At 43.3% G+C, this 143,562-nt stretch overlaps 8 protein-coding genes across 14 annotated transcripts in view; 3 read left to right on the plus strand and 5 right to left on the minus strand.

Moving 5' to 3' along the window:
• Positions 1-3,327, plus strand: part of LOC109427518 (cystathionine beta-synthase) — a 12,315-nt gene extending 8,988 nt beyond the window's left edge. Inside the window, exons 2-5 of the mRNA XM_062844589.1 lie at positions 1,437-1,543; positions 1,603-2,503; positions 2,566-2,894; positions 2,958-3,327. Of these exons, the coding sequence (XP_062700573.1) occupies positions 1,437-1,543; positions 1,603-2,503; positions 2,566-2,894; positions 2,958-3,085 (1,465 nt within the window). The 3' untranslated portion in view covers positions 3,086-3,327. The remainder of the gene's footprint in view (positions 1-1,436; positions 1,544-1,602; positions 2,504-2,565; positions 2,895-2,957) is intronic.
• A 9,919-nt stretch (positions 3,328-13,246) lies between these two features.
• On the minus strand, positions 13,247-17,837 carry LOC134284952 (uncharacterized). The gene is made up of 2 exons (XM_062844586.1): positions 14,285-17,837; positions 13,247-14,214 (listed from the first exon to the last, which is right to left on the minus strand). The coding sequence occupies exons 1-2, from the start codon at positions 17,800-17,802 to the stop codon at positions 14,205-14,207; spliced, it is 3,528 nt and encodes a 1,175-aa protein (XP_062700570.1). The 5' UTR covers positions 17,803-17,837; the 3' UTR covers positions 13,247-14,204.
• Positions 17,838-24,606: 6,769 nt separating this feature from the next.
• LOC109427466 (cystathionine beta-synthase-like) lies at positions 24,607-38,749 on the plus strand. Its single transcript, XM_062844590.1, has 4 exons — positions 24,607-24,869; positions 37,059-37,165; positions 37,233-38,462; positions 38,529-38,749. The coding sequence occupies exons 1-4, from the start codon at positions 24,730-24,732 to the stop codon at positions 38,606-38,608; spliced, it is 1,557 nt and encodes a 518-aa protein (XP_062700574.1). The 5' UTR covers positions 24,607-24,729; the 3' UTR covers positions 38,609-38,749.
• Positions 38,750-49,505: 10,756 nt separating this feature from the next.
• On the plus strand, positions 49,506-75,426 carry LOC109427519 (AP-3 complex subunit delta). The gene is made up of 9 exons (XM_019703073.3): positions 49,506-50,592; positions 70,484-70,753; positions 71,054-71,127; positions 71,278-71,426; positions 71,488-72,623; positions 72,928-73,084; positions 73,147-73,302; positions 73,365-73,494; positions 73,736-75,426. Exons 1-9 carry the CDS (start codon positions 50,131-50,133, stop codon positions 74,337-74,339), a joined length of 3,138 nt encoding a protein of 1,045 aa, XP_019558618.3. The 5' UTR covers positions 49,506-50,130; the 3' UTR covers positions 74,340-75,426.
• On the minus strand, positions 54,371-57,927 carry LOC115262724 (uncharacterized). Of its 3 annotated transcripts, XM_062844594.1 has the most exons (3): positions 54,752-57,927; positions 54,624-54,692; positions 54,371-54,560 (listed from the first exon to the last, which is right to left on the minus strand). In XM_062844594.1, exon 1 carries the CDS (start codon positions 57,442-57,444, stop codon positions 54,973-54,975), a length of 2,472 nt encoding a protein of 823 aa, XP_062700578.1. In that variant the 5' UTR covers positions 57,445-57,927; the 3' UTR covers positions 54,371-54,560; positions 54,624-54,692; positions 54,752-54,972. The 3 variants fall into 3 exon arrangements, with proteins under 3 accessions (XP_062700578.1, XP_062700577.1, XP_062700576.1); XM_062844593.1 differs by having other exon boundaries at positions 54,371-54,692; XM_062844592.1 differs by having other exon boundaries at positions 54,624-57,927.
• On the minus strand, positions 60,822-63,052 carry LOC115255269 (uncharacterized). 5 transcript variants are annotated; one of them, XM_062844725.1, is made up of 3 exons: positions 61,333-63,052; positions 61,205-61,273; positions 60,822-61,141 (listed from the first exon to the last, which is right to left on the minus strand). In XM_062844725.1, the coding sequence occupies exon 1, from the start codon at positions 62,234-62,236 to the stop codon at positions 61,418-61,420; it is 819 nt and encodes a 272-aa protein (XP_062700709.1). In that variant the 5' UTR covers positions 62,237-63,052; the 3' UTR covers positions 60,822-61,141; positions 61,205-61,273; positions 61,333-61,417. The 5 variants fall into 5 exon arrangements, with proteins under 5 accessions (XP_062700709.1, XP_062700704.1, XP_062700700.1 ...); XM_062844720.1 differs by having other exon boundaries at positions 60,822-61,013; positions 61,076-61,141; positions 61,205-63,052; XM_062844716.1 differs by having other exon boundaries at positions 60,822-61,273.
• Positions 75,427-81,515: 6,089 nt separating the features above from the next.
• Positions 81,516-91,144, minus strand: LOC109427521 (gamma-tubulin complex component 3). The gene is made up of 4 exons (XM_019703075.3): positions 90,904-91,144; positions 90,634-90,803; positions 88,507-90,561; positions 81,516-82,195 (listed from the first exon to the last, which is right to left on the minus strand). Exons 1-4 carry the CDS (start codon positions 90,992-90,994, stop codon positions 81,845-81,847), a joined length of 2,667 nt encoding a protein of 888 aa, XP_019558620.3. The 5' UTR covers positions 90,995-91,144; the 3' UTR covers positions 81,516-81,844.
• Positions 91,145-111,815: 20,671 nt separating this feature from the next.
• On the minus strand, positions 111,816-119,122 carry LOC109407066 (uncharacterized). Its single transcript, XM_062844595.1, has 3 exons — positions 118,240-119,122; positions 112,972-113,126; positions 111,816-112,371 (listed from the first exon to the last, which is right to left on the minus strand). The coding sequence occupies exons 1-3, from the start codon at positions 118,688-118,690 to the stop codon at positions 111,904-111,906; spliced, it is 1,074 nt and encodes a 357-aa protein (XP_062700579.1). The 5' UTR covers positions 118,691-119,122; the 3' UTR covers positions 111,816-111,903.
• Positions 119,123-143,562: the final 24,440 nt, after the last annotated feature.

Here is a 143,562-nt window from a genome sequence, read left to right on the forward strand (position 1 = left end):
ATCGAAAACATTAACCAATCTCGCTATCAAAACCGAGAGCTTCCCAATCAATCATGCGCGCAATAGTTTCCCTGGTCAGCTGATAAGATAGCCTGACCACACGACTTTCGATTTCGTTCCCTCTTCCGCGTGGTTTTCCTAATCAGCGCTAGCGCGCGCAAAATAACACGACTGACCGAAAAGCGTTATCACCAACTGAGCCCAAAATACAGAACGAAGAAGACCGCGGGAAACAACGCGCAAAATAAAAACACTTGTCGCCATCGAAGTGTGCGGCGCGCGATTTGCTATCGTCGCACACGAGGTGCGCAACCCGAAATCTAGACGAAGGATGCGCGCTCGATTGATTTCGGCGCGGCTTGCGTCATCCGCGGATTATCGGCGGCGTTGCTTGGTTACCTACCACTACCACACGCGAAGCAACGCGACGACCGATTGCTTTGATGTGACGACGGTTGTTCGCGTGCCACCCGAACAGAAACATTGACGACAGGTATTTCCCCAACTGAGAGGATGTATTTTTGTATGTAGCTATCACCTTTTTATATGTGTATAGCGGACAGGTTTGCAACAGCTGCCAGGGGATGGTCGAGCAAGCCTTGACCTAGGGTTATCAAGAACGAGAGGGGCTTGTGCGCCTAGCGCCCGGTTAATAACTTCTTCGGGATTAGAGACGTGAGCCGTCATCGCACCCTTTTTTTATTTTTGAATCCCAATGAAATGTTTTTCGATTTGCGACATCAAAGACGCGTCGGACAACCGTCAAAACGAATGGTTTCTCGATTTGTAGGACAAAACGAATTGCTTCTGGATAAGTAAAAGGAAGATGAGCTAGACAACTGTCAAAATGAATTGCTACTCAATTTGTGAGAAGGAAGATAAGCCAAACATTGATGGTTGGAAGATAAGTCAGACTACCATCAAAATGAACAATTCTGCGGATTGTAAGCTGAAAGACGCGTCAAACAACCTTCGAAATGAATTGTTTCTCGATTTGTGACGCGAATCGAACAATAACGAAATGTTTCTCGATTTGTGAAAAGGATGATGAGTCAGAATTCCGTCGAAATGGATTGTTTCTCGATTTGTGAGTTGAAAGACGCGTCGGACTACCGTCAAAATGAACTGTTTTTCGATTTGTGAAAAGTAAGATAAGTCAGACTACCATCGAAATTATTTGTAACTCGATTTCTGAGATCAAGATGACTCGAATTTGACGGTCATTAGATTATTTTTCTATTTGTAAGATCAAAGACGTGTCGGACAAGCGTCAAACGAATTCCTCCTCAATTTGTGAACTGAAAGACGCGTCGGACAACCATCAAAATGTATTGTTTTTCGATATGCGAAATGGAAGACGACCCATCATCAGATAGTCTGCCGGAACCTACTGATAATGTTTTCTCTTTTCCTTTCTCTGAACTTCCATCCCCAAGGATGCCACGCCCCAAGGTTATGACGACCATCTTGGAAGCTGTTGGCAATACACCCCTGGTCAAGCTGAACAAGATCCCGCAGTTGGCAGGGTTGAAGTGCAATGTGTGTAAGTAAACTTCTATAATCTACTCTTCCTACCATGATCATCAATCTCATCATCCCCAGACGGTAAATGTGAATTCCTGAGCGCCGGTGGATCGGTCAAGGACCGCATCGGTCTACGCATGATCGAGGAAGCCGAACGCAAGGGCCTCCTGAAGCCAGGCTATACCATCATCGAACCCACCTCCGGGAACACCGGTATCGGTCTGGCTCTGGGAGCCGCCGTCAAGGGCTACCGGTGCATCATCGTCATGCCGGAGAAGATGTCCAACGAGAAGGTCGACACCCTAAAGGCTCTCGGCGCCCAAGTCATCCGTACCCCGACCGAAGCTTCGTTCGACTCACAGGAAGGCCTGATCGCCGTTGCCCAGCGTCTGGAGCGGGAGATTCCGAACTCGATCGTGCTCAATCAGTACACCAACGAAGGCAACCCGTTGGCTCACTACGACGGAACCGGATCGGAGATCCTTGATCAACTGGAGGGAAAGGTTGACATGGTGGTCGTCGGAGCCGGTACCGGTGGAACCGTGTGCGGCATCGGACGCAAGATCAAGGAAACTCACCCGGACTGTATCGTGGTGGGAGGCGATCCCGAGGGATCGATCCTGGCCGAACCGGAGGAGCTCAACAAGACGGACGTCAACTTCTACGAAGTGGAAGGCGTGGGCTACGACTTCATTCCTACGGTTCTGGATCGCAGCGTAGTCGATCGCTGGGTGAAGTTCAACGACAAGCAAGCTCTGCCGATGGCACGTCGCTTGATCGCTGAGGAAGGCCTACTGTGCGGAGGAAGCAGCGGTGGTAACGTGATCGTCGCTTTGATGGCTGCCAAGGAGCTGAAGGAAGGCCAGAACTGCGTCGTCATTCTGCCGGACAACATCCGTAACTACTTGACCAAGTTCGTTTCGGACAACTGGATGGAGGCCCGTAACTTCAAGACTTCGGAGAATGTTCACAACCACTCGTAAGATCAACTTCTCCGGAAACCTTTTCTCAGATTCCTTAACAATTTCTCCCGTAACCTAGATGGTGGAACAACAGCATCTCGACCCTTAACCTCCGCACTCCGATCACCGTCGGGCTGGACGTATGCCTCCAGGAGGTCATGGACATCATGAAGACCAACTCGATCAACCAGCTGCCGGTGATGGACCGTGACGGCACGATCAAGGGCATGGCCTTCTTGCCAAACGTGATGAGCAAGCTGCTGAACCGTCTGGCCAAACCGAGCGATCCCGTATCGCGGGCCGTCTTCAAGAAGTTCGTCAAAGTCGATCGCAACGATGGGCTGGGACACGTGTCGCGTATCCTCGAGCAGGATCCGTTCGTTCTGGTGGTCCAGAAGGAGAAGAAATGTAAGACCTCCAAAACATTCCAAATTTTTCTCCCTAGATTAAATGATCTTTACGAAATTTCAGTCACCGACGGAACCAACTTCGAACTTCGGGAAACGGTCGTGGGAATCATTACCCAGCGGGATCTCCTGGATTACCTGTCGACGTCGGAGAATCTGGTCAACGATGTTGCAAAACTGAACTTGCATTAAGTTCGGCCAGCCGTGTCTCCATCTCGTGGCATGACGTGCAACTCGATTGTATTGTGTGAAACTTGCATTTAAAGAATTTAAAGAATCTGCCCACCTCGGGCCGTTTTAGTTCGAATTTATCTGACAATAGGCTTAAGGCTGCGCTCACGTAATTATTCAACATATGTCTTAGGAAGGTAATTTCTATAAAACACAGTCTTGCTTAGTAAATAAATCAACCTGCATGACAGATATGAGCGTAATTACTAAGATTTTTATCAATAGTCTTGATAGTAGTCAGTATAACACATAGACAATTTCAATTTTCTGCTTAAATTTTCGGAATATTGTTTCTACCATGCAGAAATAGATCCAAACGTTTTTCTTAAAATGATTCAATGATTATAAGTAAACAAAATTCATCATAATCTTAAACGTTTTTAAACTATCATAAATAAATAAACTGGTTTTTAAAAAAATAAATGCTACGCTCTCCTAGGTATACTATCACCGTTACTCTCCTCCGGCTTTTCAGCGACCAACATACTTCGTTTAAAATTTGTTATTGTTATTGTTATTGTGGCTTCTGTTAATTTGCTAACATTTTGCTATTCAGCGACCGACTTGTTATTCTATGCTAAGTCCTTGGACTCCTGTTGATCTTCCTAGTGCCGTTCGTACGCCATGTGGCAGTCCAGCTTGTCGGGCACTACTCAGATAGCCTCCGACGGTGGATCTACCCTAGCAGACGAAGAGTTCTCCGACCCTGCACTGGAAGTTCTTCCGAAACCGAAACTAGCCGGATTTTCGTTCAGGAATCAGTTAGTCACCGGCAGCGGATCTACCGTATACGTTTTGACCGAGCTATTGTGGTCGGTCCTTTGTTCACTTATCTGCATTTCCGTTGACATGGTCTTCGTCATCGCATATTCTCTTCACGCTGTTGACTGCGCTTATATCAACATTGCAAATAGCTGGACCAATGTGTTCGGAAGATCGGGAGATTCCTGTATCGCCGAGCAGAACGGCAGCCCTGCGGAAGAGATGGAATGAACCTGCTGCAGTCGCTGTCAGATGTGACAGACGTCAGAACCGTGAATATGTGTGAAAATAAGAAGAACATCTAGAACACGATTATCGAAGAAACACGTTCTAAACTAAAATCCTAAAATTAATTTCAATTTTCTAATTATTCTACCTAAAAATTCGTAGTTTGTTATACCTAAAGTGCAGTATTCACAGTGAGAGAACTGCCAAGATTATCCGTATGTAATGCTTATAAAAAATACCTTGAATTACTATATTATTATATTTGTTTCTACCTAGATGCTAAATTTGATAACCTACGTCGACATACTACTGAATTTGATAACGTATTGTTGACCATAAAGGTTTAATACTAAGTAAGTAATATAATGTGAGATCTATTTGCCCTACAATTTGCTAACTGAAACCTAAATGTAGCGGTGACTCAAGCACCTACCGATAACCGCAGAAGATTACTCCCGGTAGAACCTCCTACTAGCTTGCACGCGAGGGTGAAGAAAAACCTATTGTAAGTTGCAGTAAAAATGTATGAACTTATGGTCTACTCAAAAACTAATAATAAAACTATTTCAGCTTTAAGCTGTCTAAACCGGACCGCTAAAAGGAGGTTGCAGTTCTAAAAATCCGAACAGCTGTCATTTAGTATGCTCCGGAAAGACGTAAACACTCAAAAACTACGTGTTTCGATGATTCCTCAATATCTCTTCAATCGGGACAGAACGATGACTCTGCGTGCCCAAACCACTTGAAACAGCCATGAGCTCTGCTCATTCATTTCACTAGATTTTGAATAAGGAGGCGGGCCCACCTTCCATTCGTTGCTGACTTTTACTCGTGTTGCCATTGCCGAGTTCCTCTAGTACCGCTCTAGCATTCATTGTCCTCTCAGTCCTCTTCTTGGCCGCTGCCAAGAATTCCTCGTTGGTGATAATCCTCGCCTTCATGGCGCGTGGTGATCAAATCGAAAACTCGTGTCCTTGTAGCAGCCCTTCGACGAGTCACGGCACAGATCGTTACCTTGCTCCGCTTTATTTCTTCCTTCGAAGCTGCTTTTGCGGCTCGCAGCAGTACCGTTCGATCTTCTCTTTCGTCTTCTGTGTCAGCCCTTTGCATTCACCTCCTAGCATTAAGACATGTTTTCCGTAGGTCGCGAAGCGTTTGTTTTCACCAGTACGCCGGGCGACTTTTGTGAATCGTCTAGATCTGTCTTGGCACGGTTGTATCGCATGCTCGTACCAGCGCTGCCATTAACTCATCCGACCTTAAATTCGACACCGATTCTTCGCTTTTAAGAATTTCGACGAAAAGCTCTCTGTTGAACTGCTTCGTTTCTCATATTCGCTCGCGTAGTAGCCGTCCAGTCTGTGAGCATTCTCCTTCTACACTTTTTGAGCGGTCTCATTCGCTCATTTCAAACATGACAATTCTGATTCGTTCATCAAACATGATAACACTGATAACATGATACATAACACTGAATCAACAATTTGCCGTCATAATACTCGATTTGCAGCTGCAGCTCTCCAACGTCGGTCGCGTCCAACGCTCGCCAGATCACGCTCCACCTGGTCCGCCCATCGTGCTCTCTGCGCTCCACGCCTTCTTGTACCAACCGGATGGTTAGCAAACACCAATTTTGCAGGGTTGTTGTCCGGCATTCTTGCAACATGCCCTGCCCACCGTATCCTTCCGGCTTTGGCCACCTTCTGGATTCTGGGTTCGCCGTAAAGTGCAGTGAGCTCGTGGTTCATCCTTCGCCACACACCGCCGAAGATCGTCCTTAGCACGCGTCGCTCGAAAACTCCGAGTGCTTGCAGGTCCTCCTCGAGCATGGTCCATGTCTCGTGCCCGTAGAGGATTACCGGTCTTATTAGCGTTTTGTACATGGGTCGAAATCCTCCACCACCTCAAAGGTATCCACGTCTATCGTTACTTTACTACTCAGACGGATTTGGTCATGTTCGGTTCCGCCCACAAGCATGTACATTTTTTTTTAGGTATTCATCACCAGTCCAATCTTTGGTGCTCCGCGTTTCAGGCGAATATACACAGCTCTGCCACCGTTTCAAATGTTCTGGCGATAATGTCCATGTCATCCGCAAAGCACACAAATTGACCGGATTATGTGAAAATCGATCCCCGGCTGTTGAGCCCGGCACGTCGCATCACACCTTCCAGAGCGATGTTGAAGAGTAGGCATGAGAGTCCGTTACCTTGTCGCAGTCTTCAGTGAGATTCGAATTCCCAGGAAAGCCGTTTTCGTTCATGATTCTCCATAGCTCTGCGCGGTTGATACTGTCGTATGCCGCTTTAAGTCGATGAACAGGTGATGCGTTGGGACCTGGTTTTCACGGCATTTCTGGAGGATTTGCCATACGGTAAAGATCTGGTCCGTTGTCGACCGACCGTCGATGAAGCCGGCTTGATAACTTCCCACGAACTTATTAGTTTTAGGTGACAGACGACGGAAGATGATCTGGGATAGCACTTTGTAGGCAGCATTCATAATAGTGATCGCCCTGAAGTTCTCACATTCCAAATGGTCGCCTTTCTTGTGAATGGGGCAGATTACCTCTTCCTTCCACTCCTCCGGTAGCTGTTCCCAGATCCTGACTATCAGCCGATGCAAACAGGTGGCCAACTTTTCTGGGCCCATCTTGATGAGTTCAGCTGCGCTACCATCCTTACCAGCTGCTTTGTTGGTTTTGAGCTGGTGAATGGCATCCTTAACTTCTCTCAGCGTGGGAGTTGGTTCATTTCCGTCCTCCGCTGCACTGGCGTCGTCGTTCCTTCCGTTGCCGTGGGCTCCCGTGCCTACGTTCTCCACGCCGTTCAGGTGCTGATCGAAGTGCTGCTTCCACCTTTCAATCACCTCACGTCCGTCCGTCAAGAGACCTCCGTCCTTATCCCTGCATATTTCGGCTCGCGGCACGAAGCTGTTGCGGGATGCATTGAGCTTCTGATAAAACTTCCGTGTTTCTTGGGAACGGCACAGCAGTTCCATTTCTTCACACTCCGCTTCTTCCAGGCGGCGCTTTTTCTCCCGAAAGAGGCGGGTCTGCTGTTTCCGCTTCTGTTTGTAACGTTCCACGTTCTGTCGAGTCCCTTGCTGCAGCATTACCGCCCTCGCTGCGTTCTCTCCTCCAAAACCGTTCTGCACTCTTCGTCGAACCATTCGTTCCGTCGATTCCGTTCCACATACCCGATGGTGCTTTCGGCTGCGTCGTTGATGGCTGCTTTCACTGTACTCCAGCAGTCTTCTAGAGGGGCCTCATCAAGCTCGCCCTCGTCTGGCAACCGCGGCCTCGAGATTCTGCGCGTATGCTGATGCGACATCCGGTTGCTTCAGTCGCTCTAGGTTGTACCGTGGCGGTCGCCGGTACCGTACATTGTTGATGACGGAAAGTTTTGGGCGCAATTTGACCATCACCAGATAGTGATCGGAGTCGATGTTAGCGTCACGATAGGTCCTGACGTCGATAATTTCGGAGAAGTGCCGTCCGTCATTCAGAACGTGGTCGATTTGCGATTCCGTCTATTGTAGGGATCTCCAGGTGTAACGATAACGGAGGATGTGTTGGAAAAAGGTGCTACGTATGGCCATGATTTTGGAGGCGGCGAAATCAATGAGCAGTAGGTCGTTTCCGTTCGCCAGCTGTTGGGCGCTGAACTTTCCAATTGTCGATCTGAATTCTTCTTCATGGCCTTCCTGAACGATTAGGTCTCCTATGATGATCTTGACGTCGTGGCTTGGGCAGCGGTCGTACCTGCGTTCGAGCTGCGCTTAAATGGCGTCTTTGTCATCATCAGTGCTTCCGGAGTAAAGACTGTTCACTATTATCATGCTCAAATTGAAGAAACGGCCCTTGATCATCAACCTGCACATTCTTTCGTCAATCGGTCACCAACCGATCACGTGTCTTTGCATGTCGTCCATCGCGATTAAAGCTGTTCCCAGCTCACGTGTGTTGCCGCAACTCTGGTGGATGGTATGATGACCTCTAAACATTCGCTCCAAGGATCCATTCCAACACACATCCTGCAGCGCTACGATTCCGAACTCGCGGTCCTTCAGTAGATCGGCGAGTATACCGGTGATCCCAATAAAGTTGAGAGATCGTCAGTTCCACGTACAGAGTTTCCAATCACAAGTTCTCTTTGTTCGATGGGGCCGTTGCCGTTGGTCTCGGTTCGTGTTATTCTGTTGCTGATATTTCGTTACGATGTTTTTTACAGCTGGCTCGTAACGCCGGACATCAACCCCCTACTTTCCGGAGGACCATAGTGCACAGTTGAGCTTAGAGTCCTTCCCTGGCACTCGGACGTTGATCAGCCGCCCCTAACATGGGGACCAGACGCTGCTGTGAGCCGCTCCTCCGCTAGAACATTCACTCAGGTTTGCCGAAGCAAACCCCCCTTCCCTGTCAGCCTACGACCAAAGTTCCCACCGGGGTTGGTTACCCGATCTTCCCTAAGGCTACTCGCAGCCCGGCCGGTGCCACGCGGAGATAGGGATATGAGTTGCTGGCCAGAGGCTAGTGATCTCAATGGAATATGAATTGCGCAGCATACCCAGCCTTTACCGTGCCTTTTAATTGTAATCTATGCAGACAATTGTAATAAGTATTTGAGTAAAAAAATAATCTTTTCGTTGAGGGATGCATTTTATCCTTATCTCTCCATTCTGTTGATGCATTTCAATTGTAGCTCATCGCTACACTAGAGTAATGCACCGCTTCCACTGTGATTCCCTAAACCACCACATACCGTAAACTGGGGTGTAGTTGATCAGTGGGGCGAATCTGATCACTCAATTACCCGCGAATATGGACTTTCAAGGAAATTACCATTCCATTTTAATGTAACGTCATTGGCATGCGAGTGGTTAAAATATAATTGTTGCTACCTTGAAAATCTATATCCGCGGATAATTGAGTGATCAGGTTCACCCCACTGATCAACTACACCCCAGTTTACGGTATGTTGGTAGGGAGCTACAACTCGCCTGCCGTTTCTTGTGATCCACTCCATCAATTGCTGTGGGTTGACATCCACTTCTCTGCAAACGCGAATTTTTACTGCAATCTTTGGGGAAGCGCGAAAAGGGTTTTCTTGTTGAGTCACGATGAAACGCCACACCTCCCAGCAGTGAAGGAGTGAGCAGAGCATGTTGGTAAATGCACGCGGGCATGCTGCTATATCGGTGGTAGTCAGGGCCCAATCGTACCATTGCCGATTTGGAGAGAAAATGTGCCTGAGTTACTACCACCGACCAACAGGTTGGATCGTTTGTTGACCAATCTACACTGATTGATACCAACTGTGACTGCAGTTGGCAACCACGGCCAAGGTTATGGTCTTTTTGAGAATATGATTACCTCTGTTGTGTGAAGAATGTTCTGATGCAATTTGAAGCCCCTTTGCACCTAAGTTGTAGGAAATTAGCCTACAAATTAGAGGGTCAATGATAAATCGTATCAAATGGCGACAATCAGCTGGAATGGACGCGAAACCAGGAGGAAACAGTTGTAAAGCAGAATCGGTGAAAATGGTCATTTTGGAAAGTTATGATGAGACTGCAGAAATTTCAGGTGAAAAAAAAATACTTGGGTAGGACCAAGAATTTTGCTGACTGCGGATGATGTTGCAAATAATGTTGCAAGGGGAAGATATTTTTGCACCCAGACCAGATGCATAAGGTATGTTTGTGCTTCGTTTGAGGTGTTGATGCTAATTTCGATTAATGGATGTCACGATCTAGGACGCATATTGCAAATTCACAAACTTGGGATTTAGAGGAGATTGATTTGTTTTAATTTGAATTGTATTGTCACCAATGCACAGTGGTCCGGGACTCAGATTTACGAGGAAAGATGCATTCAGCGACTTCATATGGTTTTTTAGACAAATAGGGTAATTGTTCCCATCGTTGTGGTAGTACCTAATGTTGCGGTAATGGCAATTGAGCACCTTTTCGACTGAAATGTTACGAAAAGCTATTTTTAATAGATGTATTGTGCTTAAATCATGAGATTGCACCATTTGTTTGCTTAAGATTTGCCCAAAAACCCATTTAAAAAAAAATATTTTCCTAAATGTGTTTGCTGCTGTGTTCCTATTGTTGCGGTATCCCATATGATTTCAATGGGATACCGCAACAATAGAAACAAATACCGCAACATTAGGAACACAATGTTCTTTCAGATAAAAACGAATAAAATGCTCATAACAACATCAAAGTGGCAATATTTCGTTATTTTCCCGTAGATCAAGGATGGATTTTATTATTTTCAATTCAATCCATGTAAAAAGTTTGCTTCGGGTGATACAATTGTGGTTTAAACATGAAGCCAGTGCTTAACTCCTCCATGATCGGATCAATTACCCTACACGCTATGTCTGAACTAACAGATTATAAAAATGATGAAATGTACATCGGGTTTCTTTCCACAGAATGTCAGAATTCATCCTATATTATCATATGCAGAAACTTTTAAAATATTTCATCGGGAAAATTTTGATTTTTTCATCTTTTTAGCTGTTTTTTCTTACAAATTTGCATGAAATTCTCATTTTCAGCCAATATATCTCCCATACAAAATGTGAAACTTCTGTAGTTATTCCGGATGAACACTGCGGTAAATTCGTTATTTGAAGAATTCATAGGAGAATCCTTACCCCGTAACGTGGGTAGATCACCTTAGAATGATGCGTTGCGGTGTAAGATCTACCAAATCAAATTTTGATCTTGATATTTACCGTATTTTTAAATATTCCAAGATCAAAGTTTGATGCTCTTTTCCTTGTGTTTTGTAATATTTGTGTTTCAATGTACTGCTAATTAACATTTTATTTCAGCAGGATTCAGGTAAATGTATCGCACGACATAAATAATATTTTAAAAATATGTAACTGTGGCGAACGTATCACTAATGTGTAGATTATTTGACGTGCGATGTTAATATTCTTTTATATTTCAGATTATCAACCGAAGAACCTAGTAATTCAACCAAATGCCAACAAGATGACGAGGATGAATTGGGCAGACAACTGATTCGAAGCAGTCTAACAATGGTGTGCCTGAACGTTAACCAAGCGTATCCTTTGGAGTTTACCCTTCCACTAACAACACCCAAATTCCCGTGACACCTAGGCCTGAGAGATCGTAGAGTTGTCTACATTTTTCATAGGTGTCCAAACTAACCATCCTTTCCCATTCCTCAGCAGTCGCAAGGACGTGACCAGGACAGTGCTCGACCATTGGAGGATTGCGTCAGTCTTGTCTAAGAGTCAGAGATTAGTCCCAAATCTTTGTGCTTTGGTTCGGACGGGAAGGAGGAAACCCTCATAACAGCGGTCTAGGACTGTACCACCTACGAATTTGTGCGACTCGCTTAATGCTAATGCTAATGCTAATGCTAATGCTAATATATCTCCCATACAAAATGTATGGAAAAATTTTCACCGATAGAATATTTTGAAACCTTCTGCAAATGAAAAAAATATAGCTTGAACACTGATGTTTGGTGGAAAGAAACCCGATGTATATTCAATTTTTATAATCTGCTAGTTCAGACATAGCGTGCCCTATGGTCTTCTACAAATAACAAGGCCCGCTTTCCAATGTACATGAAAATAAGGGTGGCTAATATATTCGAAGAAATTGTTGTTTGATTTGTTCTAGCGCCACTCTATGAAAACGTTGGCAAAATGCTCCAAATTTGGTCAAGACAGTTATTTCACTATATCTTCTCCATTTCAAATTTCTCATCAAAGTTGTCAAAGAACCACTTTTGGAGCTTTCACAACATTTTCGTGTGCGGAGAATGTTGCTACGTCATTCCGTTCAAAAGATATAGACGTTTGTCTAGAAAAAAATTGCGCTTTTCAACTTTTTTTTTGTGTTACAGAAATGACATCTCTCTTTTTTTATATATTTCTTCTTTTGAATGCTGAAAAACATTTTTTTTTTCTTTGCCCCAACCCGCCTGTTCGGATGGGTCACTGATTTTCGTAGCAGCTCTTTTGATGTTCAGCAGCTCGAAACTATAAATAACTAGCTGACCCGACGTGGCTAGCCACGTTTTCACAATCTCGAGAATTATGACGATGGCTAAAAATGTTGGTATGCATTTTTTGCTTATCTACTACTTTATTCAGAAACCATATGTATTCCTCTGAAGTGTTCTAGAATATGTATTCCTCTGAAGTGTTCTAGAAAGTCTCGAACACTCAGATCATATCATGCTGGTCTCACCGAAATATACGTGAAATATTTCAGTCAAACTTTGCTAAGCGTGACGGGAGGACAGATATGGATTCATATGCTGTTTTTGATCTCCTTAATTTAGATTTAGAAAATGTTCATCACTCAAGGAGATTCTTGAGCATTCTGGAATAACAATTTCCAGAAGCTTCCTCAGAAGCCATTGTAAATATGCGAAACATTTCATTCAGCAATGGACTTATCAGAATTGCCAGAAGGTATACTATCATGTATTCAGAAATGAAAAACGCCAGAAAGTATACTTCCAAGTACACACCTTTAACTGTTACAGGGTTCTAATCCCTGGAATGGTAAGAAACTTCTGGAAGCTTCTCAGGAACTGCGAACTGTTTCATTTCATTTCAGTCACCGTGAATTTATGTTCGGAGCGCATACAGCCGAGCAGTAAACTCGCGAGTAATTAGCAAAATTATGCTGAGGGTAAGAGAACTTCCAGAGACTTCCGGAAAGTTCTCGAAAATTAAAGTAGTTAAATAATTCAGAACATTCCAGAACGTTCTTCTTTTTCTCTGAAACTTTCAGTTATTGCCAAGCTGAGAAGCATGCTTTGTTCCAATTGGGACGTTATGCCAAAAGAAAGAAGAAAATGTTTCGTAATATTGCATCTTCTTTCTGGTGCGTCGAGAAACTTCTAGAAGGTCTCGAATATTTAAGAAATTCAATACTCCGGAAAATTCCAGAACCTTCTTCTTCTTTTCTTCTGGAGCTTTCAGTAACTCCCAGAAAGTTCTTGGAATTTTCAGAATATCGATGTTCCAGATCATTCTATGGTGAAACATTTCAATGAAACATTTCAAAGCGTGACGGAAGGACAGACAACTCTGGGCTTTTATATATATGATGTTTTATTTAACGATTAAACATAACCAAATATAAGTCACAAAACTTACATGAATAGTTTCCTTCAAGTGAACAAATTCTCCTCTTCTTTCTTCTGAACCTTGCCTCACTCTTAGCGAAATTTCCTTCCTTTCAGCATCAATGATGTATATGGTAAATTTTATATTTAGTAATTATTTTCTGATTACTTATTTCTACTTACTGACTGATATAGTGGAATTTATTAGAAAACTGTAACTGTAAGTTCCCGGCAGCTAGCGGCGAAATAAAGATACTTCTAGAAATGAAATCAATTAATTTGCTTGTCTGTTAACGGCAATTCTTCACTTACGTCCAAATCACTCAACTAATAGAAGAAAAAGGAATATATTTAAAGGAATATCTAACAGGAATATCCGACGTTAATTAATTTATAATTTTACCACGTGATAATAGAAGATTATGCAATTCACTCTCGTTCTGATTAGATTTTGTTTTGGTTCTTTTCCTTCGTTGACGTATAACATTTAATCTTAAGGTTGCCCCAACTTAGCTTCGCTGCTGTGGTCGTGTGCAGTACCCGTGTTGCCAGTGGGCGGTGCCTCAACAGCCCCTCCCCGTGACTCTTGCGCAGATTCATTTGAGCCAGAGTTCACCGTCCGAATTTCTGGTACCGCTAGTTTTGCCACTGCACGACGATACAAACCTTTCTTCGTTCGAACTATAGCCTGTCGAACACGTCCATCAGCACTTCGAATTACCTCTTGTACAACTCCTCGTACCCAAAGTTTCCTGTTGTCTTCGTCAGCTACAAACACAATGTCACCCTCTGTAATTGGCTCCGACTCTGCATGCCACTTCGAACGCTTATTTATCGACGGGAGGTACTCCTCCAGCCAACGCTTCCAGATCTTGTTAGATAACTGCTGAGATCGCTTGTAGCTGTCGCGTAGAGCTTCCGCATCTCCAGTCATCGATTCGAAGACATCACGGCCAGCTGATGGTAGGCCACGAATAAAATGATTTGGGTTAGTGATTCAGCCTCTGCAGACTCTTGCGGTACGTACGTTAGAGGACGACTGTTAATCATATCTTCCACATCTGCCAAAGTCGTCAGTAGAACCTCGTCTGTTAACTTACGCCCGTCTTCAAACACTTTCATCGCCTCTTTTACTGAACGAACAAGCCTTTCCCAGGCTCCACCCATATGAGGTGCAGCGGGTGGATTGAAATTCCATTTTGTCCTGGCATCCGTAAAAATATCACTACAGTTTTCGCTGATGCTACCGATGACTTCTTTACTCGCCCCTACAAAGTTTGTTCCGTTATCGGAAAAAAACTCAATTGGCATACCGCGCCGGCATGCAAAACGACGAATTGCCATCACACAGCTTTGTGAGGACAAACTGTGCGAAACCTCTAAGTGTATGGCTCTAGTAGTCAAGCAGGTGAACAATGATACCCAACGCTTCTCTGTATGGCGGCCGACTGTGACTATCAATGGACCAAAGTAGTCTACTCCGGTGAAGCTAAATGGACGCAAATTCGGGGTTAGACGTTGGATAGGGAGCGGTGCCATTCGAGGAACTTTTGGGCGACATTTATGTATTTTGCACCATATGCATTCCTGCATTACCTTCTTAAGTTGTGCTCTGATGTGCGAGATGTAGAACCTCTGCCTCAATTCATTCACCACTGTTTCACGATTTGCGTGACCGAACTTCTGATGATAGTACTCCAATAGCTTGATAGTAATGGGATGCTTCCTTGGTAGTACAATCGGAAATCGAACTTCGAAAGGGAGAAATTGGGCTTCCGCTGTCCTGCCTTCGTGGCGAAGTATACCAAACTCGTCAAGAACTAGTGACAGCTTATGAAGGTCACTGTCCTTTTCTGCCTTCGGTAAATTCTTTCCACTTCTGTTTTGTTGAAGAATCCGAATCTCGGCTGCAAACCGCTCACCTTGGGCCATCTTCCACAGGAACCGTTCGGCATCTTGGAACTCCTCTCTTCGCAATGCTTGTTTATTCGATGGGACCAAACGCCGAACTACGCTTCTCACTTTGTCTGTAGTTGGAAGGGCTTCAATCGGCCTCCCCTGTTGCCTTCTACGAAGATTTCTGATGAATCGATGAACGCATGCGACTGTCCTTACCAGAACATTCCATTTAGAGAATCTCATCACGTCCACAATCGGCTCCGCAAACTCCAGATCGTGAAACAAAAACGTAGTACGAAGCTCTTCACGAACATTTGGTGTTATCTCCGGCTGAGTTGGCCACGCCTCTTCCGGCAGATACAAAAATGATGGACCCTTATACCATCGACTGTCTGTCTCCAATTTCGGCCCGTTGCTCCACTTGGTTACTTCGTCCGCTACGTTGAGCCTGGTCGGTACCCAGCGCCAGTCAGAAGCCATCGTTCGATTCAAAATTTCACCTACTCGCAGTGCGGTGAAAATTCTATAACGCCACAAATCCGATCTAATCCAAGAATGAACCGTACGCGAGTCAGTCCACAAGTACACCCGTTGTATCTCCAAGTTGTGACTCTCCTTGATCGTGCTCACCATACGGGCGCCCAGCACAGCTGCCATCAATTCTAACCGCGGAATAGTGCACGGCTTTAATGGCGCCACTTTTGACTTCGCTTGCACTAATGAACATCTAGGAACTCCACCAGCCATAATACGAAAATACGCTACACAGCCGTAAGCGCACTCACTGGCATCAGTAAAGATGTGCAACTCCAGGGAATCTTTCTTGAGCAGGATGCCGTCTCCGAAATGGTAACGAGGAACTTTCACAGATTCTACAACTGACAGACGACTTATCCATAACGCCCATTTTCGCGCAGATTCATCATCTATTGTTTCGTCCCATTCACATCCTGTTCTCCACAAGCTTTGAATCAGGATTCTACCGTAGATCGTAAACGGTGCTAGAAGCCCTAGCGGATCAAACAGGCTCATAACGCAGCTCAAAACTATTCGTTTGGTAGGTCTTTTCCCTTCGAATAAATAGGGTAGCAAATCGTCCCTTATTTTGGTGGAGAACTTGAACACGTCTTCAGCTGGACTCCAGATAATACCCAATACTCGTTCTGTATCCGTAGATTTGTCCCGATTGAAGTGTACCGCTTCGCTTCTCTCCGTTTCACCCAACTGTTGCAGGAACGCCTCGGAATTGGATACCCAGTTCCTTATTTCGAAGCCGGCCTGGGAGTGTATGAACCGGACTTCTCTAGCTCGCTGAACTGCTTCTTCGACGGTATGTGTGCTGTCAAAATAGTCGTCCACGTAGTGTTTCCTAACGACCGCCATGGACGCTTCTGGATACTTTGACTCCCACTGCTTGGCGTTACTATCTTTTACGTACATGGCTTGGCTAGGGGAACAGGTCGCGCCAAATATGGCACAATCCATTACATAGACCTGTCCAGAGAAAAGGAACCGTTGAGCTTGTCTGTCTTCTGGCCGAATCCTCACTTGGTGAAACATCTCCCTGATGTCGCCACCAAACCCTATACGATGTTCCCGAAATTGACAGATCACTGATGGCAACGACGTGAGGAAATCCGGTCCTTTTAGTAGTTGCGAATTGAGTGAAACACCTTGCACAGCAGCCGCAGCATCCCACACTAAACGCACCTTACCCGGTTTCTTCGGATTTAGCACGACACTCAGTGGCAAATACCACACCTTCCTGGGATCGACGCTGGTCAACTCGTTTTCTGTTGCTTTGTGACAGTAGCCTTTGTGCTGGTACTCCACGATCTGGGTTTGAACGTTCTTTTCAAGCTCTGGATCCTTTTGCAGTCTTCTCTCTAAGCACTTCATTCGCCAATGCGCCATCGAGTAGCTATCTGGAAACTGTGGATCATCTTCTTTCCACAGCAGTCCCGTTTGGAATCGATCACCTATCTTCTCAGTTGTGCTTTCCATGATATGCCGGGCTCGTAGATCCTCGTTTGACTCCGGCAGCACATCCACTGAAATACCAGCATCTTCTAAAGCGTAATGGGACCGTAACAAATCGTGTAGCTCTTGGTTGGTTACGCCGTCGCACGAATGATATCCAACATAGGGCGATGTCACTTCATCGGGAATTTGCGAACCATAGACCGTCCATCCAAGCTTTGACCTCACGGCGATTGGCTCTCCTGGTTTACCGACTCGTGACTCCAGTGGAGCGAACAGATGGAGATGCTTTAGTCCAATTAGAATTTTTGGCGGCTCCTTGTCGTAGTCTACCACTGGTAGATTTTGAAGATGTCGGTACTGGTTTGCCATTTCAGCATACCGCAATGCTTGTTCTGGAAGCTTGAGGGATTGCACTGTATGTACATTCCGGATCAAGTACTTCTCGTTCGATCCTCGTGCGGACAGCGTCAATTGGAGCTGCTGTGACTCTCTTTCAAGTCTTGTCATACCAGCCGTCCAGGTTACCCGAAGTGGTAAAGTTTGGCCCTTTATTTTAAGCCGGTTTGTCAGAGAACTTTCTATCAGTGTGTAGGACGAGCCTTCGTCCAAAAATGCCAGCGTGTTGATTGCATGGTAACCGTTGTAGATAGTTACTGCCACCATTCGAAATATTACCGGTTGACACAGGCCGACCTGCATGTGGGCACAGAGAACAGACATCCAAGTCCAGTTCCGAAACTGTGTAAGGAATTTAACGGCCATTTGAAATCGGCAACACATGTGGCAATAGCGTGGCGCTGCAATCGGTTAATTTCCCATACTAACTTTATTCACCACTTGAAATGTTTCAATTCACCACTGACTGTGGCAATATGGTGTTTGGTGGCGTTAGTGTTGTCATCGTGTATTGGTTTGCAACCTTACTCAAGTAAAGATTGAAATCCTTACACAGCTTCCCCAATGAAATTTGTTCTAGCCTGGATGTCTGTTCTCTGTGCCACTACCTACATTAACCGTGGCACCATGCGTATGAACAAATCCCTCATGCCCTTCTTTGTTAGCTTTCCCTTTCCTGCTTGGGCGGTTGTCGTGCGGCGCCCGAGGCAGAAGCGTTAAATCGTTGTACAACGTTGCTTCACTGGCATCTCTCACTATTTCTGATAAGAAATCAGATAAAGTGCGTAATGTTACATCAACTACTTGTCTTTTGTAGCGTACCCATTCCATTTTGGTACCAGCCGGCAGTTTTTCCACCAACTCTTGGATCAGCATCGGATTCACCAAATGGTCTCTCATATTCGTCGCCTCTAAGTGGTCGACTAACTGCTGCACAATCATACCGAAATTGATGAATGTATTCAAACGGTCTGCTTTAGGCGATTCCGCTTTACGAACCTTGGAGAGCAGCATATTGAGCAGCTGTTCTGGACGGCCGTATAACATTTGCAGCGAGTTGATAATCTGGGGCACTGCATTGGGCAACAGTAGTCGACTCCGAACGGCCTCCAATGCTTGTCCTTTTAGACATTCTTGTAAACGAGCTAAATTTTCTACGTTGGAAAATCCACAGGCCTCGTTTGCCGTCTCGTAACTCGAAATAAACATTGGCCAATCTTCTGGACGACCTGTGAATACAGGCAGCTTCTTAGCGAGAAACTGTCTAGCTGAAAGTTGTGCACTTGTGGGCCTCGCTGCTTGTAGAACCGGAGCAGCATCAGGAACGCTTTGTTCCTCATCTGACGAAATCTCTGCTTCTGGGTTGATTTCGGGTGCCGGTCTCTGTTCCGTCCGTGGTAGTATTGCCGGAATTTCCTCGGATCTCTTCGGTGTAGAGTGTTTGCTGTACGCACCGCGGTAGTCTCTTGGCCGAACTGACGATTCTGTCTGAACTACCGTGGCCACATTCTCCGCCGAACTCTTTCCCGAGCTTTGTGGTGCGCAAATTGCCTTCATTTGCAATGAGTTTCCTGTCTGCCGTTGCCGCAACTGATCCAAATTACCTTGCAGTTCATCTCGCATCGCTTGTTGTTTCTTGCGGAATGCATCCTCTTCTGCTATCGCTTTCTGTAACTGCTCCTTCTCGAATTCCAGCTCGATTTGCCTTTTTTCGCGTTCCATTTTCTGCCTCTGCTCGGCTAGCTCGCGCTGTACCTCAAGTCTCCGCCGATGTACTTTTTTCTCCAACTCAAATCTACGCATTTGTTCGTTCCGCATTTCTTCTATTCGTTCTAGTTCCCGCTCTAAATCTTCAACAGCAGACACTTCCGCGCCCGGATCTTCCAACGCCGTTGACTTTTCAGCGGGCACTGTGTCTGGTTTCAAAACCCCTTTCTGTTGAATCGCTGGTTCTACCTTGTCACCGCCTTCCGCTGCAGCCATAGGTTTCTCTTTACAGGTGATACAAACCCATGAAATATCCTTTACGTCAGCGGAAACTCCAACACACTTGAAGTGAAACCACTGGGAACAGTTGTCACATCCCACCATACCGACGTCATCATGATCAGGACCGTTGCAGATGGCACAGCTACAGTCCGTTATCTCGGTACTATTGAGGTTAGGTCCTTGGATATTCATTTTCGAGATTGTTCGGATGGGTCACTGATTTTCGTAGCAGCTCTTTTGATGTTCAGCAGCTCGAAACTATAAATAATGTTTTATTTAACGATTAAACATAACCAAATATAAGTCACAAAACTTACATGAATAGTTTCCTTCAAGTGAACAAATTCTCCTCTTCTTTCTTCTGAACCTTGCCTCACTCTTAGCGAAATTTCCTTCCTTTCAGCATCAATGATGTATATGGTAAATTTTATATTTAGTAATTATTTTCTGATTACTTATTTCTACTTACTGACTGATATAGTGGAATTTATTAGAAAACTGTAACTGTAAGTTCCCGGCAGCTAGCGGCGAAATAAAGATACTTCTAGAAATGAAATCAATTAATTTGCTTGTCTGTTAACGGCAATTCTTCACTTACGTCCAAATCACTCAACTAATAGAAGAAAAAGGAAAATATTTAAAGGAATATCTAACAGGAATATCCGACGTTAATTAATTTATAATTTTACCACGTGATAATAGAAGATTATGCAATTCACTCTCGTTCTGATTAGATTTTGTTTTGGTTCTTTTCCTTCGTTGACGTATAACATTTAATCTTAAGGTTGCCCCAACTTAGCTTCGCTGCTGTGGTCGTGTGCAGTACCCGTGTTGCAAGTGGGCGGTGCCTCAACACCGCCTTTTGAATAAACTATGAGTTTTGAAGAAAACCGCTCATAAGTATTGAACCAAACGAAATAACGACGCTTATTGCTAGTTATTAAGTAAAATGCCATCGACCAAAAGTTCCGGGTCACTTTAAACCCTTTGGAGCCGGATAATTTCGCCACTGCTGTCGCAACCTCGGTGGCCTCGAATTCGTTTGTTATGCTCTGTTTCATCGCTGGGGTCATATTGACCCCTCCGGCTCCAAAGGGTTGATAAAACAAGGAGTATCGGCTCATTTTAAAGATAATAAACTAAACTAACGTATCACGCCTATAATTTGACGTACCTATTCAATGATTTATAATATACATACATACAGCCATTCCATAGAAAAACGATATAGTGCAACTCCGATTGTCGTAAAACTTGGTGTATTCGTAGTTTTTCGAAAATAATTAGACCCGTATTTTTTTTTTTTTATTTGATCATTAGGGTGACCAATTTTCAATAGGGTGGTCCTAAAAATCAAGGTTTATAAAAACTGAAAATTTTCAAAAAATCATAACTTTTGAACCAGTTAACCGATTTTAAACTTCTTTTTTTTTCATTTCTAGTTTTTGTTGAATGGGCTAAATTGTGTTTTTGTGCAAAAAATATGCAAATGTATTAGTTTTTTCACGTTTTCAAAGTTTCGAGACCAAAGAGGTACCCTGGATTCATATTTTTATCAGAAAATTCAGGAAATTTGGCGTAACATATGAGCTACGATTTATTGAATAAGGACTGTATCGTTTATTATGAGTACACCTGAAAATTGCCGTATTTGAAAATGTTCTATTTATTTTGTAAATTAAATTCAATTACATTGTTTATTGACCATCAGAAAAGCCCATTGTATCATTTTATATTTAATTTTTCGTGGATCTTGAGAGCACTCACCTTCTTCTTGGAGATTTTCATAAGGTTTTGGACGACCATTCCGTCGATGGTTTTGCGTGGGTTGACCCAGTTTTTCTTGAATTTGATGACGTCCTTTGCTCCTCTATCATTTTACCGTAGTTTTCCTTTCATGAAAGCCAAATACTTCTTAATTGTTTGCGGGCATTTTGAAAGATTCATTGCCTTTTCCATAAATTGGACATTGTTTTCTTCATACCAGTCAAAGCGGATAGTGGCAGGATGCCAAATCCGGCCAAAATAATGTAGGACCTTCGTGTTTTCAGATGAGTGGCAGAATTAGTTTTTGGAGACATTTCTCCCCGTATATTTTGACGCAATACTTGGGCCGGTGAAGAATTGTGACGATTTCATACCACTTTGACAAATTGCTTGCCAAACAAACACATTTCCCATTTTTTTCGCAAAAAAAAAACTATTTCTCCAAATTTGGAACATTAGTGACGAGCAACACAGTGAAAAACTGTGCCCCTGGAAGTGCCTTGTAGTCCAATTAGACATACGTTTCATCATCCAAGATTATGTACATGTAATTTTTGCTTAAAACATCGTCGTACAGTTTCCGAGAACAAGTTTTCACATAATCCGCCAGAATGTGATTGCGTATTGGACATTTCTGTTTTAGGTAGGTCTTCGGGGAATTAAGCTCCTTGGCGCGTTAAACCATATCAAGCCGTTCCACCCTTTTTTGCACGATCTATGATAGATACCTCCGTTTTTCCTTTAAAGATTTTACAAATTTTGCTATCCACCTGCTTTTCTGCCGCGTCCGGGTGAGTATCTTTTAGTGTGTTATGCATACCGAATCGTTTGATAGCATTCTGGACAGCAAAAACGTTAACACCTCCAACTTTTACTAATTTTCTTAGCGATAATCATTTTTCATTGCAGTATTTGGTCACAATCAATTTTTGCCTCTCTTCCGAAATCCCTTGCAATGTTCCACTTGAGGAAAAATTTCAACTTTTAATGAAGGTTATCGTTTGTTTACAACGCTAGCAACACATCTAGATTGAGTTTAAATAAGGGCGAAAGTAACATGAGCGAGTTCTCTTCATCGACTTTCTCTTCTTCAAATTAAACTGACAAGATGCAAGTATGGTTAAACTTTTTGGTCAAAAATGGCTAGGTTGCGATGCAATCTAGCGTCTAAGTGTAAAAAAATTCGATTGAACTTGCATCTTGTCACTTTAATTTGCAGAAGAGAGAATCGATGAAGAGAACTCTCTCGTGTTACTTTCGCCCTTATTTAAACTCAATCTAGACATATACACACAGCAGTTGTCAAAATAAGACTTAGTCTTTTTAATACAGAGCCTCAAAGGTGTACTAATAATTAACGATACAGTCCTTATCGAGAGTTATATCACAGACAAACAGATGTTTCACTCTACCCACTTCGAGTTCCCATCGAATCCGTTTATTCAAATATTCTGTAGTTCGCAAATCTCTCGCTCATGGCGCTTGCATAGTTGATGCTCCTGTTTGACGTTTGATCACTACCGCCATCTACTCCGTGGGTTTGTGAAACACAGCGTTATTAGCATTGGGCGATTATACTTTTGTGACGATGATTTGATACGGACTTCGTTCCAAGTGATACGTCTGTTTGTTTGTGGCTATATATTTTTATACTAGCTGCTCTAAAATTGCCTGATATTGTAAATCTTCATAAAACTATGCCTTGTATTGCTTTTTGGAGTGATTCCTGGTCTTTTTGGTATCCATACATTTATAAGGATTCAAAATAAATGAAATTTAAAAAAAGTTTTGTTTTGGAAAATTCAGCCTTTTATTTTCAAAAAAATCATATCCCAAATACTAAAAAACATACATCTCTGATGTTACGCCAAATTTCCTGAATTTTCTGATAAAAATATAAAATCAGAGTACCTCTTTGGTCCCAAGATCATGAAAACGTGAAAAAACTAATACACTACCCGTCATAAGTATAGACTCACAACAAGTGTTGCAATAAAATTGCATCACTCTGACTCACTTCGATTGTATCTCTAAAACCTGATCACCCACAAAAACGCCGCCTTCAGAAAAGTTGTTGCTTTTGGGCTTCAGAATAACTTTGCTGAAGTCAGCATCTTTGTAAGTCCTCAGGTTTTGGAGATATGAAGGTTAATCCCTAATAAAAATGTATTATACACTGCTGATAGGGTGAATGATTGTAGCATTCCCTGTATCATCAAGATGATAGGCCGAAAGGGTTGTTAAGCACGTTGTATCATATTTTTGTATTAGGGATGTGATCAAATATTGTTGCAATATTTTTTGTGAGTCTATACAGTTATGACAGGTTGTGTATATGTATTTGCACTATTTTTGCACAAGAACACAATTTGGCCCGTTCAACGTATTTTTCTTGAAAACTAGAATTCAATAGCTTTCCATCAAAAACAGAAGTTTAAAATTGATTAACTGGTTCAAGTTATAATTTTTTGAAAATTAGTTCTTAAAAACCTTGATTTTTAGAACTACCCTATCTGAAAATAAGCCACCCAAAGGAACCCAAAGATTTTTTTTTAGTAAATCGATGAATTTATTATTTATTTCGTTCGGTTTTGCACATTACGTATTAATATAAATTGTTGTTAGAACTGCTGTAGTGATTGTAAGTTTCTCGTCTATTTTGCAATAAATGATAAATCGAAGAAAGCTTCGAAATAAAAGTGCTTTCTCAAAATCAGTGCGGATCGTCGATGTTATTGAATTTCATAATTCAAAGTTTGAAAGACTACTATCAAAACAACTATTAATAATGTTAAAAAAGAACAATCTTTTCACACATCCGTTAAAACCATTCTCACCACCAGAGCTTTTGTCGTTAATATATGCCACTCTCCTACACTACCGAGCTCTGATAAGGAACAGAGTACAGATCAGATCACCCAAACCCCGCCGAACAACAATTATTGTTAGCCACTCTACACATATCAAACCATACACGCACGCCATCCATCCGTTACGAGCTCAACCACTGAGCGACCCTGGGAAACACCCCCAACACTACTGACTGTTTGCACTCTGCCTGCACGCAGCATGCACGCCACTCACATCGGCAAAATTTGGGAAACATTTTCCCCTCTCTCGCGGATTGCTGCGTCCGATCGCGAACAACGTCTCTCAAACAGCTGAAACAACGCGAGCGCGAGCGCGCGCGCTCGTTTGGGTCGGTCAGCGTGCACGCTTTTGGTCGCGCCAAGCATCGCCGCGCAAGAAGTTGGAAGCAGTTTAAGCACCATCATCGTCGGTTATAAATTGGCTCCCACCGGCATCGGGTGGCATCAGTCTTCTTCGGTTGACATCGTGAGTGAGAGCTATAGCTACAGCTACTACCTACTGTAACAGTGAGTGCTTAAGATTTTCCGCGATAGAGAAAAATTTTCCAGCAGCAGTATTCAGTGAAAAATGTCGCACAGAGCTTGTCCAATGAAGAACGGGCATGGGTGCAGCGATTTTGAGTCGTACTTTGTCCGACCGGATCTGGCGTCCAGATGTACCTGGAAGCTAGGAACGACCGAGGCCAGCCCCCATCAGAGTCGGCCACCGTAAGTTTTGTGTTGTGCTATGTTTAGGTTTGTGAATAAAAGTGTAGTAATTGATTTAGTAATTCAGCATATATCGAACTAGTCGATTGATCATTTTAGTGAGAAATGTCTGACATTTTCTAGTTACATCTTACCGCTGCATTACTTTTAAGAATATTTGGTGCTGAAGATTGCCAGGATGGATCTATGGAGATCATCTAGTGTCATGTAGATGAATGTTCTTTGAGATCTTCATAGTGCTTAACAACGAGCAATTAGAATATATTATATTGTCGACAACGTGATAACAGCAGTTTACGATTGGCGGTTGACCGGATCAACCCAAGTGATAATTAGTTATGTTCGCGGAGGCTTATGATGCAACATCATTCTTCTTCGGGCGTTACTTCCCATTCGAGACAGCACCTGTACCATAAGGTACCGTAATACAGGATAACTTTGACCAGAGGAGTAATTTTAATATATTTTGGACCCTTATAATAATAACTCGATATCCTGATAATTGACTTAATATCCAATATTTAAATTTTTTCCAAATTAATGTTATTTTTAAAAACTTGCTTTTCCATTGTGACACTAAGAAATTATTATTTTTCAAATTATATTTAACAACGTTTCAAATTGTCGCTTTCAATACAATTTGTATAGGGTCCCTTCTTAATCATGTGGCTCCCATTTTCAACCAATGAAAAACAAAGGATTAAAGCGATGTTTGTTTTGTTTCTTATTTTTGTATTTTTGTTAGAAGTGAGCACCCATGAAAACGAAAAGAACGGAATCAATCGGTGCCGTACTCGCTTATTTTCGAATAGGATGAATATGGGTGCGTGAGATTACTGATGGCACACATACCCTACTTCAGGACATTTCGGGTTTCGCGCAAGTGTCTCTGCTTGCAAGTCCGCACAACCCTTTTTGGCCCTTCATACTGATTACTAACAACAGTACAATCTTGATCAAATCGCTTTTCAGATTATGTATTCCAGTGCTACAGACAGATCCCTTACTACAATAAATGTGTTGGTGGTTCATCGATTGTTTTCGGCGAAAAATTAATAAAACTGTTGTTTTGCCAGATTGTCCGGACGTTTCGGTCGATTTTACTGGCCTTCGACCATCTTCTGCGGACTCTAAAATATATTGTTTGATTTAAAATCACATATTTTAGAGTCCGCAGAAGATGGTCGAAGGCCAGTAAAATCGACCGAAACGTCCGGACAATCTGGCAAAACAACAGTTTTATTAATTTTTCGCCGAAAACAATCGATGAACCACCAACACATCAATTCGCGGCGATTGAACCATCAATATCATTACTACAATAAATGGTAGAACAAAATCATTATCATCATCATTTCAGGACATTTTATAAATAAGCATCTGACATATAAATTACCTATATGACTTTTTGATGTGTTTGTGCACTCAAGAACTTAGGAAAAATAAAAACTAGTGAACATTCCAATTTTTTACTAATAAAAGCTTCTATGGCATTGTGAATTTTTCTTCCCTTCTTGTGGGTGTAAAAAATGCCTATTTGATTTATATGTTTGTGCCTCAATGCGAAAAATTTCCTTTCTGACATTTTTTTTTATTTACGTTCCCATTCGTGTTAATTTTTTTTTGTTTTTTTTTTATGATATTGGTAGAGTGGAGGAGTCTCATTTTAAGAAAAGTTACCTGTACCAATTTAGAAAGTCTTTCATTATATATATTCAAAAAAATCTTCTAGAGATTCCTTCTAAAATTTCTCTGAGAATATTCCAGAGATTTCCTCTAAAAATTCATAGATCCATTCATCAATTTTTCTGAAGTGAAGTTCCCTGAAGATTCATCCAGAAAGTAGAAACAAAAACAACTAGTTTATTAATCCTTTAATGGATTCCTTCCGAAATTGTTCCATGGATTCCTTTAGAAAGCTTTCGTGGGATTTATAAGATCATCCACGCATTGCTACAGAAATTCTTTCATTCTTTACAAATCAAACGTTCTGAATTCCCTTCAAAAAATTCGCAAAGGATTTCTTTAGGACATCTTCCAAAGTTTCCTTCTTAGATTCTTTCAGAAATTTCTTCTATCCGAAACTTTTCCTGGTATTACTTCATAAATTCTTCTAAGTTGTCCTTTAGAAAATCCTTCGGAAGGAATCAAAAGTTTCTCCTTCAGATATTCCTACATATTTTTCCACGGACCTGAGATTTCCTGAGATTTTAAGCCAGAGGCAGGTCAATATCCGCATTTAGAAGTTCTTTCAGAAATTGTTTAAGATTTTTTTCAGTTTGCGGTTTATTTTTCAGAAAATTTTCCGGTGGTTCCATCACGAATTCGTACAGGATTTTTTTAATTCGACACTGATTTTTCATTTGGGCGTAACTGACATTTTCGAGTTCTCTTCATCGATCCTCTCTTTGTGTTATCACAGAATGCGTATTGAGTTTTCCAAAGATTTTTGAAATGCGAAGAAGATGACTACATCTATATATATATAAATGAGTTTGAAGTCCCTTTGAGGCAGCAAAAGACACGAACGGCTGAACTGATCAGCATGACTCTTGCACGGTTCGATTCGTATTTGTGGTGGCTGTGTTTATATGTAATAAAAAGTTACGAAAATCAACTAAAAAGTAGAACAACTGTGAAAGTAATGATTTTTCGTGAATCGAGAAGAAATTCAACAGGATCGAAATGAAACCAATCTAGAGTGCTGTGCTAAAATGACCTCCACAGTTGTCAAACCACTTCAACCTGGCAAGACAAAGTTTGCCGGGACAGCTAGTGTTGCTATACAAACAAAAAGAATAATAGGGGTACTCACTAAACAGATTAAATTGCCGCGTAAGCCATGATTTTCTGCTTATTTGAAATGTTTCATGATTTTGCGAATGAAATAATCAAAGATTGCCTTGGTGATCGCGACGTTTAATCAGTTTAATCAGTTTACGCTGTTAAGTGAATCCCCCTAATGATTTTGTATGTTTTGATCAAGTTCTTAGCGAAAGAGAGAGTCGACAAAGAGAAATCGATCAAGTCAGTTGGGCCCTTATAAAAAATCATTGCCGAATAATCCAGAGATTTAATCGTAAATTTCTTCAGGAATTCCATTAGACATATCCGCAGGAATCTAGGCTTGTTTCCACGAGTTTAGTTTTTTCTTCAGAAATATTTCTACAGCAATTCCATTGGAAATTTCACAATATACTTCCAAGGACTTTTCAAAATAATCCTCCAGGTACTCTGTTGAAGAATTTCTCCAGGATTTTTTTCTAATAGTTTTTTAATAAATTCTCTCGAAGTTCCACCGAAGTTTCCCAAAAAAATCTCAGAACTATTCCTTCAGGAATTTCCCTGAGATTTCCTCAAAAATAATTTCAGGGATTTTTACAGGAATTAGATCTCTATAAGAGGAATTACTATAAGAGATTTTTCAAAAACTCCTCCAGGTTCCTGTGCTAATTCCTTCATTCCTTCAAAATTTCTTCAGGGATTTCTTTAGAAATATTTCCCGTGACTCCTTCAGTGTTTTGAGTTAGAGCTTGAGCTTGATTGACCGCCCGTAGTTGCTACTCCAGTATCGCCAGACCAACTACACTCACGCAAGGAACCAATGAGATTATCTGCCGGGGACTAGCAGGTATCTTCAGTGTGTGAGCGTTGGTGATCTTATATTTTTAGGCGACAATGGCGCCTGCCACGTCAGGTTGCAGGTCAATGTGGGGAAGGGGAAGGAAGTGATGATTGCAATCGTTTGTATACACATCAGACCGAATATACCTCTGCGTCTGTACAAACTCATGCGGATGTCGGAGTGTTGGTAGGATATGGTTGGCAGAGGGTTTTACACATTGGTGTATGGATGCCAGGCGTAAGGTGATAGAATTGTTTATTATTCTGAATATGTATATGTGGCACAGTTCGCTTGATTGCAGAACTCGTAGGCGTTATCTGATAGATTGACACTGTGCTGTGAAAGTTGGAAGGAAGGGAAACGACTTTTCAACCGTTTCTGGTTCTAGCGATGGCTATGAACATATGAATATACATAAGTTGCATATATAGAGAGGAGATAATAGAGAAAGTGGATAGAAAGGTACAAAGTACCTAAGTACCACCAAGCCCGTCTTTATTTCCCGTGACTCCTCTCTCTCTCTCTCTTCTTGGCGTAACGTCCTCATTGGGACAAAGCCTGCTTCTCAGCTTAGTGTTCTATGAGCACTTCCACAGTTATTAACTGAGAGCTTCCTCTGCCAATGACCATTTTGCATGCGTATATCGTGTGGCAGGCACGAAGATACCAAATATACTATATTAACAATATAGGTCACTCTTACGAATTTTTGGCGACTCCTTTTTAGTGAATGTGTCGCCACCAAGCGTCAGAAGAGGTACTACTACACACTAAACGCATGCGCTATCCGAATGACGTTTATTCGTCGAGCTGTCATTGCATGGTGGGGATGTCCACTTCTTTTTAAATAATCGATTAAACAATCATCGATTTTTTTCAGCTACTTAAATTAGAACATATTTTATTCTTTCTTCTTCAACATTTTCTGGCGTAATGGTCATGTTTACACAACAAAACCAGCTGGTTCAACGATGTTTACGTTCATCCTCATTATTCTCAGCTACCAGCTGATTATGATTTCATGACAAAATCAGCTGCTTTTGACTGAATCGGTGAAAAAAGTGGTGACACAAATGTTAGATTAGTACCATATTAGGGCGAGTTAAATTTCGTTGCCAAAGTCTGATTATTCGTGAAAAATACAATAGTTCAGCTGGAAATTTAATTTCGATTGATTTCGTTGTTCTTCTGAACTGAACTGTGAGTTTATTCGAATACTGATCTTATTATTCCAAGAACATTTTCCCGACTGGAGCGGGAATCGCCCCTGCTAGAAGAAAGTCGGATGTTATAAGAAATGTAACATTGAATAGTTCGTTTTACGGACCGATTTTATGAAAAAAAAATCGAGAGCAGGCGTCCTAACACGTGACTATTAATATTATCATCAGCTTTGTTTTCTTCTCGTAAAATGGCTCACTGCATGATAAACAGCTTTAAGGCGGAACTGGACGCATTTCCTCATTATTTTGGTTTTTAATAAATAACGAAGTAATATTTTCAAATTCGGTTTTCATACACAGTTAAAGGAAGGATCAAGCTATTCCCTGTTTTTTTTTTCAGGTGTAAAACTTTTACCAATTTTTCAAAAAACATTTTTTTTTTTGAAATTCAATTCAAAAATGGTTTACTTAAAACTGAAAAAACATTTTCCACCTGAAAAAAAATCTGGAGATGCCTTGATCCTTCTTCTAACAGTGTACGAAAACCAATTTTGAAAGTACTGCTACGTTATTGATTAAAAAATCAAAAACCAGAAAGTGAGGAAATGCTTCCAGTTTCGCCTTAAACCAACGTTTTATGAGATGCAATTATCCGGTCCTGGAGCTCATTTTTCGTAAACACGGCACCGCTCAAACGTTGACATATTGAGCTCGTGTATCGGTGCATAAGTCTGTGCTGTCTTGCACGGAGACAAATTTCGTTCGTTTGAAACAAAAATATTCATGTTTATTCGGTAAACTGATAAAATTTAAAACTAACTCAATTACATATTGATTTCTACAATACCCATTTAAGAGCCCCCCGTTCCGCCGTCGAGAACATAAACAAAATTCCCAAGTTCCATCTGCAGCACCAAACAAGATTCCCTCTTGCAAAAAAAGTCAAGTTTCACCAAAAGTTTCCACGAAATCCCATTGATTTCGGGAGCTTATGTTATCTACATGATGTTGGCATTGAAAGTGCCATGCGGGAAGTGGGTTTTCCTAGAGAAGGAAATGACTTTGTTAATTTTAATTGGAAAACAAATATTTCCGCAGGGCCGACCTGCCACAAAAAAACAAAAATTTTAACATTTGTTTCTAACATAACCTGTCAGAAGATTCATATTTGTTTCAAAAATGGATTGAATTTGCTTCAAATGTGACATTCGATTTGCTCCAAACAGTTTTATTTTTGTTGCCAGAACAAACTGACAATTTATTTGAGTTTACCTGAAATATTTTTGATTTTACCATGCTTTTTTCTGCGTGTAGCGCCTCTACAATTGGGGATCACTCGAATTCTTCTATAGATGTATTCGTAGATGACATCTACTGAAATATTATTTTGTTTGCGTAAATCGATTATTTAAATATTAATCGAGTATTTGAGAACAAAAAACTTGGACACCCCTAACATCATTTTCGAGAAATGTCGCATTGCACGGTAAACTAAAATTGATCAAAATACAATTATTGACATTTTCTGACAACAGGTGGTGCTGTTATCATTCGCCAACGGTGTCTCCATGTCGTTGTATGTGAAAACGCGAAGTGACCTATATTGTTAATATAGTATATTTGAAGATACTCTATGCCCAAGGAAGTCAAGGAAATTTCCTTTACGAAAAGATCCTGGACCGATCGGGAATCGAACCCGTCACCCTCAGCATGGTCATGCTGAATACCCGTGCGTTTACCGCCTCGGCTATATGGGCCCCCCGTGACTCCTTCAGTGTTTTATTGTTATACCACTTTTATTAGCATTTTATTTTTATTTCAAATTCCTTTAAAAGTGCTTTTTCAAAAATTTACTTTACTACTTATTTTGGGATTCCTTTAAAGATTTCTCCATGGATTTTTTCAGCAGTTCATTCAAAAACTGTACAAAATCCTCCAGTAAAATTTTGAAATTTCTAAAGGAATTCCTTAAGGATTTTTTTAAGGAAATCCCTAGAAGATCTCCAGAAGATACCAGTGGAGATCAGAAGGAATTCTTGTAAAAAAATATCTGGACGGATTTTTGGACTAATATCCCTGAAGTATTCCTAAAAGATTTTCAGTACTGGAGGACTACTTCAAGGAACCACTGAGAAAATTTTATATGGCGAATAAACTTTCCCGCTTACTCATGCATGTTTTTGTCACTGAAAAACTTTATTCTTTTTTTAAGTCACATATATTTATTAGTGTGGGTAATCGGAACCGTTTTCTCAGATCAAAGCTTTTTTGGTTCCGTTTCGGGTCCTGAGTATCTGTGGTGGCAAACACATTCGCGACATACGCACTGATACGGTAGGAGCTCCCGCCACGCTCTTCGTTTGTAAATCTCCTGAGCAGGGCAAGGCGCGTCACCAGTCGTTCAGACGCAGAGCTATGTCACTCACTGTTGGATGACTGTCATCTGGTTTAATGAAGGATCACTGATTTATACTGACTGGAATTTTCCGACAAACGGACTGGAAAGTTAGGCAATTTATTTCTCAAAACTGAGTCAACACCCTGTAGCGAAAATAACAACTATAACGGCTGTAGATGTCAAGGACTATCCCAGGAATCTATCAGTCTCGTTAATTGGAAAAGAAAAGCGATAAAAATATCAAAAAGACTGAAACGAGGGTTTTAACATAATATTACGCCTCTGGTAGCTGACTCAATTGTACATGAAGCAAGTTTTGTTGAAGTTGTTGATTTGAACTGGGGAATGGGTGGAACAAGGCGCTGGTTTAAGAAATATTGCATTTCTGGTTGAAGGGGGCATATTATACCTGTTTACCCTAAATATTTCTCATGTGTCTTTTTATTGTTGATATTTCTGGGTGAACGGATTCGTTTGTTGATGAACCACGAATAATTGGCTCATTGTATTGGCTACAATGATACTTCGACGGAGATCCGTATCGTAACATGAACGAAACCCCCATCCGTGAATCTGGATGAATTCCTGGATCCTCTCTGGAGTCACCATGTTGAATGCCTTCACTTGGGTCGTCTGAATACCCCTGATGCTGCTGTGTGCACTAGAGTCTAATGTATGTAGTTGTCCATCTCTCCCAGAAACCGTCCTGCCTATGCGTCTGCGATCGTATTGTTCTAAGAGCAATATCGTGTGACTTATATACTGTCGTTCTACGCATAATTGTCCCATGTTATATGAGATTCCCATATAACATGGGACAATCGGGCTTAGAACGGCAGTATAGTTGAAGCCGTGAATGCGCGGATGTTCAGCAGCACCATGCTAAGAATGTTTGTTTTCTCGGATTTCATGGGCGGGCATAGAGTAAATTCGTACTTGGCACATAGAATGCGATTGCAAGATAGAAAAAAATTATAACACAGTAGACGTTCGATAACTGCAACATGTTTACGTTTCACTTAGCGAACGAAAATCCGATAACTGCAACGCTTGACAGTGTCAACAAACCATCAAGTGACGTAAAATGGACGTTAACTTCATCCGATTTTTCATGTGGGCTAACATGGCGCACCATTCTGATATTTGGCGGTGCGATAACTGCAAATTTGACTTGCAGTTAAAAAGCATTGCAGTTAAACCGTTTGCACCGACCGAACGTCTACTGTAAATCCAAGCAAACAACGCAGTAAGTACTTATAGAACCCTAAGCGGTAGATCAGGCACAGTTCCTGTTGGGACGATACACCAACAATAAGTACGAAGAATCTCTCTATGCCCAGAGAAACCGAAAAGAAGAAAAGAAACAAACGAAACGGTTCGCCCCGAGAATTGCACTTAGATTTCTCCAGCATAGCTTTGATTTATGGCTGCGCGTTATCTACTGGGCTGTATTCGGTAATATGGTGAAATACCTAAAGAAAAAGCTTCGACAACAGCACGTCAATCATAGAGCTAACCCATTAGGTACCGTAAAATGGAGTAGCGTTGATCACAAGAGTAGTTATGGAATAGCCTTTTTTGTATCATTTGAAAGAACATGTTTTGACTTTTAACGTCACTAAGTTTGATGATGTCTTCAGAATCCACATAGATCAATATCAGGAGAATACTTATAGCAGAAGCTATGGCATAATAAATTGTACCATATTAAGATAACTGATTAATAAAATTAAAAAAAAAAGTTTGGATACTCGCATAAAGTTTATCTTAAAATATTATTAATGCCGTAATAATGCTGTAATCCATACTAGATTGAAAAACCTCCGTAAATAGGAAAAATCGACAACAAAAAGATGCCACTTCACCTTCCCAGAATGTTCTGCACCTAGGAAACAAGGTCTAGTAACCTGTGAAAATGAACATATCGACATATGGAGAGAAAATCGATTGAAATCGCATTTAGATAGGGGGATATCGAGAAAAAGAGATATCGACATGTAGAGAGGAAAAATATATGCAAATTGAAGGAACTGATTGAACCATCGAGATAGGAAGAGATATCGCGATCATCGAGACATTGAGAGTCGACTACATTTTCTTTCCATATGTCTAGATAGGTCAGGTCAGGGTACATCACACGTTAACCCTTTATAAGACAGTGGCAACTATATTGCCACCATATACACATATTTTTTCTGTTCTTTTAGAAAATGTTTAACACTTACGTTTTTACTGATGAACACAATAGGCCTTTGTGAACACTCATGATTTTTTTTGAGCCATAACAAATATGAATGGGCTTTTTTAGAACAGAATATCTCTCAAAAAACAGTCATTTTTGAGTGCATAAAGGTTTATAAGCTCGAACTTCTGCTGTGGTGATCGAATTGAAAATCGAATGATGAGGAATGGAAGGCCTATGTTCTTTTTACTTGTGGACAACATTTCAACTTGATTGCTTCATTACTTTTAGAAACACAGCCTTTTGAAAAAATGTACTATAATAAATGGGCATGTACTAAAATTGCCATATCGTTGAAAATAATTGACCAATCGAGTTCAAATCCACTCATGTAACTCATGAATATTAGGGCAATAACCTGTCAAAAAATCAGCATGATTGATAAACGCATCACAAAATAACAACATTTTAAACTTTGTTGGCAAAAAGTTAAAATTTAGGCCAATTTTTTTTTCATACAAAATCGACCATCGATTTTTTTTTGAAAATAAAAACGTTTTTGTTCATTACACCACATATACTTGATATTCCAATGAAGAACGAGTGGATTCCGTGCCTGGTTCTCTCGGCCATAAGGGTTAAGAAACTTTCAACAGATCATGGGTTGAAATTTTGTCGACGCGAAATGTGCAGGTTTTTATTTTGGGAAGTTCTTGTAAGTTCTGAAAGAATCATACAATACTCAATCTTGCTCTGTGACTGTTGGTGTGGGTATTTTCTTCATTTGACGGCAAACGGTGAAAAACTTACCCATTTCACCCGACTTGACGGTATTGTTATTGAGCTTCTAATGTCCGAAAAGGGCATTATCCTCTTGCGTGAACAATGTGCTTCTTTTTGTTTACTATCACAGGTGGTGCTAAATACTGATAAAACGAGGTTAGTCGGGCGGGCGGCATAAAGTTTACCCGAATCGAATATGATAACAGCGACTAGCAGGAGAGAGCGAAAACAGCATTGCTCACCTCCAAAACAGATCGTAGCAACCCGTGCACGGGTTGCTGTGCTGTTAAATTTCCTCTCACGTTTTTTCGCGATTCTCCGTTATCTTTGATTTGGCTGTGGGAGGAAGTGCACAGACAACCAGAAGTATGACTTGGAACATATTGCAATCCCTGCCATTAGGTTTTCAAGTTGTGTTTGGTCAAACGTTCACTATAGGACGCGGAAGTGTACAGATGTCAAAAATTAACATTTGATTGGGTTATTCAAGGGTCTCCAAAAACTTTCTTGAGCATAAGTCATCGGATCTACATGTATAACTTGTGACCTCTCGCTGTATTATTAGTAAGGTCTAGCATAGACTCATACATCTAAGTTTTATCACAGACAAACAGACGTAACACTTGCGAAATTTCCATCGACCACGCTTTTAACAACCATTTTAAATTTTCATAGTTGTGGTTTTCACAACCAAAGGCACGCGCATCGTTTTTCTATGAGTTTGACATTTCACACTAGCGCCTTCTGTTGACGATATTGTACAACACAGTGATTCGTGCAACTTTTCCACCAGGTGATGGATTTCCATGAAAATTGTTCAAGGTGTTACGTCTGTTTGTCTGTGGTTTTCTCTAGCTATGAGTTCAACGACTGTATAAAAGTATCCGAGACTCTCTAGGGTATAGACCATCGGATTTACAAGAGTAAGTAATCAGTGATCTATGTGTGCATTTTGAATGAAATTCATGCATACACAACCTTACGCAATTATGTTTGAGGATTTCCAAGAACTCCTTTGAGTATAGGTTATCGGATCTACAAACGTAACTAATTGTCTTCAAGAGCTCACACAGTTTTGGGTAGTTACGGCCTAGCAAGTGGTTAGTTTAGTGACTCTTATCCTATTGGTCCTATTAGTTCAATCTGTCCTAATTTAGCCTTACTCACTTGAGTAAAGCGCAGTAATCGAGCATGCAAGGGTAAACAGCATTGGCGGAGCCAGCATTTTCTTTTTTCTCACTCACTCTCCTAAACATACACGAGAATGAGAAAGATAGAAGAGGGGGCAGCTTGCCTCCTCTTTTATCTCGCTTTTTCTCGTGTATGTTTAGGAGAGTGAGTAAGAAAAAAGAAAAGGCTGGCTTCGCCAATGGTAAACAGTCTGAACCGTCTTTAAGCTCTGTGAAACCCTTGAAGCACGCTTGAAAAACTATGCCTCCTAAAAGCCTAGTAAAACTTTAAGAGCCCTTCTGGATCTCTTCTAAAACTCTCCTGAAAGGCTCTTAACCCCTTGAAACCTACTGAAATTCCATGAAACGTCTTGAAGCCCTTCTGAAACCTTTTGAAACGACCTTGAAACTCACCTGGCAGACTACAGCGTGAAGCCCCCTAAAACTCCAGGTAATCTCTCTGAAAACTGGGCGTATTGAAACGCATGAACACCCCTGAATCCCTCTTGAAACCCAGGAGCCCCTCTGAAATACCTGAAACGCATTGAAACGCCTCTGAAACATGCTGAAACACCCTTGAAGCTCACCAGCTCCAGAGCATTTTGGGCAGTAAATGGTTGAATGTGTAACATTACTCAGGTTACTGTGTAGAATTGAAGTTCAGAACTGCAAACCGGAAGCACATCTTGGCTTAGCTCTCGAGATTTCTTACTTATATCGCCCATAGATATGTAGGACTGAGCTCTAGAATAGTTTGGACGACCTAGAACACTCCAGGATATTAAAATGCGTTGCCGTTCATAAAAATACTTTACTTAAATATCTAATATCCAGAATACCTAGTAAAAATGGTTTCTTTCCTTCGTCAGAGTATACCACGAGAAGGCCATCAACAACATCCTGGAAGCTATTGGAAACACGCCCCTCGTCAAACTCAACAAGCTTCCCAAAGAGTTCGGAGTGAAATGCAACGTCTGTAAGTAAATTCTAATACCATGGTTATCAATCAATTCTAACCTCCCTTCTCCCATCCACTCAATCAGACGCCAAATGCGAATTCCTGAACCCCGCCGGCTCCGTTAAGGACCGCATCGGGCTTCGGATGATCGAGGAAGCCGAAGAACGTGGCGTTCTCAAACCCGGATCGACCATTGTCGAACCGACCTCGGGAAACACCGGTATCGGCCTAGCCCTGGGAGCCGCCGTCAAGGGTTACAAATGCGTCATCGTCATGCCGGAGAAGATGTCCAACGAGAAGGTCGACACCCTGCAGGCTCTTGGGGCCGAAGTAATCCGAACACCGAACGAGGCAGCGTTCGATCATCCCGAGGGATTGATCGCCGTGGCTCAGCGACTTCAGCGGGAGATACCCAATGCGGTCATCCTGAACCAGTACACCAATTCGGGTAACCCGCTGACCCACTACGACGGAACGGCGGCGGAGATCGTCCGCCAGCTGGATGGAAAAGTCGACATGATTGTGATGGGAGCCGGAACCGGAGGCACCGCCACCGGGTTGGGCCGGAAAGTGAAGGAACACAACCCGAACTGCAAGGTGGTCTGCTCGGACCCTCTCGGGTCGATCCTGGCCTTTCCGTCGACCCTAAACAAAACCGACTGCAAGTTCTGGGAAGTAGAAGGCGTCGGGTATGACTTCGTGCCGACAGTTTGCGATCGCAGCGTCGTGGACGAGTGGATCAAGTACGGCGACAAGGACGCCTTCCAGACGGCCCGGAAGATGATCGCCGAAGAGGGCTTACTGTGCGGAGGAAGTGCCGGAGGAAACATGTGGGTTGCACTGCAGGCCGCGAAAGACTTGGACGAAGGTCAGAATGTGGTCGTTATCTTGCCGGATAACATCCGGAACCACTTGACGAAGTTCGTTTCGGACAACTGGATGGAGGCTCGGAACTTTAAGGAATGTGTCAACGTTCAGAATCACAAGTGGTGGAATCGGAAGGTTTCAACGATCGACATGGCCACCCCGGTGACGATCACGGTGGACGTCTCGATCCAGGAAGCCGTCCGTATCATGAAGAAGGACAAGTTCAACCAATTGCCGGTGATCAACCACGATGGAAGTATCCGTGGGGCGGTTTATTTGGCGAACCTCATAGGGAAGTTGTTGAACGGAATGGTTAAGCCGGGTGATCCGGCTTCCCGTGCCATCTACAAGCAGTTCGTGAAGGTTGACCGGAATTGCACGATGGGACGCGTTGCGCGGATTTTGGAAAAAGATCCGTTCGTGCTGGTGACGGATCTCGGAGTGGATAGTAAGTTGAATTGGACTAAGAAGTTCCTGAAGGCATTTATCTATTTTTCTTCTTTTTTCTTTCTAGACGGACATGTCGAACCAACAGAGAAGGTGGTTGGGTTGATTACCCAGAGAGACATTTTGCATTATATCACTGATGCGTGAGTAGGCACATCTCGATGAAGACACATATGTTTTATGTATTACGCCATTTAAAACAGTATTTTCAAGCAATCTGTAATTATGTGATAAAATGGAAATAGTTTTAATAAATTTACTAATTACGAAATATGCTGTATGATTTCTCATTAAACAATCCCTACAGAAGTTGCTTCGGAAATTCTTCCAGCAGTTATTCTGTGATTTTCAACAGTTCTGTGAACAACAATTCCCTCGGAGATTCCTTCTGATATTTTTCGACTTCATACAAGGAATTTATGCTTGAAGTAACTTTCGAAAAGCCTTAGCATCCAAGGGCTGAAAGTCTCTCAAATAAAGATAAATCAATCAATCAATCCGAAAAGCCTCCTGATGTTACTTCGGAAGTACCTCCCGAATTTGTTTCTTAAGGGCGGACGGGACGATCGAGGAAATACCCGCCATTGCTCTGTGGCTACTAAGATGGTAATCTCAGATTCTACTTCATATTTTGCAACAAAAACCTATCATTGTGTATGCTCACTTGCAGTGCATATGCTGATTGGTTTTCAGCAGCTTCAGTGCGATAGAACTCGAGATTACCATCTTCAAAATCGCGAGGCAAATTGTTAGAAAGAGAGGCAAGATAGGAAAAATAACACGGCGTCCCGTTTCACCTTAAGTTTGCATGGAAATTGCTCCTGGGATAGTTAGTGGAGCCATTTACATTTACTTCTTCAGGGATTTCTCCGAAATTCCTTCAAGAAGTACTTCGGTAATTATCCGGATTGTTTCGGGAAGGAATTTCCTGCAATTTCTATGGAAACCCTCGAGTTCATTCAGCGAATTTTCAAAGTCTCTTCAAATATTTGTATAGTAATACCGGAAATGCTTCAAGATTTACCCCAAGGAAAGGCTTCTGCCTTCAGGAGTTTCTCCTGAAAATGCTTCGAAAGTTTAGACTACCATTCTTCAAACAGTTTCCTCGAGAAATCCTTGAGAAGTTTCGCCGGAAATGTCGCCGAGAAACTCTTCTGGAGGTCCTGTAGGAAAAACTTCAGAAGTTCATTTGGGGGGAATTCTTTCAGAAGATCTTCCGGCAATGCGTTTGAGTCTTTTTCCTACTTACCCCGATTTTATCCAAAAATTGCTTCAAAATGAATCCTGTCAGAAGATTATGGGAAAAATCCTTTATGATTTCCCCCTAGATTATTTCCTAGACAATCTTCGTGAATCTCTTCGCAATAGCCCCTAAAATGCCTTCTAAAGTTCCCTGGAAATGTCTTCAAAAGTTCTTCCGGAAATTTCTTTAGAAGTTCCGTCGGAAATATCTACAAGAGTTTCTCCAAGAGATCCTTCGGGAGTTGTTCCAAGGAAGGAAGTTTCTTATGAGCTTCGAGATTTCTTTCGGGAATGTCTACGGATGTTTCCTCGACATTCTCTTTCGGAGTTCCCTTGGGAGTATATTTTGAGGAGTTCCTCCAAAAATACCTTCAGAAGCACCTCCGGAAATTCCTTAAGGAGTATCTTTGTAAAATTGGGTTTTTTTTTCGGGAATGCCTAAAAAAAACCTCTTGGAAATTGCTCAGGATTACATTTAATCTTTAAGGGATATATCTGGAAATTCTTTCGGGAGTAACTATGAGAATTCCATCTCAGAAGTTTCTATTTCAATTCCTTCGGGAATTTTACTCTAGGAACTGCTTCAGGAGCTACTTTGGGAATTCCTTCAAGAATTCTTCCGAGGTTTAATGATTTCCTCCAAGAATTCTTTTGGGAGGTTCTTAAGGAACACTTACAGGAAAGGACTGAGAGTTTTTCCGTGAATTCGTTCGAGACTTCATTCGGAGTTTTTTGGCAGGAGTTCTTCAAAGAACCACTTCCGAAGTTTTCCCGGCAACTTCTTTGGGAGTTCTACCGAGATTACTTTCTCAGATCTCAGCCTCAGCCCCTTTAGGATTTCCATCGAAAATTAATTCAAGTCTTCCTCCGTGAAGTTCCTCCGAAAATTTCTTCTGCAGTTCCCTGGATATGTAGTTTTTCTGGATTTTCTCCGGAAGTTTCTACAAGAATTCTTCCAAGAATTTCTGTAAGAGTTTATCGAGGGTTTTTTTTTTTCAGAAATTCCCCCGGCTATATCATAAGGAGTTTTTCCAAGAAGGCTGTCAGAATTGTCTACAAGAGTTCGTCCGGAAATTTATTCTAGATTTTGTTTGTGGATTCCTTCAGAATTATCGCCAGTAATTTATTTTCTTTTTTTTTCAGTAGAGTTATTCTTAAAGTTCCTTCAGGAATATCGTCAGGTGTTCCTCCGAGAAGGCCTTCAGGAGTTCTTCCGAAAATAACTTCAGCAAGAAGTTCCTCCAGAAATTGGGAGTTTCTCCAAGAACTTTTCCTTCGGGATTTCATTCAGAAGTTTCAGAGATTTTTTCACTAGTTCCTAACAGAATTGCATCAGGAGATTCTCTAGAAAGCCCTCCAGGTAAACTTTGAGAGTTCCTACAGGGGTTTCTCCTGAAATTCGTAAGAGAGTTCCTTCGGGAATTTCTTCAGAAGCTCTTCAAGAACTACTTGCGGAGTCTACAGCGGCCGTTCGCTCGTTGCAACATGTTTGCATTGCAATAAGCAAATGCCATCCACTAAATGCAACGTCACTTTGTTACTAAAGTGCATCAAAATGCTCTGACAGCATGATTGGCATCACTAATTTGACACTTTGGCCTCTGTACTAGAAAATTTCTACGGGTGTTCCCCCGAGATTGTTTCCAAGAATTCTTTCCAAAACTACTTCAAGAGACCTGGCGAATTCCTTGAAAAATGTCTCCGAGAACGCTTTCAGGGGTTCCTTCGGAAATATTTTCAGAAGTCGTTTGAAAAATTCCTTCAATAGTACCTCCAGGAATCGCTCTAAGAGTTCATTTGTGAAGCTTTTCAGGATGTTTTTCAATAGAGGTAATAAACTATAGAGGAAGAATGTCGCTGGCGTCGCCGCCGCAACATCTCTTGCTGGCGAAGATAGGGAGGGATATAAGTGTCAAAGCGAAAGAGTATGCAGTTTGACAGATAGATATCCGGCATGTTTGCGAACGAAAACAAAAGGGAACAGCAGCAACATTCGTCCTCTATAGTTTATTAACTCTATTTGTTTTCCCATGCATTCGTTCGGAAATGACTTTGGCCATTTCTTCAAGGATCACATATAAATTGTTTAAAGAGTTTTCCTAATAACAAATCAAGAGTGGTCCTAACCGGTCTTCACAGAAAAGCTCCCGCTGAAGACTTCATATGGGGTGAGCTATTGATGATCGATACACGGAAAGGAACGTTCAAGGGAATGTTCTGGAGTCGATGGTATTTTCTCTCACTTAACTTCTTCAGTCCTCGCTTCAAAGATCCTACCAATCTTTCGGCTTGCCCGTTTGATTGTGGGTGATATGGCCATATGAGGCTGTACAGATGTAAGTAATTCCGTTGATACAGCAGAAGTTCTTGAAGCTCTCACAAGTGAATTTTGTTCCGTTGTCCGAAACTAACGTGTTTGGATTACCGTAGCGAGCGAACGTTTTTCGTAGTAATTCGATTGTAGAGGAGGTGGCGGTGATGAAACGCGTCTGGAAAATCTCGGGCCGCTTTGAAAAAGCATTCACAATGACCAGGTAGAATAATCCGTCAATCGGTCCAGCGTAGTGTGTGCCCGGTTCCGGGGTTTGGTAGGAACCGGCCAGGATTCAATAGTAGTTTTCCTTGGTGACTTTGCAGCATCAGCACAGGCTCTGCACTAACAAACATATTGCTCCACATCGCCATGCACATCCGGCCAGTAGACATAACTTCGAGCAATGGCTTTCATGCGCTCCATGCCCGGATGTCCTCTATGTGTGTCTATGTAGCTGTTTCAAAACTTGTTTGCGGTACCTCTGGGGAACGATGACCCTGTCACCAAACATCACACAGTTATCGATGGAGTTGGAGTCCATCACGCCGGGCGTAGAATATGTATCTTCACAGCAGAATCCATGAGCTGACTCACGTTCGACGGCCAGCCGCATTTAAGGAAACTTGAAACTTGCCTGAGCATCGTGTACTTCTGTGTCTCGGTAGCAATAATCAATAACCAGTGACTTTCAACACTGGTAGGTTCTGCAGGGTGTCTTCGAAAATCGCTCTTATTTCGGTTTCCTCGTGGACGGCAGCAATAACAGTGATCTCCTTGGAATGGTCGAAATGGATCAGCAGCAGATCCGATTGGAGAATGGGTTTGAGCCCGTCGAAAGATGGTTGACATTCTTCCGACCAAATCCATCGAGCGTCCTTCTTGAGCAGGTTGTGCATGGGCGATCTGAGCTCCTTCATTTGCTTGACAAACCGGCCGTAATAGTTCACGGTACCGAGGTACATAGGATCTGAGCGGCTGAGCAGCTTGAGGTGGGATCATTTCAGAAATGGCTTCAGTCTTCACTGGATCGGGATGTATGCCATCTTTGTTCACGATATGGCCAAGGAACTGGATCTTTAACGCATTGCAAAACGGCGCTTCTCGATCTTCAGGTGAAAACCATACTCACGTATTCGTTCTAGAACTGCTTGAAGAGACCTGTCTTGTTCTTTTCTGGTTCGGCCAGCAATAAGGATATCGTTCAAGTAGGGTTTGATTGTGGGAATACCAGCAACCATGCTGCCGATTATGAGCTGGAACGCTCCGGGTGCCGACTTGACTCCAGGTCGAAGACGGTTATACTGGAGAAGTCCTCGATGAGTGTTCACCGTGAGTAGTTTCCTTGAACATTCTTCGACCTGAACTTGCAGGTAAACATCTGACAATCGAAATGAGTAAAGTAACGGCAACCAGCTAACTCTAAGCTAAGCGATCGTTATGTCCGTCCAGATTTCTGTGAGAAAATTGAGACTATTACCGGATGCTGATAGCGCTAGCTCTTCAGTGGCAAAAGCTGATGGTCTTCCGATGATGTTCAATATCTGCTCCGGGATGACAGTTATGTCAGATGCGGAACACTGTTGGAGCTGGATCTTGACGCCGTTGAGATGAACTGAAACGAATTAGTGCTTGCTGCAGATGTTACGTATAATGTGGATGCTCCTGGATTTGAATTCTTCCTTTGGTTTTAAATTTGTGGGCTTCTTCCAGGTTAGGGGCTTGTCGCTGGAACCATACCCAAGTAACCACAAGCATTATATCATAACATTAATTCGATCGTATTATAGTTTAGCTAATGCGAGATAACTTTTATTCTACACCTGTCAAGTAATAATGCGTTTACTCTACATTATGAAAGCATTGAAGCATTATAGGATTTTGACAGTTCAGCATAGTTCTATAGCGACGTTGTTTAATGCTTCATTGCATAACCATGTTAAAAGCTTTATGGCAATCAATAATGCAAGGATTTATTACTTTATATATGCCTTTACGAATGCTATCATTGTTGTAAACAGAAAAAAAAATCTCAGTTCGAAAAAAAATCTGGTAAACATTTTTAGAAACGCAACCATTCAAAAGAAAAGAAAATCAAACCTCAATTTTCATGGATTGCTGCGTAGAACCTGGATTATTATGCTCAGATGTTGCTGTTTCAAAATTTATATTGCGTATGATTTTCTTGGTTTCTGCTTGGGACTTGAAGATAATCAGATGCTGAGGGAACAAAAAATATGTGGGATTGAGATATTGGTTTCCTTATTTAACATAGTGGGTGAGTAAGATAACTGATGGCATTCAGACCCTAGCACAACTTTTTAGAGCTGCTGAAAACACAACTCAATAAAGCACGAGCTGAGTATTAGTGTGGGACAAACGTCAAATTCTCGCTCCAGTGGACTTTTTTGATTCCATTTAGGTCCCATATGAACTGTACAAAATTTCAGCGCAATCGGTGAAACTATAATTTAGCGCAAGCGGTTCAACGTTTTCATAGGATTTACTATGGGAAAAGATACACTTTCAGATAAAAAATCCCAGAGGTCGCCCTTTGTCTCCTTAATTCAAATCGATCAACACTTCTTATAGAAAAATCATTCATGAAACTTTCCTTCGAAGACCGCAAAACGATTGGATGTTTGTGGAAAAAGTTATTGATTTATTACCGATTAGTGATCCAACGAACGGCTTTTTGTTTTGTGTTATTAGCAGCACTGTAGCTGCTGCCTTCACTGAGCCAACTTTCTCGATCATCGTTATATGTCAATCCTATATATCTGCACTATTGGAATATCATATGAATCTAAACTTGGGTTGAAAATGGGAAGTGAGAGTTATATGCGACGCATGTGGTATGACTCTCAGATCGCCATTATACTGTTATATGTCTTGAATTTTGCTTCTATCATGTGGGCTGGGTGCGCCAATGTATATGCAACACCAATAATATCCTTCACATTTTGAAAAAAAGTCTACTTAGGCTGGAGCGGGAATCGAACTCACAACGCCTAAATGACCGACGCCGCTAGCCGCACGACCACGAAGCTCAGTTAGAAGAATAGTGAATTTCTGCTAAACGTATTCCACTTTATTTGCCAATGTTGCTTTTCAACGCGGCCAAAGTTATATGCACAGCTAATGTATCGATTGTGTTATATGCATATAACTCCGATATGCGCAAATGTCATTGAGTTTTATTAGAAGGTTTTTCAATCGGAACTGTTTATGATATGATACGTATAACCATTCATTTGATGTGAACGTGTCAGACTACGGGTACCATGTATGTGCAGTGTCTGATAAAATAGGCTCTTAGAATTATTTCAGTGTTGGCTGCTGCTGTTTCTGGGGGTGGTGATGCCTCCCGCCACCCCATGCAACAACGGCAGCAGCAGTGCTGCTGATAAAACAAAACAAAAAGCCGTTCGTTGGATCACTAATCGGTAATAAATCAATAACTTTTTCCACAAACATCCAATCGTTTTGCGGTCTTCGAAGGAAAGTTTCATGAATGATTTTTCTATAAGAAGTGTTGATCGATTTGAATTAAGGAGACAAAGGGCGACCTCTGGGATTTTTTATCTGAAAGTGTACCTTTTTCCATAGTAAATCCTATGAAAACTTTGAACCGCTTGCGCTAAATTATAGTTTCACCGATTGCGCTGAAATTTTGTACAGTTCATATGGGACCTAAATGGGACCTAAAAAGTCGACTGGAGCGAGGATTTATTTTTTCCTTACAACCGTGTCCCATACTACTGAGTATACGTTACATTATGTTGCACATTTTTCCAGGTGCAAAATGCATGGTAGTCGTAGCACAGCGCTAGCGCGTCCGAGTTTCATCGCGGTCCAGTTTCAGCAGTCTAGGTTCAATTGGCATCTTTAGCGGTGTTGAGATAATTACATATTCAGAATCTGCATGCAAAACTGAGCCGAAATCCAAATTTTCATGAATTTTGGTGCTCGGGAACCTATTTAAAAATCAGTTTGAAGTTTGCATGGGAGCGATTTGTCGAATCACCCCTCGTCGCATTTTGTACTGGGCGGAGCTGTCAAGCAGTTGCTCAGCTGTCAAAAGGTGATTTCGAAAAATCTATTTGAAATTGATTTTAGGTACCAAAATAAAGTTCAAAAAATCTGAAAAAAATCATAGTGGTTCAGAAAAAGGTGCTCTTTCGTATAAAACCAAAAAACTAATACATTTTTCTTAATTTAAAAACCCAATTCCCGAATTAGAAAAAAAAAACATCAGTGTGAGAGTATCGGAACAGGTATGAGAAGATAGACAGAAAAATGAAAAAAAAATACTTTTTTTCTTTTGTTGACATGATGCCTTAAGTATGCATTCCATACTATTTCATTGCATTAGCTATATGGTACAATCATTTTATATGCTTTAGCAATCGCCACAGTAAAGCTTGCTTTAAATCAACAATAGTAGCGCCACTTTCGACTTTAAACCTACTTTAATGGTACCTATATGACAAAACAACTTTATATCGCATGTCATACAATATACTATAAAGCGAAATTAATTCTCTATATCCAGCGTCATGGTTACTTGGGTAACCTTCCTTGTGACCTTGAAGTTTACACTTCCGAACGTCTTGTTACTTACAGTATCGGACAATAAAAATGCACCAAAGCCGTTTTCCCATACAAACTAGTCAACTTTGGATTGCCATATCTCAGTTATGTCTCAACCGATTGTTTTCATTTTTCTGTGACGAACTACAAAACATTTCAATTTTCAAAAACTATTGAAAATGTTCAGTGATAACTATTGATACAAAAGTTACAGATAGGTTGAATTTTGACAATAAAAATGCACCAAGACAAAAAAAATGTGTAGCCTAAAATGCTGAAGTCAGATAGCTATGGTGTCTTCAGCAAATTTATTGGTCATCACACAAGAGACATATTTGCCGAAGACACCATAGTGATTTGACTTCAGCATTTTTGGCTACATAATTTTTTGTCTTGGTGCATTTTTATTGTCAAAATTCAACCTATCTGTAACTTTTGTATCAATAGTTATCACTGAACTTTTTCAATAGTTTTTGAAAATTGAAATGTTTTGTAGTTCGTCACAGAAAAATGGAAACAGTCGGTTGAGACATAGCTGAGATATGGCAATCCAAAGTTGACTAGTTTGTATGGGAAAACGGCTTTGGTGCATTTTTATTGTCCGATACTGTAGTTTGCGAAGAAGCAGCTGAATATTAGCCGCGTCGTCGAAGGGCTGTTCATCCTTTTTGAAAACGCCTTCATACCTTGCGTACCAGTCATTGAAGAAGATTGGTCCATCCGGGTCGAAATCGAACTCTTGAATTCCGCTGACCAGTGACCCAATGGTTTTCTCGCATCCGTCAGTTCCTATCGTCTGTTGAAGAGCGGAATGTGTTGCAGCTGGTGGGAAATCAGTTTTTTTTTTATCTGTATTAACGAGATTTTTGGCCCTAGGCTAGTTCATCTCGGGACCCACGCTTTACTTCCCTTCCGAAGGAAGAACTCACATTTTGCGAGTTTGTCGGGAGTGGGATTCGATCCCAGGTCCTCGGCGTGATAGTCAAGTGTTCTAACCATCACACCAGGTCCGCTCCGGGAAATTAGTTGGGTCAGGTGCAGAATGGCGTTCTTGAGGTGGTCGATGGACATTTCCAGGCTGGCTTGGTTGAAAAGTGCTTGAAAATAACGAGGGATTATTTCTTCTCGCCGTCAACTGTTACGTTCTTCTCTTTGTTAAGTTTTCTCAAAAATTTCTCGAGGAGTTTCTCCGGGAATTTCTTCGGGAGTTCATCCGAGATTTTTCTCAAGATTTTCTTCGGTAACCCCTTCAAAAGTTTGTCCAAAAATTCCTACAGAAATATCTTTGGTTACTTATTCAGTACAAGTACCTCCGAGATTTCCTCCATAGAAGTACTTAAGGGATTCTTCCGGGAATAGCACAAAGCAAGCCTTTAGCAATTCTCCAAAAATCGCAGCAAGAGATTCTCCGGCAATGGGGCACGTTCGTTGTAGTACTAGATTTGTAGTAATGAGCTGAACTTTTGTATGGTGAGAAGGTCAGTTCTCTGTTTCTGCAATGAAATGGTACAAAAAGCGTGGGTATTATGATTCCTTGCCTAATTTGATGCTGTTTGAGCAAAACTTTGGATAACTATGTTGTTTATGTTGCAAGAAATGGAGAAAACAACATCATTGTTACCCAAAGTTTTGCTCAAACAGCATCAAATTAGGCCAGGCATAGTAATACCCACGCTTTTTGCACCATTTCATTGCAGAAACGGAGAATTGACCTTCTCACCATACTAAAATTCAGCTCATTACTACAAATCTAGTACTTCACCGATCTGTCCTATTCTTTCAAGAGTATTCTCGAGAATTATTCTAGAAGTTCCTACATGAATGTCGTTAGTAGCTCTTATCTGTCGGCGCCGCTTTAGTTATCTTCTCGATAATTCTCTCAGAAGTTCCCACAGAAATTACTTACGCAGGTCCTCAGAGTACATTTCCAAAAGTTTTTCCAGGAACTCTGCGAATCCTTTCAAGAGCTCCTAAAGGAATTCTTCTAGCAGTTCTTGTAGGTAGTCTAGAAATTTCATCAGAAGAGGTTCATTAGAAATTCCTTTAGGAAATTCCCCCGGCAATCCTATTCGGAGTTTCCGGGGAGTATCTTCAGGACATAGTCCAAGATTGTTTTTCCAACAGTTCCTCCGAAAATACCTTCAGAAGTACCTCCGGAAATTCCTTAAGGATATTCTTCGGGAATCACTTCTAAAAATTCCATAGGAATTGGACTTTTTTAAAGGAATTTATCTGGAACTATATGAATTCCTGAAGGAGCTCCTTTGAAAATTCCTTAAGAAATTCTTCCGGGCGTTTCAGGAGTTCTGTTGAAGGTTCTTAAGGAACACTTTCAGGGGCTTTGAGAGTTTCTGAGTTCAAATAAAGAACTGCCAGATGTTTCTATTCAAGGATTTTCGCGGTAATATGTTGCTTCAATTGCTTCAGCAATAAATAACAAATCTAACGAAAACAATTATAGTTTATTTTAAGAAATTATTGTTTTACGATAGACCCCGACCATTTTTATCGTCACTTACCTTATCGATTCAGGAAGTTCTCTGGAATCACTTCGTGGTGGTATTAATGCATTCACACACTGTTTCTTTCAAACCTAATTTTATCTCAATAGCTTGCTAATAATCACAAACTTAATCCGAAGAAAATTTTACATATTTCAAATCATATTCACCCTTACCGTTCAAAAATTTGAATTTTTTTCACAAACGCTGATTTTTACTCGCGCCTCCGACACCGTCATCACCGTTTCGCGCCAAAACTGCGCAGCGTTGCCATCAAAAATCTCACGAGTTACCCCTCGCATCCGAAACTTCATCGATTGTTTACCTTTCGCATCCGCCGATCAAAACTCGACGAAACAGCTGTCATTCAGCTGACGAGCGTCGCGACGCCGCCGTCCGCTTTTGACACATCAGCTTTTCATCGAGCGAGCGAACCAGCAGCCAAACGCGAAAGAAAAAGTGCATCGTCGCGATCGAAATCGCGAAGAAAATCGAATTTATTCGCGAGTGCAGTGTGGAAATTTCGGAAATTGTAGTACCGTGCCTTCGGTAGGGCCGTCCGCGCGATATTAACCAAACGCGAAAGGATGACGTCGTGCTGATCGTCCGCAAGAAAGGGGGGGGAGGTTCGAAAAGTCCCAGCAGTAGAGTGCTTCGAGTCGAGTGCAGAGTGTTGTGTTATCTTCTTTCACTGTTGCCCCGCGGCGCAGCTCCTCGTTCGTTGTCCTGGTCCTCGTTCCTTGCTGGCACGGTGTTGGGGTGGTGCTAGTGTGGTAGATGTGGCGAAAGTTAAGCTAGCTGCTACTGGCTAGGGCGCGCTCGTCTTTCACTCTCTTGAGTCATTCTTGGAACGCGAACGCGGGTGCGAAAGAAAGCGAAGAAGAATAAGCGAAGCGACGACCAACATCGCGTACTAATCAGGTGAATAGTGAAGGGGGGCGACAACTCCTACGCAGCTTGCAGCACCGTCGACCCCCGCCAGCAGCAGCTGTTGGTCCCGGAACGAGGAAGCTACCAGCAGAATGGCCCTCAAGAAGGTGAAGGGCAACTTCGAGCGGATGTTCGACAAGAACCTGACCGACTTGGTCCGGGGGATCCGGAACAACAAGGACAATGAAGCGAAGTACATCGCCCAGTGCATGGAGGAGATCAAGCAGGAACTTCGGCAGGATAACGTGAACGTCAAAGCGAACGCCGTGGCCAAGCTGACCTACCTGCAGATGTGCGGTTACGATATATCCTGGGCCGGGTTCAACATCATCGAGGTGATGAGCTCGAACCGGTTTACGTGCAAGCGGATTGGGTATTTGGCCGCCAGCCAGTGCTTCCATCCGGACAGCGAACTGCTCATGCTGACCACCAACATGGTGCGGAAGGATCTGAGTTCGACCAACCAGTATGATGCCGGGGTGGCGCTGTCTGGGTTGAGCTGTTTCATATCGGGGGATCTCTCCAGGGATTTGGCGAATGACATCATGACACTGGTGAGTACAAAACTGTTAGGATATTGATTACAGGGTTGATAGCACGGTACCGTTTAAATGCCTGTCAGTTTCATATACTGCAGAAATAGCCAAACCAGTTCATTCTAATGACACTGAAATGGCCTAGGCAACGGGGGAAAAGATAAAGGCCCATTTACAGAAAGTCTTTTAAAAACTTTGGAAGTACTGATGGAAAAGCATTTCCCAGACTCATCTGCTGTTGATGAAAATTCAGCGAGACAAGTATTGAGGAAAAATTCTGAACGCATTGCATGGACTTCAGAAAACATGTACTCAAAGTGGCAATGGTGGGTTGGGTAATAAATTCCTTCAATATTTTCAAATCTGTTGGCGACGGCAGCATCTGTCCTGCGCTTATACAGCTCGGTTGAGGTATTATCTTCCCTGCTTTGGTAGAGATGTTCATCACTGATCACTTCAGTAGAATGACACTGTGCTAAATTCCCATTTGGTGGAATAAGGTAAGAGTCATATTAACATAGCATAGCGGACCGTCGGGGTCTCCAGTTTGCCTAGTAGGCTATGGATCGCCAATCCGGAGACGGCGGGTTCTCGATTCCGGTCGGGAAAATTTTCTCGACTCCCTGGGCATAGCATATCATTGTGTTTGCCTTACAATATTGATGTACTTCACTAATTACTAATTAATGGTGTTTATTGTTCAACTTGAAGATACAGTGTGGCTACCCAGCGCGGGACCTTACTTTTAGTGTTGGTAGGTAGGTGTGAGCAAAGGTGTGTGTTACTAAGATCAACAATTAACAAAAATCAATGACTGCTTCGACTTCTTGACAGTCTCCAACATTCCTCCCTTCTTATATCCAAAGTAGGTATGGTTCAAATCTGGAAGGCATCCGAATTGTTTTTTGAGGGCGGCTTGATCTTGCTGGTGCGAAATTGACTTCGACCGGTGGATCATTGATGTCATCGATTAGTTCTGGCTGTTCGGCTCGACCATGCTTTATCATTGACTCGGAACCGTCCTCAGTGCGTCCTGGTTTATTTGAAACTGCCGGTAATTGATCATCCATTTCAGGCTGTGGTTCAAAACTGGAGGTTGATGGAATTGGAATCATCTCTTGCTCGGGTTGAATCCTTTGGACTTGCGATGCCGGTGATCTGGTTTGAAGGCCGAACATGTCTACCAGGATGTCCAAGGCGGTTGAATCCGTTGCGAACGATGCTTCATTGAAACGGAGCTTGAGTTGGTTTGAATGCGACCTTATCAGCTTCTTTCGTCCATGCCAGTCGTCCAGTAGCACGTTATGGTTGACTCGACCGATAGCTTCAATGATTACGCCGGGAATCCACTGCCACTTGGTATTGCTGCTGTAAACCTTGGCGTAGACCATGTCACCTCGATAGAAGTCTCGTGTAGTTACTCCATGCTTTCGGTTGAACTGCTCTTCTTGGTTACTTACCTTGCTCTTCTTGGTGGTGATTGCGAATTGCCGGGGGTGGTTGTTCATGATGGAGCAGATCCAGAGTTGTCCTCATGTTTCGACCAAGCATCAGCTGCGATGGAGTCTTGCCGTTCAGCACACGACTTGGAGTGGTCCGGTATACTTGAAGGAATGTCTGGAGCGTTTCTGACATGTTTTCCCGCTCGTTGATTTTGTGCAAAGATCTTTTCAGAGTATCGACGAATCGTTCCGCCTGACCATTGAAATTAGGGTGATACGGTGATATCCGAAAGTGTTGAATGCCGTTTCTTCTGCACTATGACGCTGGGAATTCCAAAATGTGAAAACAGCTCGTTCAGGAACTCGGTTACTGCTGCTGTTGTCGGGGATCGTACGATGCGAATTTCTGGCCACTTGGAAAACGCGTCAACAACTACCAGAAAGTACAAACCGTTGAGCGGGCCAGCGAAATCGATGTGAAGACGTTCCCAGGGAGATTTGGTTAGTGGCCAGGATTGCAGAGGAACTTTCGTCGGTGTTTTCGAATGGATAGAGCAGCATTCACATCTTCTAACAAAATCGGCAATGTTGTCATTGATTCTTGGCCAATACACGTAGCTGCGTGCAACAGCTTTCATCCTCTCCATTCCTGGATGTCCTCTATGGAGTTGCTTGAGGATACGATGACGGTAGTTTTCCGGAATGACCAAACGGTTAGACATCATGATGCAGTCCTTTACTACTGATAGTGCGTCTCGATGAGCGAAAAAGAGTTGTACTGCCGTGCTGGTGATGTTGTCGAGTTTGGAAGGCCACCGATTCTTGATGAAGTTTGTCACTTGCTGTAGGACTGGACATTTGAGAGTAGCATCACGAACCGACTTGAATGTCACCGGTAGCGAGCTGATAGCTTCTTGAAGCGGAATTACGATGTCGTCTTCTAATTGAATGGATGCGATGATGAAATCTTCCTCTGGTTTGACGTAATTGTCGATGAGGCGAGAGAGAACGTCGGCATATCCAAATTGAGTTGTGGACACGTACTCGCTTTCAAAATCAAAGCATAAAAGCGTCAAAGCCCAACGTTGAAGGTGGTTGGCCGTATGAACCGGAATTCCCTTCTTTTGTACAAAAATTCGCAGGAGTGGTTGGTGATCCGTCTGGAGAGTGAATTTGCGACCTAGCAGCATACGATGGAATTTTGTTACAGCGAACACCAGTGCGAGTCCTTCCTTCTCTATCTGTCCGTAGTTTGCCTCTACCGGAGTGAAGGATCGAGATGCATGTGCCACGGCTTTGATTGAACCATCCGGAAGCTTGTGTAGAAGGCAGGCACCGATTCCAGATTGTGATGCATCGGTAGCAACAATTATATCCAATGAAGAATCATAATGGGTCAGGAGCAAATCCGATTGGAGTACCTCTTTGAAACGCTGGAACGATTTCTGGCGTTCTTTGCTCCAAACGAATTTTGCGTCTTTCTTGAGCATTGCGTCAAGCGGGCGTCGCAGTTGATACATTTCGGGCACGAACTTCGCATAAAAGTTTACTGCACCAAAGAATTAACGTAGGGTTGTGCCATCTTTGGGATTTTCACAATGGCATCCACTTTGGCTGGGTCAGGATGGAGGCCTTTCTCGTCTACGATGTGTGCCAAAAACTTCACTTGACTCTGAAGAATGTTGCACTTTTGTTCGCGCAAAACGAAACCATATTCTTGAAGTCGTTTCAATAGTGCGTTGAAAATCTGGTGATGTTCCTTTTCGGTTTTACTGTAGATGAAAATGTCGTCCAGAAACGAATCCTCTCCTTTGAGACCAGCGATCATGGTATTCATCAAATGCTGGAAGGCCCCGGGAGCAGATTTGACACCAGGTGCGAGCCGGTTGAATCGGAAAAGTCCTCGGTGAGTGTTGATTGTGAGCAGCTGCTTTGAATCATCGTCCACTTCCACTTGAAGGTAGGCGTCGCTGAGGTCGATGATGCTAAAATACCGGCAACGAGCTTCGTAAAAATGTCATCAAGAACTGGTAGTGGATAGTGGTTCGGCTTCAAGACAGCGTTCGATCCTGTTGAGTAGTCAGCACATATTCGAACTTTTCCTCTAGGTTTCTTCACGACAACGATCGGAGCAGCCCACTGTGAAAAATCCACTGGTTCGATTATTTCCAATGATTGGAGACGGTCCAACTCTGCGTCGATCTTCTCCATGGACGTGAAAGGAACTGGTCGTTTAGGCTTGAAAACGGGTCTAGCATCGGGCTTGAAATACAGTCGTACTTTTATCTTTTTGCAGTGTCCAAGGCCGGACTTGAAGACTTCTGGATACGCAGCTTTGTACCGATCGACTTGTGTTCGGACTCGTGTGTAGGTAGAAAAAACTTCCCTGAAGCGGTTTAGGGTGATTCGCTCAAAGCTAAAAAATGTATATATATTTAGTGTTCTAGCATGTTCTAGGTTATGTATCAAGTATCTTACATTGGTTTTTCCTTCTGCAGACGATCCCACTATACGAGCTCGAAACGATATCTATCAAAGATCCCACTGTGGGTGTTGCATATTAGCATATTAGAATAGTTCAATAATTAATGTTAAGGAGAAACTTACAACTTAAGGAAACAATGAAAAAGGGTGTCTGGTTGTACCGCCCAATGAACGTTTGTCGTAATGCCTAATCTGGATAATATAAATTCGTGAAACATCGCATAATAAATCTTCATACATTTTCTACTCACTGCACTCTACTTAGTATCAGCAAATTACAAATAAGTGCCACCAATTCACTAAACCTCCGCAATAATTCAGTATCAAATTTCGCAATCATAAATCACATCTGCATTTGCACCAGCACGATTTCAGTCTTTTCATATCTTCTAAGCTACCATTGTCATGTAGATTGACGTATCTCCTTTCTTCTATAATACAATCAAACGTCGGAGAATCTATACCGTACCGTTCAGCCCCGGTGGTCCGAACACTCCCCAGCCCATAAACCCTGGTCTTGCTGCCTACAGGAAGTATTCCCAGGTTTATCGCCTACCTCAAGAATCGCTAACTTCGCAACTGGTCGTCTAAAAGTTCCTCCGTTCGTTCTAACTACAGCTTGTCGTATACGTCCATCGACGCCACTGAAAACTTCCTCAACTATGCCACGAACACCTGCAGCACCTTTTCCGTCATCCATGACGAACACCAAGTCACCCACCTTCACCGACCTGCCATCTACGTTCCACTTGCTTCGCTGATTCAATGTTGGTAGATATTCTTTACACCATCTCGTCCAGAATTCATTCGCTAGCGCCATGGACCGCTTGTAGCTGCTCCGCAGTTCTTCTGCTACGGAGATTGGAGCTTGAAAATGATGATGATGTCCTGAAGAAGACCCGAGCAGGAAATGGTTCGGGGTAATCATGTCCAATTCGGCGTCCTCTGTTCCCGAATAAGTCAACGGACGCGCGTTGACTAAAAATTCTGCTTCAGCCAAGGTCGTGACTAATATCTCGTCGGTCATCCTACGTCCATCGCTCAAAGCCGTCATCGCTTCCTTAACGGACCGCACCATCCGCTCCCATACTCCGCCCATGTGTGGAGCAGATGGTGGGTTGAAGGTCCACTTCGTATTCGTACCAGTAAAAGTGTTTGCGCAATCCCGATCAATCCTCTCCAACTTCTCTCGTAATTCTCGACTAGCCCCCTGGAAATTCGTACCATTGTCCGAAAAAAATTCGACGGGGGACCCGCGTCGACTGATGAACCGCCTTATGGCGTGCTTACAGGACTCTGTACTCAGGTTGTACGCCACTTCACAGTGCACAGCTCGCACGACCAGGCACGTGAAAAGTGCAACGTAGCGTTTTTCCTTGCGTCTTCCCACGGTAACATCGATTGGCCCGAAGTAGTCGAGACCTACGTAACTGAAAGCTCGCACGAATGGTTGCATCCTCTGAATGGGTAGTGGGGCCATCCGAGGCAAAATGGGTTTGGATTTACGTAGTCGGCACTTCAAGCAGTTATTGATGACCTTGCCAACTGCTGTCCGTAGTTTCGGAATGAAATACCCTTGCCGCACTTCGTTCACCACCGTTTCCTTTGAGCCATGTGCATACCTAATGTGGAAGTCCTCCAAGAGCTTCGTTGTAATGATGTGATTTCTCGGCAGTATGACCGGGAATCTTGTACTAATCGCTGCGAATACCGCTGGAGCTGTTCTGCCTTCCATTCGAATAACGTCCTCATCATCCAAAAATGGCGAAGTTTTGCACAGCTTGCTCGACCTTTCAATACACACCCACTGATCAAATGGAAGTTCCCTGTTCCTCTTCAAAATCTTAACTTCGTCCGGGAACGCGTCGGCCTGCGCCATCCGCCACAGCAAACGTTCCGCTTTCGCCAACTCTTCCTGTTGTATTTCCACCAGCACAGCTGGCACAGACGATTTCCTACCCTCAGCGGTTTTCAAAGCTTCGATTGGTAGACCAGCACGCCTACGCCTGCAGTTCGAAATAAAGCGGAACACCACAGCCACCGTCCTCAGAAGAATCTTCCATTTTGAAATGCGAGTCACGTCAATGATAGGCTGCGTGATAGTAATATGATGGAACAAATAACATGCTCTGAGCTCCTCGGCCACCGTCGACTTAATCTGAGGTTGCTCCGGCCACAAATCCATCGGTTGGTGAAGAAAAGACGGTCCGTTAAACCATCTGCCTTCCGGTTCCAATGTTGTTCCCGGCCCCCACTTCGTCATATCGTCTGCCACATTCTGCTTGGATGGAACGTATCTCCAGGTGTTGACCTCCGTTGTGTTTAGTATTTCTGCAATTCGATGCGCTACGTACGGTTTGTACTTCCGGTTGTCTGATCGAATCCACGAGAGAACCGTTGTCGAGTCGACCCACAGATATTGCTCCTGAATCGGAACCGGTAAGGTTACCAGCAACGTATTCATCATCCTTGCCCCGATTACCGCTGCTTGCAGTTCTAGTCGAGGCGTTGAAGTCAGCTTCAGAGGGGCAACCTTAGCTTTGGAACCCACCAGAGAACAGCGGACATTTTCCGCTACTTGATACCGTAGATATGCGACGCAACCGTAGGCATCATCTCCGGCGTCGCAGAAGATGTGTAGCTGAAGAGAAGATATGTTCTTGATGAATTCGTCCCCGAAGAAACAACGTTGAACTTTCACCGTCTCGATGTTTGGAAGAACTCTCGTCCAGCTTAACCACCTTTCAAAGATTTCATCCGTTACCGGTTCGTCACACTCCGTCCCGCTTCTCCAGGTCTCTTGGATGATGATCTTGCCATGCACCAGTAAAGGAGAGAGGAATCCTACAGGGTCGTAGAAGCTCATGACGCACTGCAGAATGATGCGTTTGGTCGGTCGAATTTCGTCCACAAGGTATGGAGTCAACTTTTCTTTCAGCCCCATAGTGAAGATGAACACGTCTTCCTTGGGCTCCCAAAGCAATCCTAGCACTCACGCAGATTCCGTCGATTTGTCGTAACAAAGTGCCTTAGTGGACCTACTTTCCTCTCCCAGCGCTGTGAGTACTTTGGGTGAATTACTCACCCAATTACGGATCTCGAACCCCCCAAGCGAGTGAACTTCTCGTACTTCACGCACTCGCTGAATCGCTTCGTCTTCGCTGTCTGCACTATCGAAATAATCATCGACATAGTGTCGTTTGATGATGGCATCGGCTGCGGCTGGAAACTGACCAGTATGTTCCCGTGCATTAGCGTCCTTCGTGAAGTGAGCGTTGCACGGCGAGCACTTCGCACCGAATATGACAACATTCATGATGTACACATCGGGATCTCTAGAAGTGTCTTGTCGGAAAAGAAACTTTTGAAAACGGGTATCTGGTTGACGCATTCGGATCTGCAGAAACATTTCCTTCACGTCACCTCCGAACCCGATTCGTCGCCCTCTGAAGTAGTTGATGATATCCACCAGAGAGACGAGCATATCTGGGCCCTTGAGCAGCATATCATTAAGACAAGTTCCGCCAGCCTTGGCAGCGGCATCCAAGGTTAGCCGAATCTTCCCTGGTTTCTTCTGGTTGACCACTACGTTTAAGGGCAAGTACCACTCTTGTCCCTGTTTGATGCTACGAAGTTCTTCAGGTAACGCTTTGTGAGCATATCCTTTTTCAACGAATCCTTCAATCGCTTCGGTGACCTTGACTTGTAGGTCCGGATTTTTCCGGAAACGTTGCTCCAATTGTTGCATACGCCGGTAAACCATGGAGTAACTGTCCGGCATCTGAACTTTGTCGGTTCGCCACAAAAGACCGGTTTCGAACCGATTTCCGACACGCTTCGTAGTTGCCTCTAATATTTCTCGCGCTCTGCGATCTTCCTCGGATTCCACGCGATATGGGCAAGCAATCCCCGCCTCTTCCATGGTGAAGTAGTTCTTCAACGATTGGTCCATCGAAATATCGCATTGGTGCACGCCGCAGTATCCTTCTGAGCTACTGGAGATTACAGGTCCACTAGCTGTCCATCCAAGTTTGCAGCGCAGACCGACTGGTTCTCCTGTTCTCCCAATTCGCGATTCCATCGGAGCCATCAAGTCGATATTGTCTGAGCCGATCAAGATAGTAGGTTCAGCGTTCACTTGATCCTCGACAAACAGTTCTTGGAGATGTTCGAACTTCGCTATCAAGTCGGTGAAGTTCACGCTCTGTTTGGGCAAATTCAATCGTTCTACGGTGTGCACATCTTCCAGCAAATATCGCGTGGGTGATCCTTTCCCTGAAACCGTCAGGCGTACGCTCATTGATGCCTTTTCAGTCCTGGTAACGCCCGAAGTCCACTTCAGATCCAGTGGCCTGACTGGCCCTTTAAGTCCCAGCTTCTTCGCTACCCTGCTCTCCAATAGCGTCTTAGACGAACCCTCGTCCAAGAAGGCAAAGGTTGCAAATTCATTCGCCCCGTTAATTAGGGTAACTGGTACGACGCGAAAAACAACAGAGGATTTGTTGATTCGCTGATGCACCATGCAATTTAATTCTTCCGGTTTCTCAGGCTGGTGTAGTAGGGCATGGTGTTTTGCATTACAACCGTGAACGTTGCACAGCATCTTGTTGCGACAACGCATGCTTCCGTGACTATACAGACACACGGCGCACAGCTGTCGATCTCTTACCAGTCGCAGACGCTCATTCGGTGCCAGCCGTTTGAACTCCTCACAATTCCGCGCGCGGTGTCCGGTTTTAGAGCAGGTCGCGCACGGCTTGTCATCGCCCACCTTAACAGCTTCAGCTTTAGTTGTAACACCCGGTCCCGCATCACTGTGCGTATGTACGAACCCTTTCGGTTTCGTTGACGATTTCCTATCCGGTTTCACCGCGGGTTCAAGCGACGCATTTAGAAGTGTCACCTCACTAGCTTCGTCTACCAGCTTCTCCATGAAGTCGCCGAAGGTACGGATAGAAACTTGATCTTCGTTCTTCTTGAAGCGTACCCACTCCAACTTGAAACTGGCAGGCAGCTTCTCCACCATCTCCTCCAATCGCATAATTGTTGTACGGCAATCCCAAATTTTATGATGGTATCCAGTCGATCAGATTTTGGCGGATCCATCATCCGTACCTTTGAGATCAGCGAACGTATGAGCATTTCTGGTTTCCCGTAGACACGACGCAAAGTTTCGACAACCTTCGGTACGTTTGCCGGTAGCACCAGCCTGCTGCGGACCATCTCCAGCGCCGGACCCTTTAGGCTCTCCTGCAGCCTGATGAGGTTTTCCACCTCTGAAAATCCGCATGCGGCGTTTGAGCTCTCATACGAACTAATAAAGATGGGCCATTCCTCCGCCGCTCCAGAAAATGCCGGCAATCGTTTAGGCCACACTTGTCTCGCCGAAATCTGAGCTGCACTCGGACCACTTGTTAGTCCGACCAATCGATTGGATCGTTCATCTCTTGGGGCTAGTGATTGATTCATCATCGGCGCTTGTAGATTGGCATTTTGGATGCCGGGATGACCTCGCTGCATCAAATCCACCGGGACTATATGCTGCAGGGCCGGCAGACTCGACGATCCTCCTCGATATGATACTTGACTTGGTGGTTGACTCCGCCCCAGCCCGTGTGGGCTCGACACGGATCCCACAGCATCAGCAATAGATGGTAAATAACACGGCAGACTTCCTTCGAGTGGGATTCCTGCCGCAACAACATTCTTCCGAGCTGGCAATCTCGATTCCGGGCGACCGAAAGGTGTGAATGTGTAGGACGCGCCGTGACTACAACATTACTAGGACCTTCATGCGGGATCGAAGGCAAACTATAGGCCTTACCGGGACCAAAATTCCCCTCGGCCTCTCGCTGACTCTTGATCCACTTCCTCGTCCTACTTACGCTGCTGTTCACCGAACTATCGGCCTCACTATCCTCTTCATCGTCCTCAAAACACGAAGCCATCACCTCATACCGCTTCCGCATGTATTCTTGTTGCAAAGCGAACTCCTCATCCAGACGTTTGAGTTCCAGTACTCGGAATCGGCGTTTCGATGACGTGGAACTTCCACCGCTGCGATGCCGGCGAGATCTAACTAGCAAACATCTCTCACAGCACCAAGGGTGGTCCTTTATCGACTCGTCGACGTTGGCGCACATGTAGTGGAACCACTTTGGGAAGATTCATTTATTACGTCCATCGTTTTTCGGGATTTCTAGATCCCCCCTCCCCCCTCTGTCACGCTATTTTCCTATACCTAATACACGAACTGCCACACTTTCTTAGACCCCCCCTCCCCCCAAAATGTTGGACGTAATTTTTGAACGTTCCCTTTCCACATTCGTCGCATGCCACCATACCGCGATCGGCGGAGGGTGATTGTTGACATAATTCGCATAAGCAGTAGCTGTCGTTCATTGGTTGTTTATGGGCCATCGTGTGCTACCGAAAGCAATCTTTGAGATTGTTCGGACTCGTGTGTAGGTAGAAAAAACTTCCCTGAAGCGGTTTAGGGTGATTCGCTCAAAGCTAAAAAATGTATATATATTTAGTGTTCTAGCATGTTCTAGGTTATGTATCAAGTATCTTACATTGGTTTTTCCTTCTGCAGACGATCCCACTATACGAGCTCGAAACGATATCTATCAAAGATCCCACTGTGGGTGTTGCATATTAGCATATTAGAATAGTTCAATAATTAATGTTAAGGAGAAACTTACAACTTAAGGAAACAATGAAAAAGGGTGTCTGGTTGTACCGCCCAATGAACGTTTGTCGTAATGCCTAATCTGGATAATATAAATTCGTGAAACATCGCATAATAAATCTTCATACATTTTCTACTCACTGCACTCTACTTAGTATCAGCAAATTACAAATAAGTGCCACCAATTCACTAAACCTCCGCAATAATTCAGTATCAAATTTCGCAATCATAAATCACATCTGCATTTGCACCAGCACGATTTCAGTCTTTTCATATCTTCTAAGCTACCATTGTCATGTAGATTGACGTATCTCCTTTCTTCTATAATACAATCAAACGTCGGAGAATCTATACCGTACCGTTCAGCCCCGGTGGTCCGAACAACTTGATTGATGTGATCTGAAGTGGCTTGGACTTGATTACAAATTGAAGACAGCGGTGTATCCCACAGTTCGAATAGCTTGATCCAATCCAATCCGAACAGGTTGATGCCGTTTTTGGTTACATGGAAAGTTGCATTTTTGGTGACTCCTCCGACCGTGACTGAGCATTGGAGTTCACCGAGAAGATGGAGTTGATTTCCCGATGCTGTTTTGGCAGTCCGTGTTGTGGTTGTGAGTGATGGCGATCCCAGGTTCTTCCTCCACACCTTCTGCAAAATGATGATAATGTCCGACGCAGTGTTCATCTGAAGAGTAGCTTGTGACCCGTTGATGTCCACAGTCAGGAACTTCCGCCTTGATGTGCAGCTCACCTGGTTGACGCAGAAAATGCCGTTGACGGGTTTCTTCTTCTTGGACGTCGTCGCCGTGGATGTGTAGCAACCACAGTAACCTTCCTTGTGGCCGGTTTCCTTGCAGTCTCGGCAAACATGCTTCGTGTAGGTGCAGTCCCGGACGTAATGCATTTCGCCGCATTGCCAACAGGGAGTTTTCGGACCATCGGATTTCGTTTTCATCTTCTCCTTAGAACCGGTTGGAAACGGTCGGGGCTTGGTCTGCTTGACTGCACAGATTGAGCTTACCGGTTTCCTCTGTTCCACCATGGCCGTATCGTGATTGAGGTTCTGTAGGCGTTGGCACTCGGAAATGAGTGACTCCAGGGTGCATTCACCGTCTGTGTTGGCCTCTAGCTTAGACAAGAGCCTCGTCCGGATGTCAGCGTCCTTTGATGATCGTAGTCCACATGTGAAGATCAGGCTTTTGAATTGATCCGCCGTAATGTTGTTGAGCTCGAAGTCTTCGCAGTACCAGTTCACCGTTCCAGCATACGTTAGAAAGTCGTCCGCTTCGTTCTTGGTAATCTGGAAGCACTTGTACCGCTTGCTGAACAAAGAGATTCGGGTACTGAACAGCTCTGTCAACTTCTTCACTGTTTCTCCGAAAAGTCTCGAGGGTGCTTCGGAAGGACAAAGTTGACGTATTTGTCATGGACCGTTACGTTGAGGCTTCGTAACAGCAACCGACCTTTAGTCGCATCGTCCAAGTTTGCTCCGTGCTTGAGGAAGAGGTCTTCGTATTTCCTGTACCAGCGTTCGAAAACCAGGCCGTTCTCGGGATCGTACATGAATTCCTTGATGTTGGATGCCAGAGATTCTAGTATGAATTCCGGGTTGCCCGCTGACCGAATGGGACCGCTTTCTTGAAAGCCGAAGCGTTCCATCATCAGGACCAAACGAGCGTTTTGCTCCGCCATCTGCTGGTTCTGCCACAGGATCTGTTGGTAAAGTTCTTCCATCTTGGATCTTGGAACTGCAGCTCTTCCTCCAAAGCGATCAATTCGTGATTATTCCTCGTCGCCAAATGATTACTAATTAATGGTGTTTATTGCTCAACTTGAAGATACAGAATGACTACCCAGAGGCGCCATGTTTGACCTGTTCTTGGAACGGGTATAGGCTGAGAATAAAACTCGTAAAATAATCTTTAAGTAGATACAGTATCGGACAATAAAAATGCACCAAAGCCGTATTCCCATACAAACTAGTCAACTTTGGATTGCCATATCTCAGTTATGTCTCAACCGATTGTTTTCATTTTTTTGTGACGAACTACAAAACATTTCAATTTTCAAAAACTATTGAAAAAGTTCAGTGATAACTATTGATACAAAAGTTATAAATAGGTTGAATTTTGACAATAAAAATGCATCAAGACAAAAAATTATGTAGCCAAAAATGCTGAAGTCAAATCACTATGGTGTCTTCGGCAAATATGTCTCTTGTGTGATGACCAATAAATTTGCTGAAGACACCACAGCTATCTGACTTCAGCATTTGGGGCTACACAATTTTTTGTCTTGGTGCATTTTTATTGTCAAAATTCAACCTATCTGTAAGTTTTGTATCAATAGTTATCACTGAACTTTTTCAATAGTTTTTGAAAATTGAAATGTTTTGTAGTTCGTCACAGAAAAATGGAAACAATCGGTTGAGACATTACTGAGATATGGCAATCCAAAGTTGACTAGTTTGTATGGGAAAACGGCTTTGGTGCATTTTTATTGTCCGATACTGTATACCAAAAGAATAAACTAAATTTAAAACTCCCACCCAACAACATTAATGAAACCTCGTCATCCTGTCATCGAGTATTGTTATCCTCTAGGATAACAGGGCAAAATATACAGGGGATACTCAAAATAACTAAGACAAGTAAAATTTTCACTTTTCAAGAAATGTTCAACTTGCTGTAACTTTTCGAAGAGGGCATCAAATATTCTCAAAATTTTAGTGGAAGTTCATCAACTAGTTGTGTATCAGTGGTCCAATTTTGGGAAAGATCGGGCCATTCTACACGAAGTTACAAAGATTCTAGAAAAAGGTATACTTATCCGATAGCCAACTTTGAGCTGTTATATCTCCGGATTCAATGAACCGAATGCAATGAAATTTTGATCATTTATGACTAATATAATGAACTTTGAAAAACAGTTGACTTAATTTGAAATTATTAATAAGAAAAAAAGTTATAGCGATTACAATTTATCTATTTTTTATATCCATTCCATTACTTTTTCAATTTACTGCCGGCTATTTGGTAGCTTTCCTCTGAAACATAAATATATTCAAGTCAATTAGAGGGAATTTAAATGAACTATAATTACTATCTCGAATTTTGAAACGATGATGAAGTTTTGGATAAATTGGTGTTATATTAGAAAAATAGTCTAATCGTTATAATTTTCTTTCGTGTAACGAATTTTAAGTTTAGTCAAAAGTTTTTAATAGCTTATTGTATAAGTCATAAATGATCAAAATTTCATTGTATTCGGTTCATTGAATCCGGAGATAGGGTCTGGGACCATTTGGGCAGGAGCACCTATTTTGGGCACTTGCTGCTATAACTCAGTCTATTTCAAACCGATTGACTTGAATTTTTGAACATAGCTAGATACCGCGCCTTCCTGATCGTGTTTCAATAATTAAGTCAATCGGTTCAAAATTGAGTAAGTTATGCCAGCAAGTGCCCAAAATAGGTGCTCCTGCCCAAATGGTCCCAGACCCTATAACAGCTCAAAGTTGACTATTGATTAATTATACCTTTTTTTAGAACCTTTATAACTTTGTGTACAATAGCCCGATCTTTTCCAAATTTTCACCGCTAATACACAACTAGTTGGTGAACTTACAGTAAAAAATTGAGAATATTTGATGCCCTTTTCGAAAAGTTACAGCGAGTTGAACATTTTTTGAAAAGTAAATATTTTACCTGTCCCAGTTATTTTGAGTATCCCCTGTATGTTCTGTGTTGAATACGTCCAATTGTGATGTCCAAATTTTATTACGCATTTGTAATGTTCCACTACAATAGAGGTAATCACGTTCAAATGTATGCGTGCCTTTTTTATAGATGTAGTTGTGAAACTGCGAGGAAAATATTTGCACTCTTACCCCGGACGTTAGTTTTATAATTATTTAGCCGTTTTACCCAATTTGATTGGGTAATATTTTCATATACAATTTGAATAGCCTTTGAATTAGAGTGCATTTTTGTGTGAGGAAAAATTCGCGCTAGTGTTCGTGTGTTGAAATGTCACTTATCTCTATATACTATATGCTGTACCCGGCAAACTTTGTCTTGCCTACTGCGTTTTCATGTTTCTACCCAATACCAAGTACCCGGTCAAAATGTATGGAAAATCGATTTTCAAAAATTCTCAATTTTTCCATGTTTTTTTGCCTCATAAACCTTCCTTGGGTGAAAACTAACAGAACAAAACTAAGACGATCAAAATCGGGCCTTCCGTTCGCAAGTTATGCGCGGTCCCACGTATGCCACTGCATTTTTATATATATACTATATTTTAATATGCATTTGTACTGCTCCATTATTTTTTCGTAATAGGTATTAGTCGGTTTAGGTTTATGGCTAGTTTCCACCTGGTAAGTACTGTGTAAAAGGATAGGACAAGTAATGGTCACGTAAAACTTTTGCAACCAAAATTACTTGAGCGTTCGCAGTTGATAAGTAATTCGCAGCCAGAAAGATTTGGCAACAGATGGCACTGTCATGCGATGCTGTCAGTCATGTTGTTAATTTTCCGTACGGAATAATATGTCGATGTATTATTCCGTGAGTAAAAGTGACATTTGTCTTTCTTTTTGTTTCTTCTTTCGCACCAAAGACATCAGCGTGCATTAAGCTGTTAGTACACAGGGGCCTTAGGCTTCAAGTACACAGGGTTAAATAAGGAAAGAACTCAAGAAACAATCAATTTGAAGCGGGAAACGAAAAAAAATGGGGCCGGCAACGGAATGGCCACGGAATGCGAAAGCATTGCGGTATGTACTAAAAAAAAAAAAAATCCGCAGTTTGGACGCTGCTGTCGTCGGATGCAGACGGATTGTTCTACTCGGTCAGGTAGTCTTTTTTTGCTTCGATACAGTCGAATCGAATCACGCGCGCTTGCTTTCTTTTGTCGATCGATCACCTTATTGTTTTCTGGTTGTGCATTCTGTGTAGCAGAAACAGCATCAAGCCATCGTAGCAATATGAGCGAACTGTTTATTAATACCGTTCAGTTCCGATTTCCGGCGGGCAGTCCACGGCCGTCTTGGATGGAAGTCGCGAATTTTATGAAACGGCTAGACACGGACGTGATGCTTATAGAAACTATCTATAAAACGGCTCATGACCGTTCGCTTTTTATGAAATTTACATCCCGAGATGCCATGGAGGAATCAATGCGGAGGAACGCGGAGCCACGGCAATTTGTTTATTCCAATGGAAAGTCTATTGAGGTACAAATGTCGATAGCGGGTGCCAATGTGCGATACGTCCGCATATTTGATCTGCCTCCGGAATTGGCTGATGAAAGTTTGTCGGTGATTCTTGGAGCGTTTGGAAAAGTGCATCGTGTAATCCGCGAAAAATTTCCACCGGATTCGGGTCTTGGGCACATTTTTACTGGAGTGCGAGGCGTGCATATGGAAGTCGAAACAAATATTCCATCGACGATTGATGTCGCCGACCGGGAAGGGAGAGTGTACTACGATGGATTAATGGACACTTGTTTTTTCTGCCAAGCGGAGGGACACAGGAAGGACGCCTGCCCTCAGCGGAAATTGCAGGAGAAAATTGGAAGGAAGCAGAAGAAAATTTCGTATGCTGGAATTGTGTCTGGGAACGCCGTCGCACAAGTGGAAAATGATTTAGAAGAAACATTGCCGGACGAAATCATCGAAGTTTTGGAGGAGGAGGAAGATGAAAAAGGAGATGCGGATCAGTTACAGCTGGATGTTTGCGAAATCAATGACAGAGAAGAGACAATGCCTACAAATGATATGCATCGGAAGACAAATGGTAACACATCGGATGGAACGTCTAACATTGTACAGGAAGCAATAGTGAATCCTCAGGCGGCTCAGCGGCGAGCTCAATTTGCAGCTTCGGGCGGTGGCTCCAGTTCCAGCCAAGGTTCCGGCTCAGTGCCACGACCGAAGAAAAAATGCATAAGAAGAGTTTTTTATTGATACATTTTGAATGATTGTATGTAGAATACTTAAATTTAATTATTCACCCAGTTGTCGGCTCCGTTGAGTTTTAATTTAAACAATTGAGCCAAAATAAATAAACAGTTTGGATAAAAAAAAAAAAAAATAAAAAAATCCGCAACTCTGCCGCTGTAGGATAACGCAATGAGCGCGGTTAAATTCAAAACAACATCAGTTCGGTGAATATGTTTGTTTCTTGGAAGAAGCGAATTATGAAACAATCTGCAGCATTGCTCTTGCTTTGTCTTGCTCTATCGAAAGAAATCAGAGGTTTTCTAAAAGCGGAGGCTACGGTGGTAATTGTGGGACGATCTTGGAGACGATAATGGGGTTATAGAGAGCAAATTAGTGCAGTAGAAATCCAAAGACTTTAAGAACAAACTACCTAGTCAATTTATGAGATATAAAGAAAAGTAATAGGGTAAAAGCACTAGACTTCGCCACTGCTCTAGTCTTCGCCCCCTTCATACAAATTCCATTTTTTATGCATGAAATGGCGAAGATTAGTGCAGAATTTTAGGGGGGCGAAGTCTAGTGTTTTTACCCTACGGAAGGAAATTCCAAAACTCATAAGAGTAAAATATGATTCTATAGGAGTCCGGGTGTTGACCGAGGTTCTGTAGGAAGCAGGTAATACTATTTGAAAAAAACTAGTAATTCGGCGAAGCTCCTAAAGTTTTTCAAAGAAGAAACAAGAGAAACTGACGATTTCAAAGAAAGATCCGGACTCTGGAAGTTTTAGAAAGATGTTTTTTTTTGAGTTCCTCAAGATAATAACTCTTAATTCCAGGAACAAGCAGGCTAGTTCTTGAAAATTCCTAAGAGATCTTTCAGGAGTTCCCTGATAATTCCTCTAGAATGTCCCTCAGGAGTTCATCTGCAGTAATTCATCCAGAAGTTCTCCAGTTCATCCTCCAGGAGATTATCAAGAATTCCTCCAGGAGTTCCCCGGCAATTCCCCCAGGGAGTTCCCCGAGAATTCCTCAAGGAGTGTTCCGAAAATTGGTCCAGGGATTTCCCAGGACATCATACAAAAATTCTCAGGTGATTCCTCCAGGAAATCCCCGATAAAACTTCCGGGAGTTAAATCCTTCAGGAGTTCGCCGGAAATTCTTCCAGGAGTTCATCAGGAATTCGTCATGTGGATTTTTGAGAATTCCTGCAGGAGTTTCTCGTGGATTCTTGTAGAAGCTCCGCGGAAATTCTCGCAGAAATTCCCCTGGATCTCCCAATGAGTACCCAGGGAATTCCTCTAGGGATTCCACCAGAAGTTCACCAATAATTTCCCCATAATTCTTCGGGAAATTTTCCAGAAGTTCCTCCGAAATTCCCGTGCAATTCTTTCAGAATTCCTGCAGGTTTTCCTCGGGAATCCCCGGAGGGATTCCTGGAGGAATTTCCCGGAGAAATTCCCGAGGGAATTTCTGGAGCAATCACCAGAGGATCTTCTGTAGCAAATCTCCAGAAATGCCTTCTGAGATTTCTCCAATAATTCCTCAGGAGATTCCTCCAAAAATTCCTCTTGAGAATTCTTGGAGGAATCTTCGAAATAACTCCGAGAGGAATCTCCGAAGGAATTCCGGGAGGAATCTCCGAAGGAATTCCGGGAGGAATCTCCGAAGGAATTCCTGGAGAAATCTTCGAATGAATTCTTGGAGGAATCTCCGAAAAAATGCTGCAAGAATCCCGAAGGAATTTCTTGAGAAATCTTTAGAAGAATTTCTTGAGAAATCTTTAGAGGAATTCCTGGAGGAATCTTTGGAGGAATTCCTGGGGGAAACTCCGGAGGAATCTTTAGAGCAGTTATTGGAGAAATCTCCCTGATGCCACTCCTGGTGTAATCTTAAAAAAAAACCTGGAGAAATACCAGAAGAAACTATGAGAGGAACCTATAAAGTTACACCTAGAGGGGACCTAGAAGGTGCTTCTGGAGGAATCCAGGAAGAAGAGAAATCCCGGTTGAAATTTTTGGAGGATAGTTCGAAAAAACTCCTGGTAAAATCTTAGCAAACACCTCTGGAGAAAACCCTGAAAGAACTCCTAAAAGATCCCATGCTATTAAATCCTGGAAAAAAACATTAGAAGGAACTCATGCAGGGATTTTTTTGTAGAACTTCTAATAAAAATATCAGAGACATTTTATGAGAATCCCCGGCGAACTCCTGGTAGGTTTTCCGGTGGAACACCTGGTTGAATTTCAAGAAAATTTTCTGCGATATCCCAAAGAAAAACCTTCGTACGGAATGCCAGAAGATTTATCACAAAGAATCCTTCGTGGACCTTCATTAATTTTCTAGTATTTCTTCAAGAACTCCATAGAGTAACCGTCAGAGTCCCAGCAGAATTCCTCCCACCGTAGTCCACAGAATTTATAATTAGTTTCTAACCATATAATACCATTAAAAGTTTCCCTAGAAACCCAGCGCAATGTGCCTAATCGGTATTTTCCTTGGAACGCTTTACAACTCCGCTGGAATTTCACTATCTGGATTTTTCCCAGAAGCCCACCCAAAAGTTATAAATTGAATCATTTTCCCCACACGCGCGCAAAAAAGTACATTTCAATTTCTTTAACATTTCCTGAGAAAACGAACGAAATTTCTCCAAATCCGAATCGTAAACAACCAGGTGCTCTTTTTATCACATCCTTACAGCATCGTTTCGTTAAAATGCTGTCAGTTGAACAAATGTCAAAATTACTTACGGAAAAAGGAGGAATTTTACTTGAGCGCTCTACTTGGCAGCAGGAAACTTAGCTTTAGGTACAGGACTAAATATCGGCAACACATACTTCTCGCCGCCTAAGTAAGTTTCAGTACTATAAAACCAATTCGCCCCAAGATTCGCATTCATTTCGCTTTGTAGTTCGTAGGAACGTTTTGCAGCTAAGCATCTGAATCAAAAGAAAATTCCAACTGTAAATAAGGTGAACATTCTCTGGCACAAGGTGTGGTCTCTGAATAAGTTTAGCTTTCTATTCTGCAAAATCCTGACCTGTTCTGTGGCTTAGTATGTAAAAGCGCTGGTCTATCGAGTACGGAGTCGTGAGTTCAAGTCTCATCAGAGATTTTTTTATATTCATCTTTGTTATTTACAACATTCTCTCCTCTTATTGAAAATGTTTACTTATGTTCATTTCTCGCCAAACCCATGTTCAGCTCGTGGCACGAAGTTGTGTTTCTTAAGAACGGCAAAACCGTTCGTTTTCCAAGCACTCCGCATTATTGAACCCTGGTATCTTACTTAGTTTTCACGAGCAGCCACTAAAATCAACCTCTACTTCTCTAAAACCTCCAGATGAGCTCCACCCGGCCGTACCTGCGCATGAAGGCCGTCCTCATGATGTACAAGGTGTTCCTCCGGTATCCGGAAGCGCTGCGGCCGGCTTTCCCCAAGCTAAAAGAAAAACTCGAGGATCCCGATCCGGGCGTGCAGTCCGCCGCCGTCAACGTCATCTGCGAGCTGGCCCGCAAGAATCCGAAGAATTACCTCTCGCTGGCACCGATTTTCTTCAAACTGATGACCACCTCCACCAACAATTGGATGCTGATCAAAATCATCAAACTGGTAAGTGACGAGGGGACCCGGGTCTTATGTTTTTCTGTTATCTAATCAGAGACATGTGTCTTACTCATGTTTTAATTTGTCTAAACACGTTGAACATCGATAACGTTTGGGGGGCAACAGTTTGGCCGCCTGACGGCTATCGAACCGGCCCTCGGGAAGAAACTGACCCACCCGTTGATTGAGTTGATTTCCAGGTTCTTAAATGATTATCCCGTTTTTTGTTTCCTTTTCTCCAGAACATTTATGGTTGTTTCCTCCCTTTCTTTATCTACAAAAGTAAACTTTCTTTCCCTTTTACAGTTTGGTGCTTTAACTCCGCTAGAACCTCGATTAGGCAAAAAGCTAATTGAACCGTTGACCAATTTGATCCATAGGCAAGTTGTTTCACCTTCGTTAGTAGTTAAGGGTCTATTCCTATCCAGCGTATGGTAGAATAACAGCTCTCGATCCAACAAAAATTCTAATCTTAATATTTTCGTTTCGTCCCTAAATCCAAATCCCTATGGCACCTTATCCCTCTGCAGCACCTCCGCCATGAGTTTGCTGTACGAATGCATCAACACGGTGATCGCCGTGTTGATCAGCATCAGCAGCGGTATGCCCAATCACAGCGCTTCCATCCAGTTGTGCGTACAGAAGCTGCGCATCCTTATCGAAGATTCCGATCAGAATTGTAAGTTCTTGATGTTCAAGTGTGTAGCCTTCTGTAACTTCTAACGCTGTCTTCTATTTAGTGAAATATCTTGGCCTCTTGGCGATGTCCAAGATCCTAAAGACCCATCCGAAGAGTGTTCAAACCCACAAGGATCTGATCCTGGCCTGTCTGGACGACAAGGACGAATCCATCCGGCTGAGGGCACTGGACCTGCTCTACGGTATGGTCTCCAAGAAGAACCTCATGGAGATTGTGCGGCGTCTACTGGGTCACATGGAACGGGCCGAGGGTTCCGCCTACAGGGACGAACTGCTGTTCAAGGTGATCGAGATCTGCTCGCAGGGTTCGTACCAGTACGTGACCAACTTCGAGTGGTATCTGACGGTTATGGTAGAGTTGATCCAGTTGGAGTCTGGATCCAAGCATGGTAAGGTCATCGCTACCCAGCTGCTGGACGTGGCAATTCGGGTTCAAGCGGTGCGAAGTTTCGCCGTAAATGAAATGTCCAGTCTGTTGTCGAGCTATCCGGTGTCTGCGCAGAACAGTACCATGCATGAGGTGCTGTACGCCGCGGCCTGGATTGTCGGCGAGTTCGGAAGCCACCTGGACAATCCGGAACAGACGTTGAGTACGCTTCTACAGGCTCGACAAGTGCCGGGTCACATCCAGGCCGTGTACGTTCAGAACGCGACCAAGCTGTTTGCCAACCTGGTGCACGACTGTCTGGAGGAGGACAATCTGTCGGACATCCGGAAGTATTGTGACCTCCTGCTGGAAGGTCTCCCGGTGTATCAGAGTTCCGCGGACATCGAAGTGCAGGAACGAGCCAGCTCGGCCTTCATGATGGTGCAGATGTTGAAAACGCGACTTGGTGGAACCAGTACGGACATCCTGACGGACATTGCAACCTCGGTGGACGAAGCGGAAGTGTTGGGCAAGCCAGCAATTCCGGCGGAAGTCGCAGAGATGATACGGGAGATCCGGGAGCTGTTCGTTGGAGATTTAAATCCGGTGGCACCGAAAGCGCAGCGGAAGGTCCAATTGCCGGAGGGTTTGGATCTGGACGAGTGGATCAACGAACCACCGGAGACGAACAGCGAATCCAGTGACGAGGAGAAGTTCGCGCTGTTCGCCGTCGGAAACAGTGACGATCGGGAAGCGAACGGGGAACACAAGCACTACAGGAAGGAACATACACAGGAGGAACTGGAACGGGTAAGATGCGAGGGGTTCTCATAACAGTAACTTACGATTGTTTCGTATCCAAAACAAAAATAATAAATTTACCATTCAGCTTATGGTTAAACCATTTGTTTCTAATCGACGTTTCGGCGTATGTTGTGCCTTCTTTAAAAGTTTAAGCGCCGAAACATCGAAATATTAATGCAATTGTCATTCTAGTTGCTCGAAAGAGCAAATCTTCTTCCACAGTTACAAGCATTCACCAAATGGTTCAACCATATAGTGTATGGTATATGAAGAATTTGCTAAATTGCATTGATTCGTCCGTCGCTTTCAGATGCGAGAAGCGCGCATCATGGAGCAAACCAACAATCCCAACTATCTCAAGTCGGCCAAAAAGAGGGACACGGGAAGCGATTACCAGAACGCGGTGGATAACTACGACGACATCCCGATTGCGGAGATTGCCCTGGAGGTGCCTCTTCAGATACATTGTAAGACCCTAGCGTCGATGCGACATCAGGTGAATCCTTTTCAATGTTTCACTATTTTTCAGCCACCACAACCAAGCGATCCGACAAGTATCTGCTGGAACAGCAAAAGTCGGGCAAATCCAGTGGGCGTAGTAGCAAAAAGGTCAGCAGTAAGAAGTCCAAGCGGCATAAGAAGGGAAGCAAGCAGCACTATTCGGAGAGTGATTCCGATAGTGATGGTAAGATTTAGGTTTCATTGATTTCGATTGATGCTTACTCTAACTGCAATGGGTTTTCACAGATCCCAAACCTCTGCACGTAGTAAACACAGTGGTAGAACTGCCGGAAGGTGCAATTTTGTCCGATACAGAGGACAAGGCGACCGAAGACCCGGATGATCCGCATCGGGCGTTGGACATCGATCTGGAAGTGTAAGTTTGATTTTCTGTTGTAGCTATACCTATTCTTTTTTGTTTGGGTGATGTCGTTCCAATTAGTCGATTTTCTGTACACAGTCTACTAGAAAATCCACTTTATGTTATATGTATGTATGTTCTAAGCTAAGCTCAGTTCGGTTTGTATTCATGAAGATAAAGATGAACACCGTGATTGAACATCCTATGATGAATGATAGATTGTACAATCATGTCTTTCTATATCTCCTCAAAACAGATCGCTTGACAACGAACGTGAGTCACGTGGTTCCCGTAAAACCGCCTCGACCAGCAACAACAATGGCAATCCCAATTTGCTCATATCCCGACCGTCGGAGGTGCCTCCGTCCATCACCTCCAAATCAAAACGCAATCTCAATCCATCAGGTGGTGTTGTGGAGTCGGAAGAGGGTGATAAACCCTCGGCCTCACATCGCCATCACCACAAAAAGGACAGGAAGAAGAGCAAGGACAAGGATCATCATCGAGAGCGGCGGTCACATCGCAAGGAAGACGAAGACCGGGAAGGTGACGAACACACCAAGCAACGGGTAAGTAAAACTTCCTCACATTCTTCCAGCGGATCGCAAACCGTTGCCGAAAGTCGCCCGGTGAACCTTCTGGAACCGGAAGCAGACGGTGCTTCGACAGCGAAAAAGAAGTCCCACAAAAAGAAGCACCACTCGCATCATCCAAACAGTGATCAGCATGATCAGGCAGAACCGACAGATGCGAAAAAGGTTCACAAAAAGTCCAAGAAATCAAAGAAAGAATCGAAAGGAGAAATGAGCGGCTATGAGGAAGCCCTCGGTATCTCCACTCCCAGCAAGGAGGTCATTTAATAGATCCTGACAACGGTCGCGGTGCACTACCGAAGCGTGTAAACGCATACTTTCCTAATTGCAGAAAAAAGCCTTTCTCTTCGCGCTCGTCTTTGCTGACATATATTTTCCTAATCGCCTCCCAGTAAGTAGATAACTCTATATGCCGTACACATCCATAGGTAGGAAACAACACTCTCGAAAGTACTCAACTCCCGGTTTTTTAAGCCTAACCTAAACTAGAATATACCTACGTCAAAATGCAATAGTTAAAAATCGTGCAACGGACATACACGTGACCGTTATCACCACATACAGTAGCGACACCTAGTGGCGACTTGCACTTGGATCGATTGCTTGCAAGCAGGTGCTTGCATGCAATTCGAAAGTGCGCGAGATTGATAGATTACGCGAGAGCCAACAGACTTCAAATCCAACCGTTACCGTCGGTCGTACCCCCAGATGAAGCAAAAGGAACAAAATCGAATTTTATCAGTGAAAACGGAAACCCAGTCTAGGAATATGAACAAGCAAGTGGAAAAGAATAACAGACATTTTTAGCAAGTTTTTCAAGCGCGAGCAGGCGTCGGTGCGTACAGCATGAGTGTGCTTTGTGCTCGTTTTATGGAGATAGAACAAATCCGCATTCGAACCGGAGAACGCTATAATATTGTGTATAACTAGATACAGTGTAGAATATATGAAAAATAATACTTTTGATGGAAGATGATGGAGGAAATTTTACGCCCTGAAGTAGTTGTAGTAACACTAGATGATAGTTATAATCAAAGCCAGCATGAAAACCGATCAAGTAGAGAGAAAGGCGAAAAAGTAAAAGGATTATACATTTAAACAAAATAGCCGTCAAAGACAACAACACTGCCGTGTGTGTCTTTGATGGGGGAACAGAATCTATTAGGCACTGATTGTGAGCAGCAAAAGTATGGAAAGATACGGCATCCACTAAAACACTAGGTGATGATTGTTAATTAATCAGTAATTACATTGCATATGATCATTATATACTATTATTATTATTATTACGATTATTATTACTATTATGAAGCAAGAAAGCCGTAAATATATAATTTATCTAATAATTTGTGGATAGGGCTCGGCTTTGAAGGAGATAGGACGAAAGAACCATTCCTTGAAGGCAGATAATCCGCGAAACAAACGGAGTGACTGGATGCCCTGAAAACCTTCCGACGATTGTTGACTAAAGTTTTCTTTTGTTTTATCTCTCCATAATACATATTATTCATTCATTTCATTCATGTATTTAGTATTACATCAAATGAGCATGAGCATGAGCATGAGCATGAGCATAGATGACCGCACAATTCGTAGTTGCTACTCCGTGATTGACCAGAGCAATCGAAATTGCACAAGGAACCAATGAATAGGGCTTGGGACTAGCTTACTATTCTCAATGTAAACAGGTCGAGAGCTCTCAACTTTAATAAGGTCAATAACGGCGCCGGCCACGTCCTTACGGTCATCGAGGATGGAAGGGAATGTTAGTAAGACAAACGTTGTTAAAAAGACCGCGAATCGCTGCATCTCCACGTTTGTCTCAGGAAGGAATTTTTTGTTAGTAGGGTAAGGTACATTGTCAGTCCGGGAGTCACCTATGGTTGGTGATATGATTTGACAATGGATCAATATACACAAACCGCCGTTAACAACCGACCACTTTTCGACGCAAGAACTAGCCAAAAAGAAAATTCTATCGCGCGTCTCCACTCCACTAGGGAGCAGAAACCTTTAGTCTATTCCACACAGAAATACACTGAACGCGACTCACTTGTCGGCGCCCGGATTTTTTCTCGACCGGCGAACCCGAACTAACATTTTTCACTCTTTTGTGTAAATGCAAAAAATGAAAGAAAATATTTATTATCAACTAAAAGTGTATTGGAAACTAGCGCCGAAGGGAAGCGAAAAATTCGGAACCGACTCAACCACGGCGCGCGCACACTTGTCCCGTCGTCGGAGCCCCGCAGAGAGAAGAGAAAAAAAAACAAATCGCAAAAATCTAGCAAAGCGAGCGCGCGAAGCTTTGCTGCTGCCGAACTACCGCACACTACTCTGTATTTAGTATTACATCAAATTAAAGATAAAACTGAATCAACAATATGTCTCCATAATACGTGGTTCGTGGCTGTCGTTCTCCATCCTCAGTCACGCTCGTCAAGTCACGCTCCACCTGATCCGCCCACCGTACGCTTTGCGCTCCACGTCTTCTTGTGCCAACCGGTTCTGTCCTGAACACCAACTTTCCAGGGTTGTTGTCCGGCGTTCCTGCCCATCGTATCCTTCCGGCTTTGGCGACCTTCTGGATGCTGGGTTCGCCGTAAAAAGCAGCGAGCTCGTGGTTCATCCTTCTCCGCCACACACCGTTCTCCTGCACACCGCCGAAGATCGTCCTTAGCACGCGTCGCTCGAAAACTCCGAGTGCTTGCAGGTCCTCCTCGAGCATGGTCTTCCGCTGATGATGCGCCTCCGAATTTCACGGCTCACGTTGTTGTCAGCCGTCAGTAAGGATCCGAGGTAAACGAATTCCTCCACCACCTCGAAGGTATTCCCGTCTATCGTACCATTACTACCCAGACGGATCCGGTCGTGTTCGGTTCCGCCTACCGGCATGTACTTTGTTTTTGAGGCATTCAACACAAGTCCGACCTTTGCTGCTTCGCGTTTCAGACGGATGAACAGCTCTGCCACCGTTCCAAATGTTCTGGCGATAATGTCCATGTCGTCCACAAAGTCCGGTTTTGTGAAAATCGTTCCCCGGCTGTTGAGCCCGGCTCGTCGCATCACACCTTCCAGCGCGATGTTGAAGAGTAGACATGAGAGTCCGTCACCTTGTCGCAGTCCCCGGCGAGATACGAATGAACTGGATAGTTCACCCGAAACCCTTATGCAGTTTTGCACACCGTCCATCGTTGCTTTAATCAGTCTAGTCAGCTTCCCAGGAAAGCCGTTTTCGTCCATGATTCTCCATAGCTCTGCGCGGTCGATAATGTCGTATGCCGCTTTGAAGTCGATGAACAGGTGATGCGTTGGGACCTGGTATTCACGGCATTTCTGGAGGATTTGCCGTACGGTGAAGATCTGGTACGTTATCGACCTGCCGTCGATGAAACCGGCTTGGTAACTTCCCATGAACTCGTTCGTTTTAGGTGACAGACGACGGAAGATGATCTGGGATAGCACTTTGTAGGCAGCATCCAAAACAGTGATCGCTCTGAAGTTCTCACATTCCAAATAGTCGCCTTTCTTGTGAATGGGGCAGATTACCTCTTCCTTCCACTCCTCCGGTAGCTGTTCGGTTTCCCAGATCCTGACTATCAACCGGTGCAGACAGGTGGCTAACTTTTCTGGGCCCATCTTGATGAGTTCAGCTGTGATACCATCCTTATCAGCTGCTTTGTTGGTTTTGAGCTGATGAATGGCATCCTTAACTTCCCTCAGCGTGGGAGTTGGTTCATTTCCGTCCTCCGCTGCACTGGCATCGTCGTTTCTTGTGGTCTCCCATGGCTACATTCTCCACGCCATTCAGAGATGCTGATCGAAGTGCTGCTTTTACCTTTCGATCACCTCACGTCCGACCGTCAAAAGAATTCCGCCCTTATCCATGCACATTTCGGCTCGCGGCACGAAGCCGTTGCGGGATGCGTTGAGCTTCTGGTAGAACTTCAGTGTTTCTTGGGAACAGTACAGCCTCGGGCACAGCAGTTCCATTTCTTCACACTCCGCTTCTTCCAGGCGGCGCTTTTTCTCCCGAAAGAGGCGGGTCTGCAGTTTCCGCTTCTGTTTGTATCGTTCCACGCTCTGTCGGGTCCTTGCTGCAGCATTACCGCCCTCGCTGCGTTCTTCTCCTCCAAAACCGTTCCGCACTCTTCGTCGAACCATTCGTTCCGTCGATTCCGTTCCACGTACCCGATAGTGCTCATGGCTGCTTTTACTGTACTCCAGCAGCCCTCTAGAGGGGCATCATCGAGCTCGCCCTCGTCTGGCAACGCGGCCTCAAGATTCTGCGCGTATGCTGAATCTAGGTTGTACCGTAACGGTCGCTGGTACCTGGTATTGTTGATGACGAAGAGTTTAGGGCGCAGTTTGACCATTACCAGATAGTGGTCGGAGTTGATGTTGCGCCACGATAGGTCCTGACGTCGATAATGTCGGAGAAGTGCCGTCCGTCAATCAGAAAGTGCTCGATTTGAGATTCCGTCTGCAGTGGTGATCTCCAGGTGTAACGGTAAGGGAGACTGTGTTGGAAAAAGGTGCTACGTTTGGCCATGTTTTTGAAGGCGGCGAAATCAATGAGTCGTAGGCCGTTTCCGTTCGTCTGCTGGTGGGCGCTGAACTTTCCAATCGTCGGTCTGAATTCCTCCTCCTGGCCTACTTGAGCGTTTAAATCTCCTATGATGATCTTGACGTCGTTGCTTGGGCAGCGGTCGTACTCGCGTTCGAGCTGCGCGTAAAATGCGTCCTCAGTGCTCCTCAGTGCAGTCATTAGTGCTTCCGAAGTGTGGGCTATGCACGTTTATTATGCTGAAGTTGAAGAATCGGCCCTTAATCCTCAACCTGCACATTCTTTCGTCGATCGGCCACCAACCGATCACGCGCCTCTGCATATCACCGATCACGATGAACGCTGTTTCCAGCTCGCGTGTGTTGCCGCAGCTCTGGTAGATGGTATGATTACCTCTAAATGTTCGCACCATGGATCCTGTCCAAAACACCTCCTGCAGCGGTACCATGCCGAACCCGTCGTCCTTCAGAAGATCGACGAGTATGCGGGTGCTCCCAATGAAGTTGACAGATTGGCAGTTTCACGTATCGAGTTTCCAATCGCATGTCCTTTCTGTTCGCTGGGGTCGTTGCCGTTGATCTCGGTTCGTATTATTCTGTAGCTGATTTTCCGTTACAATGGGTTTTTACGGCTGGCTACTTTCCGGAGGACCATAGTGCACAGTTGAGCTTAGAGTCCTTCCCTGGCACTCGGACGATGGTCAGCCGCCCCTAACATGGGGATCAGACGCTGTTGTGAACCGCTCCTCCTGGAGAACAGACGTTTTGTCTTGTCGTTCCATCTTCTGGTAATTCATTTCTTTTTCCTAATGGCTTTTCTGCCTGCTGGTACTCTTCTGAGGTCTTTCCGCCTTCTGGAATTACGTGAAACGGACGCCCCGGTGTACTAGAAACTATGCTACACCAGGACCCGATTTCGTATACAATTTTTGGTATAAAAACTCACGACAATCCACGGGCGGATTATGGAATGCTTCGAGATGGTGCTGGGAGACCTCACGCAGCTATCAAAATTCATTACCAGGGATAACACTTATCTTCAGCCTAAGGTCCAAAACACAGCCAATTCAGTACAAACCTTTGCCTTTAAAGTCTGTACAAATTGATGTCGGCGATAATAGCGATGAGGATAAAAAACCACTGCGTTGCCAACAATGTGATGATCAAAGAACAACAAAGGTGTCGCAAGAACACGCAAGGCTGCAAAGATTAGGTCATATGCCGTCATTGTGGAGCAATTCAACCGATAAGCAGAGAAACCTGAGCATAACGTACGTCAACTACAAGAAAACGAGCGACTCAGTATCGCACTCATACCTTCTCAAGAAACTGCAATTGTAGAACGTAAACGTGAGCAATAGCTGTGTTACGGTCCAGAACACCTAGAATCAGCGAAAAACCATTTCAAGCCGATTCCTTTATTTCGCTATGGTTCTGATTTGCCACCAACCCCTTAACAGAGCACTCAACCAACTGCAACTATGGTTATCAATTGAAAGGTGAGAGGAGGAATCCAACAAAATTTTCACTCCTTTATTGACGATCTAAAGCTGTTTGTGGAATCAGTACATAGGATGCAACATTTGCCTGCGAAAATAGTATTCAACGACATCCGGATGAAGTTTGGAAGTGACAAATGCCGATCAACCCGGCGGCGGGGCCTACAAACACATAAGCTTCTTGAAACTTAGAGGTATCCACCATAAAACGATCAAGAAGCTGCATGACCAGTTCTTGCACTGATGCATTGTGTTTTGATGAGTTTTCGGTCAGCCGGCAACAAGGTGAAGGCGTTGAACACGTTTGTTGTGTCCCTGCTGTTGCCCCACAGATGTGGGGTGGTAAAGTGGACCAAGACTGACCTCGAGTCGTTGGAACGAGCAGTGCACCAAGCACCGAATGCACCACCCAAAGTCGTCCATCGAGAGGGTCACCTTGCCACGTGCAGAAGGAAGAAAAGGTATTATAGAAAGCCAGGCACTGTTTCTCCCAGATCCAGCAGCTGCCAGCATATTCGGCAGAAAGCCAAAACCGTCACGAAATGTAGCGCAACCGCACTGTAAGAGAGGCTGACCACGATTATACCGTACCCAAGTATAGATGACAGCTCCAAGGTATGCTAGATTGCCATTTTTTCCACCCATACATGAAAAATAGTTATGAAATCTCATTTGAGCTCTGTTCAAAACTATTTACAACTACTGATGCAAAGGAGGATCTAGCATACCAAAGAGAACTGTCATCTATACTTGGATACCGTACTACAAGTAACCAGGACCCGGTTCTAGAAAATAATGTACTATACTGGGACGCGAGCTCATTACGAAAGTCCTCACTCGCGCCAACCTGCCCGATATTGTGGCTTATGACAAAAGGATGAAGTAGATAACCCTCCTACATACAGTGTTAACGAAGTACCAGGACCTGACGGAGGAGTTGAAGCAGATGTGACACCTGGAAGATGTCCGTATAGTTTCAGTTGTCAATTCGGCGACTGGGGTTGTTACCTAATATCTCGTGAGGATCCCAGACGAGTTGAAGCTGAAGAAAGACTTAACGAATGAATTCTCTGGTGTTCGATTGAATATGGTTTTCGGGCGAAACTGATTAGGTTTCTCCAGCACCACAAGCAAACTCATCACAAAAATATTCGATCATATAGGCACATACAAATGTAGTCATTGACGTCAAGCACCTATGAATATTTAAATCTTCCGTTTACATATGAGAACTATCGGGAAGCTACTAGAGCGAGACGTCTGTTTATGTATGATATATAGACATGCCTACTGTTTACTTAACAAATAAACCCAAAATAACTAATAACAGTCAGACATCTTAGGATTTTCACAACATACCAAAATACTGACCAACCAATGAGTTTAACATGCAACTGTATTTAAGTGGATATTAGAGTAGGGATTCTCGCTTCCCCGTAACCCCTTTCAAAGGGCTACAACCATTCGAACCTATTGGCTTAACTTACTATGCGTTCTCTATTGCTTGATGCTTGGCAACCGCATTGGCACTCTAGAGAGAGAGCATTCTCACATCAACTCGCAACAATTGTAGTAGCTTAGCGTACCAGCAATGGTTGCTGCGGTTTTGGTGCTTAAAACAAGTGAGTTCAAATGACAACGCTGTATGGCCACGGGTGCCTCCTGTGACGGTTCCTTGTTGGAACATTCATCCGGACTTGGGCGATGTCAGTACAGCATCGAGCTGGAGGCGGCCTTCCGCGAGCGGAAACTATTCGCCGCCATGCTCATGCGAATGTGCTGGAAGGTCAGTGGAACGTTCAGCCGCCGATCTCGGTGTTTGTAGTACTCATTGTAGTCCAGACGCATCCCCAGCTGACGGAGGGCCTCACTCGTCGAGATGGCCAGCTGGTAGAGGAACTGCCCTACCAGATTCTCGTACTCGTTTCCGATGTCCTGCAGGAGCGTTTGATGGGTGGCCAGGTGCTGTTCGAAGGTTTTCGCTTGCTCGTCCCGTTCGAGCATCTGTTCCGTGGTGACGCCGTAGTCGCCGGTGCGTTCCGTCTGTTTGATTTGATCCTGCGGGTGGGAAATTTGGAAGGTTAGTGGAACAACAAACCTCAAGATCAATCTATTCAATAGTAAGTTTATAATTTCGAAATCAGAGATATTTTGATTTTCATCTGTCAGGCCTTTATTCGAAAGTTTTCCCGGAACTCGCCTTGGAGTTTCTTGCGGAACTCTTACGGGTTTTCTTGAGTTTCCTCGCAGATTTTTTTCACGTTCACTAGAATTTATCCTGCAATTTCTTTCAAAGTTTCTAATGTAATTCCTCTCTGCTTTCCTTAGGAGAAATCCCAGGATATATTCTTTCATTCTTCTATTTATTCTATTTATTTGGCGTCAATCATTCGTAGACCGTTAGTTACATAAGTAAGCTTAGTTGTACATTTTATATTGCACTATTCCACTTAACAATATTTATTAAGTTCCTTGGAGTATCATAAAAGTATTTTTTCAATTTTGTCCGCGTCATGGTAAGATCAATCCTTTCACAATGTTGATTATAAGTGGACATCATCTGATTTAGTGGACCGAATTTAGCGTTTACTACGGTGAAAATCTACAGCAAATAAGTTTCTACTACGCAGTTGGCGAGTTGGAGCATATAAATTTAATTTTGACAATATACTAGACGAATCAATGCGTTGAGTGGCAACATCATTAATAAACGACACCATCGCACACTCTCGACGCCTTTTCAATGTTTGGAGATTAATTAACAAGCAACGTGATTCATACGATGGCAGAGGCATTACAGACCAACCTAAGTTACGTAATGCATATAGTAAAAACTGACGTTGAATTGACTCTATACGTTCTTCATATTTTTTAGTATAAGGCGACCAAACAACACAACAGTATTCTAAAATTGAACGTACATAAGAAACATAAAGTGTTTTGAGTGTATAAGGATCTAGAAAATGATAACTAAAACGTTTTATAAAATTAAGCATGTTGCCTGTTCTATGAGTAATTGCATTATAATGATCCACAAATGTTAGTTTGGAGTCTAAAACAATCCCTAGATCTTTTATTTTCTCACAACGTGTAACATATTCGCTTCCTAATACTACTGGAACACTTGGTGTGTTTTGTTTCCTACTGTAACTTATAATATTACATTTTTTTTTACATTAAGCTCCAATAAACTTTTGCAGCACCACGTATGAAAAACTTTTATTTCATTCTGAAAAACTATGTAGTCATCGTCATTATTGATCTCCAAGAATAGCTTCATATCATCAGCGTATATAAGAATCCTCAATTTATTTAAAACAAAAGAAATGTCATTAACATATAAAATAAAAAGAAGAGGACCTAAATGTGAGCCTTGGGGTACTCCCGAAGTAACCTGAATTGGATTAGATTTTTGCTCTTTGAATTTTACTATTTGCTGACGATCAGTTAAATATGACTTAATCCAGGTAAGGAGACTTATTTCAATCCCCATTTTTTCAAGCTTGTGAATCAACATAGGAATGTCAAGTATATCGAAGGCTTTACTAAAGTCAGTGTAGAGTGCCTCAACATGATTACCGTTATCCATTACATTCAATGAGTAATTTACAAATTCCAAAAGGTTGGTAGTAGTTGAACGACCTTTAAAAAAGCCGTGTTGAGCGTTTGTTATCCGATTTTTTATTTGGGCAAACATAGTTTTATTAATGATTGATTCGAAAAGTTTTGGAATACATGAAATAATTGCAATGCCACGATAGTTGCGGACATCAGCTTTTTTGCCTGACTTATAAATTGGTATTAAGAAGGATTTTTTCCATTCCCTAGGAAAAACACCAGAATCGAGTGACATATTAAATAGCCAAAACAAAGGAGTTGTGAGCTCCATTGCTAAATTTTTCATAAATACTGGTGGAATTCCATCTGGTCCTGGCCCTTTATTGCCGTCTAAATTCTTAAGACCTAGCAAAATGTCTTGAACATTAATATGGCTAACACCAACATCTCTCGAGAATTCAGGAAAATGTGAAAAATACGCGAAATCACGATCATTGTCTGAGAAATTCGAATACGTTTCTTGGAAAAAAGTTGCAAAAAGATTGCAAATTTCTTCAGAATTATTTCCTTCTTTTTCATCTAATGTTATTTTTGATGGAAAGCTGCATGATTTTAGTTTAGTCTTGACGTAATTGAAGAAGTTCTTAGGACATGATTTGATTTCATTTTCTGTTTTTAGATTGTACTCAGTAAAGGCTGTCGAAATAGCAACATTAAATTGATCACATATATCCAAATATTTCACCAAATTGGCATGATTTTCATTAATTCTGTAAGCTTTATGTGCTTTTTGCTTACGATTTTTAAGATTAATGATTTGCCTGTTAAACCAAATGGGATTCTTCGAATCGAAACTTCTACGCTTCCTAATAACCGGGATTTCTTCCTGAATAATTTCCCGTAACAACTTATAAAAAACTTCAACAGCAGTTTCAATATTCTGTTTAATTTTCAAGACAGATTGCCAATTTGCCCTATTTAGTTTTTGTCTGATATTAGAATAATTTGCTCTGCTGTAATCGAAAACATTTTCGTAAACACTTTCATCGGGAAAGTGATTTTTATGCAGAAACACAGAAAACTCGATTGCTGTATGAAAAGCCTCATTTTTTCACAAAGGCACTAACGACTCATTTACGCAAAAGTCTTCATGAATGTTTGTCAATAAAAAATCTAGATAACAATTTCGCCTGTTTTTAACATGATTGATTTGATTAAGACCTAGGCATGCAAACTTCTCAAAAATGAATTGTAATGTTTCATTCTCCCCTATGACTGGTAAAAGGATACTCTCATTTTCGAAATCTGGAATGAAATCGACACTGTTCTGATTAAAATCACCGTAAAGGTGTACTTTATATTCGGGAGGTAGTTTAGATAGGATTTCTTCCGCTGCATGGAAGAAGACTTCGTATGTAGATTTACAAGCTTGATCTGGGGGAAAGTAAACTGTTGCAAAAATATGAATATCACCATTAAAATTCGCTTTAACCCACACATGTTCGAATTCTCTGAATTTTGGTGAGATAATGATTTCGGAATTAAAATTGGAGGAGATAGCAACGAGTACTCCTCCACCCGATTTTTTCTGTGTCAAGTTTAAATCACGATCACTACGGAAAACATTATAGTTACTACCAAAAATTTCTTCACTTTTAACGCTGTCATTCCAACTTGTTTCGGTTCCTAAAATAACCGAAAATGAGGAGCCTAAAATATTTTTATTATTTTGGCTCATTTTTGATGCGTTTTTCATGCGATTAAAATTTTGACAATAAATTAGGATTTCTGTAACTGAAGAAATTAATGGTAATATGCTATTCACGTTTGAAATTGACGGTGAATTGTCATAATTAAAACTAATTACCTCTCTTTGCTGAAGAGAAGTGCTCAAGTCCAGTTCAGCTTCACCGAGTTCTAGTGTAGGATCGTTGTCAACCTTCGAAGGTTCCGTCAGTTCCATTGAAAACACGAATGGCTGCATGCCCCGCATGCTTCGCAGGTTGCAGCTGATGAAGTTCTTGGTGCCATCCGGTTCGGGGGAGGTACTGCAACGGGACGCTGATGTGCTTCATTCGATGGATATGGGTTTAAAATTTCTACTCGTTTAAACTGGATTGTCGGTCGATAGCTCGTTGGCGGTCTTGAAAAACGATCCTTCGCTGCCACAAGCAGTTCTCTATCCGATAGTAGTTCACGATTCCGTTGATTATAATTAGTACGCGCATTGTAATCCCGTTGTCGGTCGGGTCTGCCATTGCCATTATTCGGGGGTGCTGGGCGATTTGATTGTTTTCGTTCATTACGTCGGGCCTGTCTCTTGCGCCTCTTAGCTTTATCAGCTTGTTTCTGCTGAATTGACCGATGCGATACTCGCCTGTCGTAGTCCGTCCAATCAGCTTTCCAAATACTTTTTGAGCCAAGTTTGCGCCATCCGGAATTGTCTTGGTTAGTGGTCATTACTGCATTGAGTTCGGCATGTAGACTGGGGGAGGTATCTATAGATGCAATGTCTGCGTTAGGTGCTGGTATCATGTTCGCCGATATCGCTTTCAACTCGTTTAATATGTCAAGTTCAAACATAAGCTCCAAAGAAGTGATGTCCAAAGTCAAAGACGACAGCTCCCTCACGTCCTTGCTCAGAGTTTTGACCTCGTCGGATAAAATTGTTACCATCGATTTCACAGCCGTAGATATGTTTTGTTTTGATGACTCACGCCCCTTATCAAACAGTGCGGTAATATGATTCTTGACGGTGTTCACGTTGCCAGTGAAACAGCTGCTTTTCGCCATCGCAAGCTGATTTTTTATATCCGTAACTAGCAGTTCCAGGCGGTCAACGGCTTCATCGATTACGCCCATGTTACTTTGTTTAATTGAGGTGCGATGAATCACCTCCGTGTTTTTGTTGATCTGTGCCGTTAGTATTTCTTGTTGATCAACAAGTAACTTCAAATCTAAACTAGTGGCTACAATGTTTTGGCAGGAGCTGCAGCACGGCAACACGAACGATGAGGTATCCGTCCTGCTGTCCTTTTTACGAAGCGAGCATCTTTGCACATTTATGCCAATGCACGCGGGATGAAATTGACGCGAACACCCTATGCATGACCACAGAGTTAAGTCAGCGGCAGTTTCTGACAGACAAATTTCGCAGCTCATTTTAATGTACACTTGATTATACGATACGTACGACCGAAAATAAAAATGAAACGTATGCTACAATTAAAAAGGTGCGCGACCGGGAGCGATTAAAAAACGCGTCCGAACTGATTGACGATCGATCGAATTTTCCTCACCGTATCTGCTGGAGATAATCTAGGGAGCAAGGTTGCAACCATTGATTTGCAAAGATTTACATTCATTTGCTATTATCTCAGTTCAGAAGCATGCTATCGAAAAACAATGTATGGATGAATTCAACCTTGTAGTTTTATCTGAAAGTTTGCCGAATAACATTGGGGTCGCACACGTATTCCAAAGTCGTGAGCGAGCTGTGAAGGCAACTTTCCACAGCGTGAATGAAATTTACATTCACCGCGTGGAGAGTTGCCTTCACAGCTCGCTCACGACTTTGGTATACGTTTGCGACCCCAATGTTATTCGACAAACTTTCAGATAAAATTACAAGCTTAAATTCATTCATACATTGTTTTTCGATAGCATGCTTCTGAACTGAGATAATAGCAAATGAATGTAAATCTTTGCAAATGAATGGTCGCAGCCTTGCTAGGGAGTTATACTGGGAGAGATTCAAGAAAATATACTGGGAGAAATCTCATCAAGGCACTACCGGGCGAAATCTTGCAATAAGGTTTCTCTTGTAAAACTTAGCAGAAATGTCTCGAATACTTGGGCATGCTGCCCAATTCTGAACATACTGGTCGGTGTTCATCAGAACACTGAGCAGAATTTTCTTAAAGTCTCGACCAGGAACTTCTCAGAATCTTGGTCGTGATTGCCTCTGAATGGAGCAGGATACCAACAGAGTTCTGAACAAGACTCTATCGCAATCCTAAGTAGGATTATGAGCAGAATTCTCTGAGAAGCTCAAGCAGGATTTCTCTATGAATCCTCAGATTCTCTTCTGAGCAGGATCTCTCGAAATGCTGAGCCAGATTCTCTCGGAGTACTTAGTATTTTTTTAGTATTCTGAGCAGTACTCTCACTGAATCCTGCGTAGGGTTTCTTTCAACATGTTGAGCAGATTTTTTATTCAGAATCCTGAGCAGAATTATAGAGCACCATTTTCTACGAATCGTATTTCTTCTAGAGATTTTGAGATAGGTATATGCTTTCAGAATTCGGAACATAATTATCTCAAGACCTACGCGCGGGTTACGCTAAAAATACTGAACAAGAGTGTCTCAGAATACAAGAGCATAGTTCTCCGAATTTGCAGCAGAGTTGCCTTGTAATCAGGAACAGAACTACCTTTCAATATCCAAAGAAGAATTCTCTCAAAATGTAAAGCAAAATTCGCTTAACATTCGCGGCAGTATTTTCGCAGAATACTAAACAGTAATCTTTCAAAACCTAAGAGCGGTTTGTAAGAAAATCCGAGAGGTACTCCGGGACAATCTCAGGGAGAAAATCCGTGATAAACTTATGGAGAATTCCCTTAACTTTGGAAGAACCCCGGGAAGACCTCTGGGAGAGGAAATAGTCAAAAAATCTCGGGAGAATCTGTTGGAGAAATTTCAAGAGAGTTTTCAAGAAAGTTTAATCAAGAGTATGGTTAATCTTACTACACACCAGAAATTATCCATTCAATAAATAATTTCTTTAGACATTTACCAGGATTTACTCACCTGATAGGCTCTCCTCGCTTCGTACTCCGTAAAGCACAGCCGATAGAACCGCTCGCGCCACTCCTCCAGCTTCCGCACGGTGTCGAAGATGTGTTCCAACGTGTTGATGATCTGCTGGGAACTCTCGTCCAGGAAGATCCCGATCCGGATCTCCTCCAGGAACTGATGGTGCGCCTCCAGAATGTCGTCCAGGGCCTTGGCCTGATTGACCCGTGGCAGGAACTGCACCCACGAGCACTCGATCACCTCGAACAGGATGTAGAGCTGCATCTGGTTGACGAAGTTGATCATCTGAGAGGTGATCAGCTGCACTCGTGTGACGATCGGACCGATCAGCGATTGGAGTGATTTGAGCGACTTGGCGGCCAGGGTTTGGCACTTCCAGGTGCGGGAAAGGATGAAGTGGATGTGCTTCATGTTCCAGAGGTGCTTGAAGAAGGTCTGATAGCGGCAGAGAGACGGCTCGAGAATGGTAGAGAGCGGTCCGGATACCTTGTATGTGAGGCCGAATACATCCCAGCCGGATTCGCCCTCGTAGTGAGTGAGGAAGTGGACGTCCAGATAGTTAAGGACCTCGGGCTCTTCCTGCTCTGAGAAGGAGTTGCGAACGGCGGCAGCCAGAATCGAGAACAGATCGTGCTGATAGATTTCGCTGGCCGGACGATCCAGTTCGGCTTGGAGATTCTCCATTAGAATATCGGCGAAGTTGCCCTGCCCTAGGAGTAAGTAGTTCCTTAAGGCTTGTAGGTGGTCCATCAGACGGTGCGGACCCAGGACGATATCCAGAACCTGCTTGGAAGTGTTCAGGTAAGCGTTATCGATCAGTTGGTGCAGCTTGGTGGTGCTAATCGTCGAGAAAATGGAATCCATGTCGTTCTCCAAACACTGCTTTAGATCGTTCCTGGCCTTGACCGGGGTCTTATCCTGACACACTTCCCGAAGATAATTGATACTCTTCCCGATGACCAAGATTCTTCTTGCAATCCCATCGCTAACGAAGCTGGGCAGCATGCTCTTCCTGATTCGATACTTCTGATGCCACAGTTGATCGAATCCGACTTCACAGATCTCCTCGACGAAGAACTCCCCATTCGGATCGATGATCTCTCCGTCGATCAACCAACGGATCAACGCCTGTTGCAATGGGATACAAGCTGACCGAAGCAGTTCCATGGCAAGCCTTCGATTTTCCGGATCTCCATTGGCCGTGTAATCGTAGACGATGGTGGCCAGGGCGCCTCCTTTCAGTTCTTTGCATGACTCCGAGATCTGAGCCAGCCACTGAAGACGTTCCATCGGACTAGTCAACCACAAGCGCAACTTCTTCAGAGTCAATCGATCACCCCCGCCGACCATTCCTGTCCGTTCCTTTCGCTGGCGGTTCAAATCTTCCTGCAGGATCGCCAACATTCCATAGTACTGGGTTAGTTCCCTTTGAAGTGCCGCGATATAACCCTGTCCAAAGTTTCCCTTCATGTAGCAATCGCTCTTCGGATCCGTAAACTTCACCACCCGATCGTGGAAATGACCGACCTCAGCCAGCTGCAGGATCATCCCTGCGTCTCCGATGCTCAACGTCCTCCCCTTGATATGATCCAACTTGAACTCCCCTGTCACGACGTGTTTCCGTAGATACTTGCCCTGAATACCCGTGCATGCGTAGATCACATCCTGGATCAACTGATCCTGCAGGTTGTTCGACGCGGCCAGGCCTTCCTCTTCGGAAAGCTCCCCGGACGTGGTGGAACTCCTGCCATCCTGTACCACCGATGACCCACCCTTAAACGGAATTATCCTCAAACCGGAACTAACATTATCCGTCGATCTGGACCTTAGCTCGATCTTCGAGAATATACTGGACAAACCCCCACCACTTCCGGAGTCCGCTCCAGAAGATCGAGAGCTAGCATCCGTCACCGGCAAACTCCCTCCACTCACGTCGCTCCTCAGCTCGGCGTTCAAATTCAACAACTGTCCATTGATCGCTTGCGATCCCTCGCTGTTGGCCATCAACATCAGAAACTCCAAAATCTGAGCTCGTCGCTTGGTGTCCGTCTGAAACATTCCGAAGAAAAGTTAGGTACAATCCCAACCAGTTAACCACCCCCATCTCTCCCCACTACTCACATAAGCACTCATCTGCTCGTGCAGCGCCTGAAACAGTGTGTAATCCCCAGCGCTCCTAGACCGCAAATGCTGCCCAATGCGGGCAACGATCGTACTCTCATCGCTTCCCCCGCCGGAAATGAAATTGGGCGTATTGATGACCAACTGGGTCGCGCCTTTTAGCACCGATTCTGCAAGAAAATCAACCCAGTATAAATCCACCGGAACCGAAACCCCTCAAACGAAGCAAAATTGGGAACAGATTGTCTATCCGCCCGATAGGTACCGTACCATATCGATCGCCTGCCAAGCTCTTGCACAGCTTCCGCAGCAGCTCGTAGATTTCGGTGAAATTTTGATGACGCTGCTGAGAGTGATGCATGATTGGAACTATAACTACTCACTGCCGGTTCGTCTTCCGTTGGGGATGGACCATTGGAAGCACTGGAGAAACGGATTATTAGGGAAAATACGCGAATAAAAGACGTGTTTCGCGATGAAAATGATGCACAAAGTAACGAACTATTTTCGTCGAATGGAATGACAGCAGCGATTTTTTTTTTTTCTTTGTGGTGTCTATTTTAGACGGCTAAGGGCATCTCCAGGAGCGTTACAAAATGTATGGGAGTTACAAAATGCATCTAGAACTGCATCTTGGGCCTCTTCAGCAGGCGTTCTAGATTTATAAATTCGAACAGTTTTGTTCCGAAATTTTGTAACTGACATACAGGTTCGTTCTATTTTCGTTCAAATTTGCAACGCGTTCCAAACGAGTTGCATTTTTTCTGTGTCAGTGTGGTAGTGGCCCTCTTGATGGTCTTACGTCAAACGTGATTGTTTTGCCTTGCGGTGCGCGTGGCTGATTTTTTTTTCGTTTGTGTGGTTGTCGCCGTACTAATTACGTAAACAAAAACAATCTTCTGGATTATGGGGAATGTAATCGTATTCCTCCTCCAGCCGAGACAAAACGCGCGTTCCAACTTCCGCGGAGTGAAATCTGATCGGGTGCAGTGTTTGTGTCGTCGTTTGGTCGATTGACTAGAATAAATTCGAACCGTCGGAGCTATGGCCAGCTTTCATCAAAGCCGTCGTGAACACCGTGGTGGATGCGGAGGACGTAGCAGGAGACAAGACTATTACCATCGCCACAACGGCCACAACCATTTGCAGCATTGAATGACTGCAGCTGCGGCAGCAGCGTAATAGTAGCACCGTCGGAAGTGGAGTACGGGAGTAACCTAAAACAGTAGTTCTGGAAGCCACGTCAAACATTGCATTCGTTACCGTTGGAGTCGTCCGAACAGATCACGGATTCCGTTCCTGTGTTCCTGTGTCCTGTGCCTATCCAGTTCTGTGTTGCTCCGAGTGTCACTCTATTTTGTGAATTGTGTTGGTAGAGTGAATGTCCCATTTTTCGACTGGATCTGGTCAAGATCATTTTCTTGGAACTCGTGCCCTACTGAGAGCTGGAGGAGAAGTCGTGAATTGCTCAGGTATTTGTTAATGTTCATAAAATGTCTGAGTGGTGTTTCATGTGTCTGAGAGTTTATTACAATTATGGATGGGGATTTCTGAAGTTTTTCAAAAATTTTCCGAAATCATTGAATATGTATTACAATTATTTAGGATTTTTTATAATCATTTCTGCAGATGTTCATAGATTTTTGCTTGTCGGATAAAAATTATTACAATTATTTAGGATTTTTTTAGTGCATTCTAGATGGATGGGGATTTCTGAAAATTTCATAGATCTTCACATATCATTTGAATATAGGGGAACCTACGTATTTTCGGCCGAACAAACTTGCCGATAATAAGGTACACCGGGGCAAGTTGAAACGGGTGGGGCAAGATGAAACAGCGGGTTAACATGATGTTTTCTAGTGATGATAAACAGTTTGATCGCCATAACGCATAGTTTTTGATTTAAACAATCTTACGAAGGATAAATTACCAAATTGTATTGAATTCTGTTTCAAAACTTCGTGTTTCATCTTACCCCACCCGTTTCAACTTGCCCCGGTGTACCTTACCCAAAGCGTGACCCAAAGTCACCCAATTTCGAAGGCTGAGATTATTCTATAATTATTAGGGATACTTAACACCGCTAGCCATCATGGTTTCCCATAGCGGAAATCATCATGGTTACAGGTCGCAAGCCCTGGTAAAGTGTGGAACGTTTTGATGGCTGTGATCCCTGACCATCATGTAATCAAAATCCCAGGGATACTCAAGTGACCATACTGTTGGGCTGTGGGGGTTGCGTGGTGCATATATTGACAAGCATTGCTATGGATCGTTAGGGCTGAGTAGGAGCGGGGAATGGATCTACGATTGCTTAACCCTCGAGCGATCGCGCTGTTGTATTTTGTACAACACGTTGAAAAAATTTAGCTTTTTGTACTCAGCATTAGCATGGTGCTGACACAGGTAGTCAACCGCGCGAGTTACGGAAGTTTAATTGCGATTATACCTACTGGTATAGTCGTGGTTCAACAGTGGTGGCGCCGATTTTCCCTTGTGTTATGCCTAGGTGATTTATTTAGGCGGAGCGCGGTAGGTCTGTATGTACTTCGTACGTGCAGTGCATACGGCTTCAGCATTGTGGTTACTTGGGTAGTGTAGGATAATTGGGTTTGGGACTGAGGGGGTCGTCATTGATTCTGCCGACACCATTGAGTGCTCATTGTTGGCGGTTGTGTTGATGACGATTTCTTCAGCTTTATAATCTCATTTATACCACGCACAAACTTTGGGAAGAGGAACTGCTTTGTAATGCAAGAGAGGGATTTAAACTCTGCGTTACGGGTTGGGTGAGGTCATGCAGATAGAAGCAACCCAGGTGACCGTGCGGCTCGGGTCGTGATGGATGCATGAGTGCAGTGTGTGTGGGGTGCGCTACCCTGTGGGTGCAGTTGAGTCCGGGTTGGAGTGGAAAGAGACCCTTCTCTACCCTAGATCGGTTTCGGTTGTACGGGCAGGGTAGTGTTTGTCTTATTTGTGACGTGTTGTGCGTGATTTGCGGCCCGAGCTGCGTGGTTACTTGGGAAGTATTGTGCTCTGCAATCTAGATTTTGGTTTTAAGGTGAAGCTATGGCTGGGCTGTGTCTCGGATTAGTTGGGCGCAGGTCGGGAGAGCTGGAGGCGGTTTGTGCTGGAGGGTTTGCTCGATTGGTTATTCACTGGTGGTGGCCAGTCGATCGACTGTTCGCGCAGCCTGTCATTTGGTTCTTGGGGTTTGTGCTCTCGAGGTTCGGGGCGTTGCTTCATTGTATCTTCGCTTTAATACTAATATTCCTTATTTGATTAACTAACTATTATGTACGGGCGCTTAACTCATTCTATTTCATAGATTGCCAGATTTAAGAGTAATGGTTCAATAGGGTGTTAGCAATCAGAGTGGATTAGAACGAGTTGGCGCCTACAATACACCAACACTAACACACATACACCAATACTTACACGCACACATGCACCTACAACTAGCTGTAAAAGACCAGTGGGCGGGACAATGGTGCCTACCCAACAGTTGTAGGTGGGGTGTTTGGCTTAGCTACATGACTTGGTCCGGCAAGCCCATAAACATCAATTGGTAGACGTATTGCCTAGTGAAAAGACAACGCAGATGGGCGAAAGCCAGGGGATGCGTTGATAATAGCAGAATAGAATAGCAGAATTATTAGGGATACTTGAAATGAACTCCTCGAACAATTATCAAGATACATTTTAGAATTACTGGAGGGCACACTGAGATAGTCCAATTTAAAAGTAAAGACAGTTTTTTTCTTACTAACTCCTAAACAAACATATTAGCTACAGCGAGATGAAAGAAGGGGCACTTGCCCCCTCTTTCACCTCAATCTTTCTCGTGTTTATCAATGTGATTCAAGAAAATGCTTCCTACGCCAATGATCATAGGCGTAGTAAAATGTATAAGGAGGAGGAAGGGGGTAGGTTTTAAAAACATGCCAGTCCTAAAAGGGCTTGTTCACAAATGTCATAACGCTGGAGGGGGTGGGTGGGTGTCCTTCAGACCTTTCAGGACGTGCGCCAACAAGCAACCAAAACTGCACCGCGCTCGCGCTGTGCAAAAAAAACATGGGAAAATTGAGAGTTTTTGAAAATCGGGTTTTCATACATTTTCAACGGGGACTTCGGCTTGGCTAGAGACTTGAAACGACTTGGACTTGGAGACTTGGAAAGTACTGGACCGATTGGCGTGAAAATTTGCATGCATGGGTCTTTTGGGACGGAAAAGGTCTTTAGGGATTCTCAGACATTATTTAAATATATTTCGCGATGCTACTGATTCTTAAATGACTGAGAATATTTTCTTCAGATTTGAGAATGCATCCCAGACAACTGGGAATTTTTTAGAATCTTTACGGATTCTCAGGAATCTTAGAATACATCCCAGATCACGGGGAATTTCTGAGAATCTTTAGAGATTGCCAGGCATTTTTTAAATATATTCCGCAATGCTACTGATTTCTATAAATAATTGAGAATATTTTCTAGAGTTTTTAGAATACATTCCAGATGACTGGAAATTTATGATAATCTTAAGAGATTTTTAAGAATAATTTAAATTTATTCCGCGATGCTACTGATTTCTATAAATGACTGAGAATACTTTCTATGAAGTTTGGAATGCATCCCAGATGACTGGGAATTTAACGATTCTCAGGAATCTTAGAATACATCCCAGATCACTGGGAATTTCTGAGAATCTTTAGAGATTCACAGAAATTATTTAAATATATTCCGCGATGGTACTGATTCCTATAAACGATTGAAAATATTTTCTATAGTTTTTAGAATACATTCATGATCACTGGGAATTTCTGAGAATCTTTAGGGATTCCTAAAAATCTTAGAATACATCCTAATTCACAGGAATTTTCTGAGAATCTTTTGAGATTATTACAAATTATTTATATATATTCCGCGATGCTACTGATTCCTATAAATGACTGAGCATGTTTTCTATAGACTTTAGAATGCATCCCAGATGACTGGGAATTTCTTAAATTCTTTAGGGATTCTCAGGAATCTAAGAATACATCCCAGATTGATTCCACTTTGAATTTCTGAGAATCTTTGGGATTTCCAGGCATTATTTAACCCTCCTTTAGCATTATTAGGGTAATTTTTTACCTAAACCGTACACTACGCCACACACTGGGGCAGGATTGAAAATACACGAAAAAAACCTCTAGCTCGTCGAGATGTCGAGATACGCACTTGGTGTATTCAGAGAAAATATTTCTACGAACAAGGTCGATATTCTGAACGGTAGCATATTTTTCTTACGTTATTCGCATAAAAGTCCTATAAGCCATTTTGGCCATCTTTCATTTTAGCGGTATGGTGTCTTCGGCAAAGTTGTTCGGCTATTTATGCTAAAAAAGTTTGCCGAAGACGTCAAATTTCCAAAGCCTACTGTTCTTGAGATATTAGTCGTTTTATAAAATACCTACCTAAAATCGAGTTTTTTCATTAAATTACGTTTGTAAACAAATTTAATGTCCGTTTTCGAGTTATAATAATGAAAAATACTAAAATAAAACATATGTAAAATAAATTAGTTGGAAAAAACAAAATATGCAGTGATTTTTCATTGAAAGTTCCTGAAAATCACGCAAAATGTATATAGGACGTTCTTGCAGTCGGGCAAGTTCGGGCAAGTTTTTTCATCGGCGATCACCTAAAAAATGCATAAGCTTTCATGTAAATTTTTTTCACCGACATGATATTTGATGATTTTTTTTAAATAGCGTTCAAAGTTTACTGTTTTGTGTGAATTAGTACAACATTTTTGCACATATTTTACCATGTTGTATGTTACCAAGTGAACCATGAGAAGTATAAATGCAATCTAGTTACAGGTTTAGTCATTTTTAAGCTCCAAACAAATTGTAAAACACAAAAATGTCCTAAACACGCCATTTAGCCTTGGTTTTATCATTATCTTAAATAATTTTATTTAATAGAATTATTTTTTGTGTGTTCAATGATCTAAAAACTCACTTTTATTGGCGTTTCGGACATTTTTGTGTTTTACAATTTGGTTGGAGCTTAAAAATGACTAAACCTGTAACTAGATTGCATTTATACTTCTCATGGTTCACTTGGCAACATACAACATGGTAAAATATGTGCAAAAATGTTGTACTAATTCACACAAAACAGTAAACTTTGAACGCTATTTAAAAAAATCATCAAATATCATGTCGGTGAAAAAAAATTACCTGAAAGCTTATGCATTTTTTAGGTGATCGCCGATGAAAAAACTTGCCCGAACTTGCCCGACTGCAAGAACGTCCTATACAAATTTTGCGTGATTTTCAGGAACATTCTATGAAAAATCAATGCATATTTTGTTTTTTCCAACTAATTTATTTTACATATGTTTTATTTTAGTATTTTTTATTATTATAACTCGAAAACGGACATTAAATTTGTTTACAAACGTAATTTAATGAAAAAACTCGATTTTAGGTAGGTATTTTATAAAACGACTAATATCTCAAGAACAGTAGGCTTTGGAAATTTGACGTCTTCGGCAAACTTTTTAAGCATAAATAGCCGAACAACTTTGCCGAAGACACCATACCGCTAAAATGAAAGATGGCCAAAATGGCTTATAGGACTTTTATGCGAATAACGTAAGAAAAATATGCTACCGTTCAGAATATCGACCTTGTTCATAGAAATATTTTCTCTGAAGACACCAAGTGCGTATCTCGACATCTCGACGAGCTAGAGGTTTTTTCCGTGTATTTTCAATCCTGCCCCAGTGTGCGCGCCAGCGAGCTTTTCCCAACGTGATGCAAAAGGAAGGTTAAATATATTCCGCGATGCTACTTATTGCTATAAACGATTGAGAATATTTCCTATAGTTTTTAGAATATATTCAAGATCACTGGTAATTTCTGAAAATATTAAGAGATTCTCAGGAATCTAAAAATACATTCCAGATCACTGGGAATTTCTGACAATCTATAGAGATTCACTGAAATTATTTAGGGATTTTTAGAAATCTTAGAATACATCCTAAATCACAGGAATTTTCCTAGAATCTTGAGGTTCTTGGAAATTATTTATATATATTCCGCGATGCTACTGATTCCTATAAATGACTAAGCATATTTTCTATAGACTTTAGATTGCATCCGAGATGACTGGGAATTTATGAGAATCTTTAGGGATTCTCAGGGATCTTAGAATACATCCCGGATCACCGGGAATTTCTGAGAATATTTAGAGATTCACAGAAATTATTTAAATATATTGCGCGATGGTACTGATTGCTACATGACTGAGAATGTTTTCTATAAATTTTGGAATGCATCCCAGATGACTGAGAATTTCTGAGAATCTTTAGGGATTCTCAGGAATCTTAGAATGCATGCCAGATCACTGGGCATTTCGTATTCTTTAGGGATTCACAGGAATCTAAGAATACATCCAAGATCACTGGGAATTTCTGAGAAGGTTTAGGGATTCTCAGGATTCTTAGAATGCATCCCAGATCACCGGGAATGTCACCGGTGATTCACAGAAATTATTAATATATATTCCGTGATGGTAGTGTTTCCTATAAATGACTGAGAATGTTTTCCTTGAATTTTGGAATGCATCCCAGATGACTGGGAATTTCTGAGAATATTTAAGGATTCTCTGTAATCTTAGAATACAACCCGGTTTACCGAGAATTTCTGATAATTTTTAGAAATTCACAGAAATTATTTAAATATATTCCGCGATGCTACTGATTCCTATAAATGACTAAGAATATTTTCTATTGTTTTTAGAATACATGTCAGATCACTGGGAATTTTTGAGAATCTTTAGGGATTCTCAGGAATCTTAGAATACATCCTAAATCACAGGAATTTTCTGAGAATCTTTTGAGATTCTCATAAATTATTTAAATATATTCCGCGATGCTACTGATTCCTATAAATGACTAAGCATATTTTCTTTAGATTTTAGAATGCATCCCAGATGACTGGGAATTTGTGATTTTTTATTGGATTCTCTGGAATTTTAGAATGCATCCCAAATCACTGAGAATTACTGAGAACCTTTAGAAATTCTCAGAAATTATTTAAATATATTCCACGATGCTACTGATTCTTATAAATATATTCCGCGATGCTATTGATTCTAGGGATTCTCAAGAATCTTAGAATACATCCCGGATCATCGGGAATTTCTGAGAATCTTCAGAGATTCGCAGAAATTATTTAAATATATTCCGCGATGGTACTGATTCCTATAAATGACTGAGTATTATTGAGGGATTTGCACAAAAGTGCACGCGGCCTGTCGCTTCCGAAAGGTACAGCCGCCGTTTTCACTCCCTGTTTACTTCATCCAATCTGACAATATATTCCGCGATGGTACTGATTTCTCTAAATGATTTAGAATATTTTCTATAAAGTTTGGAATGCATCGCAGATGACTGGTAATTTAACGATTCTCAGGAATCTTAGAATACATCCCAGATCACCGGGAATTTCTGAGAATCTTTAGAGATTCACAGAAATTATTTAAATTTATTCCGCGATGGTACTGATTCCTATAAACGATTGAAAATATTTTCTATAGTTTCTAGAATACATTCAAGATGACTGGAAATTTCTAAAAATCTTTAGAGATTATTATTCCGCGATGCTACTGATTCTATGAATGACTGAGAATATTTTCTTTGAATTTTTGAATGCATCCAGATGACTGGGAATTTAACGATTCTCAGGAATCTCAAAATTCATCCCAGATCACTGGGAATATCTGAGAATCTTTAGAGATTCCCAGGCATTATTTAAATATATTCCGCGTTGCTACTTATTGCTACAAATGATTGAGAATATTTACTATAATTTTTAGAATACATTCATTATCACTGTGTATTTCTGAAAATCTTTAGGATTCTTAGGAATCTTTGTTTTGTCTGTATTAATGAGATTTTTAACCCAAGGCTAGTTCATCTCGGGACGCACGCTTTACTTCCCTTCCGAAGGAAGAACCCACATTTTGTGAGTGTGTCGGGAGTGGGATTCGATCCCAGGTCCTCGGCGTGATTGTCTTTTGTTCTAACCACCACATCAGGTCCGCTCCCTCATTCTTAGGAATCTTAGAATACATCCTAAATCACAGAAATTCTCTGAGAATCTTTTGGGATTCTCAGAAATTATTTAAATATATTCCGCGATGCTACTGATTTCTATAAATGACTAAGCATATTTTCTATAGACTTTAGATTGCATCCGAGATGACCGGAGATGACTGGGAATTACTGATTTTTTTTTGGATTCTCAGGAATTTTAGAATGCATCCCAGATGACTGAGAATTACTGAGAACCTTTAGAGATTCTCAGAAATTTTTCAAATATATTCCGCGATGCCACTGATTCTAGGGGTTCTTAGAAACCTTAGAATACATCCCGAATCACCGGGAATTTATGAGAATCTTTAGGGATTCTCAGAAATTATTTAAATATATTCTGCGATGCTACTGATTCCTATAAAAAATTGAGACTATTTTCTATAGTTTTTAGAATACATTCAAGATGACTGGGAATTTCTGAGAATCTTTAGGGATTCTCAGGAATCTTGGAATGCATCCCAAATCACCGGGAATTTCACCAATGATTTGCAGAAATAATTAAAATATATTCCGCGCTGGTAGTGATTCCTATAAATGACTGAGAATATTTTCTATGAACTTTGGAATGCATCCAAGATGACTGAGAATTTCTGAGAATCTTTAGGGATTCTCAGTATCTTAGAACACATTCCGGTTTACCGGGAGTTTCTGAGAATCTTTAGAGATTCACAGAAATTATTTAAATATATTCCGCGATGCTACTGATTCCTATAAATGACTAAGCATATTTTCTATAGACTTTAGAATGCATCCCAGATGACTGGGAATTTCTGAGAATCTTTAGGGATTCTCAGGAATCTTAGAATACATGCCAGATCACTGGTAATTTCAGAGAAGGTTTAGAGATTCCCAGGTATTATAAACCGCGATGATACTTATTTCTATAAATGATTGAGAATATTTTCTACAATTTTTAGAATACATCCCCGATGACTGGAAATTTTCTTAGAATCTTTTGAAATTTTCAGAAATTATTTAAATATATTCCGCGAACTAACTATTTAAATATACTTTGTGATGCTACGGATTTCTATAAACGATTGAAAATATTTTCTAAAAATTTTGGAACGCATCCCAGATGACTGGGAATTTAACGATTCTCAGGAATCTTAGAATACATCCCAGATCATTTCTCATTTCTGAGAATCTTTAGAGATTCCCAGGCATTATGCAAATATATTCCGCGATGCTACTAATTGCTATAAATGATTGAGAGTATTTTCTATAGTTTTCAAAATACATCCCAGATCACGGGGAATTTCTGAGAAGCTTTAGGGATTCTCATAAATTATTTAAATATATTCCGCGATGCTACTGATTCGTTTAAACGATTGACAATATTTTCTATAGTTTTTAGAATACATTCAAGATGACTGGGAATTTCTGAGAATCTTTAGGGACTCTCAGGAATCTTAGAATACATGCCAGATCACTGTGCATTTCTTAGATTCTTTAGGGTTTCTCAGGAATCTAAGAATACATCCAAGATCACTGGGAATTTCTGAGGAGGTTTAGAGATTCCCAGGTATTATATTCCGCGATGATACTGATTTCTAAAAATAATTGAGAATATTTTCTATAGTTTTTAGAATACATCCCCGATGACTGGGAATTTCTGAGAACCTTTAGGGATTCTCAAAAAAATATTTAAATATATTTCGCGATTCTACTGATTCCTATAAATGACTGAGCATATTTTCTTTAGATTTTAGAATGCATCCCAGATGACTGGGAATTTCTGATTTTTTTTTTGGATTCTCAAGAATTTGCGAATGTATCCCAGATCACTGGGAATTTCTGAGAAACTTTAGAGATTCCCAGGCATTATTTAAATATTTTCCGCGATGCTACTGATTTCTATAAATGATTGAGAATATTTTCTATAGGTTTTAAAATACATTCAAGATCACTGGGAATTTCTGAGAATATTTAGGGATTCTCAGGAATTATTTTAATTTATTTCGCGATGCTACTGATTCTTTAAATGACTGAGAATATTTTCTATGAATTTTGGAATGCATCTCGGATGACTATTCTCAGGAATCTTAGAATGCATCCCAGATCACTGGGAATTCTGAGAATCTTTAGAGATTCCCAGGCATTATTTAAATATATTTCGCGATGCTACTTATTGCTATAAATGATTGAGAATTTTTCCTATAGTTTTTAGAATACATTCAAAATTACTGGGAATTTCTGAGAATATTTAGGGATTCGCAGGAATCTTAGAATACATCCTAGATCACCGGGAATTTTTGAGAATCTTTAAGGATTCTCTTTAATTATTTAAATATATTTCGCATTGCTACTGGATCCTATAAACGATTGAGAATATTTTCTATAGTTTTTAGAATACATTCAAGATGACTGGGAATTTTTGAGAATCGTTAGGGATTCTCTGGAATCTTAGAAAACATGCCAGATCACTGGGCAATTTTTAGATTCTTTAGGGATTCTCAGGAATCTAAGAATACATCCAAGATCACTGGGATTTCCTGAGGAGGTTTAGAGATTCCCAGGTATTATATTCCGCGATGATACTGATTTCTATAAATGATTGAGAATATTTTCTATAGTTTTTAGAATACATCCCCGATGACTGGAAATTTCTGATAATCTTTAGGGATTCTCAGAAATTATTTAAATATATTCCGCGATGCTACTGATTCCTATAAATGACTGAGCATATTTTCTTTAGATTTTAGGAAGCATCCCAAATGACTGGGAATTTCTGATTTTTTTCTGGATTCTCAGGAATTTGAGCATGCATCCTAGATCACTGAGAATTACTGAGAACCTTTAGAGAACCTCAGAAATTATTTAAATATATTTTGCGATGCTACTGATTCCTATTTTAGATCCTATTTTAGAATGCATTCCAGATGACTGGGAATTTAAGGATTCTCAGGAATCTTAGAATACATCCCAGATCACTGGGAATTTCTGAGAATCTAAAGATTCTCAGGCATTATTAAAATATACTCCGCGATGCTACTATTTGCTATAAACAATTGAGAATATTTACTATAGTTTTTGGAATACATTAAAAATGACTGATGGGAAATTCTGAGAATCTTCAGGGATTCTCAGGAATCTTAGAATACATTCCTGATCTTCGGGATTTTCTGAGAATCTATAGATATTCCTTGAAATTGTTTAAATATATCCCCACATAACGCTCTAATGAGCTTCTGATGAAATTCTTTAAAGAATTTGTAATCAATGGAAAAAAAATAACTTTTGGATGACTATCTGGAGGCACTTCTGGAGGAATCCTTAGAAGAACTCCTAGAGGAATCCCTGAAGGAACTAATAACGAATCTTTTCGAGAAACGTTGAAGGACATCCTGGAGGATCTTTGTACGACCTTTTGGAAAAATTAAAGAAGGAACTCCTGCTAAAGTTCCTTACGGAACTCCTGGAAGAGCCTCTGAAAGAATCCCTAAAGGAACTCCTGGAGGAATCCCTGAAGGAATCCGTGAAGAAACTCCTGAAGGAATCCCTGAAAAAAACTCTTGGAGGAACTTCTGGAGAAATGCCTGAAGGAACTCCCGGAGAAATCCCTGAAGGTACTCATGGAGGAATCCCTAAAGGAACTCCTGGAGAAATCCCTGAAGGAGCTCCTTGAGGAATCATGGAAGGAGCTTGTGCAAGAATCCCTGAAAGAACTCCGGGAGGAATCCCTAAACTCCTTTAGAAATTCCTGGAAGAACTTCTGGAGGAATCCCTGAAGGAACTCCTGGAGGAATACCTGAAGGAGCTCCTTGATGAATCATTGAAGGAACTCCTGGAGGAAACCTTGTAGGAAATTCTGGAATAATCCCTGAATGAACTCCTGATGGATATTCTAAAGGAATCCCTGAAGGAACTCCGGGAGGTATCCCTGAATTCCTTGAGAAATTCCGGGAGGAATTCTTGAACTCCTTGAGAAAACCCTGAAGGAACTCCGGAAGGAATCCCTGAAGGAACTCATTGAGTAATCATTGAAGGAATTCCGGGAGGAATCCTTGTAGAAAATTCTGGAATAATATCTGAAGGAACTTCTTGCAGAATCACTGAAGGAACTGTTAGAGCAATCCCTGAAGGAACTCCTGGAGGAATTCCTGAAAAAACTCCTGGTGAAATTCCTGAAGGAACTCTTTGAGGAATTATTGGAGGAAATCCGGGAGGAATCGTTGTAGAAAATGCTGGAATAATTTCTGACGGAACTTCTTGTGGAATCACTGAAGGAACTATTGGAGCAATCCCTGAAGGAACTCCTAGAGGAATTCCTGAAGGAACTCCTGGAGGAATCCCTGATGGAACTCCTTGAGGGATTCCTGAAGGAAGTCTTTAAGGAATCATTGGAGGAACTCCGGGAGGAATCCTTGTAGAAAATTCTGGAATAATCTCTGAAGGAACATCTTGCGGAATCACTGAAGGAACTGCTGGAGCAATCCCTGAAGGAACTCGTGGATGAATTCCTGAAGGAACTCCTGGAGGAATTCCTGAAGGAACTCCTGGAGGAATCCCTGAAAGAAAACCTTGTAGAATAACTGAAGGAACTACTGGAGGAATCCCTGATCCCGAAGGAGCTTCTGATGGAATTCTCTATTGTACAAATCAATGAAAAAAAAACTTTCGGGTGCATATTTGGAAGAAATTCTGGAGGAATCTTTGGAAGAGTTTCTAGAGAAATACCTGAAGGAACTTAGAACGAATCTCTTGAAGAAACATTAAAGGAGATCCTGGAGGAATCTTTGTAGGAATTTTTGGAAAATCTTAGAAGGAACTCCTGGAAAAATCTTCGATGGAACTCCTGGAGGGGTTTCTGAAGGAATCCTTAGAGGAACTTCTGGACGAATCCCTGAAGAAACTCCTGGAAGAATTCTTGAAGGAACCCTGGGAGGAATCTCTGAAGGAATCCCTGAAAGAACGCTTGGAGGAATCCCTGAAGAAGCTCCTTTTGGAATCATTGAAGGAACTCCTGAAGGAATCCCTGAAGGAACTCTTTGAGAAATACCTGAAGGAACTCCTAGAGGAATCCTTGTAGAAAATTCTGGAATAATCCCTGAAGGAACTTCTGGAGGAATCCCTGAACTCCTTGAGAAATCCTCGAAGGAACTCCGGAATGAATTCTTGAACTCCTTGAGAAATCCCTGAAGGAACTCCTAGAGGAATCTCTGAAGGAACTCCATGTGGGAACACTGAAGGAAGTACTGGAAAAATCCCTGATCCCCCGGATCATCCCCCGGATGACTTGGAATTTCTGAGAATCTTTAGGAATTCTGAGGATTGTTAGAATACTTTCCAAATCACTGGGAATTTCAGAGAATCTTTTGAAATTCTCAGAAATTGTTTAAATATATCCGCACATAATTCTCGAAGAAGCTTCTGATAGAATTCTCTAAAAATATTGTAGAAATCAATGAAAAAAAAAACATTTGGGTGAATCTCTTGAGGAACTTCTGGAGGAATCTTTGGAAGAGTTCCTAGAGAAATCCCTGAAGGAACTTAGAACGAATCTCTTAGGGAAGCATTGAAAGAAACCCTGGAGGAATCTTTGTAGGAACTTTTGGAAGAATCTTAAAAGGAACTCCTGGAAAAATCCCCGATGGAACTCCTGAAGGAGCCTCTGAAGGAATCCCTAATGGAACTCCTGGAGGAATCCCTGATGGAACTTCTGTGGGAATCTCTAAAAAAAACTTCTCTAGGAATCCTTGAAAGAACTCCTGGAGGAATTCCTGATTCGGAACTCAAGAGTTTAAGTCTGTTTTTTTTAATTTGTCTGAAAATTTCATACAATTTTGGCTGGGGATTTCAGAAGTATTTCATAGATTTTCAAAAACATAAGTCATATTTAGAAATGTTTTGTTATCAATTCTGAAGATGTTCATAGATTTTCGACTTTAAGGCGTCGAGTACACTGGCGGAATCCGTAAGGACTAGGATGGGCTGATCGGCCGGGGTGGAAACAGCCACGAGGATAGCCATAGCTTCTGCGGAGAAGATCGAGCACTCTGGTCGTAGACTCCTACTAATGTCTAGCCTGTCTAGCTGAGTTATACGACTCAATTTCAGGCAATTCGGCCCACAAAAACCCCCATGACGAAGAGAACAAACCTGCCGATAATACGCTTCGCCACCCTATGTTGAATTTACATTTTCAGCACTGTCTTGAGCACTGTCGATTTTCGACGGAGTCGGAACAAACGAAATTAGATGAAACTGATGCAATATTTTCTTGAATTCGATTGTAACCTCATAAGGTTAACGCAACCATCGTATCGTATCCGTATATCACACATAAAGGTTCATGTCCAAAGAAGTCAATAATATTTCCATTACGAAAAGATCCTTCGATTTACCTACTAACTTGTTTCTTTGCTTCACAGTATCTGAACCAGTTTCTCCAGTACCTTCGTGCGGCCGACCAATAGGACAAAAAGCCGCCAAACATAAATTGAGGATGGATGAGGTCGAACGGAGTAAAATTACTGTTTTAGAAGAAATGGCTCAGGCAACATAGGAAAGGAACGAAATAATGCGACAAGCTAATCGCATCAAAATAGTGACGACGAGCTTTAACGATCTGGATGAGATTTCAACAAAAATACTCAAACTGAAAAAGCAAAAAATCCTAGACGAACTGCTATGTGAATCCGAAGTACGTGATTTGGCGCCCGGGCCATCAAATCCGGTATCCGATGCAATGATTGAGCTGGCTACTACTACTGGTGAACAACCATTAACAAGAGCCGCGCATGTTAAGTTGGAGGTGAAATCGATGGGCGAAGACTGTGGATCTTTTGATCCGGAATCACTCATTGTATCAGATTATGATAGTGATTAGTGGACGCATTGTTATGTTTGATTTATCTCAGTAATATCTCCATTTAAACAATCTACCTTTTCTTTATCCCATCGAATTATTCTAGGTCTACATCTTGCTAGTTTCCTTCAATTTTAATCTGTTGAGCCCCTCGAGCGGCGACAACTTCAACGACATAGATAAACCATGATACCATTAATGTAATTGCGTTTGTTTACTTCCGTTCAATAAATCAAAGTCATTCCTTTGTTAGTTCTTGTTCAGTACACACGTGTGTTTTATTGCTTCCCCGATCCGAGTCTCTAATTCCACTGTGGACACTCCAACAGGTTATGTGCCCAGTCGGTTTCATTACGGATCAGTTCCGGGAAGTGTACGGAATCGGTTACGGTCGTTTTTAGTTAACGTTGCGCAGTATTTTTTCGCGAAAGTCGGGAGTGAAAAACCGGTGGTGATTTTTCGAGAACTTTCGCGGAATGGAGTGGGCAAGAGTTGTCAAGCTGAATAACTCGAATTACCCCGCGTGGTCTTTCTCCGTCACTGCGCTGCTCCGGCGAGAGCAGCTGTGGAAATACGTCGATCCGGGAATTGCACCGAACCCGGTCACGGATGCATGGCGGGAAGGCGACGAAAGGACGCTCGCCACCATTCAGCTGCTGGTGGACGAGAGTCAGTACAGTTTGATTCGCGACAAAACGACGGCACAAGAGACGTGGGACGCACTTCGGCAGCACCACAACAAAACGTCTCTGGGGCAGAAGGTGACTCTGCTCAAACAAATCACCAACCAAAACTTCAAGGTGGGTGACAATATGGAGAATTATCTTGCCGGCATCGAAAAGCAGTACGCTCGTCTGGAGAACTCGGGGTTCGAAATGACCGAATGCCTGAAGGTAGCGTTAATTCTTCGTGGCCTCCCGGACGCGTTCAATCCCCTCACGACGGCGTTGGAGGCACGGGATGAAAACGAGCTTACACTCGAGATGGTCAAAGTGAAGCTGATAGACGAGGCGGATAAACAGAAGAGCGAAACGGGAGAACAGGCGCTGAGAGTTGGATCCAGCCAGCAGCAGCAAAAGTCAGTGGATGTTTCGTGCTACTTCTGCGGAAAAGTGGGGCACCGCAAGCGTAACTGCAAAGCATTCATTGCGGCGAAGAACAGCGACGAGAAAAATAAGAAGAAGAAGGCAAAAGAAAAAGCGAAAACAGTGCGCGAAGACGACCAAGAGTCGTTTACGTTTATGGTGCGATCGGGTGATTTCGGCGCGGGTGCGTGGTTAATTGACTCCGGTGCGACGTCGCACCTCGCTAACGACAAAAGATTGTTCGTTCGGTTGGATAAGAGTGCGCGTCCGACTATTTCGGCGGCGGATGGAAAAATGCTCCGCACAGAGGGCATCGGAGACTGCACCATACAGTGTGTGAACGATCGCGGAGAAAACGTTTCGGTAACGTTGACGGAAGTGATTTTTGCTCCGGAGCTCGAAAGCAATCTCGTGTCGGTAGCAAAACTTTCGAACAAAGGTGTGCGTGCTGAATTCGACGGTGAAAAGTGCCAACTATTGTGCGGACAGAAAATCGTCGCGACTGCCGACAAAATTGGTGGCCTGTATCGGTTGAATCTGGCCGGAGAGCGTTCGATGTTAGTGAGTGATAAAGGGCATAACGAAGAATGCCAACATACGTGGCACCGTCGGCTCGGCCACCGGAATCCGGAGGCAATCAAAGAGGCAGTGCGCAAAGGCCTGGTATCCGGAATGTGTGTTAGTGAGTGCGGTATCAAGACGACCTGTGAGTGTTGCATCAAGGCCAAGATGGCCAGGCCTTCGTTCCCGCAGGTAGCTGAGAAAACGTCAAAGGAGGTGCTCGATATAGTCCACAGCGACGTCTGCGGTCCGATGACTGAGACTCCGGGCGGCTGTAGGTACTATATGACCATGATCGACGACCATAGCAGGTACACTATGGTGTATTTTCTCAAGGAAAAATCGGAGGTAGAAGCCAGGATCCGAGATTACGTCCGATTCACCCAGAACCAGCTTGGTAAGAAGCCGAAGGTTATACGCTCGGACAGAGGAGGTGAGTACACCAGTAAAAGTATTCGTAAATTTTATGCTGAGGAGGGAATAAAGCCTGAATATACCGCCGGCTACGCTCCCCAACAGAATGGGGTGGCGGAGCGAAAAAACAGGACGCTCAACGAAATGGGTCTGTGTATGTTACTGGATGCAGGGTTACCCAAACGCTTTTGGGCAGAAGCGGTGAATACGGCCGCTTACATCCAGAACAGGTTGCCGTCTACTGCTGTTGGTAAAACTCCTTTCGAGCACTGGTTCGGCCGAAAACCGGACCTGAAGGGCATGAAAATTTTCGGGTGTACTGCTTATGCGTGGATTCCCCCTCAGAAGCGTAAAAAATTCGAAGTTAAAGCAGAAAAACTCACCTTCGTCGGCTACTCTTCCGAGAACAAGGCTTACCGGCTGTTGGATGCGCGTACTGGAAGGATTGTCGTGAGCCGAGATGTCCGATTTGTGGAGTTTGATGGAGCCACGCCAACTGAAGCCATCAGTACAGATCCAGAGGAAGTCAAACGGAATGCGGATGCAGAAATGTTCGTGCGGCTGGAGAATACGGTTCCGGTGGATTTGGCGGCGGACAACACGAAGAATCGCAGCATTGACTCGGAGGAAGAATTTTTCGGATGCGATAGCAGTTCGGATGATGGTGAAGGACGTCTTCTCGGTTTGGAAAACGAATCGGTTCAGGAGGAGCTAGATCCGGTCGGATTGAGAAGGTCTGCCAGGTCGAATATCGGTCAGCCACCGGGGAGATACCGAGAAACGATTGGTTTGGCCGCAGCAGTGGCATGCGAACCGAAGAGCTACGCGGAGGCATTGGCTAGCCCGGAGAGTGACAAATGGAAAGCGGCTATGGCAGAAGAAATGGCTTCATTAATGGAAAACGATACCTGGGACGTTGTCCAGTTACCAGCGGGTCGTAAAGCTATTGGGTCACGATGGGTGTACAAGCGCAAGGAGAGTGCCAACGGAGACGTCGTGCGTTTCAAAGCCAGGCTCGTTGCCCAAGGGTTTCGCCAAAAGTTTGGGAGCGAGTACGATCAAGTTTTTGCGCCGGTAGTTAGGCAAACCACCTTTCGCACCGTTCTCACCGTGGCCAGCACCAGAAAAATGTTGACAAGGCACGTTGACATTAAAACGGCATTCCTCTATGGCGAGTTGCAGGAGGAGATATTCATCAAACAGCCTCCTGGGTTCGTGAGCAAGGATCCGAATGCAGTATGCCGCCTCAAACGTAGCCTGTATGGCCTGAAACAGGCTGCCCGCGTGTGGAACCGGAAGATCGATGCTGTTTTGAAGGAAGTCGGATTCCAACAATCGAAGGCGGATCCATGTCTATACACAAAGCAGTCTGGCGGTCGCTACATGTACGTGCTACTGTATGTGGACGATCTAATAATCGCTTGCAACTCCGAGCATGAATATCAAGCGTTGGTGAAGGTGTTGGAGCAGAGCTTCAAGATCAGCGAATTGGGAGATCTCTCGTGTTTCCTAGGAATACAGGTCCGAAAGCAAGCTAACGCGTTCGTAATCAACCAAAAGCCGTACATCTCGAAGGTCCTCGCACGGTTTGGTATGGAGAATGCCAACATTTCTCGAGTACCAATGGGAAGTGGCTATTTGCAACAACCGCAGGAGGAGAATGAGGAGCTTGTGGAGAAGGAACAATACCAAAGCCTAATTGGTGCGTTGTTGTATATTGCCATAAACAGTCGTCCGGACATCTCGATCGCTACATCTGTTCTGGGGCGGCGTGTATCGAAGCCAACGAAGGCCGATTGGATCGAGGCCAAAAAGGTGCTTCGATATTTGAAGGGGACGATTAACCACGAATTGCACCTAGGAGCTGATGGAAGGCTGAAGCTGGAATGTTTCGTTGACGCTGACTGGGCGGGCGAGGTAACGGATCGCAAGTCCAACACCGGCTTCTTGTTCAAGCTAGGCGGTGGACTCATCGAGTGGTGTTGCCGAAAGCAGACAAGCGTTGCGCTGTCCAGTACAGAGGCCGAGTATATCGCTTTGGCCGACTGTCTACAGGAACTACAGTGGTTACGGAAGCTGATGCACGACTTGGGCATAGTCTTGGCGTATCCTGTTGCAGTTCACGAGGATAACCAGAGCTGCATTGCTCTAACTGCTACGGACCGGACATCGCGCAAGTCAAAGCATATTGACACTAAATATTGTTTTGTGAAGGATCTCGTGGCAAACGGCGTAGTGTCCATCAAGTACTGCCCGACGGAACGTATGGAAGCGGACATGCTGACAAAGCCGCTTGCAGCGGTAAAACTTGCAGAACTTCGGGCGGCTATCGGAGTGAAGTCGGCTGAAGTTGAGGAGGAGTGTTGAGCCCCTCGAGCGGCGACAACTTCAACGACATAGATAAACCATGATACCATTAATGTAATTGCGTTTGTTTACTTCCGTTCAATAAATCAAAGTCATTCCTTTGTTAGTTCTTGTTCAGTACACACGTGTGTTTTATTGCTTCCCCGATCCGAGTCTCTAATTCCACTGTGGACACTCCAACAGGTTATGTGCCCAGTCGGTTTCATTACGGATCAGTTCCGGGAAGTGTACGGAATCGGTTACGGTCGTTTTTAGTTAACGTTGCGCAGTATTTTTTCGCGAAAGTCGGGAGTGAAAAACCGGTGGTGATTTTTCGAGAACTTTCGCGGAATGGAGTGGGCAAGAGTTGTCAAGCTGAATAACTCGAATTACCCCGCGTGGTCTTTCTCCGTCACTGCGCTGCTCCGGCGAGAGCAGCTGTGGAAATACGTCGATCCGGGAATTGCACCGAACCCGGTCACGGATGCATGGCGGGAAGGCGACGAAAGGACGCTCGCCACCATTCAGCTGCTGGTGGACGAGAGTCAGTACAGTTTGATTCGCGACAAAACGACGGCACAAGAGACGTGGGACGCACTTCGGCAGCACCACAACAAAACGTCTCTGGGGCAGAAGGTGACTCTGCTCAAACAAATCACCAACCAAAACTTGTAAATTTAGATCGATCAATATGATAAGGACCACAATGTCGATAGAATAATGTCATGCAGCAGCGTTGTTCAATTTTTTTAAATGTTTTTTTATAAACATAGGCATCAAATGCTTTCGTGATTGCTTTAAATAAAATACGTTCAGAAATGGATAGCTGTTTATTTTTCTTATTTTATTGTGACAATATACTCTATATTTCTCTCTTCTTCTATTTTAACTTGCACTGCTTATTGTTCACCACGTACATGCCATAGGTGGTCTATCAGATCCTTTCTCAGAGCTGCGTTTTCTGTAGCACATTTAATTTTTGCACGAATTTCACAATACTGTGTGAAGGTCTTCGGCTCACGCTCATTGGAATTTTGTCGAAAAACCACCTCTTCGTGTTCGTTGTATTCAATGCGCATATTGTGCAAAATTATACAAGCTTCCATCACGAGTATCATGGTTTGCAAATCCCACAAACGACACGGCTGCTTTGTAATTTGCCAGGTATTGGTCAGAAGACTGAAACACCGTTCCACGTCTTTTCTTACAGATTCCTGAACCGTTGCAAAATGCTGCTCCTTCGCGTTAGATGGATGCGATATTGTTTTGACGAAACAAGACCAGTCGGGATAAATTCCATCTCCTAGAAGATATCCCCTTTCACGCGTTTTACCGTTCACTTCGTACGTCAGGTCCAACATACCGTTCTGTAAATAAACATAAATGAACCGTATTAGGACACATTTGTTATGCATTACCGAATAACTTATTAAATCATCACTGAGATGAGAACAGGTCAAAAGCATTATGCCTAACGGATTTATGTCTTACTTCGCGCAGCCGAATATGTGCAATGGTGGTCACCCATTAATATCTTGACGACAGTTGAAAGGCAATAGAAAAATTCTCGGATACTTATTCAAAACGACGTATCAACATAGGATTTGCGTGTATGTATTATACGTCGTTTTGAAAAAGTATCCGAGAATTGTAGTATCGTTCTATTAACATTTTCATATCGATAATTCAAAGTTCATACTTTCAGTTAGAGTCGCGCAAAGATCACAACGGCAAGCATAATAAGCTGAGAAGTAGCCTCCGTCCCAGAAAGGACGTTTCGTCAGAAGGAACAAGAAGGTAGTTTAGAAGGTTGACCTGATCAGTACCGCTGTCGACTGTCGATTAATCCGTCGAATTAATCGGACGCAGTCGACCATATAATTTGCTATCGTAACCCACAACGATGAAATTCAAGGTTCAAATTCCTGACTTGATTTGACTTCACTCAGATAGATCAATATACTTACATGTATTATTTCATCTAATAGTGGTGAATTGTCTAGTATGTTAATGTCGTTGCAACTTCCCGCAGCTCCGAAATTACAATACCAGATCCGACAATTATAGCTCGCCACTGCCTCTAGTACAACCGTTGCTTTGCCTTCTTTGCCCTGGTATTGGCCTGAAATAAATATAAAATAAACATTAAATAAACGTTTTATTAAAATTTGTCTCCTGAGTGGGTGGACGTGGGTACCGACTTATAACAAAACCCATATACACTCAAACTGGTATGGTCAGGGCGTTAACAGTTAACACCCAAAACAACGTTTTATTAAAATTTGTCTCCTGAGGGGGTGGACGTGGGTACCGACTTATAACAAATCCCATATACACTCAAACTGATACGGTCAGGGCATTAACAGTTAAAACCCAAAATGATGTTTTATTAAAATCTGTCTCCTGAGGGGGTGGACGTGGGTACCGACTTATAACAAATCCCATATACACTCAAACTGGTATGGTCAGGGCGTTAACAGTTAACACCCAAAATGATGTTTTATTAAAATCTGTCTCCTGAGGGGGTGGACGTGGGTACCGACTTATAACAAATCCCATATACACTCAAACTGATACGGTCAGGGCATTAACAGTTAACACCCAAAATGATGTTTTATTAAAATCTGTCTCCTGAGGGGGTGGACGTGGGTACCGACTTATGACAAATCCCATATACACTCAAACTGATACGGTCAGGGCGTTAACAGTTAAAACCCAAAATAACGTTTTATTAAAATTTGTCTCCTGAGGGGGTGGACGTGGGTACCGACTTATGACAAATCCCATATACACTCAAACTGATACGGTCAGGGCATTAACAGTTAACACCCAAAATGATGTTTTATTAAAATTTGTCTCCTGAGGGGGTGGACGTGGGTACCGACTTATGACAAATCCCATATACACTCAAACTGATACGGTCAGGGCATTAACAGTTAACACCCAAAACAACGTTTTATTAAAATTTGTCTCCTGAGGGGGTGGACGTGGGTACCGACTTATGACAAATCCCATATACACTCAAACTGGTATGGTCAGGGCGTTAACAGTTAACACCCAAAATAACGTTTTATTAAAATTTGTCTCCTGAGGGGGTGGACGTGGGTACCGACTTATGACAAATCCCATATACACTCAAACTGATACGGTCAGGGCGTTAACAGTTAACACCCAAAATAACGTTTTATTAAAATTTGTCTCCTGAGGGGGTGGACGTGGGTACCGACTTATGACAAATCCCATATACACTCAAACTGGTATGGTCAGGGCGTTAACAGTTAACACCCAAAATAACGTTTTATTAAAATTTGTCTCCTGAGGGGGTGGACGTGGGTACCGACTTATGACAAATCCCATATACACTCAAACTGATACGGTCAGGGCGTTAACAGTTAACACCCAAAATAACGTTTTATTAAAATTTGTCTCCTGAGGGGGTGGACGTGGGTACCGACTTATGACAAATCCCATATACACTCAAACTGATACGGTCAGGGCGTTAACAGTTAACACCCAAAATAACGTTTTATTAAAATTTGTCTCCTGAGGGGGTGGACGTGGGTACCGACTTATGACAAATCCCATATACACTCAAACTGGTATGGTCAGGGCGTTAACAGTTAACACCCAAAACAACGTTTTATTAAAATTTGTCTCCTGAGCGGGTGGACGTGGGTACCGACTTATGACAAATCCCATATACACTCAAACTGGTATGGTCAGGGCGTTAACAGTTAACACCCAAAACAACGTTTTATTAAAATTTGTCTCCTGAGGGGGTGGACGTGGGTACCGACTTATGACAAATCCCATATACACTCAAACTGGTATGGTCAGGGCGTTAACAGTTAACACCCAAAATAACGTTTTATTAAAATTTGTCTCCTGAGGGGGTGGACGTGGGTACCGACTTATGACAAATCCCATATACACTCAAACTGATACGGTCAGGGCGTTAACAGTTAACACCCAAAATAACGTTTTATTAAAATTTGTCTCCTGAGGGGGTGGACGTGGGTACCGACTTATGACAAATCCCATATACACTCAAACTGATACGGTCAGGGCGTTAACAGTTAACACCCAAAATAACGTTTTATTAAAATTTGTCTCCTGAGGGGGTGGACGTGGGTACCGACTTATGACAAATCCCATATACACTCAAACTGATACGGTCAGGGCGTTAACAGTTAAAACCCAAAATAACGTTTTATTAAAATTTGTCTCCTGAGGGGGTGGACGTGGGTACCGACTTATGACAAATCCCATATACACTCAAACTGATACGGTCAGGGCGTTAACAGTTAACACCCAAAATAACGTTTTATTAAAATTTGTCTCCTGAGGGGGTGGACGTGGGTACCGACTTATGACAAATCCCATATACACTCAAACTGATACGGTCAGGGCGTTAACAGTTAACACCCAAAATAACGTTTTATTAAAATTTGTCTCTTGAGGGGGTGGACGTGGGTACCGACTTATGACAAATCCCATATACACTCAAACTGATACGGTCAGGGCATTAACAGTTAACACCCAAAATGATGTTTTATTAAAATTTGTCTCCTGAGGGGGTGGACGTGGGTACCGACTTATGACAAATCCCATATACACTCAAACTGGTATGGTCAGGGCGTTAACAGTTAACACCCAAAACAACGTTTTATTAAAATTTGTCTCCTGAGGGGGTGGACGTGGGTACCGACTTATGACAAATCCCATATACACTCAAACTGGTATGGTCAGGGCGTTAACAGTTAACACCCAAAACAACGTTTTATTAAAATTTGTCTCCTGAGGGGGTGGACGTGGGTACCGACTTATGACAAATCCCATATACACTCAAACTGGTATGGTCAGGGCGTTAACAGTTAACACCCAAAACAACGTTTTATTAAAATTTGTCTCCTGAGGGGGTGGACGTGGGTACCGACTTATAACAAATCCCATATACACTCAAACTGATACGGTCAGGGCATTAACAGTTAACACCCAAAATGATGTTTTATTAAAATCTGTCTCCTGAGGGGGTGGACGTGGGTACCGACTTATAACAAATCCCATATACACTCAAACTGGTATGGTCAGGGCGTTAACAGTTAACACCCAAAACAACGTTTTATTCAAATTTGTCTCCTGAGGGGGTGGACGTGGGTACCGACTTATGACAAATCCCATATACACTCAAACTGATACGGTCAGGGCGTTAACAGTTAACACCCAAAATAACGTTTTATTAAAATTTGTCTCCTGAGGGGGTGGACGTGGGTACCGACTTATGACAAATCCCATATACACTCAAACTGATACGGTCAGGGCGTTAACAGTTAACACCCAAAATAACGTTTTATTAAAATTTGTCTCCTGAGGGGGTGGACGTGGGTACCGACTTATGACAAATCCCATATACACTCAAACTGATACGGTCAGGGCGTTAACAGTTAAAACCCAAAATAACGTTTTATTAAAATTTGTCTCCTGAGGGGGTGGACGTGGGTACCGACTTATGACAAATCCCATATACACTCAAACTGATACGGTCAGGGCGTTAACAGTTAACACCCAAAATAACGTTTTATTAAAATTTGTCTCCTGAGGGGGTGGACGTGGGTACCGACTTATGACAAATCCCATATACACTCAAACTGATACGGTCAGGGCGTTAACAGTTAACACCCAAAATAACGTTTTATTAAAATTTGTCTCTTGAGGGGGTGGACGTGGGTACCGACTTATGACAAATCCCATATACACTCAAACTGATACGGTCAGGGCATTAACAGTTAACACCCAAAATGATGTTTTATTAAAATTTGTCTCCTGAGGGGGTGGACGTGGGTACCGACTTATGACAAATCCCATATACACTCAAACTGATACGGTCAGGGCATTAACAGTTAACACCCAAAACAACGTTTTATTAAAATTTGTCTCCTGAGGGGGTGGACGTGGGTACCGACTTATGACAAATCCCATATACACTCAAACTGGTATGGTCAGGGCGTTAACAGTTAACACCCAAAACAACGTTTTATTAAAATTTGTCTCCTGAGGGGGTGGACGTGGGTACCGACTTATGACAAATCCCATATACACTCAAACTGGTATGGTCAGGGCGTTAACAGTTAACACCCAAAACAACGTTTTATTAAAATTTGTCTCCTGAGGGGGTGGACGTGGGTACCGACTTATGACAAATCCCATATACACTCAAACTGGTATGGTCAGGGCGTTAACAGTTAACACCCAAAACAACGTTTTATTAAAATTTGTCTCCTGAGGGGGTGGACGTGGGTACCGACTTATGACAAATCCCATATACACTCAAACTGGTATGGTCAGGGCGTTAACAGTTAACACCCAAAACAACGTTTTATTAAAATTTGTCTCCTGAGGGGGTGGACGTGGGTACCGACTTATAACAAATCCCATATACACTCAAACTGATACGGTCAGGGCATTAACAGTTAACACCCAAAATGATGTTTTATTAAAATCTGTCTCCTGAGGGGGTGGACGTGGGTACCGACTTATAACAAATCCCATATACACTCAAACTGGTATGGTCAGGGCGTTAACAGTTAACACCCAAAACAACGTTTTATTCAAATTTGTCTCCTGAGGGGGTGGACGTGGGTACCGACTTATGACAAATCCCATATACACTCAAACTGATACGGTCAGGGCGTTAACAGTTAACACCCAAAACAACGGTTTATTAAAATTTGTCTCCTGAGGGGGTGGACGTGGGAATCACGTTAACCATTTCACATGGTTATTTTTAACAAAATCTCGTCGTCGACTAACCTAGACTAAGGAGGACGACAGGGCTGGCTCCCATACTGATGAAGTAGCGGGGGACTTCTATAAAACACAGTAGGCAGGCAGTACGACGTTTGCCGGGATAGATAGTTCCATATAGAAGGAGGCGCATAATCGGCTATGTGAATTCTTTTGGGGCTGTTCATAATCTACGTAGACTAGAATTTGGCAATCTCAGACCCCACCTACCCCCTCGTTCATACGAATTTGAAATTTGAAACTTTATATGGAGCGTAGGATTTGGCCAGACCCCCTCCTCCAAGAGTCTACGTGGTTTATGAAAAGCCCCTTTGCAATTTCAAGTTTGTGCGACATTAAAATCAAGGTGTTTTACTTACTTACCTTGATTAAAATAGTATTAAACAAAAACATATATATACAATAGAACATTCTAGCATTCAGCAGCGTACCTTTTAGGGCAACTGGGCAGTTCTTCCACTCCCAATGCATGCAGTCGATACTGCCAATCATTCCAGGGAACCCCCGGCTCGCGTTTTCTTCTTCTAATGCAGCCTTTTGGCTTTGGTTCGGTGGACGCAAAAAAATTTCACGGTATAGTTTGAGTAGCGTGCGGCAAAACTCCTTCATAGCCTCGTTGGCTGTCGATTCACCGATTTGAATATATTCGTCAGTAGCATCGGAAGCAGTTCCGTAGGCTAGTTGACGGATGGCTGCTGCGCACTTTTGGATACCGGACAGCCCAGGCTTTCCAGCAGCATTGCACTTCAGCTTAAAATAGTCGTTGGCGGCTGTGATGTCCTCCAAGATGCGCAAAAACATACGTTTTGGCATCCGGAACCTTCTTTCGAATAAATTTTCTGGATAGACGGATTGCGGGGAGAAATAGTGGTCCATGAGCATTTCATGCCCTAGAACAAAGTTTCGCGCAATATTACGACGCCCAGGAAGTGATCCTCGACGCTGACTCGCAGCCTTACCAGAGTTGTCTGCAAAAAATGGAATCAAATGGTCTTCAATGGGACAGTATATTTTTGGAATTGATAAACTTACCTTCAATTATCTCTAGAAACAAGTCCATTTCTATCCCGGGATCTTCGAACTCTCCGGTTACACTTTCATACCAATCGTCGGACATTTTCGCAGCGTTTGATTTGTTTACACGAACTGATTGACAATCTGAAGCACGCACACAAACGCAATTCTATATATATAATATCATTTAGAACTGCTGCTGAAGAGTCGACGGTGAGTTACAAATTTTTGACCAACAAAAATTTATAACTGTCATAACAAATGCATCTACAACTATAATTCTGCTGGAGATGCCCTAAGACCGTTCACGGTCCATCTCGCCTCAGCAGCGATTTTGTTTTTTGCGGGTCTTTTTTGTTTTCTGTTTTGACGGATCTTTCCATCAGGGCTGCCAGAAAGAACATGAATTTTTTTAATCGATTTTTTTGGCTTTTTATTTTTGTTAAAAGTCGATATTAGCATAACATATGAAAACAGGCTTATCATGAAACGCGAACATCCCACCAACAACAGAATAAATAATTTTGTTGGGAGTTTGGTTTAAGCCTAGTACTCAGATCGTAAGAAATGAGGTCAAGGAAAATACAGCATTTTTACCAAAGTAATTTTGACAGTTGATCTTGAGAGAAAAAAGAAAACAAAATCGACGAAACAACTTGTTTACCAATTTTGTTTATCAACAATGAATCTACGCTCAGACCGCTCAGACTCACTTGGTCTGGAACGCAGCACAGTGGAAGATTGACCAGCATTGTGACCCGTTGATATTCCGGCCGGACAAGCGCAACCGGAAGAAAGGTTATATGATTTCCAGCTGGTGGTGCATACGGTGGCGGACATGTAAACCAGTTCCCTTGCCTGTGGCGAGGTCGGATCATTTGAAATTGTGATGCAGTTGGTCAAGTTCGAGTGGAAGCTGACAATTACTCCCAAGAATAAAAATCCATCGGGATTACGGGATGAAAATAGATGGATTACCAGCCGCGGAAAATAGCTGCGAAAATGTATCTAAAGTTTGCTCAAATATAAGCTACAAATTCCCAGGAAAAAAATGCGATTCGGTGGAAGTTCTTAGTGATTTGGCAGGGGATTTACTCCAGCAATATCTTCAGGGATTTCTCCGGGAATCCCTTCGAAAACACGTCCAGGGATCCCTCGAGGAATTCCTCCGGCGATTCCTTCAGGAATTCCTACGAGTATTCCTCTAGGGATTTCATCAGAAATTTCTCCGGGGGTTCCTCAAGCAATTCCTCCAGGAATACTTCCCGAAATTCCTCCAAGAAGTCATCCGTGCATTCCTCCAGGAATTCCTTCGAGGACTGCTCCAGAAAATCCTCTAGTAATACCTGAAGGATTCCACCGTAAATTCCCCCAGGAAATCCTCCATGAATTTCTCCGAGGATAGCTTCAGTAAGTTCTTCGCCTATTCCTCCGGGGATTCCTCCAGAAACTCCTCCGGGGAAAACTGCAGGGATTATACATAAAAAAAATCCTCCAGTAATATTTCCAATAGTTCTTCCTGGATGATGGTTATACCGCCAGGCTTACGTTTATGATAATAAATTACAATTACAATAACAAAAAATCCTCCGGGAATTTCTTTAGAAATTCTTCCAGCCATTCCTCCAGAAATTCTAACAGGAATACCTCCAGAAATTCCTTCCGGGGAATCCTGCATTAATTCCTCCGGGGATTCCTCCAGGAATTTCTCGGAAAATTCCTCCAGAAATTCCTGCGCGGACTCCTCCAGGAATACCTCCGGGGATTCCTCCAGGAATTCCTCTAGAAATTCCTCCGCGGATTCCTCCAGAAATTCTTCCGGGGATTCCTCCAAGAATTCCTCCGGGGATTCCTCCAGGAATTCCTCCGGGAATTCCTCCAGGAATTCCTTCGTGAATTCCTCCAGAAATTCCTCCGGGAGTTCCTCCAGGAATTCCTCCGAGAAGTCCTCCAGGAATTCCTCCGGGAATTTCTCCAGGAATTCCCCCGGAAATTCCTCCAGAAATTTCGCCGGGAATTCCTCCAGGAATTCATCTAGGAATTCCTCCGAAAATTCTTCTAGGAATTCCTCCGCGAATTCCCCCAGGAATTCCTCCGCAAATTCCCCCAGGAACTCCTCCGCGAATTCCCCCAGGAATTCCTCCAGGAATTGCCCCAGAAATTCCTCCACGAATTCCTCCGGGAATTCCTCCGGGGATTCCTCCAGGAATTCCTCCGCGGTTCCTCCAAGAATTCCTCAGGGAATTCTTCCAGGAATTCCTCCGGGAATTTCTCCAGGAATTCCTCCGGGAATTCCTCCAGGAATTCCTCCAAGACTTCCTCCGGGGATTCCTCTAGGAATTCCTCCGGGGATTCCTCCAGCAATTCCTTCGTGAATTCTTCCAGGAACGAGGGGGACGACTCTTCCCGATATCCTAGATTTTAAGCCAAAACCTACAAGAAATCATATTTTTTCCATAATTCCAACAAAACTGAAGAAATTAACCGAAAATCGATCAAAATCAGCCATTTCCGAAATATCCGATAAAATCGATTATAATGTTGGCTTATCCACATAAAGTCGAACAGAATCGATGCACATCCCTGAACAAAAATGTCAAATTTTCTCGATTTTCTTCTTTGTCCTTCCGGATGGAGGTTGTTTATAAACAACAGCTGATCACGGATGTGACTGTTGTTTACATAGTCTACGCATTATTTTAATCCTCAGTATGCCATTATGTAGCAAATAAATCTTCTCAATAACATGCATTTCCCATATTTCTGAGGTGATCCGTGTTGCATTCGCTAATTCCAGCAATTCCTGCTGCTGAGCGACCAGCTGATGACCGACGCCTCGGTCGACGCAGCCGATTGTTTACCTGGAAGAGTTGTCAAAATTTTCGACGTGGCGTCGCGACGTCGTAACATTTTAAGAGATGTTAGCCGCTTTCAGCGCCGATTTTCGAATGATTTTTTTTTCATTTAATTCGATTTTTTCAGATATTTTAAATTTTTACCATTTTGCTGAAAATAAATAGCATAAAATCGATTTTAACTTGGGAAATGGCAGAAAATGAGAAAAATCCGCTAAAATCGAACCGATGTTCAGTGTAATGAAAACAATTCAGAAAATCAAAGAAAATTACGGCTTATCACATGATAACTGAAGCAAATTGATTACTGTCGACCCCCTCGGTCGCATGAACGTTTCGCTGGACAACGTGTACCACGTACCATCGCTCGCCACCAATCTTCTATCGGTGAGTAAGATTACTGATTTGGGGTTTGAAGTTGCATTCGATAAGAGTGGGTGCAGAGTCCTGAAAGGCGAAAAAGTGCTTTTAGTAGGGGAACGTAAAGGTGGGCTCTATCACCTGAAGCGATTTCCGGAGAAAGTGATGCTAGCGAACTCAAATCACGGAGTCTCCTGCCTACACCTGTGGCATCGTCGACTTGGGCATCGTGACACGGAAGCGGTGCAGAAGATTCTTCGAAACGATCTGGGGAGCGGCTTGAAGGTGGATCAGTGCAACGTGAAGTCCGTTTGTGGCCCCTGCTGCGAGGGCAAGCTGAGCCGAGAATCGTTCCCAAAAGTGTCAGGTTCGAGAGCATCTGCCGTGGGTGACCTGGTGCACACGGACTTGGGCGGTCCCATGGAGGAGCCAACGGCGCGCGGCAGTCGATTCTTCATGACAATGGTGGATGATTACAGCCGTTACACGGTTGTCTACCTGTTGCATGCGAAGTCGGAGGCCGAGGACCGAATTCGAGAGTACTGCGCCATGGTGAGGAACCAGTTTGGGCGATATCCGAAGGTCATTCGATCGGATGGCGGCGGCGAATATGCAAGTAAGTCGTTGCAGAAGTTTTTTGCAGATCACGGGATAGTTCATCAGCGGACGGCTCCGTACTCCCCGCAGCAGAATGGGGTGGCCGAACGAAAAAATCGGTACTTCGTTGAAATGACGCGGTGCCTGCTGGCGGATTCGAAACTGGAGAAGGTGTTCTGGGGCGAGGCGATTTCGACTGCAAATTACCTGCAGAGGGGTGATACTCACCTCGTAAGTACTGTGTAAAAAGATAGGCCAAGAAACGGTCAAGAAACGATTTTCTGTCGAAATTTCTTGAGCGGTACTCAGCTGAAACGAAAAAATCGACGAACTTGATGATCAATGATGATGGTGACAAGGGTGGTGATGATTGTGTCGATCAAGCCAGCTGTCAATTTTTCTTTTGGGAAAAATACCCTGACCAATTATTCCGCAAGGAAAAGTGACGTTTCTCGCGCTGTTCGGATTTTGTGCGAGGTGCGAGATGTAAACAACATAGAGCGGCTGCTGGGGCTGGTGTGAATTTAGATGATGTTCCTGCCGGATTCTAATGCCTACATTTCTATGGAACCATCACCGGAACACTGCGGTTAGCTGTTGCTAGAATGGACCACTGGATGAGACGCCGGAACCTGTTACAAATCATACAAATTGAGTGTGGGGAGCAACTATTTTCAAAATGAAGTGGTGTTGATTAGTGATTAGTACGGGAATTCCTCCGGGAGCTCTTTCTGGCAAACCTCCAAGAGTTCCTCCGGAGTTTCTTTCTGGGATTCTTCGTGATTTTTTTCCGGAAGCTGTTGTAAATTCTTAGCCATTCCTTCAAATGTTTCCAGCAGTTTTGGAATTCGCCTAAAAGTTCTTTCTGAGATTTCGTCCTAATTTTTCTTCTAGGATTTCAAAACCAGTATTTGAGTTTGTGATTTTTCCAAGATTTCTGTCTGTGATTCCCCAAAATAAAAACCTCAGGGAATTCCTCTTGAAATTCGATTTCACCACGAAATCTTGAGAGGATTCCACCAGGGATTCCTCCAGAGATTCTTCCAGGAATTCCTACAGGGATTCCTCCAGAAATTCCTCCGGAGATTCCTCCAGCAATTCCTTCAAAAATTCATCCTGGAATTCCTCCGGGCATTCTTCCAGCAATGCCTCCGGAGATTCTTTTTGGAATTTCTCCACGAACTCCTCCAGAGATTGCTTCAGGAATTCCTCCAGGGATTCCACCGGGAATTCCTCCAGGGATTCTTCCAAGAATTTCTCCAGGGATTCCTTCAGGGATTCCTCCGGGAATTCCTCCAGGAATTCATCCATAGATTCCTCCAGGAATACCTCTGAAAATTCTTCCAAGAATTCCTCCGGGCATTCTTCCAATAATTTCTCCTGGGAATTCTCCGGGCATTCTTCCAAGAATTCCTCCGGGGAATTCCTCGGGGATTCCTACTGAAAATCCTTCAGGGATTCCTGTAGAAGTTCCCATGTGAGTTTCTCCAGGAATTCCTTCGGAGATTCCTCCAGGAATTCCTTCGGAGGTTCCTCCAGGAATTCCTTCGGAGATTCCTCCAGGAATTCCTTCGGAGATTCCTCCAGGAATTCCTTCGGGGATTCCTCCAGGAATTCCTTCGGGGATTCCTCCAGGAATTCCTTCGGGGATTCCTCCAGGAATTCCTTCGGGGATTTCTCCAGGAATTCCTTCGGGGATTCCTCCAGGAATTCCTTCGAAGATTCCTCCAGGAATTCCTTCAGGGATTCCTCCAGGAATTCCTTCGGGGATTCCTCCAGGAATTCCTTCGGGGATTCCTCCAGGAATTCCTTCGGGGATTCCACCATGAATTCCTACGGGGGTTCCTTCAGGAATCCCTTCGGGGATTCCTCCAGGGATTCCTCCGGGAATTCGTTCAGGAATTCCTCCAGGAATTCTTCCAGCAATTCTTCCAGGATTCCTCCCAGATTCCAGGATTCCTTCAGAAAATCGTTCGGGGATTCCTCCAGGAATTCTCTCGGAGATTCCTCCACGAATTCCCTCGGAGATTCCTCCAGGAATGCCTTCGGAGATTCCTGCAGGAATTCCCTCAGAGATTCCTCCAGGAATTCTTTCGATGGTTCCTTCAGGAATTCCTTGGGGAGTTCCTTCAGGAATTCCTTCGGAGGTTCCTTCAGGAATTCCTTCGGGGATTCCTCCGGGAATTCGATGAAGAATTTCTCCAGCAATTCTTCCAGGATTCCTCCCAGATTCCAGGATTCCTTCAGGAATTCTTTCGGGGATTCCTCCTGGAATTCCTTCGGGGATTCCTCCAGGAATTCCTTCGAGGATTCCTCCAGGAATTCCTCCAGGAATTCTTCTAGGAATTCCTCCAGGAATTCTTCTAGGAATTCCTCCAGGAATTCTTCTAGGAATTCCTCCAGGAATTCTTCTAGGAATTCCTCCAGGAATTCTTCTAGGAATTCCTCAAGGAATTCTTCCAGGAATTCCTCCAGGAATTCTTCCAGGAATTCCTCCAGGAATTCTTCCAGGAATTCCTCCAGGAAATCTTCCAGGAATTCCTCCAGGAATTCATCCTGGAATTCCTCCAGGAATTCTTCCAGGAATTCGTCCAGGAATTCTTCCAGGAATTCGTCCAGGAATTCTTGCAGGAATTTTTCCAGGACTTCCTCCAGGAATTCTTCCAGGACTACCTCCAGGAATTCTTCCAGGACTTCCTCCAGGAATTCTTCCAGGACTTCCTCCAGGAATTCTTCCAGGACTTCCTCCAGGAATTCTTCCAGGACTTCCTCCAGGAATTCTTCCAGGACTTCCTCCAGGAATTCTTCCAGGACTTCCTCCAGGAATTCTTCCAGGACTTCCTCCAGGAATTCTTCCAGGACTTCCTCCAGGAATTCTTCCAGGACTTCCTCCAGGAATTCTTCCAGGACTTCCTCCAGGAATTCTTCCAGGACTTCCTCCAGGAATTCTTCCAGGACTTCCTCCAGGAATTCTTCCAGGACTTCCTCCAGGAATTCTTCCAAGACTTCCTCCAGGAATTCTTCCAGGACTTCCTCCAGGAATTCTTCCAGGAATTCCTCCAGAAATTCTTCCAGGAATTCCCCCAGGAATTCTTCCAGAAATTCCGCCAGGAATTCCTCCAGGAATTCTTCCAGGAATTCCTGCAGGAATTCTTCCAGGAATTCCTGCAGGAATTCTTCCAGCAATTCCTCCAGGAATTCCTCCAGGAATTCCTCCAGGAATTCTTCCAGGAATTCCTCCAGGAATTCTTCCAGGAATTCCTCCAGGAATTCTTCCAGGAATTCCTCCAGGAACTTCTCCAGGAATTCTTCCAGCAATTGCTCCAGGAATTCTTCCAGGAATTCCTCCAGGAATTCTTCCAGGAATTCCTCCAGGAATTCTTCCAGGAATTCCTCCAGGAATTCTTCCAGGAATTCCTCCAGGAATTCTTCCAGGAATTCCTCCAGGAATTCTTCCAGGAATTCCTCCAGGAATTTCTCCAGGCATTCTTTCAAGAATTCCTCCAGGAATTCTTCCCAGAATTCCACCAGGAATTCTTCCAGGACTACCTCCAGGAATTCTTCCAAGAATTCCTCCAGAAATTCTTCCAAGAATTCCTCCAGGAATTCTTCCAAGAATTCCTCCAGGAATTCTTCCAAGAATTCCTCCAGGAATTCTTCCAAGAATTCCTCCAGGAATTCTTCCAAGAATTCCTCCAGGAATTCTTCCAAGAATTCCTCCAGGAATTCTTCCAAGAATTCCTCCAGGAATTCTTCCAAGAATTCCTCCAGGAATTCTTCCAAGAATTCCTCCAGGAATTCTTCCCAGAATTCCTCCAGGAATTCTTCCAAGAATTCCTCCAGGAATTCTTCCCAGAATTCCTCCAGGAATTCTTCCAAGAATTCCTCCAGGAATTCTTCCAAGAATTCCTCCAGGAATTCTTCCAAGAATTCCTCCAGGAATTCTTCCAAGAATTCCTCCAGGAATTCTTCCAAGAATTCCTCCAGGAATTCTTCCAGGAATTCTTCCAGGAATTCCTCCAGGAATTCTTCCAGGAATTCCTCTATTAATTCATCCAGGAATTCCTCCAGGAATTCTTCCAGGAATTCCTCCAGGAATTCTTCCAGGAATTCCTCCAGGAATTCTTCCAGGAATTCCTCCAGGAATTCTTCCTGGAATTCTTCCAGGAATTGCTCCAGGAATTCTTCCAGGAATTGCTCCAGGAATTCTTCCAGGAATTCCTCCAGGAGTTCTTCCAGCAATTCCTTCAGGAATTCATCTAGCAATTTCCCCAGAAATTCTTCCAGGAATTCCTCCAGGAATTCCTCCAGCAATTCTTCCAGGAATTCCTCCAGGAATTCCTCCAGGAATTCTTCCAGGAATTCTTCCAGGAATTCCTCCAGGAATTCCGCCAGGAATTCTTCCAGGAATTCCTCCAGGAATTCTCCCAGGAATTCCTCCAGGAATTCCTCCAGGAATTTCTCCAGGAATTCTTCCAGGAATTCCTCCAGGAATTCTTCCAGGAATTCCTCCAGGAATTCTTCCAGAAATTCACCAGGAATTCTTCCAGGAATTTCTCCAGAAATTCTTTCAGGAATTTCTCCAGGAATTCTTGCAGGAATTCCACCAGGAATTCTTCCAGGAATTCCTCCAGGAATTCTTCCAGGAATTCTTCTAGGAATTCCTCCAGGAATTTTTCCAGGAATTCCTCCAGGAATTCTTCCAGGAATTCCTCCAGGAATTCTTCCAGGAATTCCTCCAGGAATTCTTCCAGGAATTCCTCCAGGAACTCTTCCAGGAATTCCTCCAGGAATTCTTCCAGAAATTCCTCCAGGAATTCTTCCAGGAATTCCTCCAGGAGTTCTTCCAGGAATTCCTCCAGGAATTCTTCCAGGAATTCCTCCAGGAATTCTTCCAGGAATTCCTCCAGGAATTCTTCCAGGAATTCCTCCAGGAATTCTTCCAGGAATTCCTCCAGGAACTTCTCCAGGAATTCTTCCAGCAATTGCTCCAGGAATTCTTCCAGGAATTCCTCCAGGAATTCTTCCAAGAATTCCTCCAGGAATTCTTCCAAGAATTCCTCCAGGAATTCTTCCAAGAATTCCTCCAGGAATTCTTCCAAGAATTCCTCCAGGAATTCTTCCAAGAATTCCTCCAGGAATTCTTCCAAGAATTCCTCCAGGAATTCTTCCCAGAATTCCTCCAGGAATTCTTCCAAGAATTCCTCCAGGAATTCTTCCCAGAATTCCTCCAGGAATTCTTCCAAGAATTCCTCCAGGAATTCTTCCAAGAATTCCTCCAGGAATTCTTCCAAGAATTCCTCCAGGAATTCTTCCAGGAATTCTTCCAGGAATTCCTCCAGGAATTCTTCCAGGAATTCCTCTATTAATTCATCCAGGAATTCCTCCAGGAATTCTTCCAGGAATTCCTCCAGGAATTCTTCCAGGAATTCCTCCAGGAATTCTTCCAGGAATTCCTCCAGGAATTCTTCCAGGAATTCTTCCAGGAATTCCTCCAGGAATTCTTCCAGGAATTCCTCCAGGAATTCTTCCAGGAATTCCTCCAGGAATTCTTCCAGGAATTCCTCCAGGAATTCTTCCAGGAATTCCTCCAGGAACTTCTCCAGGAATTCTTCCAGCAATTGCTCCAGGAATTCTTCCAGGAATTCCTCCAGGAATTCTTCCAAGAATTCCTCCAGGAATTCTTCCAAGAATTCCTCCAGGAATTCTTCCAAGAATTCCTCCAGGAATTCTTCCAAGAATTCCTCCAGGAATTCTTCCAAGAATTCCTCCAGGAATTCTTCCAAGAATTCCTCCAGGAATTCTTCCCAGAATTCCTCCAGGAATTCTTCCAAGAATTCCTCCAGGAATTCTTCCCAGAATTCCTCCAGGAATTCTTCCAAGAATTCCTCCAGGAATTCTTCCAAGAATTCCTCCAGGAATTCTTCCAGGAATTCTTCCAGGAATTCCTCCAGGAATTCTTCCAGGAATTCCTCTATTAATTCATCCAGGAATTCCTCCAGGAATTCTTCCAGGAATTCCTCCAGGAATTCTTCCAGGAATTCCTCCAGGAATTCTTCCAGGAATTCCTCCAGGAATTCTTCCTGGAATTCTTCCAGGAATTGCTCCAGGAATTCTTCCAGGAATTGCTCCAGGAATTCTTCCAGGAATTCCTCCAGGAGTTCTTCCAGCAATTCCTTCAGGAATTCATCTAGCAATTTCCCCAGAAATTCTTCCAGGAATTCCTCCAGGAATTCCTCCAGCAATTCTTCCAGGAATTCCTCCAGGAATTCCTCCAGGAATTCTTCCAGGAATTCTTCCAGGAATTCCTCCAGGAATTCCGCCAGGAATTCTTCCAGGAATTCCTCCAGGAATTCTCCCAGGAATTCCTCCAGGAATTCCTCCAGGAATTTCTCCAGGAATTCTTCCAGGAATTCCTCCAGGAATTCTTCCAGGAATTCCTCCAGGAATTCTTCCAGGAATTCCTCCAGGAATTCTTCCAGAAATTCACCAGGAATTCTTCCAGGAATTTCTCCAGAAATTCTTTCAGGAATTTCTCCAGGAATTCTTGCAGGAATTCCACCAGGAATTCTTCCAGGAATTCCTCCAGGAATTCTTCCAGGAATTCTTCTAGGAATTCCTCCAGGAATTTTTCCAGGAATTCCTCCAGGAATTCTTCCAGGAATTCCTCCAGGAATTCTTCCAGGAATTCCTCCAGGAATTCTTCCAGGAATTCCTCCAGGAACTCTTCCAGGAATTCCTCCAGGAATTCTTCCAGAAATTCCTCCAGGAATTCTTCCAGGAATTCCTCCAGGAATTCTTCCAGGAATTCCTCCAGGAATTCTTCCAGGAATTCCTCCAGGAATTCTTCCAGGAATTCCTCCAGGAATTCTTCCAGGAATTCCTCCAGGAATTCTTCCAGGAATTCCTCCAGGAATTCTTCCAGGAATTCCTCCAGGAATTCTTCCAGGAATTCCTCCAGGAATTCTTCCAGGAATTCCTCCAGGAATTCTTCCAGGAATTCCTCCAGGAATTCTTCCAGGAATTCCTCCAGGAATTCTCCCAGGAATTCCTCCAGGAATTCTTCCAGGAATTCTTCCAGGAATTCCTCCAGGAATTCTTCCAGGAATTCCTCCAGGAATTCTTCCAAGAATTCTTCCAGGAATTCTTCCAGGAATTCCTCCAGGAATTCTTCCAGGAATTCCTCCAGGAATTCTTCCAGGAATTCCTCCAGGAATTCTTCCAGGAATTCCTCCAGGAATTCTTCCAGGAATTCCTCCAGGAATTCTTCCAGGAATTCCTCCAGGAATTCTCCCAGGAATTCCTCCAGGAATTCTTCCAGGAATTCCTCCAGGAATTCTTCCAGGAATTCTTCCAGGAATTCTTCCAGGAATTCCTCCAGGAATTCTTCCAGGAATTCCTCCAGGAATTCTTCCAGGAATTCCTCCAGGAATTCTTCCAAGAATTCTTCCAGGAATTCTTCCAGGAATTCCTCCAGGAATTCTTCCAGGAATTCCTCCAGGAATTCTTCCAGGAATTCCTCCAGGAATTCTTCCAGGAATTCCTCCAGGAATTCTTCCAGGAATTCCTCCAGGAATTCTTCCAGGAATTCCTCCAGGAATTCTTCCAGGAATTCCTCCAGGAATTCTTCCAGGAATTCCTCCAGGAATTCTTCCAGGAATTCCTCCAGGAATTCTTCCAGGAATTCCTCCAGGAATTCTTCCAGGAATTCCTCCAGGAATTCTTCCAGGAATTCCTCCAGGAATTCTTCCAGGAATTCCTCCAGGAATTCTTCCAGGAATTCCTCCAGGAATTCTTCCAGGAATTCCTCCAGGAATTCTTCCAGGAATTCCTCCAGGAATTCTTCCAGGAATTCCTCCAGGAATTCTTCCAGGAATTCCTCCAGGAATTTTTCCAGGAATTCCTCCAGGAATTCTTCCAGGAATTCCTCCAGGAATTCTTCCAGGAATTCCTCCAGGAATTCTTCCAGGAATTCCTCCAGGAATTCCGCCAGGAATTCTTCCAGGAATTCCTCCAGGAATTCTTCCAGGAATTCCTCCAGGAATTCCTCCAGGAATTTCTCCAGGAATTCTTCCAGGAATTCCTCCAGGAATTCTTCCAGGAATTCCTCCAGGAATTCTTCCAGGAATTCCTCCAGGAATTCTTCCAGAAATTCCTCCAGGAATTCCGCCAGGAATTCTTTCAGGAATTCCTCCAGGAATTCTTCCAGGAATTCCTCCAGGAATTCCTCCAGGAATTTCTCCAGGAATTCTTCCAGGAATTCCTCCAAGAATTCTTCCAGGAATTCCTCCAGGAATTCTTCCAGGAATTCCTCCAGGAATTCTTCCAGGAATTCCTCCAGGAATTCTTCCAGGAATTCCTCCAGGAATTTTTCCAGGAATTCCTCCAGGAATTCTTCCAGGAATTCCTCCAGGAATTCTTCCAGGAATTCCTCCAGGAATTCTCCCAGGAATTCCTCCAGGAATTCTTCCAGGAATTCTTCCAGGAATTCCTCCAGGAATTCTTCCAGGAATTCCTCCAGGAATTCTTCCAGGAATTCCTCCAGGAATTCTTCCAGGAATTCCTCCAGGAATTTTTCCAGGAATTCCTCCAGGAATTCTTCCAGGAATTCCTCCAGGAATTCTTCCAGGAATTCCTCCAGGAACTCTTCCAGGAATTCCTCCAGGAATTCTTCCAAGAATTCCTCCAGGAATTCTTCCAAGAATTCCTCCAGGAATTCTTCCAAGAATTCCTCCAGGAATTCTTCCAAGAATTCCTCCAGGAATTCTTCCAAGAATTTTTCCAGGAATTCTTCCAAGAATTTCTCCAGGAATTCTTCCAAGAATTCCTCCAGGAATTCTTCCGAGAATTCCTCCAGGAATTCTTCCGAGAATTCCTGCAGGAATTCTTCCAGGAATTCTTCCAGGAATTCTTCCAGGAATTCCTCCAGGAATTCTTCCAGGAATTCCTCCAGGAATTCTTCCAGGAATTCCTCCAGGAATTCATCCAGGAATTCCTCCAGGAATTCTTCCAGGAATTCCTCCAGGAATTCTTCCAGGAATTCCTCCAGGAATTCTTCCAGGAATTCCTCCAGGAATTCTTCCAGGAATTCTTCCAGGAATTCCTCCAGGAATTCTTCCAGGAATTTCTCCAGGAATTCTTCCAGGAATTCCTCCAGGAATTCTTCCAGGAATTCCTCCAGGAATTCTTCCAGGAATTCCTCCAGGAATTCTTCCAGGAATTCCTCCAGGAATTCTTCCAGGAATTCCTCCAGGAATTCCTCCAGGAATTCTTCCAGGAATTCCTCCAGGAATTCCTCCAGGTATTCCTCCAGGAATTCCTCCAGGAATTCTTCCAGGAATTCCTCCAGGAATTCTTCCAGGAATTCCTCTAGGAATTCTTCCAGGAGTTCCTCCAGGATTTCTTCCAGGAATTCTTCCTGGAATTCCTCCAGGAATTCTTCCTGGAATTCCTCCAGGAATTCTTCCTGGAATTCCTCCAGGAATTCTTCCTGGAATTCCTCCAGGAATTCTTCCTGGAATTCCTCCAGGAATTCTTCCAGGAATTGCTCCAGGAATTCTTCCAGGAATTCCTCCAGGAATTTCTCCAGGAATTCTTCCAGGAATTCCTCCAGGAATTCTTCCAGGAATTCCTCCAGGAATTCTTCCAGAAATTCACCAGGAATTCTTCCAGAAATTCACCAGGAATTCTTCCAGGAATTTCTCCAGGAATTCTTGCAGGAATTTCTCCAGGAATTCTTGCAGGAATTCCTCCAGGAATTCTTCCAGGAATTCCTCCAGGAATTCTTCCATGAATTCCTCCAGGAATTTTTCCAGGAATTCCTCCAGGAATTCTTCCAGGAATTCCTGCAGGAATTCTTCCAGGAATTCCTCCAGGAACTCTTCCAGGAATTCCTCCAGGAATTCTTTCAGAAATTCCTCCAGGAATTCTTCCAGGAATTCCTCCAGGAATTCTTCCAGGAATTCCTCCAGGAATTCTTCCAGGAATTCCTCCAGGAATTCTTCCAGGAATTCCTCCAGGAATTCTTCCAGGAATTCTTCCAGGAATTCCTCCAGGAATTCTTCCAGGAATTCCTCCAGGAATTGCTCCAGTAGTTCTTCCAGGAATTCCTCCAGAAATTCACCAGGAATTCTTCCAGGAATTTCTCCAGGAATTCTTCCAGGAGTCTTGGTAGAATTCAGGCCCGGATTAAGGATTGTGGGGGTCCGGGGCCAGAGCGGATGTGAAGGCCCGGATGTGGGCCCCCCCTTAGATCCAGCCCTGAGGAATCCCAAGAGAAATATCGGGATAAATTCCTGAAGGAATTTATAGATGATTCCCTTGAGGAATTTCTGGAGAATTCCCTGGAGAACTTCCCGAGAGAATCCCATTAATGATTCTTTAAGGAATCTCTGGAGGAATAATCCTGGAAAAATCCTTGGAGGTATTCCCTTAAGAATCTCCGGAGAAATTCCTAAGAAATCCCTGGAGGAATTGAGAAAGGAATTCCGGGAGGAATCCCTTGAGGACTTCCTGAAAGAATCCCATGAGGGATTTCTTATGGAATACCTGGAGGAATCTCTTGAAGAATCCCTAGAGGAATTCCTTGCCGAATCCCTGGAAGAATTAAGGGAGGATTCCTTGGCGAAATTCCGGAAGGAATTTCTGGAAGACTTCCTCGAGGAATTCCATGAGGGATTTCTTCAGGAATTCCTGGAGAAATCTCTAGAGGAATTCCTGAAGAAATCTCTAGAGGAATTCCTGGAGAAATCCCAAAAGAAATTCCTGGAAAATCTCTAGAGGAATTCCTGGAGATATCCGTAGAGGAATTGCTGCAGAAATATCTTAAAGAATTCCTGGAGAAATCCCTAGAAGAATTCCTAGAGAAATCTCTAAAGAAAATCCTGGAAAAATCCCTGGTGAATTCCTGGAGGAATTCTTGGAAGAATCTCTGGAGGAATTCCGGGAGGAATTCTGGGGTACATCCCTGGAGGAATTCCTGGAGAAATTTCTGGAGAAACTCCTGGAGGATTTCCTGGAGGGCTCCCGAAAAAATTCCTGGTGAAATTCCCGAATGAATTCATGGAGAAATTGCTGGAGGAATCCCTGAAGAAATTCTTGGGAGAAACCCTGCAGGAATTCATGGAGGGATACCTGGAGGAATTCTCGAAGGAATTCCTGGACAAATTATCGGAAGAAATCGTGGTGAAATTCCTAAAGGAATTCATGGAGGAACTACCTAAGGAATCCTTGGAGGAATCCCTGGAGGAATTCCTGGAGGAATCCCTGAAGGAATTCCTGGAGGAATCCCTGGAGGAATCCCTGGAGGAATTTCTGGAGGAATCCCTGGAGGAATCCCTGGAGGAAATCCTGGAGGAATCCCTGGAGGAATTCCTGGAGGAATCCCTGGAGGAATTCCTGGAGGAATCCCTGGAGGAATTCCTGGAGGAATCCCTGGAGGAATTCCTGGAGGAATTCCTGGAGGAATCCCTGGAGGAATTCCTGGAGGAATTTCTGGAGGAATCCCTGGAGGAATTCCTGGAGAAATCCCAAAAGAAATTCCTGGAAAATCTCTAGAGGAATTCCTGGAGATATCCGTAGAGGAATTGCTGCAGAAATATCTTAAAGAATTCCTGGAGAAATCCCTAGAAGAATTCCTAGAGAAATCTCTAAAGAAAATCCTGGAAAAATCCCTGGTGAAATTCCTGGAGGAATTCTTGGAAGAATCTCTGGAGGAATTCCTGGAGGAATTCTGGGGTACATCCCTGGAGGAATTCCTGGAGAAATTTCTGGAGAAACTCCTGGAGGATTTCCTGGAGGGCTCCCGAAAAAATTCCTGGTGAAATTCCCGAATGAATTCATGGAGAAATTGCTGGAGGAATCCCTGAAGAAATTCTTGGGAGAAACCCTGCAGGAATTCATGGAGGGATTCCTGGAAGAATTCTCGAAGGAATTCCTGGACAAATTATCGGAAGAAATCGTGGTGAAATTCCTAAAGGAATTCATGGAGGAACTACCTAAGGAATCCTTGGAGGAATCCCTGGAGGAATTCCTGGAGGAATCCCTGAAGGAATTCCTGGAGGAATCCCTGGAGGAATCCCTGGAGGAATTTCTGGAGGAATCCCTGGAGGAATTCCTGGAGGAAATCCTGGAGGAATCCCTGGAGGAATTCCTGGAGGAATCCCTGGAGGAATTCCTGGAGGAATCCCTGGAGGAATTCCTGGAGGAATCCCTGGAGGAATTCCTGGAGGAATCCCTGGAGGAATTCCTGGAGGAATCCCTGGAGGAATTCCTGGAGGAATCCCTGGAGGAATTCCTGGAGGAATCCCTGGAGGAATTCCTGGAGGAATCCCTGGAGGAATTCCTGGAGGAATCCCTGGAGGAATTCCTGGAGGAATCCCTGGAGGAATTCCTGGAGGAATCCCTGGAGGAATTTCTGGAGGAATCCCTGGAGGAATTCCTGGAGGAATCCCTGGAGGAATTCCTGGAGGAATCCCTGAAGGAATTCCTGGAGGAATCCCTGGAGGAATCCCTGGAGGAATCCCTGGAGGAATCCCTGGAGGAATTCCTGGAAGAATTCCTGGAGGAATTCCTGGAAGAATTCCTGGAGGAATTCCTGGAAGAATTCCTGGAGGAATTCCTGGAAGAATTCCTGGAGGAATTCCTGGAAGAATTCCTGGAGGAATTCCTGGAAGAATTCCTGGAGGAATTCCTGGAAGAATTCCTGGAGGAATTCCTGGAAGAATTCCTGGAGGAATTCCTGGAAGAATTCCTGGAGGAATTCCTGGAAGAATTCCTGGAGGAATTCCTGGAAGAATTCCTGGAGGAATTCCTGGAAGAACTCCTGGAGGAATTCCTGGAGGAATTCCTGGAAGAATTCCTGGAGGAATTCCTGGAAGATTTCCTGGAGGAATTCCTGGAAGAATTCCTGGAGGAATTCCTGGAAGAATTCCTGGAGGAATTCCTGGAAGAATTCCTGGAGGAATTCCTGGAAGAATTCCTGGAGGAATTCCTGGAAGAATTCCTGGAGGAATTCCTGGAAGAATTCCTGGAGGAATTCCTGGAAGAATTCCTGGAGGAATTCCTGGAAGAATTCCTGGAGGAATTTCTGGAAGAATTCCTGGAGGAATTCCTGGAAGAATTTCTGGAGGAATCACTGGAGGAATCCCTGGAGAAATTCCTGGAAGAATCCCTGGAGAAATTCCTGGAAGAATTCCTGGAAGAATTCCTGGAGGAATTCCTAAAGAATTCCTGGAGGAATTCCTGAAGGAATTCCTGGAGGAAATCCTGGAGGAATTCCTGGAGGAATTCCTGGAGGAATTCCTGGAGGAATTCCTGGAGGAATCCCCGGAGGAATTCCTGGAAGAATCCCCGGAGGAATTCCTGGAGGAATCCCCGGAGGAATTCCTGGAGGAATCCCCGGAGGAATTCCTGGAGGAACCCCCGGAGGAATTCCTGGAGGAACCCCCGGAGGAATTCCTGGAGAAATACCCGGAGGAATTCCTGGAGGAATCCCCGGAGGAATCCCCGGAGGAATTCCTGGAGGAATCCCCGGAGGAATTCCTGGAGGAATCCCCGAAGGAATTCCTGGAGGAATCCCCGGAGGAATTCCTGGAGGAATCCCCGGAGGAATTCCTGGAGGAATCCCCGGAGGAATTCCTGGAGGAATCCCCGGAGGAATTCCTGGAGGAATCCCCGGAGGAATTCCTGGAGGAATCCCCGGAGGAATTCCTGGAGGAATCCCCGGAGGAATTCTTGGAGGAATTCCTAGAGAAATCCCCGGAGGAATTCCTGGAGGAATCCCCGGAGAAATTCCTGGAGGAATTCCCGGAGGAATCCCCGGAGGAATTCCTGGAGGAATTCCCGGAGGAATTCCTGGAGGAATCCCTGGAGGAATTCCTGTAGAAATCCCTGGAGGAATTCCTAGAGGTATCTCCGCAGGATTTCCTGGAGGAATCTCCGCAGAAATTCCTGGAGGAATCCCTGGAGGAAACCCCGGAGGAATTTCCGATGGAATTCCCGGAAGAATCTTTGATGCAATTTTCGGAGGAATCTCTGAGTGGATCCCTGGAAGAATTTCTGAAGGCTTCCCCGGAGCAATTTCTGAAGGAATCCCCGGAACAATTTCTGAAGGGATCCCCGGAAAAAGTCCTGGAGGAATCCTAGAAGGCTTCCATGGATGAATCTCTGGAAGAAACCCCGGAGGAATCTCCGATGGAATTCCTGAAGGAATCTCCGAAGGAATTCACGGATGAATCTCCGAAGGAATTCACAGATGAATCTCCGAAGGAATTCCTGGAGGAATCTCCGAAGGAATCCTTGGAGAAATTCCTGAAGGAATCCCCGGAAGAATCCCAGGAGGAATCTTAGAAGGATTTCATGGATGAATCCCCAGGGAATTCCTGGAGGAATCACCGATGAAATTCCTGGAGGAATTTCTGAAGGAGTCTTCAGATAAATTTCTGAAAGAATCCTCGGAGGAATTCCCGGAAGAACCCCTGGAGGAAGTTTAGAAGGATTTTAAGGATGAATCCCCGGAGGAATTCCTGGAGTTATATCTGCACAAATTGCTGGAGGAATCACCGAAGGAATTTCTGGGAAGAATCCTCTACGGAATTCCTGGAGGAATCCCTGGAGGAGGCTCTGGTGGATTTTCCGAATACCCGAAGCAATTCCTTTTCGAATTCGAAATCACATTTTTCCAGCAGCGCGATATTTTCTAAAACAAATCGTGTCTGGTTGAAGCAAACAGCCAGTTGGCCCGCTCAGAATATCACCGGTCAAATAGAGCTGGAGCGCCTCGGATTGCTGGTCAATCTTCCAGTTTGCTGCGGTCCAGATCAGTAGATTCATGCCTGCTCCTGGTAGGGGAGTTCGCTTGTTCTTGCCGATTGTCCCGGTTTCATTTCAAGTCAGTCAAATTGGTAAACAAAGAGTTTCGTCGATTTTTTTTTCTTTTTTCTCTCTCAAGATCGACTGTCAAAATTACTTTGGTAAAAATGCACTTTTTTCCTTGACCTCATTTCTTGCGATCTGAGTACTAAGCTAGAATCGCTTGCCATCGTCGTCTGTGGAGTCCACGCCTTACGAGTTGTGGTATCGGAAGAAGCCGGCGTATGATCATCTTCGAGTCTTCGGGTCGGAAGCATTCGTCCACATCCCGAAGGAGAAGCGGCGAAAGCTGGACAATAAGGCGGAAAAGCTCGTGTTCGTTGGTTACGCGGAGGGGCAGAAAGCCTATCGCTTCGTGAACCTGAAAACGAAAGGAGTCGTGATTAGCAGGGATGCAAAGTTCGACGAGAAGTGTGGTGTTGAAGAGGTAAACAAACAGGAGCCTTCCACGTCAGGAGGAGTAGTGATAGTGTCACTTGCTCCAACTCCCCCGCCCGAGGAAGTGAATGCGGATCTTGATTCCGATGCCGGTGGTGATGACCTCAACGCGACACTGTATGATAGTGCTGATGACGATTTAGCGGATGAACCGTCGTTCCACGGTTTCCCTCTGGATGAGGTGGCGCGCAGATCCGGACGTGTCAACAAAGGGAAACCACCCGTCCGGTTGATTGAAGAGGCTTACGCGGCGGGAACTGTATCGAAAGCAGTGGAACCGAGGAACCTGAAGGAAGCTGTATCCTGTGAAGCCCGCGCCGAATGGAGAGCAGCAATGGCGAGTGAACTAAAATCGCACGCCGAGAACGGTACGTGGGAGCTTGCTGAGTTGCCTGCTGGACGGAAGGTGGTTGGTTGCCGCTGGGTATTCAAGTTGAAACGGAACGCAGCTGGTGAGGTGATCAAACACAAGGCTCGTCTGGTGGCTCAGGGCTTTTCGCAGCAGTTCGGTGAAGATTACGATGAGGTCTTCGCTCCGGTTACGAGCCACACGACTCTTCGTATGCTGCTTGCTCTCGCTTTGAAGAAGAAAATGACACTTAAGCATTTCGACATCAAGACGGCCTACTTATACGGCGAGCTCGACCAGGACTTGTTTATGCGGCAACCACCTGGATACGCGGAAAAAGGCAAGGAGCACTTGGTTTGCCATCTGAAAAGGAGCATATATGGACTCAAACAGTCCGCACGTTGCTGGAACCAAAAGCTGCATGGTGTTCTTGTGAAGATGGGGTTCAAACAAAGTAGTGTTGATCAGTGCCTGTACACAAAGACTGAAAAGGGGAAGAAAGTGTACTTGTTAGTGTATGTGGACGATATTTTGGTCGGATGCGAAAACGAACAGTATATTGACAATGTGTACCAATCGTTGAAGAAACACTTTGAAATCACCGATCTCGGAGACGTGAGTTATTTTCTGGGACTGGAGATTAAGCGCGAGAACGGTGATTACAGTGTGGGGCTAGAGGGTTATATTGAAAAACTAGTGGACAAATTTGAGTTGAGTGATGCTAAAGTTGCGAAAACGCCAATGGACGAAGGTTTCTTAAAAGTTGAGGACACAAGTGCAGCCTTGGCTGATGAAACTAACTACAGGAGTCTTGTTGGTGCTCTCCTGTACATATCTGTGTGTGCCAGGCCAGATATTGCTGTTAGTACGGCCATACTCGGTCGTAAAGTGAGCGCTCCAACGGATGCATGCTGGGTGGCGGCCAAGCGAGTGGTTCGCTATTTAAAAGCCACTAAGCATTGGCGGCTGGTGTACAGCGGATCTGGCGGCGGTTTGATCGGCTATACGGACGCTGATTGGGCCGGCGATGCAAGTTCCAGGAAGTCAACAACCGGGTATGTATTTTGCTATGCAAACGGAGCAATTTCATGGGCCAGTCGAAAACAGGCCTGTGTTACGCTGTCCTCTATGGAGTCAGAGTACGTCGCGCTGAGCGAGGCTACGCAGGAGTTAGTCTGGCTTCGTAGGTTGATGGACGAAATGGGCGAGCGTGAAGAAGGACCGACGAAGGTGATGGAAGACAATCAAAGCTGTATCACTTTTGTAAACTCCGAGCGGATCAGTCGTCGATCAAAACATATCGAGACCAAGGAGCGTTTCGTTAAACAACAGTGCGAGCTGGGAGTTCTGAAGCTTGAGTACTGTCCAACGGAACATATGGTGGCCGACGTTCTTACCAAGCCACTGGGGACCACGAAGCAGCGAAAGTTTTCTAGGATGCTGGGACTGTCAACCGATCGTGGCGCCATTCGTTGAGGAGGAGTGTTGTGAATACAACTGCTGTGCGCCACTCTATTCATCGAAAGGTATCTATGGACGAAGACGACGCTTGCGCGTGGCGCCATTTTATTTCAGAAGTGTGTGAGACGTTTTACTGTACGGATCGTTACGTTGATTAAATTATCTTTTCTCGTTTGTGAACTAAAACTTGTCTTTCAATTCCTCTGCAAATCTCAAATCCAAGAGGAGACTGTCAAGAAGTCGAAGCAGTCATTGATTTTTGTTAATTGTTGATCTTAGTAACACACACCTTTGCTCACACCTACCTAGCAACACTACCATATAAAAGTAAGGTCCCGCGCTGGGTAGGGTCATTCTGTATCTTCAAGTTGAACAATAAACACCATTAATTAGTAATCAATCTGAAGTACATCAGTTGGCGACGAGGATGGGATAGAGAAGGAAGGACTCGCACTGGTGTTCGCTGTAACAAAATTCCATCGAATGCTGCTAGGTCGCAAATTCACTCTCCAGACGGATCACCAACCACTCCTGCGAATTTTTGGACAAAAGAAGGGAATTCCGGTTCATACGGCCAACCGCCTTCAACGTTGGGCTTTGACGCTTCTATGCTATGATTTTGAAATCGAGTACGTGTCCACAACTCAATTTGGATATGCCGACGTTCTCTCTCGCCTCATCGACAATTACGTCAAACCAGAGGAAGATTTCATCATCGCATCCATTCAATTAGAAGACGATATCGAAATTCCGCTTCAAGAAGCTATCAGCTCGCTACCCGTGACATTCAAGTCGGTTCGTGATGCTACTCTCAAATGTCCAGTCCTACAGCAAGTGACAAACTTCATCAAGAATGGGTGACCTTCCAAACTCGACAACATCACCAGCACGGCAGTACAACCCTTTTTCGCTCATCGAGACGCACTATCAGTAGTAAAGGACTGCATCATGATGTCTAACCGTTTGGTCATTCCGGAAAACTACCGTCAGCGTATTCTCAAGCAACTCCATAGAGGACATCCAGGAATGGAGAGGATGAAAGCTGTTGCACGCAGCTACGTGTATTGGCCAAGGATCGATGACAACATTGTTGATTTTGTTAGAAGATGTGAAAGCTGCGCTATCCATTCGAAAACACCGACGAAAGTTCCTCTGCAATCCTGGCCACTAACCAAATCTCCCTGGGAACGTCTTCAAATCGATTTCGCTGGCCCGCTCAACGGTTTGTACTTACTGGTAGTTGTTGACGCCTTTTCCAAGTGGCCAGAAATTCGCATCGTACGATCCCCGACAACAGCAGCAGTACCCGAGTTCCTGAACGAGCTGTTTTCACGTTTTGGAATTCCCAACGTAATAGTTTCCGATAATGGCACCCAATTCACATCGGAACAGTTCGCAGTTCTGTGCAGAAGAAACGGCATTCAACACTTCCGGATTTCACCGTATCACCCTCAGTCCAATGGTCAGGCGGAACGATTTTTCGATACTCTGAAAAGATCTTTGCACAAAATCAACGAGGGGGAAAACATGTCAGAAACGCTCCAGACTTTCCTTCAAGTATACCGGACCACTCCAAGTCGTGTGCTGAACGGCAAGACTCCATCGCAGCTGATGCTTGGTCGGAACATGAGGACAACTCTGGATCTGCTCCATCATGAACAACCACCACCGGCAATTCGCAATCACCACCAAGAAGAACAGTTCAACCGAAAGCATGGAGTAACTACACGAGACTTCCATCGAGGTGACATGGTCTACGCCAAGGTCTACAGCAGCAATACCAAGTGGCAGTGGGTTCCCGGCGTTATCATTGAAGCTATCGGTCGAGTCAACCATAACGTGCTACTGGACGACTGGCATGGACGAAAGAAGCTGATAAGGTCGCATTCAAACCAACTCAAGCTCCGTTTCAATGAAGCATCGGTCGCAACGGATTCAACCGCCTTGGACATCCTGGTAGACATGTTTGGCCTTCAAACCAGATCACCGGCATCGCAAGTCCAAAGGATTCAACCCGAGCAAGAGATGTTTCCAATTCCATCAACCTCCAGTTTTGAACCACAGCCTGAAATGGATGATCAATTACCACCAGTTTCAAATCAACCAGGACGCACTGGGGACGGTTCCGAGTCAATGATAGAGCATGGTCAAGCCGAACAGCCAGAACTAATCGATGACATCAATGATCCACCGGTCGAGGTCAATTTCGCACCAGCACGATCAAGCCACCCTCAAAGAACAATTCGGATGCCTTCCAGATTTGAACCATACCTACTTTGGAGATAAGAAGGGAGGAATGTTGGAGACTGTCAAGAAGTCGAAGCAGTCATTGATTTTTGTTAATTGTTGATCTTAGTAACACACACCTTTGCTCACACCTACCTAGCAACACTACCATATAAAAGTAAGGTCCCGCGCTGGGTAGAGTCATTCTGTATCTTCAAGTTGAACAATAAACACCTGGGAGGGAGATCCAAATACTACACACGGAATCGAAGAAGCAGTAGCTGTCACGCGATAACTGTCACAAAGAAAACTTTCATTAAGAAACCATTATCAAGCCGGGCGCTCGGCAAATGAGTAAATTTCATTTGGTGTGTTGATTACTGTTTATGTGCTGCAGCGTTCAATTCGTGCGTGACTTTCAGCAAATTCAAAACCGGATAGTGATTGACAAGGTGATTGAGTGCAATAAAAATAAAATGTTTGGTGAAATATTGTGGCCGCAACAGCAAAAAGTATCAGGAGTGCAGTTTTTTTGGTTTTCACACTGGCGGTACAACAAAATCCCGGCGGATTACCTTTTGCAATCTGGATCCGGGCAATGAAATCAAGCCTGGCTCGCGAGTTTGTAGTGAAAGTTGCAAGGAATATTTGTTATGATTTTCATTGAAATTCAAAATGTTTGCTACGGATCCATTTTGAAGAAGCTTGTTGTAGAAGAATTTGAATGGTTTCCCATTGTAGAGGCGCTGAGTGACATAAGGAGAAAATCGTTAGTTTACATAAAAATTAAAGTTTTTTGTCTTCAAAATTTACTCATATTTTGCATTGGTAGTTGCTATTTACCATTAACAATGGATCTCAATATCATTATTCTCGATGCCCACGCCGACAGACACCGGATTAGTCAGCTAACAAAAAATCCGGAAGATTGCCCACCAGAGGCATAGCAAGAGCTCCTCAGATTAATCACATAAATTGTTCGTAAGTACTTACCTACCGGATCTAGGCGCATCTGAAAGAGAATTAAATTGTCTTTCCAAAAAGAGCGGGTACCCTGCCGGCATTCCACATAATAAAAAAAATCAGAATCTCTCCCTTCCCCTCCTCACTTTGAAATTCATTCAACCTTATTAGCTCTTATGTGATCGGCAGGGTACCCGGGTACCTTCTTCGATTTCGAATCTCAATATTAAATGATTATTGAGAGATCTAAGGATTCGTGAATATACCTATTAATAAGGTGTTGAAGTAATGAGAAGCAGGAGGGGCTTCTGATTTTTCTTTTTTATTACGTGGAAGGCCGGCAGGGTACCTGAGTACTTACGAAACTGAAATGATCATATCTCCGTCAATTTTAAACCGATTTTTTTAATTTTTGGCTCATTCAGCTCAAACACTAATTATCTATAAAGTCTTTTAAATAAAGACAAATCAATCAACTAATTATCTATCAAGCAAATATTTGGTTGGACCGATCTGATCACCGTGGTTTTCGGAGAATCCTGATTTTAGGTAGCATGTTCTTATACCACACGCAGAAAAATGGCGCTTGTTTAAAACAATAAAAAGCATGGTTGATTTTC

Source organism: Aedes albopictus, chromosome 1 (genome assembly GCF_035046485.1).
Source record: "Aedes albopictus strain Foshan chromosome 1, AalbF5, whole genome shotgun sequence".
NCBI lineage: Eukaryota > Metazoa > Arthropoda > Insecta > Diptera > Culicidae > Aedes > Aedes albopictus.

Coding starts and splice junctions, on each gene's coding strand:
- LOC134284952 (XM_062844586.1), bottom strand. CDS start 17,802: ATGGTGGCAGTAACTATCTACAACGGTTACCATGCAATCAACACGCTG.
- LOC109427466 (XM_062844590.1), top strand. CDS start 24,730: ATGTCGCACAGAGCTTGTCCAATGAAGAACGGGCATGGGTGCAGCGAT. Junction 24,870..37,058: donor CCCCATCAGAGTCGGCCACC/GTAAGTTTTGTG, acceptor TTCCTTCGTCAG/AGTATACCACGAGAAGGCCA. Junction 37,166..37,232: donor CGGAGTGAAATGCAACGTCT/GTAAGTAAATTC, acceptor CCACTCAATCAG/ACGCCAAATGCGAATTCCTG.
- LOC109427519 (XM_019703073.3), top strand. CDS start 50,131: ATGGCCCTCAAGAAGGTGAAGGGCAACTTCGAGCGGATGTTCGACAAG. Junction 73,085..73,146: donor GGTGCCTCTTCAGATACATT/GTAAGACCCTAG, acceptor ACTATTTTTCAG/CCACCACAACCAAGCGATCC. Junction 73,303..73,364: donor GAGTGATTCCGATAGTGATG/GTAAGATTTAGG, acceptor GGGTTTTCACAG/ATCCCAAACCTCTGCACGTA.
- LOC115262724 (XM_062844594.1), bottom strand. CDS start 57,444: ATGGGGCTGAAAGAAAAGTTGACTCCATACCTTGTGGACGAAATTCGA.
- LOC115255269 (XM_062844725.1), bottom strand. CDS start 62,236: ATGGTGGAACAGAGGAAACCGGTAAGCTCAATCTGTGCAGTCAAGCAG.
- LOC109427521 (XM_019703075.3), bottom strand. CDS start 90,994: ATGCATCACTCTCAGCAGCGTCATCAAAATTTCACCGAAATCTACGAG. Junction 90,804..90,903: donor CTTGGCAGGCGATCGATATG/GTACGGTACCTA, acceptor ATTTTCTTGCAG/AATCGGTGCTAAAAGGCGCG. Junction 82,196..88,506: donor AAGCGAGGAGAGCCTATCAG/GTGAGTAAATCC, acceptor TCCCACCCGCAG/GATCAAATCAAACAGACGGA.
- LOC109407066 (XM_062844595.1), bottom strand. CDS start 118,690: ATGCTCATGGACCACTATTTCTCCCCGCAATCCGTCTATCCAGAAAAT. Junction 113,127..118,239: donor CTGCCCAGTTGCCCTAAAAG/GTACGCTGCTGA, acceptor TATTTATTTCAG/GCCAATACCAGGGCAAAGAA. Junction 112,372..112,971: donor TATTAGATGAAATAATACAT/GTAAGTATATTG, acceptor GTTTATTTACAG/AACGGTATGTTGGACCTGAC.